This window comes from Ranitomeya variabilis, chromosome 5 (genome assembly GCF_051348905.1).
Source record: "Ranitomeya variabilis isolate aRanVar5 chromosome 5, aRanVar5.hap1, whole genome shotgun sequence".
Taxonomy (NCBI): Eukaryota; Metazoa; Chordata; class Amphibia; order Anura; family Dendrobatidae; genus Ranitomeya; species Ranitomeya variabilis.
Window position 1 is genome coordinate 230,121,461 of NC_135236.1, and position 144,179 is coordinate 230,265,639.

At 44.2% G+C, this 144,179-nt stretch overlaps 2 protein-coding genes across 4 annotated transcripts in view; both read right to left on the reverse strand.

Annotated features, from left to right (window-relative positions):
• Positions 1-7,643, reverse strand: part of TM2D3 (TM2 domain containing 3) — a 15,917-nt gene extending 8,274 nt beyond the window's left edge. The window contains exons 1-4 of the mRNA XM_077263876.1: positions 7,482-7,643; positions 3,849-3,941; positions 814-971; positions 427-607 (exon numbers count right to left, since the gene is read on the reverse strand). Of these exons, the coding sequence (XP_077119991.1) occupies positions 427-607; positions 814-971; positions 3,849-3,941; positions 7,482-7,626 (577 nt within the window). The 5' untranslated portion in view covers positions 7,627-7,643. The remainder of the gene's footprint in view (positions 1-426; positions 608-813; positions 972-3,848; positions 3,942-7,481) is intronic.
• An 18,577-nt stretch (positions 7,644-26,220) lies between these two features.
• On the reverse strand, positions 26,221-107,401 carry LOC143775581 (threonine--tRNA ligase 2, cytoplasmic-like). Of its 3 annotated transcripts, none has more exons than XM_077263878.1 (23): positions 106,937-107,401; positions 82,029-82,112; positions 80,601-80,771; positions 80,331-80,507; positions 79,843-79,927; positions 78,756-78,802; positions 75,743-75,933; positions 74,926-75,049; positions 73,666-73,787; positions 73,382-73,499; positions 55,418-55,482; positions 52,900-52,978; positions 52,171-52,317; positions 51,695-51,793; positions 50,136-50,302; positions 44,006-44,168; positions 43,726-43,863; positions 43,560-43,637; positions 43,333-43,433; positions 42,596-42,700; positions 28,290-28,362; positions 27,087-27,201; positions 26,221-26,468 (listed from the first exon to the last, which is right to left on the reverse strand). In XM_077263878.1, exons 1-23 carry the CDS (start codon positions 107,195-107,197, stop codon positions 26,320-26,322), a joined length of 2,859 nt encoding a protein of 952 aa, XP_077119993.1. In that variant the 5' UTR covers positions 107,198-107,401; the 3' UTR covers positions 26,221-26,319. The 3 variants fall into 3 exon arrangements, with proteins under 3 accessions (XP_077119993.1, XP_077119992.1, XP_077119994.1); XM_077263877.1 differs by having other exon boundaries at positions 80,601-80,768; positions 106,937-107,326; XM_077263879.1 differs by lacking the exons at positions 78,756-78,802; positions 79,843-79,927; positions 80,331-80,507; positions 80,601-80,771 and having other exon boundaries at positions 106,937-107,326.
• Positions 107,402-144,179: the final 36,778 nt, after the last annotated feature.

Here is a 144,179-nt window from a genome sequence, read left to right on the forward strand (position 1 = left end):
CAGTCCCTGTCATAAGTATAACGTAATTTATGATATTTCTGTCTGTATCTAATATCCCGTTATCTATTGCAGATACAAAGGCTATGTTTAGGTTTCAGATTTCCACAGCAATCCCATCAGCTCCCTGCAATCGCATTGCAGGGGATAATGGGATGACAGAGGAAGCATTCGTGGCTTTACGGAGTTAAGTAACTGCAAACACAAACAATGCTCACTCCCTGCTGTTGTGTCTTGTGCTGGCGGCAGGGAATAAACTGAGCGGGAGCCATGAGAGCCATTGACAGAAGCAGTTATTCTACTGGCGACATTCAGCATATATATCCACTATGAAGAAGCTGACTAGATTATATATAACTATATCATTGATAGACCTAGATGACAATAGGACCGGGTCCTAGGACAACGCATCTCCTTGCAGACACGCACCCAAGCAGTGGATGTGATCCCTTACAGTACACGTGGCATTAAACCGCTGCCGAGGACAGGATACCGTCATGCAGATGCTAGAATTGGATTTGCTACACTCGTACTCCGATGGCGGGAGCTGCCAGCAAAACTGACAAGTCATGTTAAAGGTGAAGTTTTCTTGTCGTTGATGGTTGTCATCCTGCGTATAAAACAAACGGAAAAATAAAAAATGAGATAGAAAAAAAATGAAGCAATTTAATTGAGAAAACTCCCAATTATCAAAGCCATCTTCGGCCAGGAAAAGCGCGGGCTCAGTTTCTGAGCGCACAGCAAAGGCATGAAGCCAGTATGTGACATGACTGTAACAAATAACATGGCGTGCACCGATTCAGGTCAGTCACTTACCACACACATGACTTGAGGCTTGGCCTTACAGTCATAAGTGACAGGTTTGCCATAGATACAGGAGTGATTGGTGTTACAGGTCATACAGTCGGCTGGGAGTTTGGTGCAGAGCCCATTGCTGGGACATTTGGATAAGTAATCAGGCGTGGCTGTGGTTTCTGAAATAAAATAACATTTCTTATAATTATTTACAATGTAACAATAACTAATGAGTATCATCTGAATAAAACCCGGGAATTATTTAGGCCCCTTCACATACATCCAATTAGCCAGTATGGTTTTTTTCTCCATCCTTAAGGGAACCCGATTCCAAAATTGATCCCATGGGATATTTGAGCTTTCCAGATTTATCACAAAGTAACACTTCAGATTGAAAAACGAGGCTGTCACGAAGGTCAAAATGTTTTTTTGTTTTTTTCGAAGGTAAGGGGTTAAATGGCTACAATATACTGATATTTCCCTAAATTCTATAACCTGCAGCCCACAAGTCAAACTGCAAGTTCGATGTGACAGGTTCCTTTAAACAGAAATTTGCAAGTACATGGAGACGCATGAGGATCGAATAATATGTTATCCTGTTTCTGGGGATTATTTGTGGAGCCTAGTGATGAGCGAACGTGCTCAGATAAGGTGTTATCTGAGCATGCTCCTGTGCTACCTGAGTGTCTTCGGCGTGCTTGAATAATATATTCGAGTCCCCGCGGCTGCAAGTCTCGCGGATGTTTGACAGTCATAACACATGCAGGGATTGGCTATCAAACAGGAAATCCCTGCATGTGTTGCGGCGCCGTGAGACATGCAGGTGAGGGGGCATTATTCGAGTACGCCGATGTCACTCTGTTAGCACCCGAAGAGCATGCTCAGATAACACCTTATCCGAGGAGTATGTCGCTCAACACTAGTGGAGCCCCTTACTGCCCAATTTCAATACACACTTTACATATTTTGATCGGGTACAAGGAATACTTGATACAGTTATTACTACCACAGGCCCCAGAGCGGATCACAATGCACAGAGAATGGCAAGCATTTTCCTTGGAGACTAGCCTTCAGTTGGGTTGTTAAAAGTATAGCACTATACATTCATAGGGAGCTGAATGTCCCCTTTCATGCAAAATAATCCCTGGAGGCAGATTCTCATACAGATCAATGTCTGTAATCCCTGGAGGCAGATTCTCATACAGATCAATGTCTGTAATCCCTGGAGGCAGATTCTCATACAGATCAATGTCTGTAATCCCTGGAGGCAGATTCTCATACAGATCAATGTCTGTAATCCCTGGAGGCAGATTCTCATATAGATCAATGTCTGTAATCCCTGGAGGCAGATTCTCATATAGATCAATGTCTGTAATCCCTGGAGGCAGATTCTCATATAGATCAATGTCTGTAATCCCGGGAGGCAGATTCACATATAGATCAGTATAAATATTGGTATACACCTAAGTGTATAAAGGTACGCGCTGGACTATTAGCAAGAAGAAATAAAAACTATACAAAATAGTTCAAAGAGTGGCATTTGGTAACAGTCTGAATTAGTGCCAATAGGGTGACCGGATAAATGCCGGTACCTCCTCAATTTGTTACACACATATAAACAAAGGGTAAAAAATCATAGGTGTGTTCCTACCTCCAGATCGTGAGGCAAAGGGACACAGCGATGCTCCTGTTTTTCCTAGAGTTTCCAAATCCTTGCGGGTGAAAAGGATATAGTGAACAGGTGGCTGCCCCGGCCGGTAGCAAGCCACCGCTGACTAACCTTCTAGTAAAGATGAGATCCTGCAGAGCCGACGCCGCGTGTATACTCAGCGGTGAGTGCGGGCGGTGCGCAGGACCTGTGTGACGTAATGAGTCACGTGACCGAAATCCCCCGGGGAGTGAGTACGGTGTGCAGCTAGGACATAGACAACCAACGCGTTTCTGAGACGCCCGTCTCCTTCTTCAGGGTTACCTGATTTCGGTCACGTGACTCATTACGTCACACAGGTCCTGCGCACCGCCCGCACTCACCGCTGAGTATACACGCGGCGTCGGCTCTGCAGGATCTCATCTTTACTAGAAGGTTAGTCAGCGGTGGCTTGCTACCGGCCGGGGCAGCCACCTGTTCACTATATCCTTTTCACCCGCAAGGATTTGGAAACTCTAGGAAAAACAGGAGCATCGCTGTGTCCCTTTGCCTCACGATCTGGAGGTAGGAACACACCTATGATTTTTTACCCTTTGTTTATATGTGTGTAACAAATTGAGGAGGTACCGGCATTTATCCGGTCACCCTATTGGCACTAATTCAGACTGTTACCAAATGCCACTCTTTGAACTATTTTGTATAGTTTTTATTTCTTCTTGCTAATAGTCCAGCGCGTACCTTTATACACTTAGGTGTATACCAATATTTATATTTATTATTTTTTTACAAGCCATTTGTGGAGGCTTGTTGGTACTGCTGCAGGAATCTATATTGGCAGTGACACTTTGCGCCACCACTTTTAATCATTTATACATATAGATCAGTGTCTGTAATCCCTGGAGGTAGATTCTCATATAGATCAATGTCTGTAATCCCTGGAGGCAGATTCTCATATAGATCAGTGTCCAGGCCAGAGCCTGGAACAGCTCATTTATATGTAATAAATATGTGGATTTTTGAGGAATAAGACATCAGATCACAGATATCAAGGTATCATTTTATTCAGCTTCTTGTGACCTACAGGCCCATATCGACTGCTTACGAGGGTTTATACAGCTAACAGATTCCCTTTAAAGCAAGCCCTGAGAATCACATCAAAAATACATAATTTTATTATTGAGGTGTGTTGCAATTCCTGGCATAGCCCCTGGTCTGGAGTGGCGCTGTTTTGTACAAAAAAGTGGAAAGGGTCATGGGCATTTTATGCGTCAGTCGGCGTTCTAACTTTCAGACCCCCACCAATCAGACACTCATGGCATACATGGAATTAGATAACCCACTGAAGAGGCTTTGTGTGGATTGTTTTTAATTAAAACAATAAAGCGGCATCAAAACTGAAAATAATTACCAACTACTTTGATGCTTGGGATCATAGTGGAAGATGGAGGCTGGTCTTTTACAACTTGTGCCGCTGCTTTAAATTGCTCTAAACTCATAGAACCTGGGGAAAAAAATGACAGTTGAATATTAATATACAGAAGAGAATAAAATACGAGCACTGACTGATTGTGAGCGCTATAGCAAGAGTGTGACCATGATGACACTACGGAACATGTAAGGCATCAAACCCAATCCCCACAGCTTAAAGGGAACTTGTCACAAGGTTGTAGCCAACTAATCTGAGAGCAGCATAAAGACAGTTTTATCAGCAGGAGATCATCACGAGAAAACTAGTAAACCTGCTGCAATGTAGTCTTCTATATTCATAAGCTCTGTATAACCTACCCCAAACACTGATTGGCAGCTTTCTGCCTATGCACAGTGTATGCAGACAACTGTCAATCAGTGGTATGGGCAGGGTTATATAGGGCTTAGCATTCAAGGATTTATCAAAGTGACAGCAAGCAGCCAGTGTTACCTAGTAATCAGGGTCTCTGCACCTACGTTATGCTGCTCTCAGATGGGGTAAAAAATACCTGGTGACAGATTCCCTTTAAAGAGCAACTTATTATTTAGTCATTTTTGATGCACTTTAATTGCCTGTAGATCAGTGGGGATCCAAAACCTGAGGACCCCACAGATTGCTCAAATACAGCTGAAAAGTGAGCAACTTAGGAGGCAGAAGTATACAACCTATGACTTCCTATTCATAGCCTGCCGAGCGCAGCCGCCACCTGAGCTGCTCACTTCTCAGCCATCTTTTGAGCAATAGATGAGGGTCTCAGAGCTTTGACCCCCAGTGAACTGCAGGCAAGAAAAATCTGTAAGAAAAACTATAAAATAACTGACAGGGGCTTGAAAGTGGTCCTGTTTGAAATCAGAAAACTGTAGTAATACACTCATTAGCCATAGTCTTAAAGCTCCATCTCATGCTGCCAACAGCTCTGACTCCTAAAGGAGTATTCTCCAATAATGTCCTGTTCCTATCTCGTGCCATATCCCACAGGGGGCAGTTAGTTAATGCAAGGTCATGTACTATGGTCTTGTATAGTGCAAGCTCAGGAGCCGAGCCTGTGCCATCCACAGCAGGAGTCAGCTGTATTATATAGCTTGCCTTCCCACGCAACTGCTGGCTCCAATCTAGGGAATATTACTGCTTGGATGCTGGGATCACTAGTGACCATGGCATCTAAGTGGTTAGACAGACGGGGGCTCTGCAGTCCCATCAGCCCCCACATCTGTTCTGGTGTAGGCAAAGGCTTCCTGGGTTTCCTTTAAATAGTAGAATAGAATAATTCAGTGCACTACATAAGGCATAGTGTGTAATATGAAAGTGATCAAATGATTGTACATACAAGTGCTGGGACTAAGGCTATGGTAAGTGTTATTTTTTATTGAATTTTAGAAAATGTCAAGTGCTGAAATCCAGCATAAACTTCCTTCACCCCACTCCCAAATAAACCAACTTGGGTTATAAATCACATCAGAATAACCCTACTAAAAAGGGCTAATCTGCATACAGACACGGCGCAGGGGACTTTCATTTAAAGCACCACTCCAGCGGTGCAATGGAAAAAAATAACGCTGAAGTGGTGCTTTCAGATAAAAAAAAAAAAAGGTACTTTATTACAAAACTGACACATACACCGATCTATACTAAAAAATGAGTTCATTATTTATCCCACATGGTCAGCGGTTACACATACTCCTGTTGTCCTCTCTTGGACCACTATTGGTACTATCCACAAACTCCACATAAGTTGTAGTTTCGGAGATAAGCTGTACCAGTCGTCTAGTCATAATTCTGGTTACAGTAGCGGATACCTGCAGCCGCCCATGTCATTAGCCTCATATATCACACACCTTGATGGACGCCTTTATTATTGATCATCTTGTGACATTCACCTACCAGTCAGTGGTCTTAAAGGCTTTTAAATTGTGTCATTATTTACTTAGATGCATGTGGTTTTGGCTGTAAAGCATTTTTTGCAATAGGGTCTCATCAAAAAAAATGTTGTACCGTTTGGCTTCTACAGCCTCTATGTGGCACTGAACAAGGCATTGATGTCATTCTGACGGCACGGTCTGTACCACACACATCTCCTTGCCTAAAAATTCTTCTAAAACAATTTCTCACTCCATCAAAGGTTAATTTTCAAATAATCATTAATAAGCTTAGAAAATAAGGGGTACAGGCCTGGCCATCCATGTAAAGTGACAGATTCACTATTAACCCCTTACATGTACAGAGCACGTCCGGTGTGGAAGGAGCGGGCTCAGGAACGGAGACCAAAGATTACCCAAAAGATGGTGACTGTGAAAGCAGCATTTAGGGCACGTAGTCTGAGGGTGCGCACCCGTCGAGGCAACATCCCACCTCACAACACGATCATGGGGTGCATATAGCAGCCGGGAGCCTTCCGAAGGCCCTGCGCCTGACACGACCACTCCTGGAAAGCTCAGTTCCAGGAGGCCACATACAGGACATATAGGACAAGAAATCAGATGATCGCAGGTTCAAGTTGTATTGAGTGGGACTTAAGAAAAAAAAAAAGGAACTAAAACAAAAAAGTTTTGAAAATTTGAATCACCTTTTGTTTGTCTAAATAATAATCAAGATATTTAAAAAAAATAAACCATCAGTATTGCTGCATCCATAAAAATCTAAAAATATTTAAGTGTGTATGATAAACAGTAGGAAGAAAAAAAAAAAACACCTGAAAGCCAGAATTGACGTTTTTTGCCTCTGCAAAAAAAAAAAAAAAAAAAAAGAAGATCACAGTGCATCTATAACATCAACATGTTATCAATAAAAACAAAGCCCTCACACAGCTCAAGTAACAGATCTTTTTTATTATTTTAGAAAATAAATTTGGGAATTTTACTTCACCCAAAACAACAACAAAAAAAACCCACACACACGTTGTAATGACAAGAAGAATCATGATGCCAGGTCATTTTTAAAATTTTTACCACAAAATGACCATCGCAAAATCAAAACCCAAAACATAAATGGCAGAATGGCCTTCATTACCCCCCACATTTGTCATTTTTTTTCTACATAAAAAATACAAGCAGTTATATGGTTCTATAGATGGAATAAAATAACATTATAGATCTTGCAAAAAAAGTGAAAACAATGGCTATGGCAGGAAGGGGTTAACCCGTTGTACAAAAGACAAAAACAAAAAATGCTAAAATATATCACAGCTAAAAAAAAAAAAAAAAAAAAAAACAAAAACCTTTTAAAGGGGCGGCCCAATACTTAGGTAACGATCGGCACTCCTGATGGCAGCTTATCAATATCAGATCAGCAGTCTGGGCCATCAATAGTTAATGGACCACCCCTCAATGCCATGGCCGATCTGCCACATGTGCCCCCGGGGTACAGTAATGGGTGCGGTCACCACCCCGCTCCATGTTACAGCCGCAGATACGTCACACCCCATGTTATGTCAGCATCATCCACATTTACTCTGCACCAGTCACAGAGACCAGCAGTGCTGACATCACACTATTATATCAGTGTATATGAACGATCACCATAGCAACAGTCACCTCTCACACAAGACACTAGGCACATGTCTGCCCTGCCACTCACCACGACCGGAGAACACATAGAGCTGCGACAGGAACAAGACTACACGGACCAGCCGCTTCAGCGGTGACAACGCCGCCATGTTTCCCTCTGCAGCGCAACCTCCTCTGTACTGCGCAGGCGCAGCAAAGTGAGGGCACTCCACCATGCGTTCCAAGTCTCACTGTCACAGCTAGATACGCCCACATTGCATAGTACGAGTTGTGATTCGTCAATTCAGCATAGCCGCAGCTCGAGCGTCTGCCAGTCTAGCGCATGTGTCGTATGGTTCCATTCATTTCTATGGTGTCTGGGAATATTAATAACCGTGGCATTGGCAGTAGCGTGGCACCCAGTCTTTCATATTAGATGATAATCTGGATTAAAGTGTTGTCCATTAAAAATAAGATAGCCTTGGTGATTTTTGAGCATCGGACTGACACTTTGGGGCTGGTGCACGTATCCCAGGAGACATGGGACGTACTAAAAAGAATGAGGAAAAGGAATGAATAAAAAGAATGAGCGTACTTAGGCTACTTTCACACTAGCGTCGTACGACGCACGTCGCAATGTGACGCACCGACGCATACTGTGAAAGCGCCGCACAACGGGGGCAGCGGATGCTGTTTTTCAACGCATCCGCTGCCCCATTGTGAGCTCCGGGGAGGAGGGGGCGGAGTTCCGGCCGCGCATGCACGGTCGGAAATGCTGGACACGACACACCAAAAAACGTTACATGCAATGTTGTTTTGTGCCGACGGTCCGACGCAACACGACACACGACGGTTGCGACGTGTCGCACTGCGTCGCAAATGTTAGTCTATGGAGAAAAAACGCATCCTGCAAGCAATTTTGCAGGATGCGTTTTTTATCCAAAACTACGCATTGCGACGTGCGTCGTACGACGCTAGAGTGAAAGTAGCCTTAGATGCCAAAGAGGTGGAGAAATATTATAGATTTCTTGTGCATCCTGGATATGAAATGAACATGAATTATATGTAGACAATTAGGACATCAACACCTATCCCATATAAACGGGTGTATATTATAGTCCCTGAGCTTGTTAGGTGGAGAATGAACATGAAATATATGTAGATAATAGAGAAATTAACACATATTCCATATAAACAGGTCTATATTATGTTCCCTGATCTTGTTAAGTGGGGAATGAACATGGAATAAATGTAGATAATAGAGCAATGAACACATATCCCATATAAATAGGTGTATATTATATTATCCGTGCTTGGTAGGTGGGGCATGAAGATGAAATATATGTAGGTAATAGGATAATGAACACATTCCCCATATAAACAGGTGTATACTATATTCCCTATGCTTTATAGGTGGGGAATGAATATGAAATTTATTTATAATAGAGGAATGAACATGTTTATATGGGATATGTGATCATTCACCTATTATCTATATATACTTCTTGTTCATGCCCCACCTATAAACCACAGGGAATATAATATACACCTGTTTATATGGGATATCTGATCTTTCCCCTATTATCTACTTATATTTCATGTTCATTCCCCACCTATCTAGCACAGGGAATATAATATACACCTGTTTATATGGGATATCTGATCTTTCCCCTATTATCTACTTATATTTCATGTTCATTCCCCACCTATCAGGCACAGGGAATATAATATACACCTGTTTATATGGGATATGTTTTCATTTCTCTATTATGTACATATATTGCATGTTCATTCCCCACCTACAGTGCCTTGCGAAAGTATTCGGCTCCCTGGAACTTTTCAACCTTTTCCCACATATCATGCTTCAAACATAAGTACACCAAATGTTAATTTTTGGTGAAGAATCAACAAGTGGAACACAATTGTGAAGTTGAACGAAATTTATTGGTTATTTTAAATTTTTGTGAAAATTCAAAAACTGAAAAGTGGGGCATGCAATATTATTCGGCCCCTTTAACTTAATAGTTTGTTGCACCATCTTTTGCTGCGATTACAGCTGCAAGTCACTTGGGGTATGTCTCTATCAGTTTTGTACATCGAGACACTGAAATTCTTGCCCATTCTTTCTTGGCAAACAGCTCGAGCTCAGTGAGGTTTGATGGAAATCGTTTGTGAACAGCAGTTTTCAGCTCTTTCCACAGATTCTCGATTGGATTGAGGTCTGGACTTTGACTTGGCCATTCTATCACCTGGATATGTTTATTTGTGAACCATTCCATTGTAGATTTTGCTTTATGTTTGGGATCATTGTCTTGTTGGAAGACAAATCTCCGTCCCAGTCTCAGGTCTTTTGCAGACTCCAATAGGTTTTCTTCAAGAATGCTCCTGTATTTGGCTCCATCCATCTTCCCATCAATTTTAACCATCTTTCCTGTCCCTGCTGAAGAAAAGCAGGCCCAAACCATGATGCTGCCACCACCATGTTTGACAGTGGGGATGGTGTGTTCAGGGTGATGAGCTGTGTTGCCTTTACGCCAAACAAATTGTTTGAGATTGTTGCCAAAAAGATCGATTTTGGTTTCATCTGACCAGAGCACATGTTTTGTGTGTCTCCCAGGTGGCTTGTTGCAAACTTTAAACAACACTTTTTGTGGATATCTTTGAGAAATGGCTTTCTTCTTGCCACTCTTCCATAAAGGCCAGATTTGTGCAGTGTATGACTGATTGTTGTCCTATGGACAGACTGTCCCACCTCAGCTGTAGATCTCTGCAGTTCATCCAGCATGTTCATGGGCCTCTTGGCTGCATCTCTGATCAGTCTTCTCCTTGTTTGAGATGAAAGTTTAGAGGGACGGCCGGGTCTTGGTAGATTTGCAGTGGTATGATACTCCTTCCATTTCAATATGATCGCTTGCACAGTGCTCCTTGGGATGTTTAAAGTTTTGGAAATCATTTTGTATCCAAATCCAGCTTTAAACTTCTCCACAACAGTATCACGGACCTGCCTGTTGTGTTCCTTGGTCTTCATGATGCTCTCTGTGCTTCAAACAGAACCCTGAGACTATCACAGAGCAGGTGCATTTATACAGAGACTTGATTACACACAGGTGAATTATATTTATCATCATTAGGCATTTAGGACAACATTGGATCATTCAGAGATCCACAATAAACTTCTGGAGTGAGTTTGCTGCACTGAAAGTAAAGGGGTCGAATAATATTGAACGCCCCACTTTTCAGTTTTTGAATTTCCACAAAAATTTTAAAAAAACCAATAAATTTCGTTCAACTTCACAATTGTGTTCCACTCGTTGTTGATTCTTCACCAAAAATTTACATTTGGTATCTTTATGTTTGAAGCATGATATGTCGGAAAAGGTTGATAAGTTCCAGGGCACCGAATACTTTCGCAAGGCACTGTATATAGGACAGGGAATAAAATATAGACTTGTTTTTATGGGATACTAGAAATAGGCCCGATGCTATCGCATCAGGAGTGCGGTGAAATTAACATCTGTGTAGATGTTACCGCTATTCCCCACGTGTCGTTACTATGCATGCATGGGAGTAGCGGAGACGTGTATGTCACTCACGACACTAACGGCCACGAACTGCGCCTGCGCAAGTGACACTGCCGTGGTGCCTTATGGGATTCGGGGACGGTGGCCGGAAGTCCCAACTGGTGATTATATACAGTACAACCCCTGGCAAAAATTATGGAATCACCGGCCTTGGAGGATGTTCATTCAGTTGTTTAATTTTGTAGAAAAAAAAGCAGATCAGAGACATGGCACAAAACTAAAGTCATTTCAAATGGCAACTTTCTGGCTTTAAGAAACACTAAAAGAAATCAAGAACAAAAAATGTGGTAGTCAGTAATGGTTACTTTTTTTAACCAAGCATAGGGAAAAATTATGGAGTCACTCAATTCTGAGGAAAAAATTATGGAATCACCCTGTAAATTTTCATTACCAAAAATAACACCTTCATCAAATTAGACCTGTCGTTAGTCTGCATCTAAAAAGGAGTGATCACACCTTGGAGAGCTGTTGCACCAAGTGGACTGACATGAATCATGGCTCCAACATGAGAGATGTCAATATAATCCCAAAATATTCTTTAACTACATAAATAGTAAGAAACTAAAAAATGAAAGTGTTGGCCCCTTTAACCCCTTCCTGACCTTTGACGCCACGTAGGCGTCATGAAAGTCAGTGCCAATCCGACCTGTGACGCCTATGTGGCGTCATGGAATGATCGCGTCCCTGCAGATCGGGTGAAAGGGTTAACTCCTATTTCACCCAATCTGCAGGGACAGGGGGAGTGGTACTTCAGCCCGGGGGGGTGGGTGGGGGTGGCTTCACCCCCCCCCCCCCCGTGAATACGATCGCTCTGGCTGTTTCACTTTCAACAGCCAATCAATCAGAGCAATCAGTAATATTTCACCTATGAAAATGGTGAAATGTTACAATTCAGCCATGGCCGATGCTGCAATATCATCGGCCATGGCTGGAAAACGTAATCTGCTCCCCCCCCACCTCCACCAATCGCCTCCCCAGTCCTCCTTTCTGCCCCGTACTGTGCTCAGCTTCCCTCCGACCTCCTGTCCGCTCCCCCGTCCTCCTGTCCGCTCCCCCCGTGCTTCGATCCACCCCCGTGCTCCGATCCACCCCCCGTGCTCCGATCCACCCCCCGTGCTCCGATCTCCCCCCTCATGCTTACCAAACCTCGCGGTGTCCGTCCGTCTGCTTCATGGGCGCCGCCATCTTTCAAAATGGCGGGCGCATGCGCAGTGTGCCCGCCGAATCTGCCGGCAGGCAGATTCGTTCCAATTACATTTTGATCACTGTGATAAAACCTATCACAGTGATCAAAATAAAAAAAATAGTAACTGAACCCCCCCCTTTATCACCCCCATAGGTAGGGACAATAATAAGAATAAAGAAAATATATATATTTTTTTTTCTTCCCCCACTACGGTTAGGGTTAGGGTTAGAACTAGAGTTAGGGTTAGATTAGACTATGTGCACACATGGTGCGGATTTGGCTGTGGATCCGCAGTGGATTGGCCGCTGCGGATTCGTAGCAGTTTTCCATCAGGTTTACAGTACCATGTAAACCTACTGAAAACCAAATCCGCTGTGCCCATGGTGTGGAAAATACAGCGCGGAAACGCTGTGTTGTATTTTCCGCAGCATGTCAATTCTTTGTGCGGATTCCGTTTTACACCTGCTCCTCAATAGGAATCCGCAGGTGAAATCCGCACAAAAAACACTGGAAATCCGCGGTAAATGCGGAGATAAAACACAGTGCCTTTTACCTGCGGATTTTTCAAAAATGGTGCGGAAAAATCTCACACGAATCCGCAATGTGGGCACATAGCCTTAGGGTTGGAATTAGAGTTAGGGTTGGAATTAGGGCTAGGGTTGGAAATAGGGTTAAGATTAGGCTTGTGGTTTGGGTTAGGGGTGTGTTGGGGTTAGGGTTGTGGTTAGGGTTGGGATTAGGGTTAGGGATTAGGGGTGTGTTGGGTTAGGGTTGTGGTTAGGGGTGTGTTGGGGGTTAGGGTTATATCTAGAGTTGGGATTAGGATTAGGGGTGTGTTGGGGTTAGTGTTGGAGTTAGAATTGAGGGGTTTCCACTGTTTAGACACATCAGGGGTCTCCAAACGCAACATGGCGCCACCATTGATTCCAGCCAATCTTGCGTTCAAAAAATCAAATGGTGCTCCCTTCCTTCCGAGCCCCGACGTGCGCCCAAACAGTGGTTTACCCCCACATATGGGGTACCAGCATACTCAGGACAAACTGGGCAACAATTATTGGGGTCCAATTTCTCCTGTTACCCTTGCGAAAATAAAAATTGCTTGCTAAAACATAATTTTAGAGGAATGAAAAATATTTTTTTATTTTCACGGCTCTGCGTTGTAAACTTCTGTGAAGCACTTGGGGGTTCAAAGTGCTCACCACACATCTAGATAAGTTCCTTGGGGGGGGTCTAGTTTCCAAAATGGGGTCACTTGTGGGGGGTTTCTACTGTTTAGGCACATCAGGGGCTCTGCAAATGCAATGTGACACCCGCAGACCATTTCATCAAAATCTGCATTTCAAAACGTCACTGCTTCCCTTTCGAGCCCTGACGTGTGCCCAAACAGTGGTTTACCCCCACATATGGGGTACCAGCATACTCAGGACAAACTGGGCAACAACTATTGGGGTCCAATTTCTCCTGTTACCCTTGTGAAAATAAAAAATTGCTTGCTAAAACATCATTTTTGAGGAAAGAAAAATGATTTTTTATTTTCAAGGCTCTGCGTTGTAAACTTCTGTGAAGCACTTAGGGGTTCAAAGTGCTCACCACACATCTAGATAAGTTCCTTGGGGGGTCTAGTTTCCAAAACGGGGTCACTTGTGGGGGGTTTCTACTGTTTAGGCACATCAGGGGCTCTGCAAACATAACATGATGCCCGCAGACATTTCCATCAAAGTCTGCATTCCAAAACGTCACTACTTCCCTTCCGAGCCACGACATGTGCCCAAACAGTGGTTTACCCCCACATATGGGGTATCAGCGTACTCAGGAGAAACTGGACAACAACTCTTGGGGTCAAATTTCTCCTGTTACCCTTGGGAAAATTAAAAAATTCTGGGCTAAAAAAATATTTTTGAGGAAAGAAAACATTTATTATTTTCACGGCTCTGCGTTATAAACCTTTGTGAAGCACTTGGGGGTTGAAAGTGCTCACCACACATCTAGATAAGTTCCTTGGGGGGTCTAGTTTCCAAAATGGGGTCACTTGTGGGGAGTTCCTACTGTTTAGGCACATCAGTGGCTCTGCAAACGCAACGTGACGCCAGCAGAGCATTCCATCAAAGTCTGCATTTCAAAACGTCACTACTTCCCTTCCGAGCCACGACATGTGCCCAAACAGTGGTTTACCCCCACATATGGGGTATCAGCGTACTCAGGAGAAACTGGACAACAACTTTTGTGGTCCAATTTCTCCTGTTACCCTTGGGAAATTAAAAAAATGTGGGCTAAAAAATCATTTTTGAGAAAAGAAAAATTATTTATTTTCATGGCTCTGCGTTATAAACTTCTGTGAAGCACTTGGGAGTTCAAAGTACTCACCACACATCTAGATTAGTTCCTTAAGAGGTCTAGTTTCCAAAATGGGGTCACTTGTGGGGGAGCTCCAATGTTTAGGCACACAGGGGCTCTCCAAACGCGACATGGTGTCCGATAACGATTGGAGCTAATTTTCCATTCAAAAAGCCAAATGGCGTGCCTTCCCTTCCGAGCCCTGCCGTGCGCCCAAACAGTGGTTTACCCCCACATATGGGGTATCATCGTACTCAGGACAAACTGGACAACAACATTTGGGGTCCAATTTCTCCTGTTACCCTTGGGAAAATAAAAAATTCCAGGCTAAAAATCTTTTTTGAGGAAAGAAAAATTATTTTTTATTTTCACGGCTCTGCGTTATAAACTTCTGTGAAGCACCTGGGAGTTTAAAGTGCTCACTATGCATCTAGATAAGTTCCTTGGGGGGTTTAGTTTCCAAAATGGGGTCACTTGTAGGGGAGCTCCAATGTTTAGGCACACAGGGGCTCTCCAAACGCGACATGGTGTCTGCTAACAATTGGAGCTAATTTTCCATTCAAAAAGTCAAATGGCGCGCCTTCCCTTCTGAGCCTTGCCATGCACCCAAACAGTGGTTTACCCCCACATATGAGGTATCGGCGTACTCAGGAGAAATTGCCCAACAAATTTTAGGATCCATTTTATCCTGTTGCCCATGTGACAATGAAAAAATTGAGGCTAAAATAATTTTTTTGTGAAAAAAAAGTACTTTTTCATTTTTACGGATCAATTTGTGAAGCACCTGGGGGTTTAAAGTGCTCACTATGCTTCTAGATAAGTTCCTTGGGGGGTCTAGTTTCCAAAATGGGGTCACTTGTGGGGGAGCTCCAATGTTTAGGCACACGGGGGCTCTCCAAACGCGACATGGTGTCCACTAAAGATTGGAGCCAATTTTTCATTCAAAAAGTCAAATGGCGCTCCTTCCCTTCCGAGCCCTGCCGTGCGCCCAAACAGAACCCACATATGAGGTATCAGCGTACTCAGGACAAATTGGACAACAACGTTCGTAGTCCAGTTTCTCCTTTTACCCTTGGGAAAATAAAAAAATTGTTGCTAAAAGATCATTTTTGTGACTAAAAAGTTAAATGTTCAGTTTTTCCTTCCATGTTGCTTCTGCTGCTGTGAAACACCTGAAGGGTTAATAAACTTCTTGAATGTGGTTTTGAGCACCTTGAGGGGTGCAGTTTTTAGAATGGTGTCACTTTTGGGTATTTTCAGCCATATAGAACCCTCAAACTGACTTCAAATGTGAGGTGGTCCCTAAAAAAAATGATTTTGTAAATTTTGTTGCAAAAAATGAGAAATCACTGGTCAAATTTTAACCCTTATAACTTCCTAGCAAAAAAAAAATTTGTTTCCAAAATTGTGCTGATGTAAAGTAGACATGTGGGAAATGTTATTTATTAACTATTTTGTGTCACATAACTCTCTGGTTTAACAGAATAAAAATTCAAAACGTGAAAATTGCGAAATTTTCAAAATTTTCGCCAAATTTCAGTTTTTTTCACAAATAAACTCAGAAATTATCGACCTAAATTTACCACTAACATGAAGCCCAATATGTCACGAGAAAATCTCAGAACCGCTAGGATCTGTTGAAGCGTTCCTGAGTTATTACCTCATAAAGGGACACTGGTCAGAATTGCAAAAAACGGCCAGGTCATTAAGGTCAAAATAGGCTGGGTCATGAAGGGTTTAAAAATAGTCTGGGTGAAATGGTGGATGAGGATGAGGAAAAAGCCAATGTGCTAATTGGCTTTTTTTCATCAGTATTTACACAAGAAAATCCCATGGCAGACAATATGATTAGTGATAACAAAAATTCCCCATTAAGTGTCATCTGCTTAACCCAGCAGGAAGTACGGCGGCGTCTAAAAATCACTAAAATTGACAAATCTCTGGGCCCGGATGGGATACACCCCCGAGTACTGCAGGAATTAAGTACAGTCATTGATAGACCATTATTTTTAATCTTTAACCCCTTCATGACCCAGCCTATTTTGGCCTTAATGACCTTGCCGTTTTTTGAAATTCTGACCAGTGTCCCTTTATGAGGTAATAACTCAGGAACGCTTCAACGGATCCTAGCGATTCTGAGATTGTTTTTTCGTGACATATTGGGCTTCATGTTAGTGGTAAATTTAGGTCGATAATTTCTGAGTTTATTTGTGAAAAAAACGGAAATTTGGCAAAAAATTTGAAAATTTCGCAATTTTCACATTTTGAATTTTTATTCTGTTAAACCAGAGAGTTATGTGACACAAAATAGTTAATAAATAACGTTTCCCACATGTCTACTTTACATCAGCACAATTTTGGAAACAATTTTTTTTTTGCTAGGAAGTTATAAGGGTTAAAATTTGACCAGTGATTTCTCATTTTTACAACAAAATTTACAAAACCATTTTTTTTAGGGACCACCTCACATTTGAAGTCATTTTGAGGGTTCTATATGGCTGAAAATACCCAAAAGTGACACCATTCTAAAAACTGCACCCCTCAAGGTGCTCAAAACCACATTCAAGAAGTTTATTAACCCTTCAGGTGTTTCACAGCAGCAGAAGCAACATGGAAGTAAAAAATGAACATTTAACTTTTTAGTCACAAAAATGATCTTTTAGCAACAATTTTTTTATTTTCCCAAGGGTAAAAGGAGAAACTGGACCAGGAACATTGTTGTCCAATTTGTCCTGAGTACGCTGATACCTCATATGTGGGGGTAAACCACTGTTTGGGCGCACAGCAGGGCTCGGAAGGGAAGGAGCGCCATTTGACTTTTTGAATGAAAAATTGGCTCCAATCTTTAGCGGACACCATGTCGCGTTTGGAGAGCCCCCGTGTGCCTAAACATTGGAGCTCCCCCACAAGTGACCACATTTTGGAAACTAGACCCCCCAAGGAACTTATCTAGAAGCATAGTGAGCACTTTAAACCCCCAGGTGCTTCATAAATTGATCCGTAAAAATGAAAAAGTACTTTTTTTTCACAAAAAAATTATTTTAGCCTCAATTTTTTCATTTTCACATGGGCAACAGGATAAAATGGATCCTAAATTTTGTTGGGCAATTTCTCCTGAGTACACCAATACCTCACATGTGGGGGTAAACCACTGTTTGGGCACATGGTAAGGCTCGGAAGGGATGGAGCGCCATTTGACTTTTTGAATGAAAAATTATCTCCATCGTTAGCGGACACCATGCCGCGTTTGGAAAGCCCCTGTGTGCCTAAACATTGGAGCTCCTCCACAAGTGACCCCATTTTGGAAACTAGACCCCCCAAGGAACTTATCTAGATGCATAGTGAGCACTTATAACCCCCAGGTGCTTCACAGAAGTTTATAACGCAGAGCCGTGAAAATAAAAAAATAATTTTTCTTTCCTCAAAAATGATTTTTAGCCCAGAATTTTTTATTTTCCCAAGGGTAATAGGAGAAATTGGACCCCAAATGTTGTTGTCCAGTTTGTCCTGAGTACGATGATACCCCATATGTGGGGTTAAACCACTGTTTGGGCGCACGGCAGGGCTCGGAAGGGAAGGCACACCATTTGGCTTTTTGAATGGAAAATTAGCTCCAATCATTAGCGGACACCATGTCGCGTTTGGAGAGCCCCTGTGTGCCTAAACAGTAGGAACTCCCCACAAGTGACTCCATTTTGGAAACTAGACCCCCAAGGGAACTTATCTAGATGTGTGGTGAGCACTTTGAACCCCCAAGTGCTTCACAGAAGTTTATAACGCAGAGCCGTGAAAATAATAAATGTGTTTCCTTTCCTCAAAAATATTTTTTTAGCCCAGAATTTTTTATTTTTGCAAGAGTAACAGGAGAAATTGGACCCCAAAAGTTGTTGTCCAGTTTCTCCTGAGTACGCTGATACCCCATATGTGGGGGTAAACCACTGTTTGGGCACATGCCGGGGCTCGGAAGGGAAGTAGTGACGTTTTGGAATGCAGACTTTGATGGAATGGTCTGCGGGCATCATGTTACGTTTGCAGAGCCCCTGATATGCCTAAACAGTAGAAACCCCCCACAAGTGACCCCATTTTGGAATCTAGACCCCCCCCAAGGAACTTATCTAGATGTGTGGTGAGCACGTTCAACCCCCAAGTGCTTCACAGAAGTTTACAACGCAGAGCCGTGAAAATAAAAAATCATTTTTCTTTCCTCAAAAAAGATGTTTTAGCAAGCAATTTTTTATTTTCACAAGGGTAACAGGAGAATTTGGACCCCAACAGTTGTTGCCCAGTTTGTCCTGAGTACGCTGGTACCCCAAATGTGGGGGTAAACCACTGTTTGGGCGCACGTCGGGGCTTGGAAGGGCGGGAGCACCATTTGACTTTTTGAACGCAAGATTGGCTGGAATCAATGGTGGCGCCATGTTGCGTTTGGAGACCCCTGATGTGCCTAAACAGTGGAAACCCCTCAATTCTAACTTCAACACTAACCCCAACACACCCCTAATCCTAATCCCAACTGTAGCCATAACCCTAATCACAACCCTAACCCCAACACACCCCTAACCACAACCCTAACCGCAACACACCCGTAACCCTAATTCCAACCCTAATCCTAACCCTAATCCCAACCGTAACCCTAATCCCAACCCTAACCACAACTGTAACCCCAACACACCCCTAACCCTATCCGTAACCCTAACCACAAGCCTAATCTTAACCCTATTTCAAACCCTAGCCCTAATTCCAACCTTAACTCTAATTCCAACCCTAACCCTAAGGCTATGTGCCCACGTTGCGGATTCATGTGAGATTTTTCCGCACGATTTTTGAAAAATCTGCAGGTAAAAGGCACTGCGTTTTACCTGCGGATTTACAGCAGATTTCCAGTGTTTTTTTGTGCGGATTTCACCTGCGGATTCCTATTGAGGAACAGGTGTAAAATGCTGCGGAATCCGCACAAAGAATTGACATGCTGCGGAAAATACAACGCAGCGTTTCTGCACGGAATTTTCCGCACCATGGGCACAGCGGATTTGGTTTTCCTTAGGTGTACATGGTACTGTAAACCTGATGGAAAACTGCTTCGAATTCGCAGCGGCCAATCCGCTGCGCATCCGCGGCCAATCCGCTGCGGATCCGCGGCCAATCCGCTGCCTATCCGCTGCGGATCCGCGGCCAATCCGCTGCGGATCCGCTGCCAATCCGCTGCGGATCCGCTGCCGATCCGCTGCGGATCCGCTGCGGATCCGCGGCCGATCCGCTGCGGATCCGCTGTGTATCCGCGGCCGATCCGCGGCCGATCCGCTGCCGATCCGCTGTGTATCCGCTGCCGATCCGCGGCCGATCCGCTGCGGATCCGCTGTGTATCCGCTGCGGATCCGCGGCCGATCCGCTGCGGATCCGCGGCCAAATCCGCACTGTGTGCACATGCCATAACCCTAACCCTACCCCTAACCCTAACCCTACCCCTAGTTCTAGTTCTAACCCTAGTTCTAACCCTAACCCTAGTGGAAAAAAAAAATATATATATTTTCTTTATTTTATTATTGTCCCTACCTATGGGGGTGATAAAGGGGGGGGGTTTATTTATTATTTTTTTATTTTGATCGCTGTGATAGAACCTACCACAGCGATCAAAATGTACTTTGCCGGCCGGCAGATGCGGCGGGCGCACTGCGCATGCGCCCGCCATTTTGGAAGATGGCGGTGCCCAGGGAGAAAACGGACCGACTTCGGGAGGCTCGGTAAGTATGAGGGGGTGGTGGGGGGGTGGATCGGAGCACAGGGGGAGGGATCGGAGGACAGGGGGAGCGGACAGGAGCACGGGGGAGCGGACAGGAGCACGGGGGAGCGGACAGGGGGACGGAGGGGGGTACCGGAGAGAACGGAGGACTGGGGAGGAGATCGGGGGCGGTGGGGGGGGGGCAGAACATGATTTCCAGCCATGGCAGATGCTATTGCAGCATCGGCCATGGCTGGATTGCAATATTTCACCATTTTCATAGGTGAAATATTGCAAATTGCTCTGATTGGCTGTTGCACTTTCAACAGCCAATCAGAGCGATCGTAGCCACGTGGGGGCAAAGCCACCCCCCCTGGGCTGAAGTACAACTCCCCCTCTCCCTGCAGATCGGGTAAAATAGGAGTTAACCCTTTCACCCGATCTGCAGGGATGCGATCATTCCATGACGCCACATAGGCGTCATGGGTCGGATTGGCACCGACTTTCATGACGCCTACGTGGCGTCAAAGGTCGGGAAGGGGTTAAAGAGTCCATAATAACAGGGTCTGTACCACAGGACTGGCGTATAGCAAATGTGGTGCCAATATTCAAAAAGGGGACAAAAACTGAACTCGCAAATTATAGGCCAGTAAGCTTAACCTCTGCTGTGGGTAAAATCCTGGAGGGCATTCTAAGGGATGCTATACTGGAGTATCTGAAGAGGAATAACCTCATGACCCAGTATCAGCACGGGTTTACTAGGGACCGTTCATGTCAGACTAATTTGATCAGCTTCTATGAAGAGGTAAGTTCCGGACTGGACCAAGGGAATGCAGTGGACGTAGTGTATATGGACTTTTCAAAAGCTTTTGATACGGTGCCACACAAAAGGTTGATACATAAAATGAGAATAACGGGGATAGGGGAAAATATGTGTAAGTGGGTTGAGAGCTGGCTCAGGGATAGGAAACAAAGGGTGGTTATTAATGGAGCACACTCGGACTGGGTCGCGGTTAGCAGTGGGGTACCACAGGGGTCAGTATTTGGCCCTCTTCTTTTTAACATATTTATTAATGACCTTGTAGGGGGCATTCAGAGTAGAATTTCAATATTTGCAGATGACACTAAACTCTGCAGGGTAATCAATACAGGGGAGGACAATTTTATATTACAGGGTGATTTATGTAAACTAGAAGCTTGGGCTGATAAATGGCAAATGAGCTTTAATGGGGATAAATGTAAGGTCATGCACTTGGGTAGAAGTAATAAGATGTATAACTATGTGCTTAATTCTAAAACTCTGGGCAAAACCATCAATGAAAAAGACCTGGGTGTATGGGTGGACGACAAACTCACATTTAATGGCCAGTGTCAGGCCGCCGCTACAAAGGCAAATAAAATAATGGGATGTATTAAAAGAGGCATAGATGCTCATGAGGAGAACGTAATTTTACCTCTATACAAGTCACTAGTTCGACCACACTTAGAATACTGTGCACAGTTCTGGTCTCCGGTGTATAAGAAAGACATAGCTGAACTAGAGCGGGTGCAGAGAAGAGCGACCAAGGTTATTAGAGGACTGGGGGGTCTGCAATACCAAGATAGGTTATTACACTTGGGGCTATTTAGTTTGGAAAAACAAAGGCTAAGGGGTGATCTTATTTTAATGTATAAATATATGAGGGGACAGTACAAAGACCTTTCTGATGATCTTTTTAATCATAGGTAGGGTTGAGCGAAACGGATCGGACATTTTCAAAAGTCGCCGACTTTCAGCAAAGTCGGGTTTCATGAAACCCGACCCGATCCCACTGTGGGATCGGCCATGCGGTCGGCGATCTTAGCGCCAAAGTCGCGTTTCATTTGACGCTTTCCCCGCCATTTTTTCAGCCAATGAAGGAGTGTGGGCAGCGTGATGACATAGGTTCCGGCTTGCTTTGTGCCGCGTCACAGGGGGTAAAACCGCCATCTTAACGTTTGGGATATAGCGATTTGCACAGTGAAACACAAACTTTGCAGGGACGGAGGAGAGAGAGAGAGAGAGAGAGAGAGAGAGAGAGAGAGAGAGAGAGGAAAAAAAAATCAAAAAATAAAACCCCCATTGACTTGCATTGGGTTTCGTGTTTCGGTCGGCCCCCCGACTTTTCACAATAATCGGCCGATTTCACACGATCCGACTTTCGAGACAGTCGGGTTTCACGAAACCCGACTCGATCCTAAAAAAGCAAAAGTCGCTCAACCCTGAGACAGGGACAAGGGGGCATCCTCTACGTCTGGAGGAAAGAAGGTTTAAGCATAATAACAGAAGCGGATTCTTTACTATAAGAGCAGTGAGACTATGGAACTCTCTGCTGTAAGATGTTATGAGTGATTCATTACTTAAATTTAAGAAGGGACTGGATGCCTTTCTTGAAAAGTATAATGTTACAGGGTATATATATTAGATTCCTTGATAGGGCGTTGATCCAGGGAACTAGTCTGATTGCCGTATGTGGAGTCGGAAAGGAATTTTTTTCCCCAATGTGGAGCTTACTCTTTGCCACATGGGTTTTTTTTGCCTTCCTCTGGATCAACATGTTAGGGCATGTTAGGTTAGGCTATGGGTTGAACTAGATGGACTTAAAGTCTTCCTTCAACCTTAATAACTATGTAACTGTGTAATTGAAACAAAGGAGAGGATTATCAAACTCTTAAAACAGGGTAAATCATCACGCAATGTTGCAAGAGATGTTGGTTGTTCACAATCAGCTGTGTCTAAAACCTGTCTGTTAATTCTTAGGCACAGTAAACAAAATAAATTAGTCCTGGAAAATCCCTTTAATAGCATGCAGAGATTAATCTGAGATTCCCAGTGTCCATCTTCTCCCAAGAAGCAGTGGCTGCCACTATTAAAAAGGGTTGTACCATATTTAGGTTATCCTGTAATAATCCTATAGGGGATAACTTCCTGATTGTTGGGAGCCTGACCACTGGGACCCCATCAATCCTGAGAACAGTGCTGTAAAGAGCCCCATCTGAATAGAGGAAAGGTCGATCATGTGCACATCTGCTCCATTTATTCTGAATGCAAGGACCCGAGATAGCAAAGCACTTTAAAAAGCACTTTATCTAAATTATTTCTTTTTTAATTAGTTTTGTTTCTGTGTAAATGACCAAATAAACTTTTTTTTTTGCACCACGCATTACACAGGGGTGATATTGTGTGAGGACTGACCCTGAATTGTTTACATATGTGTTTATAGATGTGTGTCTGTGTGTGTGTGTGTGTGTGTGTGTGTGTGTGTGTTAAGGTACCGTCACATTTAGCGACGCTGCAGCGATCTAGACAACGATCCCGATCGCTGCAGCGTCGCTGTGTGGTCGCTGGAGAGCTGTCACACAGACAGCTCTCCAGCGACCAACTATGAGAAGTCCCCTGGTAACCAGGGTAAACATCGGGTTACTAAGCGCAGGGCCGCGCTTAGTAACCCGATGTTTACCCTGGTTACCAGCGTAAACGTTAAAAAAAACAAACACTACATACTTACATTCCGGTGTCTGTCCCCCGGCGTTCTGCTTCCTTGCACTGTCAGCGCCGGCCAGCCGTAAAGCAGAGCGGTGACATCACCGCTGTGCTTTACGGCTGGCCGGCGCTCACAGCCAGTGCAGGAAAGCACAGCGCTGGGGGACAGACACCGGAATGTAAGTATGTAGTGTTTGTGTTTGTTTTTTTTTACGTTTAGGCTGGTAACCAGGGTAAGCATCGGGTTACTAAGCGCGGCCCTGCGCTTAGTAACCCGATGTTTACCCTGGTTACCAGTGAAGACATCGCTGAATCGGCGTCACACACGCTGACTCAGCGATGTCAGCGGGAGATCCAGCGACTAAATAAAGTTCTGGACTTTCTGATCCGATCAACGATGGCACAGCAGGATCCTGATCGCGGCTGCGTGTCAAACTGAACGATATCGCTAGCTAGGAAGCTGCAACGTCACGGATCGCTAGCGATATCGTTTAGTGTGAAGGTACCTTAACAGTGCATTGTGGTGTGAGGATGTGTGTGGTATTGAGTGTAAAATCTTATCTACGTGTTTCGGGCATATTTACTAAATCTGTAAAGACTCTTTTGTATCTGCCTAAGGCCTCATTCAAACGTCTGTGTTTTATCCATTTTTACAACACGTACCTTATTATAATCTATGGTGCTATTCACATGTCCGTGTTTTTTCACAGACCGTATGTCTATGTAAAACTCAGAGACATGCCCCTTTTTCTCCGGTATCATGGATGACAAGGGCCAACACAAGTCTATGGGTCTATGAAAAACACGTATAACTCACCGATGGCATCAGTGTATAATCAGCGTACAGTCCATGAGCTGCATGTATTTAAGGCTACGTTCACATTTGCGTTGTGCGCCGCAACGCACAACGCAAACAAAAACGCAGCAAAACGCATGCACAACGCTGCGTTTTGCGCCGCATGCGTCCTTTTTTTCATTGATTTTGGACGCAGCAAAAATGCAACTTGCTGCGTCCTCTGCGCCCGGACGCGGGCGCCGCAGGGACGCATGCGGCGCAAAACGCAAGTGCGACGAATGTCCATGCGCCCCCATGTTAAATATAGGGGCGCATGACGCATGCGGCGAGGCTGCGGCGCCCGACGCTGCGGTGCCGACCGCAAATGTGAACGTAGCCTAACATGGCAAAGGATAGAAGAATCTTTGTAATTTATCAATACATGAAAAATACTGATGACTGATGGTACACACCGATTGTACACTGGTGCAAAACCCTGATGACACCAGCACCATTTTTCACATATGTGTTTAAACACGGATGTGTGAATGAGGCCTTAGGGATTTGCATTTGTTTTTCCTTTTTTAGGAAGAGACAAGTGGGAATGTACGCAAAAACCCAATCATTGTATAACTGGTACAAATGGAGGCTGTGGGGTTCTCCATTTTGAACATTAAATTCCACCGGTCGGTTCCTAATTCAGAAAAGATATTATGATCTCGCTTTGGCCTAGGATGTACATTTAAAAAAATACAACTGCAGTATTCAGAGGCACCGCTGAGCTATTGACTGATGGGCAGACGTAGTGCACTTATGCTTATCTTCGCCTCTTTACACCAGCTTGGTTCTATTCCTTTATATCTGAAGTAAACTTGGTTCTGTTCCTGTATCTATGTAGTAAGTGTTGGATCTTTGGTGAACATATTTGTATATATAGAGTGCAATGTCTGGAGACCACTCAACGGTGATTGTTGTAGTGGACTACTAGATTTGTATTTGAGTTGCCGATTTTCCGAGTCTAAGACAGACAACCATTAATCTGCTGTACCAACTCATCGAATGCAAAATAAATGACAATGCTAATTATTAGTCAGTCTAAATGATCAAGCGGTTACTAACAGCTTGATAATGTATATAGAATTGCAATTGTGAGTGTGATCCCAATACGAAAACAGCACTAACCACCATTTTTAAACCTTGTTACCACTGCTGTTTTATACGGCAGCCTGTGGTAAGCAGGTTAAAGGTTCATGGGTCAGTGCTATGTGCTTGCCCCCAGGCTAAAATTTGCCCACCAGCCGGTCAATAAGACCCCAGTTACAGGGGAAAACATACCTTGCTGTGCACCACACCACTAGCAGAGCTGATCTACAACTGCTAGGGTTCAGCAGCACTGATGTACCAGGAGCAGCCCCAGCAATCATGTCCCATAGCGGTATAGGCACTGCCAGTGGTTCTGTACATTACATAGCGCTCATTGAGTGCAATGAATCTGGTTAAATGGAAGCAGTTTATTACCTCTTCTCGCCTCCTCAAGGTCCCTGGCCGTACCTGTTCCCTGATGGCAGGAGCAGGAGTTGGACCCTGCACCATAAATTTACAATAGCACTGTGTATAGACCAGGACAAAGCACCGTAAATTTAGGGCGCTTGGTCGTTAGCAGGTTAAGACCGCACATGCTATTTAAATAGTCAACCATTATCACAACAGAAGTAATTATCACATTACAACTATTCAGACTTAATAAATTACTAAAGATTTTTTGTTTATTTTCAGTCTGTTTTTCACAGTGGCCACAAAATCTTTTATTTTTAAAGTTAGCAGATTTTTCTTCAGAATTCCTCTTCTGCGTTTTTACTGTGCACCTTTTTTAATTTGGCAAGCTTTTCTACAGCGGAGGCTATAGACACTTCTCCATGCACCTTGTTGTCTCGTGTTCGCACATTGACTGCGCTGTTTGCCTTCTCCTTCTCGCCAACCACTAGATGAACAGAGTTCACATGTTAGCCATACATCCATTCATTCATGGACTACGGTAGATTCACATGACAAGCTTTAAAATAAAGAACAGGACATTTTCATTGCAACAATCTACAGGCAAAATTCGCCCGATCAAGTTTAGTAAAAAAACAAACAAAAAATAAACACATTCTCCAGAGATGACCCCAAAGTACTATTGCTATTTTTTTTTTTTTATCTTAAAAAAAAAAAAAAGTCCTACCAGAATCAAACTTTCATAGAGAACAGAATTAAAAGCTTTTGTTTAGAATTTTAGGTTGAAAAAAAAAAAAAAAAAAACAGTAAAAAAATGTAAATGTATTTTTATATACTGCATGTTTTGATACCAATTCGGATTCCCATTGCAGTGTTAGAATAAATCTATTTTTTTTTTCTTTTTTTTTTTGTCGCTCCAGTGCGGCTTCTCTGCTGATTATCTGCACACGGATTACGTGACTACAGTATTCAAGTCACATCTACCGCACGTGGCCGCTGCAGCAAGTCATTGGGATCAGAGCTCTCATGCTGTCTGTCATGCTGTTACAGGCCTACTTTGCGTTAACATGTAGTGCATATAGCACAATGAATGATCTGAACTAACCAAATATAAAATTGTACAGAGCCAGTTGGGCATTTCTTATCTTCTTATTCAATGTGCAGCTGTTATCCAAGTCCACATCAGCCATAAAACCTGCATCGAAAAATTCTTTGCACACCTAAAATTACAGTAAATAGTAAGCAGATGGAATTACTGGGCAATAATTATCAATCCATACCATCTGACAATTGGCTCTAGAGAAGGATATACGTAGTGTATATATATATATATATATATATATATATACACATACATACATACATACACACACATATACATACACATACATATTTTCCATTAAAAAAAAAAGAATGACACATGGTTATAGACCACTTTAGAAGCTACAAGGATTTTTTTTTTTTGAGGCTCCTAAAATGAAAACACATACATAGATATCAAGACATGTTCTATATTGTCTCTCTGGGTTTGTCCAGCCAGGTATTTTCTCACCTTGATGTAAAAAAAACATGAGGAGTCTCCCACACTTTGGTATACTTTTATCACAATGCCAATATACAGTATGCCGGCACTGGCTGGAGCATGGATCTGTGGTCCTGAAAGCGGATGTCCAAACATTCTGCAACTAACTAAAGCAACTAACTAAAGGTTCCCCCCTCGTGTTTAAAATACTTTCTTTGTATATAATGCTGTGTAACATTATATCTAAATTGTTGGTAATTTCTTATGACACATCAGATGTGATTCCTAGCCATTGGGAAACGTCCATAATTATTTTTGTACACCTACTGACTTGAGAGACAGATTTCTATTGTTCTAAAGGATCAGCATAAATACAATCATTATTGCTACATACACCAATTATCAGCCAAATTATCTGCAAATAATTTCCAATTTTAAGTTAAGTTATTTTTCTGTAACTGTAAAACTGCAATCAGCATCCAGGACAAAATTATAGAAGTGATTACTGGGAGAAGCCATGTTTAGTGCCAAGTCACTATATTACCGCAGTTTCAGCTACGATCATTTATCAACTGTCCACCTAATAGATATTAGATCGATGGGGATCTGATCTGTACTGATTGGTAAAATAAAGAGACCCAGTAGGCAACCAAGCAGGCACAACTCTAGGTAAGTGTGTACAATAGTTATTGTTTTTGTGTATAGGACTGCTTTAGGGACTGCTAGATATACATCTGATTTCACAAGATTTATATTCATAGCTTGGTCATATAAATACATACATACCTGCTGGGCATAGTCTTCACAGCTTGGTCCAACAGGGACTACCATGACTTGTCGTGGTGAAAGCCAAAATGGCCTAGTGCAAAAAAAAAGAAAGAAATCATTACTTTATTTCGTACATTTACAAGAATTGTCAAGATTTTTGATTGGAAACCACTTGGATGGTTGTAAGTCAACTATACAGGTCATACTCTACGTACCAATCCCCAGTCACTTCACAATCACTTGCCGGGCTCTGTATTTCAGCAATGACAACACAACAAACTGTATGATTGCTGCAGCCAGTCACTAGCCACCGTGGTGTCCCAGAATAGCCAGTGATTGGTTGAAGTGATCACATGCTAGTGTCAGGACTCCATTAAAGCAGAGCTCAGAAAGAAGCAGAGCTCAAGTGAATGGGCAACAGTAAGGAAAGTATGACATTTTCTGAATCAAAGCCATTAAAAAAACAAACAAAAAACAAAACAAAACCAAAACACAATTTTATTAAATACAAGCAGATTTATTGAATTTATTTTGCAGTAGAAAAAATATGCATTTTTTTTTTCATTTTGATTTTTTAAAGAGAAAACGGTCTGTGTTCAAAGCCTTTATGTAGCGGAGTGCTTTTGCTAAACTGATACAAGCCCATCAAAGCTCCTGAGAAATCTATACTCGCCTCTCCCCCTTTCGGTGTAAGAGCTTGTGCAGATGGCCATAATAATCAGACGAGTGCCATGCATTGTTTTGATGGGTAGCACTTGATCCCATGTTGTTCTATGGGGCTGTGCACATATTTACATATTAATTTTTTCCTCAGTCTTTAAAAAACAAAACAAAACATAGCAAACAAACAAAAAACAAAACAAAAGCAGCATACCAGAGCTTGATTCGATAGTCAGATTGCACATGGCCGTACAAGTCCACGTGTGGGAAACATCAGACTGCACTCTGAAATGCAGTCTGATTTCCGCAGCCTCAGAGGATGGAGAAGATGGGGACATTTTATCTCCATGTTCTCATACAAGAGAATCGGAGCACACTATGACCACACTGATCAGAATTTGACCAGTGTCATTTGCATAATCAGCTCAAGGCCGTCTGCACCTAAAGGGACCGTCACATTAAGCGATGCTGCAGCGATATAGACAACGATGCCGATCGCTGCAGCGTCGCTGTGTGGTAGCTGGAGAGCTGTCACACAGACAGCTCTCCAGCGACCAATGATGCCGAAGTCCCCGGGTAACCAGGGTAAACATCGGGTTACTAAGCGCAGGGCCGCGCTTAGTAACTCGATGTTTACCCTGGTTACCATTGTAAATGTAAAAAAAAAAAAACACATACTCACATTCCGGTGTCTGTCACGTTCCCCGGCGTCCGCTTCCCTGCACTCCTCCTGCATCCTGTGTAAGCGCCGCCGGAAAGCAGAGCGGTGACGTCACCGCTGTGCCCTACTTTACGGCCGGCCGGCGCTGACACAGGATGCAGGAGTGCAGGGAAGCGGACGCCGGGGGACGTGACAGACACCGGAATGTGAGTATGTAGTGTTTGTTTTTTTTTACATTTACAATGGTAACCAGGGTAAATATCGGGTTACTAAGCGCGGCCCTGCGCTTAGTAACCCGATGTTTACCCTGGTTACCAGTGAAGACATCGCTGAATTGGTGTCACACACGCCGACTCAGCGATGTCAGCGGGTGATCCAGCGACTAAATAAGGTGCTGGCCTTCTAGCTCCGACCAACGATGTCACAGCAGGATCCTGATCGCTGCTGCGTGTCAAACACAACGATATCGCTATCCAGGACGCTGCAACGTCACGGATCGCTATCGTTATCGTTCTAAAGTCGCTCAGTGTGAAGGTACCTTTAGTCTGAATTTTATCAGATATTTTGACCAGATTTTCATCAGAGATTGTTAATGTTTCTTTATTTCATGGTAAAATCTAAAAAATATTGCATTAGTGACCTTGTTCCATGACTCGGATTAAAAATTGAAAGTGTCTCTATGATTCTGTGTGGACAACTCTTTATGCAAAAAGAGGAAATGTGAACAGCCTCATTGCACATGTATCCATCATAGCCCACCAGTGTAAAATCACAGGTAAATTTGTATGTGAGTAGGAAAACCACATTAATTTCAAGAATTTAACAGTATCTGTATGCCGAAAGAGAATATACAAAAGTTAAAGAAGTTGTCCACTACTATAACTTTTTTTTTTCATAAATCTTGCTATTATGTGCCACTGAAAACATCTACTGTGTTTATTTTAGCAATATTACCTTTTATCATGCAGTAGCAGCACATCTTTAGTGCTGGATCCAGCTCTCATGGGGTTAATCGACAACTTCCTTTCTCCTGAGTTATTGTGCTCTAATACTACTAGTTCCATGATGCATTGCACTCTCCTGTAACTCTGCACCTGGCCCACCCACTCCAAAACACACCCCAACCCCTCCCTCCTCTATCTTCAAAAAGATTTGTGATGTCATTTCTGTCCAACCTCCTCTTTTACATTTGTCCAACCCACACTCCATTACACACATATAGATGGATAGATAGATAACAAATAGACAGGTGAATACATACAGATATATCTATATATCTATGTCTATTTCCATAGATATGTCCATATCCATGTTTCTAAACCCCTTCACCCCTGGAGCTTTTTTCGTTTATCGCTCCCCTTCTTTCCGGGGCCATAATTTTTCCGTCAATATGGCCATGTGAGGGCTTATTTTTTGCGGGACAAGTTCTACTTTTGAACGACACCATTGGTTTTACCATGTCGTGTAACAGAAAATGTGAAAAAAATTCAAAGTGCAATGAAATTGCAAATAAAGTGCAATCCCACACTTGTTTTTTGCTTCGCTTTTTTGCTAGGTTCACTAAATGCTAAGGCTGTGTGCACACGTTGCGGATTTGACTGCAGATCCGCAGGGTTTTTTGCCGCACAGAATTGCATTAAATCTGCAGTGTAGTGCACAACCAATGTAAGTCTATGGGAGCCGCAGACTTGTTGTGCACATGCTGCGGAAAAAGCCGCACCGAAACGCAGCTTTTTTTTCTCGCAGCATGACATTTCTTTTGTGCGGAACTGCAGCGTTTCTGCACCCTTAGACTTTCATTGAGTCGGGCACATCCGCAGCAAAACCGCAGATGTAAAAAAGATCTACAGTTTTGCTGCGGATGTGGGTCCGAGAAACGCTGCAGTTCGGGAGGAGGAAAGTGTGTGGGCGGAATGTGGGCAGTGGCTATGTGCGTGTATGTGTGTGCTGGGTCTGCGGGCTGTTCGGATGTGTGCGGGACTGTTCGTGTGTGTGTGGGGCTTTTCGGGTGTGTGCGGGGGGTCTTTTGGGGTGTGTGTGCAGGCATCATCCGATGGGACTACAAGTACGCAGCATCCAATCTGCAGCTAATTCGGATGTAATCTGGACAGTGGACACACACCCTACGCTATCCATACATCTATCAATAGATATATCTATAGATAGATATAGGAATATAAGTCACAAAAATAGGCAGCACTCCATATTCTCAAGATAATCTGCAGGTCTTTATTGAGCCCACATCTCGAGATGTGGGCTCAATAAAGACCTGCAGATTATCTTGAGAATATGGAGTGCTGCCTATTTTTGTGACTTATATGGACTGAAAGCAACCAAGGGACGGGTTGCCTGGGCCTTGCACCCGAAGATAAGTAAAGGATTTGTGCTGTTCCAATTTTTTCTATTAGATATAGGAATAGATAGATGTATGCATCTATAGATCTATCTATATGTAGATCTGTCTATCCATTTCATCTATCATCTATATGTCTGTCTGTGTGTGTAATGGAGTGTGGGTTGGACAAATGTAAAAGAGGATGTTGGACAATAGTGACATCACAAATCTTTTTTTTTTTGTTCAATAATACGGCTTTATTTAGCTTTCAAAAACGCACCAAAATGCATAAAAACCGTGCAAAAACCGCACCAAAAGCGAATAAAAAAATGCATCAAAACCCCGCAAAAAACTGCATTAAAACGCATCAAAACTGCACCAAAAACTGCATCAAAACAGCACCAAAATTGCATCAACACTGCACCAAAAACTGCATCAAAACGCGCAAAAACCACACCAAAAATGTCATCAAAACCGCACCAAAAACTGCATCAAAACTTGGTGCAGTTTTGGTGCGGTTTTGATGCAGTTCTTGGTGCGGTTTTGACGCAGTTCTTGGTGCGGTTTTGATGCAGTTCTTGGTGCGGTTTTGATGCAGTTCTTGGTGCGGTTTTGATGCAGTTCTTGGTGCGGTTTTGATGCAGTTCTTGGTGCGGTTTTGATGCAGTTCTTGGTGCGGTTTTGATGCAGTTCTTGGTGCGGTTTTGATGCAGTTTTTGGTGCAGTTATGATGCTGTTTTTGGTGCGGCTTTTGCGCGGTTTTGATGCAGTTTTTGGAAAAAAATAAATAAACGGAAAATGTGCATGATTTGAATGGAAACATGCATGAAAAAACAGATTCGGAGGCCGGATTCATCATTTCACATCTCAGTTTCATACGTTTTTTGCCGGATCCGTCGCTGTGCGTTTTTTTGCCGGACATAAAAAATGTTCCTCTGCATGTGTTTTCCGTCCGGCGGAAACAGCTTTTTTGACGGATCTGGCAAAAAACGGATGAAACGTGTGGCCATCAGGCGCAATCCGGCGCTAATACAACTCTATGAGAAAAAACCGGATCCGGCGGAAAAAAATGGATCCGTTTTTTACAAAACTCGCCGGATTGTGCCTGACGGCAAAAACCTGATGTGTGAAAGCAGCCAGATATATGGATAGATACATCTATGTATCTATAGATATATCTATCTATAAATATATATATCCCGTGCGAGATCCAGGAACGCCTATCAATCTAGATCCACTTCTACACGTTCCAGTAGATCTACCCGTGATGACGATGTGGTTACCACCTCTCAAAATGGCGGTTCTACCACTTCAGGATACCCTAATAAGAGAATGACTACGAGACAGGTTGCCAAAACCAAAACAACAGGGGGGTCTGCTCAGGTAAGCACGCAGGGGGGTCTACAGGTGCTTAATTTGTCTGCACATGTTCTCTCAGAGGATCAGGTTGATGTCCTCGGTAGGGGCCTGACTTTCTCTCCCACTAATTCCTTTGACTATTTCTCAGCAGTGAAGGACCTCCATTTGTTCTCCCGCAAATTAATTCTTAAAAAGCTTCATATCGGCAGGGAATCTGCTGAAGAAATGAGCGATATTGAAAGGGAAACTCTCCGTGACTTGGAGGATTAGCTTGAGGAACAAGACATCTCTGATCCAAGTAAGTTCCCTCCTTCCGCTTGTCCCAGATCTACCAGGTTTTCCCCCTTGTCCTTGTCTCCGGCGGTAGAGATCTTCACCAAATTGGTGAGCGAGGATCTCAAAAAATTGTCATCTCGGCGAATATATGATAATTTGACGGCTAGGCAACGTTCTGCCATCAAACAATTACAATCCTGGAAAGATGTAGTATTCAAACCGGCGGACAAGGGGGGGAACGTGGTGGTCTGGCCGTGTGTGAAGTATGAGCAGGAAGCTTTCCGACAACTCAAGGATCCCCACACATACCTCAAGCTGTCCTCCAACCCCACTGTTCCCTTTCTGCGGGATTTACAAAATATTCTTATTGGGGCCCTTGAGGGAAATATCATTACTAAACAGGTATTTGAGGGATTGATGGTCAGGTCACCTAGGGTTCCAACTTTTTATTTATTGCCCAAAGTCCACAAAGATGCCCTCGACCCTCCGGGGCGTCCCATAGTGTCTGGTATTGAAGGGATGTGCAATCCTGTCTGTCAATTTATTGACTATTATCTCAAACCTTTGGTTGAGACCTTACCATCTTATATTAAAGACACTACGGACGTCCTGTCGCGGGTCGATGGCATCCTTGTGGATCGTGATACAATTCTGGTCACAGCCGACGTCGAGAGTCTATATACGTGTATTGACCACTCCCATGGGTTGGACGCCGTTCGTCGTTTCCTGGGTGCCTCCGACCTGGTCGGCCCTCTGTGTGAGCTAATCCTCGAGCTGGTGGAGTACATCCTCACCCATAATTTCTTCGTTTTCAAGGACAATTTCTATTTACACAAAAGCGGTACAGCCATGGGCGCGGCGTGTGAGCCCTCGTACGCCAACCTCTTCCTTGGCGCCTGGGAGAGGGATGTGTTTGGCGATGGGGGCCCACCGTCTGCTGCCCATGTGCTGTGCTGGCATCGTTACATCGATGATATTCTGTTGTTTTTTTTTTTGGGGGGGGGTCTGCCCACCAGCTGGAGGATTTTATGAGGTGTTTGAATAACAATACAATGAACATACGTCTTACATATGTTTCCAGTGTGGTTGCGGTCGACTTCCTGGACGTCCGTCTGGAGGTCGATTCAGATCGGCGCATCCAGACGGACGTTTTCAGGAAGCCGACCGCTGTCAACTCTTTTCTACATGCTACCTCCGCTCACTATCCAGCTACTGTGAGGGCCGTCCCGGTCGGACAGTTCCTCAGGATGCGTCGAATTTGCTCCTCCGAAACTAAATTCGAATCACAGGCGGGGGCTCTTAAACAGAGATTTTTGGCTCGCGGCTATAGCCGCAGATCCATCAAAGCTGGTTATGACCGCGCCAGGACAACCCCACGGAGTGATCTCTTACACTGTACTACTCGACGTCGTGCTAGGGGCATTGGTGGACAGATCAGGTTTGTGTCCACCTATAATCATGAATGAGAGAACATGCGTTCCGTTCTTGCAAAACACTGGTCGGTTCTCCATACTGAGCCCTCCCTGCGTGGTGCCCTGGGCAATTTTCCTCTCATGACTCCCAAAAGGTGTATGAACCTTAATGATATGCTGGTTAGGAGCCACTACGTCTCGACTCCAACAAACTTTTTTGGTACTGGTGGTCCCCGCCTGGGATGCGTTCCATGTGGGCGCTGTCTTGCCTGCGCCAATGTCCTTCGCTGCTCTGACTTTGCATCAAGTGATGGCTCCAGGATATTTCAAATCAGACAACGTATAACCTGTAGTACTACCAATGTGATATACTACGCGACCTGTCCGTGTCCTAAGATATACGTTGGGCTTACCACTCGTGAATTTAGAGTCCGGGTGCGGGAGCATGTGCGGGACATTGGCGCGGCCAAGACGGCGTCCACAGTAACTGATTTAAAAACAATCCCACGCCATTTTAAGTCACATCATAATTGTAATGACAAATTGCTTCTTGTTAGGGGGATTGACGTACTCCATCTTGGCATCAGAGGTGGTGACTACAAGAAGCGTCTAGCACAGATCGAATCCAAGTGGATTGTCTTGCTTGATACCTTAACCCCTAGAGGTCTTAACGAATCCTTGAGCTTTGCCTCGTACCTTTAGCGTAGTTTAGACCAGTCTCTGTGGTGTCCCATTATAGCCCTTCCGGATTTTTTCGTGTTATTATTGTTTTTTTTCTGTTTATGTTTTTAACTTTTTTCTTTTTATTACAAGTAACATTCTCCATCTATGGGCCCTTCCCTGATCCCTGCTTCGTATGCAAAATTATTTTTACACCTTGCCGTTTGAAAATATGGATTCTCATGGACTTGAGCTAGCTGTTTCTGCTTATATGATAAGAAATGGACCATATATATGTATAACGGATGTTTGTGTATATATTGTTACCTTGCACCATCTCTTTCTATCATGTATGGCTGTATGTAACCTTGTTGGCGCTGCTAATGGTATATTTTATACTTTGTAACACGCTTTTTCTCTTTTATGTATATGATGACATTTGTGATGTATGTTAAGGTACTTATATGTATTTACTGCGGCGCCACTATGTTTTAGTACAACCTTCATCATATGGGACATCGATACTAATTATATCCCTTATATGTCAACACCATTCATTCCATTGGCTGTTACATTTTTGCTTTGGTATGCTCACCCTTGTGGCCGTGCGCATCGCACTGTGTACGGGCGACTCCTGCTTGTGGGCGGGCGTCTGTGTGCCTTGTGCGTCCTCTCCAGGTGTCAGCCTGGCGCTTGCGCACTTGGTCTGACGCCCAGCCCCCGTGCCTGACCCGTCCGTCGCAGTGCGCATGCGCCGCTTGTGCCACTCGGATTGGCCGGAATTGCACATGTGACCGGGGTCGGGGGGTTATTAGAAGGTCCTGCACTGCCTTACCTCTTATCCCCCTGAGAAAGCGGCGTGGCAGTGCCGCGAAACGCGCGTCGGGGCGCTCTTTTTCCGGTGGGACTACTATCATGGTTCCCAATGGCAGGGACATAGGCAAAAACAGGACTAGCTCTAGGAAGATGGAATCTAAGCTGACCGCGATGCTGAACCTCACGCACAACTACCAGTAGCCGGGGAACGTGCCTGCGTTTTATCCCTAGACGTCTCGCACCAGCCGGAGATCTAGCTACCCCTAGTAGAGGAAACACAGACCTGGCTTGCCTCCAGAGAAAACCCCAAAGTGATAGTAGCCCCCAACATATAATGACGGTTAGTTAAGAAGAAAACACATACGTAGTATGAATACAGGTTCAGCAAAGAGAGGCCCACTAACTAGATAGCAGAAAATACAAAAGTGGACTTCGCGGTCAACTCAAAACCCTACAAAATACCATCCTGAAATGACTTTAAACTCCGGTATCAACTCATGACACCGGAGTGGTCATTTCAGTTCGCTAGAGCTTCCAGCAGCAAGATTCATATAAATGCACGCTGGACAAAAGGTACAAATGATCCAAATGAACGCTGGACAAAACTTTCACAAAAAGTACAGATGATCCAACTTATCTGAATCAGCAGACTTGGAGCAGGTAGCAAGTAACAGAGGAGCTCTGGTAACATTGATAGCCGGCAAGTAAATGACTGAGAAGCCAGACTATATAGGAAACTCCCATTTCCTGATGGGAACAGGTGCACTGGGAATAAAAGACAGTAGTCAGCCAGTACCACCAGTAGCCACCAGAGGGAGCCCACAAACAGAATTCACAACAGTACCCCCCCCCTTGAGGAGGGGGCACCGAACCCTCATGAGAACCACCAGGGCGATCTGGATGAGCCCTATGAAAGGCGCAAACCAAATCAGAGGCATGAACATCAGAGGCAGTCACCCAAGAATTATCTTCCTGACCGTATCCCTTCCATTTAACCAAATATTGAAGTCTCCGTCTGGAAACGCGAGAGTCCAAAATCTTCTCCACAACATACTCCAATTCACCCTGCACCAGCACAGGAGCAGGAGGCTCAACAGAAGGAACAACCGGCACCTCGTACCTCCGCAACAACGACCGATGGAAGACATTATGAATAGTGAAAGATGCTGGTAGGTCCAAACGAAACGATACAGGATTAAGAATCTCCAAAATCTTATAAGGACCTACGAACCGAGGTTTAAACTTAGGAGAAGAGACCTTCATAGGAACAAAACGAGAAGATAACCACACCAAGTCCCCAACACGAAGACGATGACCAACACGACGACGACGATTAGCAAACTGCTGAGTCTTCTCCTGGGACAACTTCAAGTTGTCCACCACATGACTCCAAATCCGGTGCAGTCTATCCACCATCGTGTCCACTCCAGGGCAATCCGAAGATTCCACCTGGCCAGATGAAAAACGAGGGTGAAACCCCGAATTGCAAAAGAAAGGAGAAACCAGAGTGGCAGAACTAGCCCGATTATTGAGGGCAAACTCTGCCAACGGCAAAAAGGCGACCCAGTCATCCTGATCAGCAGACACAAAACACCTCAAATAAGTCTCCAAGGTCTGATTAGTTCGCTCTGTCTGGCCATTCGTCTGAGGGTGGAATGCAGACGAAAAAGACAAATCAATGCCCATCCTGGCACAGAACGCCCGCCAAAATCTAGACACAAATTGGGATCCCCTGTCAGAAACGATGTTTTCCGGAATACCATGTAAACGAACCACGTTCTGAAAAAACAGAGGGACCAACTCAGATGAAGAAGGCAACTTGGGCAAGGGTACCAAATGAACCATTTTAGAAAAACGGTCACACACCACCCAGATGACGGACATTTTCTGAGAAACCGGGAGATCCGAAATAAAGTCCATAGAGATGTGCGTCCAAGGCCTCTTCGGAATAGGCAAGGGCAACAACAATCCACTAGCCCGAGAACAGCAAGGCTTGGCCCGAGCACAAACATCACAAGACTGTACAAAAGTACGCACATCCCGAGACAGGGAAGGCCACCAGAAGGACCTGGCCACCAAATCTCTGGTACCAAAGATTCCAGGGTGGCCTGCCAACGCAGAAGAATGAACTTCCAAGATGACTCTACTGGTCCACTCATCTGGAACAAACAGTCTCCCAGGCGGACAACGATCAGGCCTATCCGCCTGAAACTCCTGCAAAGCACGTCGCAAGTCGGGAGAGACAGCAGACAATATCACCCCATCCTTAAGGATACCCGTAGGCTCAGAATCACCAGGGGAGTCAGGCTCAAAACTCCTAGAAAGGGCATCTGCCTTTACATTTTTTGAACCTGGCAGATATGAGACCACAAAATTAAACCGAGAGAAAAACAACGACCAGCGCGCCTGTCTAGGATTCAGACGCCTGGCAGACTCAAGGTAAATCAGATTCTTGTGATCAGTCAAGACCACCACCTGATGCCTAGCACCCTCAAGCCAATGACGCCACTCCTCAAAGGCCCACTTCATAGCCAAGAGCTCCCGATTACCAACATCATAATTTCGCTCGGCGGGCGAAAATTTTCGAGAAAAGAACGCACATGGTCTCATCACCGAGCAATCGGAACTTCTCTGTGACAAAACCGCCCCCGCTCCGATCTCGGAAGCATCAACTTCGACCTGAAAAGGAAGTGAAACATCAGGCTGGCGCAACACAGGGGCAGAAGAAAAGCGGCGCTTAAGCTCCCGAAAGGCCTCCACAGCAGCCGAGGACCAATTGGCAACATCAGCACCCTTCTTAGTCAAATCCGTTAGAGGCTTAACAACACTTGAAAAACCAGTTATAAATCGACGATAGAAATTAGCAAAGCCCAAGAACTTCTGAAGACTCTTAAGAGAAGTAGGTTGCGTCCAATCACAAATAGCCCGAACCTTGACAGAATCCATCTCAATAGAAGAAGGGGAAAAAATGTACCCCAAAAAAGAGATCTTCTGAACCCCAAAAATACACTTTGAACCCTTTACAAACAAAGAATTGGCCCGCAAAACCTGAAAAACCTTCCTGACCTGTTGAACATGCGACTCCCAGTCATCAGAAAAAATCAAAATATCATCCAAATACACAATCATAAATTTATCCAGATATTCACGGAAAATATTGTGCATAAAGGACTGAAAGACTGAAGGGGCACTAGAAAGACCAAAAGGCATTACCAAATACTCAAAATGGCCCTCGGGCGTATTAAATGCAGTTTTCCACTCATCTCCCTGCTTTATCCGCACCAAATTATACGCACCCCGAAGATCAATCTTGGAGAACCACCTTGCCCCCTTAATACGAGCAAACAAATCAGTCAACAGTGGCAAAGGATACTGATATTTGACTGTAATCTTATTCAACAGCCGATAATCAATACAAGGCCTCAGGGAACCATCTTTTTTACTCACGAAAAAAAAACCTGCTCCTAAAGGGGATGAGGATGGACGGATGTGTCCCTTTTCCAAGGACTCCTTAATATACTCTCGCATAGCAGCATGCTCTGGCACAGACAGATTGAACAAACGACCCTTAGGAAATTTGCTGCCAGGAATCAAATCTATAGCGCAATCGCAATCCCTGTGAGGAGGGAGCGAGCTAAGTTTAGGCTCCTCAAAAACATCACAGTAGTCAGACAAAAATGCCGGAACCTCAGAGGGAGTAGATGAAGCAATGGAAACCAAAGGTACTTCCCCATGAGCCCCCTGACATCCCCAGCTTAATACGGACATTGTTTTCCAGTCAAGAACTGGGTTATGAATTTGTAACCATGGCAATTCAAGTACTAACACATCATGCAAGTTATGCAACACAAGGAATCGAATCACCTCCTGATGGTCTGGAGTCATACACATAGTCACTTGTGTCCAGTATTGAGGTTTATTCCTAGCCAATGGTGTGGAGTCAATACCCTTCAAAGGGATGGGGACTTCCAGAGACTCAAGACTAAACCCACAGCGCCTGGCAAAGGACCAATCCATAAGACTCAGGGCGGCGCCAGAGTCCACATAGGCAAAAACAGGACTAGCTCTAGGAAGATGGAATCTAAGCTGACCGCGATGCTGAACCTCACGCACAACTACCAGTAGCCGGGGAACGTGCCTGCGTTTTATCCCTAGACGTCTCGCACCAGCCGGAGATCTAGCTACCCCTAGTAGAGGAAACACAGACCTGGCTTGCCTCCAGAGAAAACCCCAAAGTGATAGTAGCCCCCAACATATAATGACGGTTAGTTAAGAAGAAAACACATACGTAGTATGAATACAGGTTCAGCAAAGAGAGGCCCACTAACTAGATAGCAGAAAATACAAAAGTGGACTTCGCGGTCAACTCAAAACCCTACAAAATACCATCCTGAAATGACTTTAAACTCCGGTATCAACTCATGACACCGGAGTGGTCATTTCAGTTCGCTAGAGCTTCCAGCAGCAAGATTCATATAAATGCACGCTGGACAAAAGGTACAAATGATCCAAATGAACGCTGGACAAAACTTTCACAAAAAGTACAGATGATCCAACTTATCTGAATCAGCAGACTTGGAGCAGGTAGCAAGTAACAGAGGAGCTCTGGTAACATTGATAGCCGGCAAGTAAATGACTGAGAAGCCAGACTATATAGGAAACTCCCATTTCCTGATGGGAACAGGTGCACTGGGAATAAAAGACAGAAGTCAGCCAGTACCACCAGTAGCCACCAGAGGGAGCCCACAAACAGAATTCACAACAGACTACCCCCCTTTACCCTCCTCATTGGTAAGGCTATTCATGCCATTTATTGCGCTACTATGCATTATATATTGTTATAGCTGTAGTCCTTTTTTGGCTACCGTACTATTGTGGATATATTTAGGCTTGCCAAATTTTACATTTCACAGGGGGGCTTCCGTGTCTACCCTTCTGTGGTTATTTATGTATTTACAGATGGGGGCAATGGGGTGGTAGTTTCCCCTCCTGTGTTTGACTCGGAACACCTATTATTGGAATTCATTACTGTCTCTTGTTTTAATATTTGTACTAATAAAGACATTTGTTTAAATATATCAGCTCCTTTTTCTCCTGTTTATATATGTATTCTATGGAGCTTACTTAATCTGTCTGGGGGCACTCTATGTGTGTGTGCTCTGGTCCAGACTATTGCTATGATTCTGGGATTTTTGTTAACTATAAATATATCTATAGATAGATATATCCATAGATATATAATAGAAAGGCCAATGTTTCTAAGGCTACTTTCACACTTGCGTTTTTAGCAATCCGTCGCAATCCGTCTTTTTGGGAAAAAAACGGATCCTGCAAATGTGCTCGCAGGATGCGTTTTTTACCCATAGACTTGTATTAGCGACGGATCGCGATGGATGGCCACATGTCGCATCCCTCGTGCAATGGATCCGTCGTGTTTTGGCGGACCGTTGGCACGAAAAAACGTTCAAGTGAACGTTTTTTGTCCGTCGCGTCCACCATTTTCTACCGCGCATGCGCGGCCAAAACTCTGCCCCCTCCTCCCTGGGCTTCAGAAAGGGCAGCGGATGCGTTGAAAAACTGCATCCGCTGCCCACGTCGTGCACAAATTTCACAACGTGCGTCAGTACGTCGGCCTGACGCATAGCGATGGACCCATACCGACGCAAGTGTGAAAAAGGCCTTAATGAGCCTTTTAATTAAAAAAAACGGAAAAAACAGCGTGGGCTCCCGCGCAATTTTCTGCTCCAGAGGGGGAAAGCCGACGGCCGGGGGCCAATATTTGTAGCCTGCTATGAATATCAGCCCGCAGCTGTCTGCGTAGCCTTTACTGGCTATTAAAATAGGGGGACCCCCCAAAAAAAATTACGTGGGGTCCCCCTATATTTTATAGCCAGAAAGGCTACGCAGACAGCTGCGGGCTGATATTCATAGCCTAGAGAGGGGCCATGGATATTGGTCCCCCCAGCTACAAATACCAGTCCGCAGCCGCTCCGAAAATGGTGCATCTGTAAGATGCGCCAAATCCGGCACTTAGCCCCTCTCTTCCCATTCCCGTGTAGCGGTGGGATATGGGGTAATAAGGGGTTAATGTCACCTTGCTATTGTAATTTAATTATGTTCGCAGAAAAATGTAAAGATATCATACCATTTGCCTCCATAATTTTCACAAAGAATTGCTATCATCCGTTCCACGGATCCCAAGATGGCACGATGAATGATGACGGGTCTGTTCTTGTCATCTCCATCTTTGCTGCAGCAGAAAAATAACAAAATCAAAACACAGAAATTCAGATCTATCCAGTCAATTTCTAAGGCGCTGTTCACATCTGTGTGTGGGAGTCTCTATCTCAGATTCTGAGATCATGTTCAGGCAGAGTGCTAAGGCTTCTTTTCACATACCGTTGTTTTGCGGCCCCAATAGATTTCTATGGGGCCGCAATAATTTCACAGTGCACTGTGGGGCCGTATTTACGGTCATGAAAAAAGATCGAGCCTGCTCAATCTTTTTCACGGCTTACGGACATGGCCCCAATTGAAAGTCAATGGGGCAGCAAAAACAACGGAAGCTTGTTTTTGCCGTGCACCGTGACTTCCGGTTTTGCGGTCACGGTTTTTTTTTGCAGTACTATTTCCATAGTATTGTAAACCCTGAAAAACGGCGATGCACACGTTTTTTGCGGTATGTTATTGCGGAAGATAATGAAAATTGCGGCGACACGGCCCACAATAACGGGCCGCAAAAAACCCGGTATGTGTAAAAGAAGCCTAAAGCCGTCATTTTCAGTTTTAATCCTAGGACAGCGCTTATTGGAGATAAAGGACAGAGGTGAACATGTAGGTTCATGGCACAAATGTGGACAGTATACAAAAAACAACCCTTACCTTACATATGTTAAATTAAACCGAGTTGGGAGTTGGAAATCGAGCTGTATTGTTGCACACTGGTGGTATCTTCCAATGGCATCTCTGATCTTAATATCAATCTGCAATAAAAATTCAACTTAGGATTAAAATTGTCCATGTAATTTAAAAGATTGCCACAAACTAAGGCATAAATATATTTCACTGGTAAGAAACTCTACAGCAGAAATGGCCGACTTGATACTTGCCTTTGGGCCATAGAAGGCACCATCTCCTGGGTTCAATTTCCAGGGTTGTCCAAAATTATTGAGACTGTTCTCCAGTTGCTGGATATGGGGAAACAATATATATATTAAGTATTTCACATGGACAGTAAATGTGAATATTGGCAGTGACAATGACAATTAGAAATACCTTTTCGGCTTGATTCCACATATCAATTTCTCCGAGGTAGTTGTCAGGTCTGGTTGAAAGGTGGAGTTGGAAAGTAAATCCAAACACCTCATATACAGACTGCAGGAACTGTAGGCATCCCTTCATCTCTTCTTCTATCTAGGAAGACCAGTACTTCAGGTTTTAATACTAGTATGACTGTTACTTCATTCAGGGCATGATTGAGTGGAGCACAGATTTCTATTTTCTTGATATGATACGCACTTTTAATACATGCATTACAATCTTATTTCACTTTTACCTGTTCCATTGTGCAAAAAATATGTGCATCATCTTGCTGAAAGCGCCTAACTCTGGTCAGTCCACTTAATGCCCCAGATAACTCGTTACGATGTAAGACACCGAAGTCTGCAAAGCGCAAAGGCAACTCTCTCCATGAGCGAGGACGATGCCCAAACATGAGACTGCAAGAAGAAACATCAATGATGAACCACAGGCAAAATGAAACAAAAACAGATCATCATCTAGATACAGGTTTCCAGCTTTGAAGTTTATGTGTCTATTTCTGTTACTTGATGTGTGCTAGGGTTGTATATTGTGGGCTGAAGAGCTGGGTCCTCTCCATACATGGTGAGTGCCGGCAGTATTACACAGCTGGCACCTTCCTGTAACTGCTGTTCTGAGCCACAGACGACTTTCAGGTGGATATGCTCCATAACCCGCCTGAAAAAGTGCTCAATAAACGGAAAAATGAATGAAAACATGTATTGTAACCTAAAAACAACTTACTGTTGTAGCAAAGCCAGGCAGGACAAATAAATCCTACTGCTGCAGGTCTTGATTAGATGCACCTGTCTAGCTTTTTACTAGAACCAGGGCCTGTGTTCACTAGGTGTGTCAGTCTGTTGGATGGAGCAGAATCAAGTGTGCTGTTCGTGAGTGACCAGTGAAAATGTGAGATGTAGCTGAGAGAGAGATGTCGCATGCTCGCTTTAGGTGGAGACTGCAAGGGTCAGCTGGAAGGTTAAGCAGTCTGTGTGTTGGAGCTGCAGGGAACTGTGTGGAGGCTGCAGCCTGCTCAGTGTTAACTGAGCCTGAAGTTGAATACTGCGGTTTGGCACTGGAGCTCAGGCTGAAGAGGAGAACGAGACTGGTGGTGAATTTTGCTCTGGAAGAAAGGACGGTTTGTTTGGGTGAGCCTGCACTGACATATGTGCCTGGTAAATTAACTGGTTATTTGCTGTGCCCCAAAGAGGCTGTTTTTGATTTTGAATCCATTGGGAGTTTTATGGAAGCAATAAAATTGCACCAGTTTGGACCAAACCGAACTGCCTGTGTGAACGCTACCCAATTCCTATCTGAGAGTAAATCCCTACAATTGGTGGATGAAATGCGGGTGTGAAGTTCCAGAAAGCACATGTGATTGCGGTGTAAAGATTGAATGTCTAGGCTACAGGCAGCTCCAGCATTGCAAACTCCCTCTGTAAGTATGGTGGGGCTGTCCTGTCTGAAGGAGATATTGCTGTGGTGTCACAGAGTTGCTGGTGCAGCTTGAAGGAGCGCTGAGAGCAGTCTCTGTAATGGATTTGTGCGGAGAAGATTCGGGGTCTGCAATGCCGGGAGTGAGGTTCCTATACCATCTCGTTACAGAGAGATGGTGGAATTGACCATGTCCCAGAATCAATGGATTGCAGCATTAGCCAACGCTCCTCCTTCTTAGCTTACCCCACCTGTAGTGCTGTTCCTTATCCAGGCGGGCGGCCTCACATATAACATTAGACTAAACGGTGTCCTAGTGATGGAAGTTCACGACTCAAGTAGTTTGGTGACCCTGGCAAGGGCAACACTTCCGCTTGTGCTAGTCCCTGGGAAGGATGGTGGGGGTAAGGTGTATGTATTGAGATGCAAAGAACTATCCCACGGCCCAAGTGGAAATACGTACAGGCTGTGGTTCCATGTCCCACCAAGTGGGAGTGGTCAAGGACTAGCATGCATTGCATGCTATTGTAATCAGATGATATTTTCCTTTGATCTGGGACTTACGGGCTAAACCTGTAGCACCCAGTACTCCAGTATGCCGTCAGGAATTGCTATTGTAACAAGGTCATATGATATAAATAGTGAATTTCTACTCACTGTGCTGGTTAGAGAGGAGGATATAGTGTACTGAGCACAGACCAGTGTCAATGTATGTGTAGAAGTGTTGTTTGTCACACTGTGTGACTGTAGAGCAGTATGGTACTAGTGCACGGATTGTGCGTGCTGTGCAGACGGCAGCGCCTGTGTGCTAGCAGATGGCACCTAGCGCTGAATTTGGGCAGAGAGGGGGGGATACATCGGTGTCTAAAAGACGTACTTTAGGTACCGCATATGCTATTAAGTGTGGCATTAAGGGTAGTAAATGAGGGCTCCACTTTATTACCCCACTACCTACTATATTGGATCGCTGGGTGCCATGGGATTCTGGCTCCAAAATCTGCCTACTTTATACACATTCAGTGCTCCAGTGAGTCTACTCAAATGGCTAAATTAAGAAATGAACTGTTTTGTAGTGCACAACCTAAAAAACAATGGAAGAACTGTTTTTTCCCCCTAATTCCACCTACAAGGATTTTTTTCCATTTTGTAATACATTCTATAGTAAATTAAATTGAGCTGAATAAAAAAAAAAAAAGAAAAAGTCTCTCCTGTAAAAATCAAGCTGTCAGGTGAGGGTTTAAAAAATGAAAGCAAATAAATTAAAAAAGGCAGCATCTTCAATGGGATAAACACAAACTTGCCAGATGATTAGAAAACCAAGTGCATTTTTTTTCTAAGCATATTTGTCCTGAAAGCAAAGTGAATGAGATTCCTGAAGTCTCATGCACATGTTGCTTATTTTTCACTTGCAGATTTGGAGCAGATGTAAATCGGCAGCATGTCTGTTCTTTCAGCACACTTATAGAAACATACAGACCATTAACACCCAGAAACTTATGAAGAACTTGCAGTCCTCATTGGCCCCAATCTTCTCCATCTCGTGTCCTGATTCTGCTCTGAAGCATTACAATGAATCCCTGCAAAGTGCCCTGGATGAAGCTGCACCTCCTATACATAGAACAACTCGACACAGACGGCGACAACCGTGGCACACGCTGCAAACACGTTTCCTGCAGCGGTGCTCCAGGTGCGCCGAACGTCTGTGGAGAAAATCTAATCTACCCGAAGATTTAATCCATTATAACTTCATGCTAAAAACATACAACTCTGCCCTTCATCTCTCCAAACAAACCTATTTCAACACCATCATCACCTCGCTGTCCAATAACCCTAAACGTCTCTTCGACACTTTCAAGTCCCTACTCAACCCAAGAGAGCAGGCCCCAACCACAGATCTCGGCGCTGACGATCTGGCCAATTACTTCAAAGAAAAAATTGACCACATTCGACAGGAAATCATCTCCCAATCTCTTCATACCATGCACTGTCCTCCCTCCCCCACTGCATCTAGTTCACTCTCTGACTTTGAACCAGTTACAGAAGAAGAAGTAAGCAGGCTCCTTGCATGTTCTCGCCCGACCACTTGCACCAGTGACCCCATTCCGTCACATCTCCTCCAGTCCCTTTCACCGGCTGTCACCTCTCACCTAACAAAAATATTCAACCTTTCCCTCATTTCCGGTATTTTTCCCTCCTCATTTAAGCATGCCATCATACATCCATTACTTACAAAACCCTCCCTCGACCAAAATTGTGCCACTAATTATAGACCTGTCTCTAATCTTCCCTTCATCTCTAAACTCCTCGAACGCCTGGTCCACTCCCGTCTTACCCGCTATCTCTCAGATAACTCTCTTCTCGACCCTCTTCAATCTGGCTTCCGCTCTTTACACTCGACTGAAACTGCCCTCACTAAAGTCTCTAATGACCTACTAACAGCTAAATCTAATGGTCACTACTCCATGCTAATTCTCTTGGATCTCTCCGCAGCATTCGACACTGTGGATCATCAGCTCCTCCTCACTATGCTCTGCTCCATCGGCCTCAAGGACACCGTTCTCTCCTGGTTCTCCTCCTATCTCTCTGACCGATCCTTCACTGTATGTTTTGCTGGTTCCTCCTCCTCTCACCTTCCCCTTACTGTTGGGGTTCCTCAAGGATCAGTCCTAGGCCCCCTCCTCTTCTCTTTGTATACTGCCCCTATTGGACAAACAATCAGTAGATTTGGTTTCCAGTACCATCTCTATGCTGACGACACCCAATTATACACCTCTTCTCCTGCTTTCACGCCGACCTTCTTAGAAAACACCAGTGATTGTCTTACCGCTGTCTCTAACATCATGTCCTCCCTCTATCTGAAACTGAACCTGTCAAAAACTGAACTCTTCGTGTTCTCTCCCTCTACTAACCTACCTTTGCCTGACATTGCCATCTCCGTGTGCGGTTCCACCATTACTCCAAAGCAACATGCCCGCTGCCTTGGGGTCATCCTTGATTCCGAGCTTTCATTCACCCCCCACATCCGATCACTGGCTCGCTCTTCTTATCTGCATCTCAAAAACATTTCTAGAATTCGCCCTTTTCTTACTTTCGACTCTGCAAAAACTCTCACTTGTCTCACTTATTCATTCTCGTCTGGACTATTGTAACTCTACTAATCGGCCTCCCTCTTACCAAACTCTCCCCGCTCCAATCTGTCCTGAATGCTGCTGCCAGGATCATATTCCTCACCAACCGTTACACCGATGCCTCTACCTTGTGCCAGTCATTACATTGGCTACCCATCCACTCCAGAATCCAGTACAAAACTACTACCCTCATCCACAAAGCACTCCATGGCTCAGCACCACCCTACATCTCCTCTCTAGTCTCAGTCTACCACCCTACCCGTGCCCTCTGCTCCGCTAATGACCTCAGGTTAGCATCCTCAATAATCAGAACCTCCCACTCCCGTCTCCAAGACTTTACACGTGCTGCGCCGATTCTTTGGAATGCACTACCCAGGTTAATATGATTAATCCCCAATCCCCACAGTTTTAAGCGTGCCCTAAAAACGCATTTGTTCAGACTGGCCTACCGCCTCAACACATTAACCTAACTGTCCCTGTGTGGCCTAATAAAAAAAAACAAAAAAAAACAACAAACCATAATCAGGTTCCTCGTAATCAGGTTCCTCGCATCATGTTCTCATACACTTTATGCAGTTAATAGCACTCTGTGTCTGTACTGCTACATACTTAGGCAGTTAACTGGTTCATGCAGCTTTACATGAACACCCGAGCCTTACACTATGGCTGGTCCAAATAACTAAAGCAATTGTTACCATCCACCTCTCGTGTCTCCCCTCTTCCTCATAGTTTGTAAGCTTGCGAGCAGGGCCCTCATTCCTCCTGGTATCTGTTTTGAACTGTGATTTCTGTTATGCTGTAATGTCTATTGTCTGTACAAGTCCCCTCTATAAGTTGTAAAACGCTGCGGAATATGTTGGCGCTATATAAATAAAAATTATTATTATTATTATTATTATTCAGCGTTTATGCTGCAGATTTCACCCATACTAATGAGTAGGGAAAAATCTGCAAGAAAAACGTAGGTGAAAAACGTGACAAATACACACCTGTTTTACACAGGGTTTTTCCTGCCAAGTGGTGCAGAAATGGTGCAGACATTTCTGTTGCAAATACTTAGAGGAAACCTAAGCAAATGCAACTTTTAATGAACAGAGACTTCTGCTAATATATTATTTATATTCTGCATCCTTTCATCACTATATAATGTTGGCAAGACTTCTAAACAATGTAAGGAACAATTACCAACAGAGTTTACAGGGACACATGTGGCTTCCGTCTATTAATAAAACTGAGGCATCTTACTCCAGTGGGCTATTTGCTCTTGGCTACTGTGTAGAACGACAATATTTATAAATTCCCCTCATATACACGATTCATCATTCTGGTGTTAAAAGCTAGGAAAAAAAAAAAAAAAATCACACAATTTTGGCACAACTGAAGCTGTGCTAAAAATGATACGACATTTGCTGTTCTCATGCTATTATCCAGGTCCGAAAAAGTGGGCGTGAAGACCGCCATTTGTCAAATTCATGGCGAGTTTGTTACACCTAAAATCTTACTCCAGCTGGGACGAGAGTAAGCTTTAGGGGCGAGATGCACACAGGTGTACGGCACTTGTCTCATACTCTTCTTCACCCATCAGGGGAGTCCGACTCCAGCCCACCTTATCAAGATCGGAGTGAAAACCGGCAGTCTTGATGTTTCGGGTCCATAGTGGTTACAGAATGTGTGTTGTGTCCATGTTCCTGTATCTCACTCGACCGGTATCACAATTCACTTCACATGTAGAGGTCCACGCGTGCTACACACAAACCGCTACATACTATGTGATCTAAACAGGCAAATGTTGACATGAAAGGAACAGGAACATCAAAAACTCACCAATGTCCAGGACAGTTCATAGGTTTCAGTGCAAACATTTCTTTCTCAACCTCAAAGGAGAACATGTTCTCACTGTAATGCTGCCAGTGACCAGACGCTTCCCATAGCTTGCTATTGTAGATGTTAGGTGTTGCTACTTCTGTAAAATGTCTCAACTGGTATTCCTCCTGTAACAGCAGCACATTTATGCCATTAATAGGCATGTCCTCAGAAAAGACCATGGCATAGAATGGTAACTGACATGACAACTAAGAGATGAAGAAGCAAAGCGAACATTTCACTAGTACTTCAGTGAAAGCACCACTCCAGCGGTTTTCTTATATTTCAGAGCTGGAATGGTGCTACTAATCTAAGGTCTTATACAAAGTCTTATACTTACCAAGGTCCAAGGCCTTATACTTACCCATTGCAGTCTTTAACCCTTCCAGGCATCCCTCTGATCCAGCATCACTATTTTGTGACCGCAGCTCCTGACTTTCAGTGGAAGTCTATGAGAACCTTGTTTTGCCTCTCATAGACTTCTACTAAAAAGTGACCTCCGGCCTTGTGCATCAAACACTGGAGCGGTCCAGCAGGTCACAACCTGTAGAAAACTTGACGGGAGCAGCACAAATAAAAGACGAAGATGGCCACAGGTAAATATAAGACTAAGTGTAGAAATCTTACATTAGTAGCACCGCTCCAGTGCTGCAATAAAAAAACAAACTGGAGTGGCGCTTTAAATGGATTGCAGTTATGCCACAAACTTGGTGCATTATACGCCAGAGTAACCTCTCAATATGAAGAACTTTAAAGGGAAATATACAGCTAAAAACAGAAAAAAAATTTTTAGGCACCATAAGGCAGGATCCTGCAAGGACCCCAAATGTGTAGAAAATTGTGATTGACTGCACTGTCAGATCTCTGTGGTAGACATAGGAAACTGACATGCATGTATACATTCAATATATCTCACTGCACATCAGCATCACTGTGAGCCTAACGACTGGCTGCAGTGGTCACAGGCTATGGAGTAATGAGGTCACCGCTGCAGGCTGACAACAAAGACCGGGAGAAGCAGCGGAGGGCGAGTAACACTAATTTATTATTTTTACATGGAGCAAACAGATAGTGCTCAAATCTTTATTAGTGGAGAATTGCTGGAAGTATTAGTACTAAGTAAAAGTGTGCTGTGAAAACACTGGACTGAATTCTCCATTCATGGCATGCTTTTGCTAGACAGACCCCCTGCCTCCTAATCACAATGGCCGATAAGGTGCCGCCTGCTTTGGCTTGACTTGAAATATTTTCATATCTCTTAATTCTGCCGATGCCAGTACCACACACAAAAGGAAGGAGCATCACTACACCAGGTGGGGTCTGGGTCCTTGTACGTCCATCAGTGACATCTTTGCACATTTATCAGATGTCAGATATACAAAATGTGCGCATATTCCTTAATCACCATACTAAGTGATAGAGGAGACTGATGTGCGTCTTCATCTAGAACCACATGACACATTTTATAACTTCTTGTTACAGAAAATAGAAGTCAGGCCAACTCCAAATGCTGCTCTAACCTTGATGAAGTCGATCAGTGTGTTATAGATATAAGCCCCCCGAGGTAAAAAGAAACAGCTCCCCGGGCTCAGCTCATGGAAGAAGAACAGCTCCTGGTCCTGAAAGCAAAGTAAAATGCAGCATTAGAGGATGATTTAATAACCAAGGGTCATTTTATGAACAGATTATGTAAACCTGCATCTTTCGGCCTGTATTACTATGTATAATAAGAAATGTTATTGTACATGTGAGCAGTTCCCAAGTAAGCACCTAACACTCACATAGCCCCCTCATAAACAGGAGACGTGCGTAATATATGAAAATTAGGAAACTGCTCAATGTGTACGTACATTTTATATACGTAGGGTTTTTTCGCGGTAAATCTGATATATTTTACTATTTATTTACAGACCAATTCATAGAACACGCTACATCGACCAAGCACTTTAACAAGGTGATCACTGATTTCCCACTTCATAATGAGAGCGATACCAACCTTCCCAATCTTTCTATGATCTCTGTTTTTAGCTTCTTCCTGGAATTTCTCCCACTCCTTCATTAGCTTATTATCAGGAAAGGAAATCCCATATATTCTCTGCAATGTTTCCATGTCAGCTTTCCCTTCCCAATACGTAGAAGAATTCTACAAGATTATAGCAAGAAGGTAATGGAAAACGATCACATAATATATGAGAAGATATTCAGTTCAGAGTCTGCACTTATCAACCAACCTGATAAGGGCAGGAGTACTTAAATGTATGGACACAGGAGAGGTCACTATATGGTTAAAGGGGTTATTCAGTGCCGTCCACATCGGTAGTGAGCAGTGCTGATGAGGTTAGGACCCGCAGCTTAGGGCATGTACACGATGCCCGCCGATCTGGCAAGTGTTGGCAGGTGAGTGGGTTCGTTACGTCCTCAGCACTGACATGAGCAACTGTTAATTGCTCTGGATAACCACCTCGATGGCTACGGACACATTCACACAGTGGGGTTTTCTGATGCTTCTGCCATAGGTCAGAAAGCACATTATTCCTGTCTGTATTGTCTCACAGCAAGTGGGGGTGAGAGAGTTTACAGAAATTCTAGACTAATCAATCAGATGAATGGTATTAGCAATAACACTACAAGCAGCAGAAAGACAAGAGAAAAATATGATTGTTATAAAAACTATATATAATCTGAAAATGCAATGTTAAAACCTATATCAAGCCCCAATATGTACCTTGTATATTTTTAAGGCTTTAATCTTCCCTGTGTGCCGCACATGAGGACCCCTACACAGGTCAATAAGAGGACCACACCTAGGTGAGAACACAGGGAATTAGGGATTTCATAGTCAGAGTTAACAGTAAAGTAGAGAAAACTATTGTGCATGAGATGACAAAGTTTAATATAAGTATCTAAAGACTGATCATCAAATGTGAACAGGTGCAAGCTAAGAGCCACTCTATATGTCACTAACAAATTAATGCTGCACTCTTTTAAATGCTACAGGATGCAGACATTAAATATATGAAATTGGAATTACATTCCTACTATAGAAAATAAGTAAAAATGAAGGTACATGTGTAATAGAGTAACTCTTATTTTGTACCTGTTCACATTTGTCTTTCTGTTTGGAAGGGACGGTCAGTATTTTGACATTTGTAACACATGCCTTCTGACCGAGCACTCCACCCATCATCCTATGGCGGTTTTAAACAGAGCTTGATCCTCCCTCCATGTGATTCTAGGCTTTTACCCCAAAGAAGGCATCATGATAGGTTTGTGGTCCTAACAGATGAGGTTCCTTCATTTTTACTTATTTTCTATAGCAGTAATGCAATTCCAATTTCATATATTCAATGTCTGCATACTATAGCGCTTTATAGTTTATTTTCTGGTAAAGAGACAAAAAAAATCTAAAGGGAACCTGTTCACTGAATCTTGCTGGCTGTACCATGGGACGTCCACTCAGCTAGATTAGCAGGTCTCTCCCCATAAGAACACATAATGGGAGTCAGTCTAAGTGGATGAGGAGAAGCCAGCAAGGACCTTCCTCTTGGCGCAGTAACTTTGTCCATAGTTGTGGACAAGTCAGCCGATACTTGCTGCCCTCACAGTCCTCTGATCTGAACATCATTGAAATCTGTGGCTAAACCTCAAAATAGCAGTGCATGCAAGACGACCCAGGAATCTCACAGAACTACAAGAATGGATGAAAATCCCTCAAACTAAGAATTGAAAGACTCTGGCTACAAAAACATTTACAAGCTGTGATACTTGCAAAAAAGGGGGGTGCTACTAGGTACTAAACATGCAGGGTGACTAAACTTTTGCATCAGCCAATTTTCCCTTTGTATTAAAAATAAATAAAATAGAATATATGCGGCTTGATTCATACGTCCTTCGCAAAGAACAACCTGCCCAATTCCAGCCTTGCTGAAGCATCCCCAAATCATCACCAATCTTCCACCAAATTTCACAGTGGGTGCAAGACACGGTGGCTTGTACGCCTCTCCAGGTCTCCGTCTAACCATAAGACGACCAGGTTTTGATCTGGGGATGCTACAGCAAGGCTGGAATTGGGCAGGTTAATCTTTGCGCAGGAAGTATGAATCAAGCTGCATACAAGGTTATCCTGGAAAAACAGTAGATTCCTTCTGCTCAGGCAATGTTCCCCAACTCTGAGGACTGGTTTTTCCAGCAGGACAATGCCCCATGCCACACAGCTAGGTCAATCAAGGTGTGGATGAAGGACCACCACATCAAATCCCTGTCATGGCCAGGCCAATCTCCGGACCTGAACCCCATTGAAAACCTCTGGAATGTAATCAAGAGGAAGATGGATAGTCACAAGCCATCAAAGAAAGAGGAACTGCTTACATTTTTGTACCAGGAGTGGCATAAGGTCACCCAAAAGCAGTGTGAAAAGACTGGTGGAAAGCATGCCAAGAAGCATGAAATCTGTGATTAAAAATCATGGTTATTCCACAAAATATTGATTTCTGAACTCTTCCTGAGTTAAAACATTAGTATTGTTGTTTCTAAATTATTATGAACTTGTTTTCTTTGCATTATTTGAGGTCTGAAATGCATATTTTTTATTTTGACCATTTCTCATTTTCAGAAAATAAACACAAAATGTATTACTTGGAACTTCGGAGACATGTTCTCAGGAAAACAAAATTCAGACACGTGCACTGCCTCATTGAATGACATTGGTCCGAAAGCAAGCCGATGTTTTAACCGACTGCACATGGACTGAAACTCTTCTGCATGAGCCCTTAAACGTAGATGTTTAGAACACTGCAGTGGCTCTCTGATGCAAATGCAGCTAGCATGAATCAGTTGAGAGGTTCACTTTAAAATTGAGAAGAAAGCCGTATTTTTTTGCATTTATGTGGAATAAAAACCTAAATCCAAAGGGGATGCTATGATTAAATTTAACAGAAGAATCTCTGACCTTAATTCAATGAAACTATGGTGGAAAAAACTTATAGGAAAGAAAAACATCTTCTGGCATCTGTGGTTATAAAACGAATCATCTTCATATATTTCATACACACGTCATATCTGCTAATAATCACATCCACACATGGGCATTGGTTATTACAGCCTTGTTTGATCTGGACATCTTTGCCATTACACATGGATGCCCCTCAGCACTATTAACTTGCCATACTGTGACTAGTTGGAATATAACCCTTGTCTGGCATCTGCAACGTCTGTGGACCCAGTAACCATGCGATTTCACCTACCTGTACACAGTAGTGGTTGGCGTATCGACTTTTTCATTTAAGATCCGGCACTTAAATTTGTTGTACTAAATGAGAAAGAAAATCAAAGTTCTATAAGACAATCAACATTGAAGTGATAAAAAAATAGTACTAACAAAAACTAGGGGTAGGTGGGGCTCACTTTCAGGCACATTCTAGTTAACGAATTTAGGTGCAGAGTTAAAAAGAAAAAAAAAGGATCCGTTTGCTTTGGGTGAAAAAACACAGGTATCAGGTCTGGCACTTACTCATTGCTTTCTATGGGTAAATACGCTGAAAGAAGGGACATGCTGCAGATTTAAAAAACAAGGCAGTTTTCCAAATCAGTTAGTAAAAAAAACCCCCAATGTGAGTACATTAAAATGTGCATAAAAATAACGCTGCAAAAACGCAACTTGTGAACATAGCCTTAGGTCAGGAATAGACTGGAACAGACATTTATAGGACATTTCACAACTTTCCTAAATTCTTATGAAAACATTTACATCACAAATCCGGCACTGTACTGCTGTACACAATTTATTATGTAGGAGTCAGAGTATTTTATACAGACTCCACAGCCCTGGCATTAGAAGCCATATATTATTGCATTTGTGCCCAAAATTTGGCAACGTTTTCCTGAGAGAAATACCTGCACTAAATTTATTTATGTTTTACACCATTTAACAGAATATTTTTACTACTAATGCAAACTCTTAAAAATGTTATGAAGGGGGGGCGTGGCCTAGGCAGCAATGGTGTAGGGTGTGCTGCCGCTGAGCTCTGAGGAGGCATCCTCATAAATCAACAACCATCCATATTATAAAGCGCTTATTTTCACCTTTTTTCTTTGGATACTGCCTATACGGACTGTAAGGAGTACTTTGAGACCCTTATTGAGCAATTTTGTGGAACTTTGGACACCTTTGAGATCCACCGCATGGCTGAGGCCCTGTAACTGGCCTAATCGCAAAGCCTCCCTTTAGGCCCTTATATTTGGGCAAGGTGAGCTGGGGTTGTGGTTCCCCCTCAAGACCAGAGACCCCCGGCCTGCAACACCATCCTGCTTCTGTGGGAGCTGCGGTAAAGCCCAGGATTGCAGAAAGAGACACCTCCCGCCATCTCCTGCCACCCCGACTGCTTCCAGATTGAGGAGTCTCCCCTCCTGTTGGGCAGGGCGAGTCACATAGTGAGGTGAGCTGTGGGGGGCTTTCCCTGCCTGTCAGCAGCACTGAGCGCGGCGGCCGCTGCGGCTCATATAACAAGCTGGGACATCGCTCACCATGCCGCCGGTAAGCAAACCGGCAGCAAAGTGAGTCTTCTGGCGCGAAAATCCTGTGAGGAGAAGGACGCCGGCAACCTGTAGGAGAGACAAGCGCGGAGGAATTCCCCGGCAGACGACGGGGATCAAAGAGACGCCGCGGACCGGAAGCGGAGGAACACTCCTGTGAAGGCGGCGCTACAGCGGTGAGAACTGCGGGAGCAACGTAAGATAGAAGTGGAAGTGACCGGGACCCCGCCAGAAGACAGACCGGAACGGCTCCTGTGAGGGCAGCGCTGACCGGCGGTGAAGTGCCGCACACAGAACGACCTCTTGTACTGAGGTAAGGAGTCCCGGGACCAGCACTCAGAAAATACCTGGCTGCAATACAACTGCAGCGGCGCGGCTGTGGCTGACAACCCCGAGGAAGTGGGGACAACAGCTCGCAGTCTGCGCGGCTGGTTTTGGCTCCGCCTCCCCCACACTGCTATCGGGACGAATAAAAAGGGGTCTGCTACATACTATCCACCTATACCTTTCTTCATTGGCCCCTTTCTGAGACAGTCGCCAGGGCTTATCTGAATATCTGGGTAAATATCCAGACAACAGCCCGCAGCCCACAGTTAAAGCTGATACAGCAGATATATTCAGCGCAGCCCACAGTTAAAGCTGATACAGCAGATATATTCAGCGGATGTGCAGCACAATAATCTTACTATTTAACCCTGTGTTTTCCACCTCACTCACCTGGGGATCCTGAATACTAAGGAAAGCTTGGACCTGAACCCTGCGAGCCAAATATAACTGAAGCGTCTGATCACAACTGTTAGATGTGATCACATCAACTATATATATTATATATATTATAGCCTACATTTGCACTGTGCCTTGTTAGTTTTGCACTTCAATCTGAGGCAGCTTTTGTTGTCAGAAACCGGTTACCTTTCATTGCTAACCCTCATACATGCACATGCTTATGACCCCATGGATCCTGTCTTATAGGCTTTTATAACTGACAGTCTGGGTAGCTAATCTGACCTTTGGTCTATTTGACAAAAAAATAACACCGCCGCCATTTCACCATAAGCATAGTGCCTGCTGACGTCCCTGTTAATAACTTGCACTAACCTCCTTTCTTTTCAGGACTAGTGTGTATTTAGTCTACCTCTGTCACTCCGTTTAAACTAAAATAACTCTCGTTGCCAGTCTCCAAACCTGGGACCACTGCTGTGGTATTTTCTAAAATCCAGTCTACGGACGTGGGGCCAGCTTCGGCGGCGAAATCTATAATCCGGTTCTTGAACTCGGGACCACTTCGGTGGAGACTCTATACAGCCAGTTTACAGACCTGGGACTACCCTGGTAGTAATTCTTATAACTAATCACCTGAACAGGATAAATGAGTCGCATCAATTCTCAAAACTACGCCTCAAAAATTCCCCTATCCAATACTCATAAGTCTAATAAATCACACACCTTTCATGACCCCTCCCAGGACTTGGTGAACCTATTAAGCCCAGATAAATCAAGGTCACCAAGGACACCATCAAGAAATCCTGGTGACAAATCAGTCCAGAAATTTTACCTAACTAGCCAACAAAACAAACCTCAAAACAAAACCTCCTTACAACAGTCCAAAAGAGAACTGTTTCTAAATCCTAACGAAATGGATACCTCCGTTTCGAGAAAAAGGCTAGACCGGGAGGATGGGGGAAAAGGAAGTAGTGGTGCGTCTGACCACTCGGGCTCCGAATCGGAGGATTACACCCCAAATGCGAGCCCAGCAAGAAGGAGGATTAAAAATACACAAATAGGTTTAGACGATGCAACATCCCATTTCATTAGCATGATGGATGCACATATGAAAGAGATGAAAGAGATGTCTAGACAATTAAGGGAGGAAATGAAATCCAACTTTGAAAAACAGACTAACTATTTCCAAAAAACAATGGATACGTTTACTGAAAAGTTGGGAAAACAAGAAGAAAAAATTAAGGGGTTAGAAAAAACGGTAGCTAAACATACATCCGAAAACCGAGAACTCAGATCAGAAGTAGACCGACTTAGGCTAAAAATAGCAGATTTGGGGGGCGTGGCGATGTAACGGAGCTGAACAGACGCGTCAGGCTGGAGCTCCCATAATCCTGCAGAATCCTGCATTATATACTCACCCCGGAGGGATTCGGTGAGCACCGCTGGAATCCTCTGGGTGCCTGGGGGTCCCCGGCTTCAGAGAGGGCGCGAGGTGCGGCTTCGGTCGGGTGAGATCCCCGAGGCGCGCGGACGGAGGACAGAGAGGACAGGAGGTGGCGGCCATTTTCCTTGCAGCACGCGGCTCAGGAGGGAGCCGGCTGAAACTTGCCACAACTAACGGAGGTACTGAGGGGAATTGTGCGGTGCGAGTCCTGGAAGACGGACCCCGTACTCCCCCTTGTTGCAGCCGCACTATATTATACAGAGCCGGCTGGCTCCGGTGCCGCCCATAACATTAAAACCTCTCCCCTGCACGGCTACCCAGACAGGAGTCATAAATCTCCCGTGATCCCCGGACGGCCGACCCTATAACTTGCGCTCTGGGAGACAGAGCCTACAACTAATATAAGAAACTGAGCCTTATCTGTGGTGGGGGCTGCTCCTGGGACTCTCCCCTCCTTTGCATTCATAGTGGTGAACTCTGCACTATACTGCTGCTTTGGCGAGGTTGCACAGGGAAGACCCTGCAGGCTGTGCATTGTGACTTGGTGGCTTGTTAACTAAGTCATATTCTACTGCAGTGATATTCTAATCCTTAACACTCATTATGAACCGCTCTAAAAACTCGGGCACAGCTGATAAACTTAAAACGTTTGCACGAATGGATCCACCTGATAGTATACGTTCAAAAAAAACTTCTCCTTCGCCTGTGAGTAAACTTGAAAACCAATCAAAAAACTATGCCTCTGATGGTGAGGAGAATGGAGATCAGGAGGACTTGACACTGAAACAGGCGTCCGAGCAATTGATGCAAGCTATATCACTGACGAGGACATCACTATCGGGGAAGATAGAGGAGGTGCACTCTGAAGTGGGGCGCCTCAGACAGGACATGCAGACCATGGGAGGACGTATTACAGAGGTTGAATCACGTGTGTCTCGCTTGGAAGATAATTATGGGCCTATGGAGACTAAATTGACAAAGGTAGCTGGCTCTATAAATGCATGGAAACAGAAGGCGGACGATCTTGAAAACAGACTACGACGGAATAATATTCGCATCATTGGCCTGCCGGAGCGGTCGGAGGGTCAACACCCCGAAACATTCCTGGAGGATTGGCTTAAGGATACTTTGGGAGATGGATTCTCCGCCACCTTTTCTGTGGAAAGAGCCCATAGAGTGCCGACAAAGCCTCCCATTCCCGGCGCTCCACCGAGACCCTTTCTGGCACGTCTTCTTAATTGCAAGGACAGAGACACTGTCCTTCGCTTGGCTAGACAAAAAAGCCCTATCAAGTATAACAATGCCACTATCTCTGTGTTTCCAGATTTCTCCATGGAATTGCAAAAACAACGCTCCCAATTTATGGAGATTAAAAAACGGCTCAGAGAGAAAAATATCTTATATTCAATGCTCTACCCTGCCAGGCTCAGAGTGGTATACCAAGGCTCTTCTTCCTTTTTTGCAACTCCAACCGAGGCTGAGGAGTGGATGCGGTCGTGTGTGGGGGCGGGCGGGGGAGGAGAGAAATCCTAAGAGGACCGCTGTCTTCATTTATCTAGAATTTGGAACTCTCTCGCCGGATTTTCCTTAACGGTGAGGGGAGCTCCTTTGCCAGCGTCCTGGGAAACAACTTTACCGAACTCTGCGTTCAGAGATGGTATCCCCTTTTTTGAACTGGGTTATGTGGAGCATGGATTTTTGCTCCCTTATGAAGCACTTCTTGCTTTTCAATGTTTTGGTTTTGTTTATTGTTAGCTACTTAGAAATTACTGCCATGTTTTTCTCCACAACAGGTGTAGCAGAAGTTCGACGTGACACTATACATTCTAGTCTGATGAGATATGGCGTCTGACATAACATGCATGACGTGGAATGTAAGGGGCCTTGGGTCGCCTCGTAAGAGAGTCAAAGTATTTTCTCAGATACGACGTTATCACCCTCATATAGTAGCTTTGGTCGAAACACATCTGACTAGGGACTCAGCCCGCTATGTGCAAAAACCTTGGGTACAATGGTCTGTGCATGCGTTCCACACTAGTTACTCTAGAGGAGTATCTCTGTTAATTCATAAGGATATCAGATGGGAGGTCAGAGAGGTTCGGAGAGATCCGGAAGGTCGTTTTGTGTTTGTGTACGCGAATGTGAATTCAGAGGACTATGTTATAATATGTATATATAACCCTCCCCCTGCTAAGATGTCAGTTGTCAAGAAGGCGGTTGACTTTGCCTTAAATTATCCAGATGCGCATGTTTTGTGTATGGGAGACTTCAATATGCTAATGGATGAATGTATGGATAGACTTCGGCTTGATGGGAAGGCCACAGATGTAAATCCTTCACCATCTCGATTGTCAATATTCATGGAAGGTACCGGTTGGTTAGATCTCTGGAGAACATGCCACGCCGACGTAAGGGAGTTTACTTGTCACTCATCTGTCAGACGCACTTTATCTCGCTTAGACTATATATTTGGCTCTAGTAGCCTGGCGGTACGGGTGGGAGAGGTGTGTCATGGGAATAGAGGTGTCTCAGACCATAGTCCAGTGATTCTTAAACTTAAGCTGAGTCGGGTGAGGAACATTATAAATTGGAAAGTGAATCCATTCTGGCTGAAGTTAATAGGCCCGGAAGACCGGACTGTTGACCAACTGGACTGTTTCATTACATCCCACCCTATGCCGCAAAATATTACTATTCTTTGGGATACCCTCAAAGCATATCTGAGGGGTTGTTTGTCTTCTACCATCTCGTATATTAAGCGACAGACCTCAAAGGAAGACGATGACATGGATAGGCGTTTGAGAGACTCGGAGGCGGCCTATATAGCTAATCAGACAAGTGAGAACAGGACGGAGTGGTTACACTTGCACAGACTTCATAGTCAATATACGGACACTAAATCCAAGCGTAAATTATTTTTTACTAAGCAGACTTACTTTGAACTGGGAAACCAGTCCAGTAAACTCCTAGCATATATGGTACGTCAGCACAATACATCCAACACCATACTTAAAATCCGGAAGTCAGACGACTCTGTAGTGACCTCGACAGATGACATACTCCAATGTTTTTGTGATTATTATAAAAAACTATATAGTTCCAAAGGAGATTCTGATATCTTGGAATGCCTAAATTATCTATCAGACTTAGTATTCCCTACGTTGAATGCTGCACAGCAAGCCTTTTTAGACGCAGACTTTACTCTTGACGAGGTAAACAGGGCCATAACAGATATGGCTTCTGGCAAGGCACCGGGCCCGGATGGCTTCCCTATAGAAGTATATAGAAAATATAGAGATGCTCTAGTTCCAATTCTTTTGAAAGTGTTTCAGGGGATTTGGGAGGGTGGTTCCTTGCCGGATTCTTATTATGAAGCAAATATCATAGTCTTAAAAAAGGAAGGGAAGGACCCCCTAGACTGTGGATCTTATCGCCCTATTTCATTAGTTAATGTGGACTATAAGATATTCACTAAAATTCTAGCTACTAGGTTAAATACGGTAATATTAGATATAATACATCCGGACCAGACGGGTTTTATGCCGGGCAAGAGTACTTCTATTAACATCAGGAGGGTTCAGTCAATAGCTCAATATAGTACGTTGGTACCTGAGAATAAATGGGCCATGGCCTCGCTGGACGCGGCTAAGGCATTTGATTCTCTTGAATGGCCCTTCCTATCTGCATGTTTACAACGATTTCAATTTGGTCCTAAATTCCAAAAATGGATTGCAGCACTATATTTGAAGCCAAGAGCTCGGATAATTATTAATAATTCTATTTCTGAATCATTCCCCTTAGAGAGAGGGACTCGCCAGGGATGTCCTCTATCTCCGGCCTTGTTTGTCCTAGCGATAGAGGCGTTGGCGATTCGGATGAGGTCCTCCCCACTTATTAGGGGTATTACGATAGCAGACCGCACGGATACTATTGGTCTATATGCGGATGATATGGTGGTATTTCTTGATGAGGTGGAGGAGACCCTGCCACATGTGATTAACACCATAGAGGGATTCGGTAGGCGTTCAGGATTATATATTAATTGGGACAAATCTGCCTTGATGCCTCTTTTTCAAGGCTCGGTGACACACCTCAATACTTTATCCCCATTACCGGTTGTTACTAGCTTTAAATACCTAGGAATAATTATACCAAGATATAGTAGACTTGATCTACAGCTTAATGTCTTCCCGTTGCTGGAGCTTGTTAAACATAAATTTGCAATATGGAGTAAACTACCTTTATCTGTCTCGGGCCGCATAAATTTGATAAAAATGATACTTCTCCCGAAGCTTAATTATTCTCTCCAACATAGTGCAGTACCGGTCCCCAAATCCTTTTTTGCCAACTTGAACTCATTAACTATATCTTTTATTTGGGGAAGGGCTAGACCCAAACTTAAATTATCCACCTTGCATAGATCTAAACAGATGGGAGGGGCGGCGTTGCCAGATTTCTTCTTATACTACTTAGCTGGACAACTTAGAGCTCTGGGAAAATGGATGCCGGGGGGGGATTTACCGAACTCAGAACACCATCTGGCTCAGGCTGCCAAGATCAACTGCCCGTTGGGTTTCTTGGAGGTGAACAAACCCTCTGTATCTAGATTACTGCCATTGCTTCGGCTGGCAAGATTGATTTGGCGACAAGTGAAAAGGGTAATTCATTTTGATGGCATTGTAGCTGAAATGCCATTATGGGATAATGAATATTTCCCGAGCTTGCTGAATCACCCCTCCGCTCAATTCTGGATATTGCATGGTGTTTCGTCGCTTAATGATCTTTATGAACAAGGAACCCTAATGTCCTTTGAACAAATGCAGCATAAATATGATATACCGAGACCTCAGTTCTTCCGATATCTTCAACTCAGATCAGCGATTCAGTCACAGTTTCGTAGCGTGGAAATGGCACAAATAATGTCCTCTTTCCCATTGATAGGGATCTTCAAGTCACAGGGACCCCGGGGTCTTATCTCCGTACTGTATACTTATATGTTGTCCGTAGGTGCTGATGCTACCTTACTGCCGATAAGGGAAAAGTGGAGGGTCCTGATACCCGATCTGCAGGGTGAGGACTGGGAGATGGCCCTTGAGTCCCCAACCAGGGTGTCACCCTCGGCTAACAATAAAATGATACAGTTATATATTTTGCATCAATCATATCTAACCCCTCTGCGACTATTTAAAATTGGGTTGTCCCGGTCTTCAGAATGTATTAGATGTCATATGGAGGAGGCGGATTTTATACACATGATATGGGAATGTCCAGTTATTATGACATATTGGACAGAGGTGACCTCGTTGTTGACTTCCCTTGTACAAATTCCTGTTCCCCTGACCCCATCAGTGTGTTTGTTTGGGATACTGGAGGAGGAGATGTGGGGTCACCATGTTCAAATTTTTTTGAGAGAGACACTTTTTCTGGCAAGAAAATTGATTGCCTTGCGTTGGATGGGCACTTCACATCCGTCTCTTAGGGCCTGGATAGAGTTGGTAAATCTAGTCGTGCCATATGAACGCACCTTATACCAAAATAGAGGCTGTTTGGATAAATTTAATAAAATCTGGGACTTGTGGAACTCGTCATACCTCACTGTGTCATCACGTAGTTAAGAGCCTAGATTATGTATAGTAAAGACTTGAGAAACAGAGTGTCTCACGCTGAGCTTTAAAACTGCTGTGCTAAGGTGATGGAGACTGTTTTGTTTTGTTTAGGCAGTAAGATAGTTTGAGTTTTAGGATTTTCAGTATATGTGACATACTATTATATTTCAAATTTGCATGACTCGATCGGTGTATAAAGTATTATGTTGATGAATCTATCTGTATGCTGTACCTGCACTGACATGGAAATATGTAAATTGTGTATGTTCATGTGAATTTAGTGTTTTAATAAACGAATTTAAAAAAAAAAAAATAGCAGATTTGGAGGATAGAAATAGGCGTAATAACATCAAAATCTGAGGCATACCTGAAAACGTCCCTCCTGACAAACTTCTTGACTGCACTCAATCATTATTCAAGAAGGTCATACCATCCCTCTCTGCCCAAGAGCTCACTATAGACAGGATACACAGGTTGCCCAAGCCAAGTGTTGCCGCAGACCTCCCTCAGGATACAATCCTAAAGGTACCTTCACACTAAGCGACTTAACAATGATAACGATAGCGATCCGTGACGTTGCAGCGTCCTGGATAGCGATATCGTTGTGTTTGACACGCAGCAGCGATCTGGATCCCGCTGTGATATCGCTGGTCGTTGCTGAAAGTCCAGAACTTTATTTGGTCGTCAGATCGGCGTGTATCGTTGTGTTTGACAGCAAAAGCAACGATGCCAGCAATGTTTTACAATGGTAACCAGGGTAAATATCGGGTTACTAAGCGCAGGGCCGCGCTTAGTAACCCGATATTTACCCTGGTTACCATTGTAAAAGTAAAAAAAAACCCAGTACATACTCATCCTCTGATGTCTGTCACGTCCCCCGGCGTCCGCGCTGCTGCTCAGAGCTTCCTGCACTGACTGAGTGCCGGCCGTAAAGTAAAAGCAGAGCACAGCGGTGACGTCACCGCTGCACTCTGCTTTTACTTTACGGCCGGCACTCACAGTCAGTGCGGGAAGCAGACGGCGAGGGACGTGACACCGGAATGTGAGTATGTACTGTTTGTTTTTTTTTACATTTACGATGGTAACCAGGGTAAACATCGGGTTACTAAGCGTGGCCCTGCGCTTAGTAACCCGATGTTTACCCTGGTTACCCGGGGACTTCGGCATCGTTGGTCGCTGGAGAGCGGTCTGTGACAGCTCCCCAGCGACCACACAACGACTTACCAACAATCACGGCCAGGTCGTATCGCTGGTCGTGATCGTTGGTAAATCGTTTAGTGTGAAGGTACCTTTAGAATTCATTTTTTTCACGTTAAGGAACAGTTGCAAAATTTTATTAAAAAGGAGAAAAAATTCCCTGAGCCTTTTGACAACCTTAAACTGTATGCGGACCTATCTAAAGAGACCCTGGAAGGTAGAAACGCCTTCAAAAAGGTTACAGCTCCCCTGAGAGATTTGGGAATCCCATATAAATGGGGATTTCCGCTGAAACTATTGGTGCTATTTAAAGGCAAAACAATCCCCATTAATACCCCGGATGAAGGGGAAAGGTTCATTGCCTCTATAACATAGGTTGTTCTAGGCGTAATCTCTTGGTAACATTTTCATAACCCTAACATATATCCTGAAAAAAGGATTCTTATATAGGGTTTTAGAGTTTCTGTCTTAAAGTCCTGAAGGACAAAAAGTAAAATAAGTTCGAATTAATCAACATATAGTCTATTTGGTTTTATGTGTTACAAATGTTACAACTGTTTTCGCTGACTTATAAAAGTTACTGAGGATATCAATTTTTACATCTCGGAGGATGCCTCAAGCTCTGAGCTTAATCACGAACTTTCCCCCGAACAGCGAAGAACCCACTGGTGGGATTCTTCGGAGAGGACAAGTGAAGTTTTAGTGATTCAAGTGTTTTTATTTCTCTGTTTTTCAGTGTTCACTCACATACTGTATTCTCAGATTTTCGTCGTTTTTTGTTTTTGTTGTTGTTCAATTCCTAGAGTAAACCTTTAATCTCCAGTTAATACCTTAGTGCTTTACTGGTACTAATACTACATACAGGTTACTTTCGGTGTATATTCTCCAACCCCCTAACATTAATCAAAGATGTCTTTCAGAATTATGACATATAATGTCAGGGGCTTAAACAGTCCAAAAAAGAGATTTACTATAAGGGACGAGTTGCGTAAATCTAAATCTGACATCATTTGTATACAAGAGACCAAGTTTAAATCTAATGACCATCCAAAGTTTGCAGATGAAAAATTCTCACAAATTTTCGAATCAAGCGGCAATAAGAAAAAAGCAGGAGTAATGACACTAATCGATCAAAATCTCTCTTTTGAATTTCTCGAGGAGTACAGGGATCAAAAAGGCAATTTTCACATTCTTGTCTGCAAAATTAATAATCACCTCTTCACGATTGTTAACGTTTACGTCCCGAATATAGGCCACATCAAATTTTTGAACAAACTCATGAGGAAGATGTCGGAGATCAAGAAGGGGGACCTAATAATGGCAGGAGACTTCAATGTGGTCCCTGATGGCCACCTTGAGTCCTCAGCCCCAAACAGACACAAAGCTCTAACGCTAAACAATTGGCTTCACCAAAATGAGATGTACGATGTTTTTAGATGCCTCAACACCACTTCTATAGAGTTTACCCATTTTTCTGATGAGCACCAATCTGCCTCCAGAATTGACCTGATAATCTCCGACGTCTTCTCCTTAACCAAATTTAAACAAATTTCAATACTGCCCAAAACAATATCGGATCATTCACCTGTCATCGCAGAGTTGACTTATGGCCCCGCCTCTAAAACTCACGTCTCATGGAAGTGTAATTCATCTATTATTAGTAACCCAGTCCACAAGAACACTATTAATCAGACCATCAAGAACTATTTCCGAGAAAACGAGTTGGATTCAATCGACCCATTTACTCTCTGGAATGCCCATAAGGCCGTGATTAGGGGGGTCCTAATTCAAATCTCATCTAAAGAAAAAAAGCAAAATAGGGCTAAAATAAAGGACTTACAATCAAAGATAAAAATTTAAAGAATCAGAATTAAATAACTCGTCTACCCACTCAACCAAAATACAATCCGAAATTATAACCCTGAGACAGGAATTGAGAGCTCTGATTTTCTTATTCTATGACTCGTCAATCAAATCCTCAAAATTTAAACACTACGAATCATTAAATAAGCCAACCAAATACATGTTAAACAGGTTGAAAAGACAGAGAATCCAGAATAGGATTGTAAAAATTTCCTCCCCTAAAGGGCGATTGCTTACCCACCCGCAAGATATTGTGGATGCGCTTGCATCGTTCTACTCAGAACTGTATAACCTCAATCAAAATCCTCATCAAACCCAACCAAAAGATTCTGATATTAAAAACTTCCTTTCAAAAATCACCTTACCAAAACTCACTCCTGAAGACCTAACTGATTTGACCGCTCCGTTTTCACCTGAAGAGATTTCTGAAAACATAAAAAAAACTTAAAAACATTCAAATTCCAGGGCTGGACGGTTTTACTAACGAATACCGTAGGTCCTTCAGTGAAATTTTAATACCATATCTCTCCAAAATTTTTAACTCTGCAGCCGCATCCGGCAAATTCCCGAAAGAGATGTTAGAGGCTACAGTTATCCTGATACCAAAAGCCAAAGGAGATACCGACCAGCTACCAAACTACAGACCAATATCTTTAGTCAACACAGATGTGAAATTATACTCAAAAATTCTGGCAAACAGGATCAACAACTTCCTACCTAAACTGATAAATAACGACCAGATAGGGTTTGTCAGGGGCAGACAATCTGTCGATGGAACGAGGAGGGTTATAGACCTGATGAAAATCATTAATTCCAAAAAAAATCCCATCAATCATTGCATCGTTGGATGCGGAAAAGGCTTTTGATCGCCTAAAATATACATATCTAAAACTTACTTTACAACAATTCGGTTTTAATCCAAAATGCATTTCCGCAATAATGGCCCTCTACTCAGACCCAACTGCCAGGGTGTTCTCGAATAATCACCTCTCCTCACCCTTTTCAATCACGAATGGCACACGCCAGGGTTGCCCCCTGTCTCCTCTGCTATTCGCTCTGGCAATTGAGCCTTTAGCTCAATCAGTAAGAGAGGACAAAAACATCTCATGCATCCAAACGAAAAACAGAGAATTTAAAATCGGCCTATTTGCCGATGACGTTATTCTGACCCTGACGGACCCCTTAATATCAATTCCAAAAACCCAAAACCTACTGGACTTATTTTCTCACCTATCATATTTTAAAATTAACAAGATTAAGTCCCAATTCCTACAATTCAACCTAGAGCCCCATCAGATTAGCAAGATACAAAAAGTGACTTCTTGGAGCTGGTGAGTGACGATTTCACTTACCTGGGGATCAAGATTACTAAAAACATTAAAGGCCCCGTCTCACTAAGCGATTTACCAACGATCACGACCAGCGATATGACCTGGCCGTGATCGTTGGTAAGTCGTTGTGTGGTCGCTGGGGAGCTGTCACACAGACAGCTCTCTCCAGCGACCAACGATCAGGGGAACGACTTCGGCATCGTTGAAACTGTCTTCAACGATGCCGAAGTCCCCCTGCAGCACCCGGGTAACCAGGGTAAACATCGGGTTACTAAGCGCAGGGCCGCGCTTAGTAACCCGATGTTTACCCTGGTTACCAAAAAAAACAAACACTACATACTCGCCTTTCGGTGTCCAGGTCCCTTGCCGTCTGCTTCCTGCTCTGACTGAGCCGCCGTACAGTGAGAGCAGAGCGCAGCGGTGACGTCACTGCTGTGCTCTCACTTCTCACTGTACGGCCGGGAGTCAGTGAGAGCAGGAAGCAGACGGCGAGGGACCTGACGGACATCAGAAGGCGAGTATGTACTGTGTTTTTTTTTTTACATTTACGCTGGTAACCAGGGTAAACATCGGGTTACTAAGCGCGGCCCTGCGCTTAGTAACCCGATGTTTACCCTGGTTACCAGTGAAGACATCGCTGGATCGGTGTCACACACACCGATTCAGCGATGTCAGCGGGGCCTCAACGACCAAAAAAAGGTCCAGGCCATTCCGACACGACCAGCGATCTCACAGCAGGGGCCTGATCGCTGGTACGTGTCACACATAGCGAGATCGCTATGGAGGTCGCTGTTGCGTCACAAAACTTGTGACTCAGCAGCGATCTCGCTAGCGATCTCCCTATGTGAGACGGGGCCTTAACTCACTCATCCCAACAAATATCGACTGCCTAATTAGAAATATCTCACTTGATCTGAACTACTTCTCAGGGAAGGATCTGTCATGGTGGGGGAAGAACTTATCAGTCAAGACCTTCATAATCCCCAAAATCTTGTATATCTTCAGGTCCATCCCCATCCCTATCTCAAACCAACACTTAACCAGCATCCAATCTTTAATTAACACCTACCTGTGGAATAACAAGAAAGCGAGAGTGGCAATAGGAACACTCTATAAAAATAAATCAACGGGAGGAATTGGCCTTCCTAACATTTCGGCCCACTACTACACTTATCTAATTAGGCAGAGCTTCTTTTGGTGGTCTAAAGCAGACCCCCCACATGGTTAGAGATTGAGACTACTCTTAATTTAGACAGAACACCTAAAGAACTTATTCTGAAACAACTAATGAACGTAAAAAATGCCAGTAACAAGTCACATCCAATATTCATAGCAGCGATTAAAGCATGGTCGAAACTGGCCAGGCCCAAAAGGGGCATAGGAAGATTCGAATCTCTGGGTATCCTAGCTATCTCCTTTGTCTTTGAGCTACATAATAAGACAGTCAACCCCATATGGTCAGAGTACAAAATTACGAAACTGAGTCATATATTTGATGGAGAGAAATTTTTACCCTTTAATACCCTCAAAAATAGTTTCGGTATGCCCTACTCTATGTTCTGTGAATATCAGATCATTAAAGACCAAATTCAAAAGTTTCTATCAAACAAACCTTTCTTTTCTGAAGCCGCACAAAACCTTATTTGTAACCCTGACACAATGAATTCTGGAGTTACAAATATATATTTGGTTGGTTTAACCATAACTTTGATTTTGTTAAATCAACATCTATGTTGAAGTGGGAACAAGAGTTCCAGCTAACAATTGACGCAGAAGAATGGGAAAAAGCCCTGGTCCACACCTACTCCGCTACAGTCTCAATGACTTTGCAAGAGTCATATTTTAAACTGGTCTCTCGTTGGTACCTTACTCCTGCAAGGCTGTCCCTGATGGGGGGGGGGTCGCGTCTCCCCGGACTGTTGGAGGGATTGCGGCCTTAGGGGCAATTTGCTCCACATCTTCTGGAGCTGCTCTAAAATAAAATCACTTTGGGCCAGGATCTTTGCCCTAATTGGTGTACTACTAAGAAAAAACATTATTTTATCTCCTCAAATGGCACTGCTCTCTGTGGGACTAAACGCTATACAGTTTCCTCTCAAGGCGCTGGTTATCCACATACTCCTGGTCACAAAAAACGCCATCGCCTATAATTGGAAAAACACGGCACCTCCTTCATTTCAAGAGAACGTGTTGCCCTCCATAAAATCTATGAGCATAAATTTGCCATCGCTAATAATAATTTCAAAAAATTTTCTGAAAAATGGGCACGTTGGGAGGAAGTTTTCCCTAGTACTCCGTAGTTGATAGTGCTATTTCGAGCTCTGGAGATTTGTCTGATTGTTTACTATGTTTAAGCTGTTGCACGTGTATTTACTACCCTTTGGTAACCGTGAGTACCTGTTGACGTACATCACAAGTGTCTCCTCTCTCCTTTTCTCTCCCTTCTCTTCCCCTCCCCTCTTATCCACTTTCCCTTCCCTTCCCCCTCCCTTACCCCTTCCTTTCTGCCTACTTCCTTCCCCTCCCCGATAATTGTAAAAACCCAATAAAGTTTATTTGAAAAAAATAAAATAAATATGTTATGAAAAGAGCACATAGTTAACCATTTGGGGTGAAGTACAACATATGTAGTATGAATTTCTACAGGAATGTTGCAATGAATGTTGCAAAGTCTAGATAGGTCTCAGCATTTTTAAAAAGGTGCAGAACAAATACATTTAGGTCGCAACCTTACGCTACATCCCCAAAACGCTGCGTTCTAATCACGTAGTTCAATCCACGTGTTCAGTGAACTTACTGCATCTAATGGCTATGGGGAAGACTATGCAGCAGAGACTCGCATCTCCACTGCAGATAATTAACATGCTGCGGCTCGTAAACCCGCACTGCGAGGAGTTTACACAGCGATAAATAGAAGCAGAGTGGGCATAGGATTTCTATAAATCCCATCCACTGCGCTTGTAACCTAGAACGCAGCGGTTGGACTCAGCGCTGCTATTTCAGGTTGTTGGCACATACCCTTAATATTGAATGTGAATAAACAAGTGCAATTTGTGGCAAATTTATCATTAGGTTCTGGCATTGATAAATTAGAAGTAGTGCCGAAATGCGTAAACTAATGATTTGCTGCAAATTACACAATTTGTGTTAAATATGGCTACAGTGTTAAAGTTAAAATGGGCTATATCATACTGGCCCCTTTTGTGATGTCCAGGCCTCCCAGCCCTCCCCAGTGATGTCCAGGCCTCCCAGCCCTTTCCAGTGATTTATATACAGCAGTCCCAGCATGTCCTATGTGATATATATACGCAGCAGTTGCAGTCTCCTATGTGATGTATATACAGCAGTCCCAGTTTCTCCTATTTGATGTAGATGCTTTACAAAGCTTATCAATCACAAAGAGTTGACTGCGCCCGAGACCGACACAAACCTGGAAAAGCAGTTGTGAGTAACAACATGCTGAATATCACCTAACATCAAAGCCTCACCGAAGAGAAGCAGCTTCAGCCACCACATTAAGGGTGAGTTAATAGTTTGACTAATTTTGTGCGGCCCCCAAATGATAGGATATTTCTACTAATGGCCCTTGGCATAAAAAAAAGTTCCTTAACCCTGGTCTACAGGGAGAGGGAGGGAAACTAGTGGGGGATATACTTTTGTGACTAAGCACCTAGTCTAAGGTCACACTTCCAACAATGTTTTCTTTAAACCACTGCAGCATTTCAGAGTAAAACATACATTTTGGTAATGCAGGAGTTGGTCTCAGATCCATGCTTCCTGCTTGTTCGGGCAGCATAAATAATGCAAACTTCCCTTTAAAGAAGCACTCCCATCAAACTTTTTATCATATTATATAGTACTGTGTAATAAATTATATAACATGATATCATTTTGCCTTTCTACCCAGTAAATTCTTCTCTATGTAGAAACAGGAAGTCTATTTTTCCTGGATTTATGATCCCCCTCCATCTACCAGGGAATTGAGCAGTGACTCATGAGTCATGCAGGGAAAACTGACCTCCCGTCTGTACACAGAGCTTAGAAAGGGTTCAGCTAGTCAGTTTCTAATCACATGATGTCATAGACTTAATGGAAAAGAGAAGAATTATCTGGGTAAAATGAGCAATTGTAAGTACACAGTGCTATATAATATGATGACTGCAATATATTAAGAGGATTTAAAAACTTTGATGGGAGGAGGAGTGCTTCTTTAATGAATCTGTGCTGTATGGGTGCATATTATGGCACTCTATAGCAATTATAAGCCCATACCATTTTTCAGTGTAACCCCCGTTTCATAAGAATGTATTTTCTCACAAATTACTCCAAAATCCAAGTGGGAAAGATACATAAATCATATTATTCTCCTATTATGGTACTGTACAAAAATCACCCTATGGTGACACATGCCTATGTCGCTGCAAAACAGACCGCCTCCACACAAGTAAATGTAGTATATTGGCATTTACAAATCATGCCGTGAGCCATCTATACATTTCCAGCCCACTTTACCTTGAACATTTCCAGGAGCAGCTCTTTGCTGACTTCCAACCTTTCAAACGGCTGCTTCTCCTTAATGATGTTTTTACACATATTCTCCAAGACAGGAAACTCATTACTGGACACCCCTCTATACACAAACATATACAGGGTTAATCATGATTAAAATAACTTTTTTTTAGCAAATCTATACAAGGTAATATGTGGCATTTTTTTTTACATAAGTTACAGTAATGTGTTCACTATTCCAGTATGTAAACATTTCCCATGTATTGTACAATCGTAGAGACAGTTACCTTTCCTCCAAGTACATATCATAATAGAAGCCATTTTCGATAGGGGGGCCGTAGCACAAGCAGCCTCCATAGTAGTTCTCCATGGTCTCCCCTAGAATATGGGCACTGGAGTGCCAGTAAACCTGCAGGTTTGCACAGAACATATAGTTAGAAAGCTTGCACTCCATTGAATTCCAATATCTAGTACTGAGTTCACAAGCAGCTGAAGCCTTTCTGGATTTTGCAGAGGATTTTGATGGGAGAAGCCGAAGAGCCCCCTACTCAATACAATCCATCACTGTTCTAGTCACTAGCATTGTACTGTACTCTTGGGGGCACTTGGACGCAGCGCATGTCTGCTGCTGGACCACGCGGACTCACTGTGTCCCAATACAATGTACAGGTGAAATTTATCTTGCGGAGGCTCACGTCTCTGCAAGACAAATACACATGCTGCGGTCTGGAGAGACGCACTGCATGTCAGTCTCCGCGGGTGATCTGCGAGCGTCTCTGAATGCATAGTGGGCATGGATTTTCTTGAAATCCCATCCACTAAGCTATAACATCTGGACGCTGCAGAAGTATGCAGCATCCAACCCGCAGCGTTTACTTACCATGTGCACATACCTACAGGCCAATGAGTAAACTGCAGGAGAATCTGTGCCGCAGCTGAAAACAATATGGCTCAAGAGCAAGGGTGTACAACCTGTGGCCCAAGGACCATAAGCATCAAACAATGCCATTCTGTGTGGCCCCCAGCCATCTGTTTGCAAACACAATTGCCTGAGTTTGGCGGTTTCAATGTAGTTTTCATATAAAAGAACAGGTGTGGTACTTGGCCATCCTTGTGTCCCTCATAAATATTTAGAGAATGGAATCTCTTGACCTTTGTTTGGCCCTGCAGAAAGTGTATATGTCGTACCGGTGGGTATTAATGTATGTGGCCTTCACCATTGTAGTTTATGGCTGCTGAGCATACCATGCAGAGCCACGTGCACTTGTCACCTTCCCTCCGGAATGCTAACTCGATGAGAAGGAACCCCAATTCTTCCCTCATGCACAGGTTTCACTGGCTTTTATCCATTCAGCATTTATGGCATTCCCTTTTCCTAGGTCAGAAATGTCTCAGATGATAATACCCCTACAAGTTTTATTGCAGAATGATTCAATATGACAATATGGCCCTCGGGCTAGAAAGGATTGCACATGCCTGTTCCAGACTATGGTCCATTTAGAATAAGACAATAATATAATACTACTGTATATTCATCTGTAACTTACAGCTTGAGCCTCTTCTCTGTCAAACGGCAGCAATTCTAAAGTGCAGTCTCCTTCTAGCGGGCGATCGAGATCCCAGAGCTCAGCATTCACCTTGGCTATAACGGTATTGTCTGCCAATCCACGGCTGGAAGACACATGAAGATTCCACAGGTCTGAGACTATGCAGGCGACTAATCTTTATGTAATGTGCATTTACCAGTAAGAGAGCGAACACAAGGAGCTCATTACACAGCACGATTTTAATCACGGTTGGAGAAGCCAAATACAATTGAGGACATCATTTCTTTCATTGTCGCCAAATTAATTTTGACCTTAGATAATGAGCTTCCAAAAAAGTCTGTGTCTTGAGTGGTGCTCAACTATTAACAGCTGAAAATGGCTGTCGCTAGTTTTTTCAATCTAAACTGCATACATTATTATACAGATCTCTTAGAGCTGATGAGGCTGGTGTATTTACTTTTAAAAGTCATGTCAGAAGGGCTGTATATTCAGGCTTTTAAAATGAGCAGTTTAGGAGTCCAGGTAAAGTGTGAGAGAGCTAAGAGTCCAAGTTTATTCAGTCTTCGTCCACCCAGCATGACTGGCTGTCTGCTGCAGCTTGTACTGAGCATTGGGAGGTTTACGCAGCAGGAGGAGATTGAGTTACATTTTCATAAAAGATTATACAGCCACTCTGACATGGACTCTATTTTTTACAGTAAGTACACCAGCCTTATCAGGTCTATAAGATCACTTTAGTATTGTACTGTGAAATTTGTTACATATCCACTTAAATATAATAGTAATAATAATAATAATAAAAAATAATAAAAGTTACCTTATTCCTACAGCTACTTCAAATGGGGTTGTTCTCCAGGACTGTCCATCAATGGTCTTTCCATCAGGCAAAATGATTTTAATAGGTTTGCTTTGTTTTGCAGCTCGGTCTGCGATTAAAGCATCGTGTTCCCTTTTCAAAATTTCATATATTTCAAGACGATCCTTGATAAATTCCGGGGATGGAATAGCCTACAGACAAAAGTTAGAAATCAGCAGGATAATATATGTTATTTTAAAATAAATTTTAACTTATAAAATTACATGTGAAGAAAAAGAAAAAAAAATTCAGCCAAACAAGAGTACATATGAAAAAAAAATAAAATAAATAAATAAATACAGATTAATTATAAACTTCATCTTAAAAAGTCTGTTTCTGATAAATTCTCTTGAATTAAGATTTGGGAAGAGAAATTCCTAAAATGTAAAATCGCATTACAGAGCAACGATGATTTGGAATTTCTGAGCCCATAAATCACAAACCCAAAAGATTACATTTTAGGTCAGTAGAATAAAATGGGAACACAACAATCAGTATCACATGAAGGCTCTGTTCAAATCTGGGGCAATGCTCTGCCACATTTGCCAGGCTACAGTAACCGGACTGTTGGGTGAAGTCCATGCTGGGCTACTCTCCCTGTAAAGACAGGCTGAATCCGCAATGGAGGATATGGAGAGAGGCTGTGACACAGGTGTGAACAGAGCCGTACACTTCTCCACAGCAATGCAAGCACCATGCACATGCAGCCGGCCACTGACAGACTCACTGGTAGGCAATGATCAGATCCCTCAGTCACTGCTCCAAAATAAAAAGGCAAACACCAACAAATTAAGACAATGAGGTTTATAACACGGAGCATTACGATGTGAACTACGCCATATTGGTTTGTGATTTGCCCACTTATGATGCTGTAGATTATATTCCAACCTCATCTTCTAATAATCTTTCATATGAATGGGAAACCAATGGATGTACCCTATAGAAACATTATTAATTGAACCTATAATGTTAAAATGTCACATGTACTGTAAGGCTGATATTTTATCAAGCAAAAAAACCTCTGTTAATCACATACAGCCAGCCATATGGCTCTACATTGACAGCTGTTGGATGAACAATTCAGCTATATTTTGTGACGTTTCCGCACATGAATGCAGAGTAATAAGATGTTAGGCACCACTAGTGGTTTATATCCTCAAGAACAAAATGATTGGGCATGTTAAAATTCAACTGCCTGATCCTCATTTTTCCCTGACATAAGTAGTCAGAGAAGAGTCAGGAAGCACTCAACAGTAGTAGATGGCTGGATCCTTCGCGTTTCTGTTAGACGTTAGCAAATCTTTGACCATTTGGCTTCAATTTTGTGTGCCGGACAGTAAAAAATAACAAACAAACCTCCCGACAAGTATACTGCATATAGATGATGATATCACAGTCTATGGTGAAATGCAGGTGTGCACGAAGATTGTAGTCAATGTAATTCTGACTACAATGTCTGAAAAGCTGCCATGTAATTAACATAGATATGTAGGACTATGCAAAAATAGCGAAGGAGGCAATCAGGGACACAAAAATGGTTTCTAAATGTTTGTGTGTGGAAAAGCTGCACAAAGTACCGAAAACACTAAAAAGTCAACAGACAAAAAATACATGACATCATTAAAAGGTTTCCAGTGCAAATGTTCATCCCGGGTATCCATTATTGGTGTCAATTCTATACTAGCCACATTGTGTTTTACTGCATGCATATAATAATAATAATAATAATAATAATAAAAAATAAATAAAATAAGAAATCTGCTCGGCAGCAAGAACAAGAACACCAAGGAAAGGGCTATCTAGGAACCTGCTGACAGCAACTTTCATTCTATAAAGCATATTGAAAAAAAAAGTAAAGATCCCCTAATGCAGCAGTGTAGAGAGGATGAAGGATGAGTTGTCACCTAACCCTACATTATCAATTTCAAAAGGCAATTAGTACAGTCTTTGTGTTGGAGTTTTCCCCAATCAAAGGCACTTCAACATACTAACCGTGCAGGGCACTGCATCGCCACATGGGGCACTGTATCCGAATAATAGGGCAATGCTGTGGTACGCAGCAGAGAGGATGGCAAAGCTTGTAAGGAAAGCATCGCTCAACCAGCCCCTGCCGCCCCAACCCAGCCCCTGCCCATCCAACCCAGCCCCTGCCCATCCAACCCAGCCCCTGCCCATCCAACCCAGCCCCTCCAACCCAGCCCCTGCCGACCCAACTCAACACTGCAGACCCAACTGAACACTGCAGCCACTGATCATAAAGAGATTGCTAATTGTAACAATATGCCAACTCTTTAAAAGATGGGAATAACTCTTTAAATGTATACCGTATATTACATTCCGATTTCACTGTGACCTGTTCCCTGCTGCAAAAAAAAAAAATATATATATATATATATATATATATATATATATGGAAATGAAACCGTCTGTGTGGTCAGTACACATCACAGGCATACTGTATTCCCTGCAGAGAGAGAGGCCAAAAGTGCCATGCAGGGAAAACCAGTGAAGGGGATACCACACGAAGATAGAACTGAAGCCCCTTCATTCTGAGGGGGTCCCTGAGGTGACCCCCCAACTGGTCATCAAATTATATCTCATTGCAGTATGCCATATTTAAACTCCTGCTAGTCATGCCAAACATTGTGTACGTGACTGGCTGTGCGCTCGTCCACATAGACGCTGCCTGCTAATGTCATGCACCAGTGTGTTAGGTAAATCCGCCATGTGCTATAATGGGTACATGTGTCCCTGTGTACAGTCAGCGGGGCACGCGGACAGCACGCCTCCATATAATAAGCTCGTCTGAGCGAGCCCTTTTGGAACTAGTAGGGATCAAACTTCATGGCCCCCGAGCAATGACATCTTGTGACATGTTTCTTAGACACATCGGCTGATTTATTATAATATAGTTCCCCTGTAGACGAGGAAGATGATGTTGGAGTACAGTAAAATTATAATCAGTATTACTCACTTCAACTTTCCCTTTTTTCCTTTCAGTTGGATTCTTGATCAAGGAACCTGAGCAAGAAACATTTTGGGTAAAGATATCAAACTGAAGGCGGTTAGGATAATTTCCAAACTATACAATTAAAGGGTTTCACTCATTGAATGTTTATAAACATGAAGGTTGTCACTCCCTGATTTGCAGGCTAAAGTATTAGCAAGGAAGTAGATAATTGGAATCATTGTATGTACTTTGTATGCTGATTTGTAATAGCTCCTGCTAGTAACATTGTGATTTTGTGATCAGTGTGAGCAACTAATACATATTCACCTACTTGTGGACCTTGGCTCCAGAGGCACCGGAACCATTTATGACCGCAGAGGCCTATGACTGGCTGCAGCACACAAGTGACGAGCCATTCAGGTCACTCAGCTGCTGCAGCCAATCATGGGCCTCTGCGGTCAGGTGACGCAACAGTTATTGCCTGGTTAACAATCGGAGCAGTCAGCAAAGGAGCCAGGAGGGTAGGCCTCATTCAGAGAGCTGGCTTTTTTCCTCTCTCATGGTATGGTGAAGTAAAAAAAAATCCAGGTTTTTCATAAGATTTTTATCAGTGTCAATTTTTTCCATCAATGTTTCATCCGTTTTTTTTTGCATGCGAGAAGAACGGATGAAGGATTCACAAACTATTGGTAGCAAACAGTCAGAGAAAACCAAACAGCAGTCAGGTGAGTGGTGTCATACATGAGTCTGCTGTCCAAGTTTTTCACGGGCCCATACACTTTAAAGTGCTAACCAGCCGAAAATCGTTCAATCAGTCCACAAAGTGGAGCTTGTGAGGGGGCAGCATTTCATTTGTTACCCATCCTTTGCTTCTGCAATTCTTTTTTTGAATTGGCCATCCCCATCATGTCTAAAGGTGAAGGTGACAGGAATATCACAGTTTTTTTTTAATGTGGCTACAGATATAGAACAAATGTACCTGAAAACTCTGGAACAACTTGTCACATGCAGAACGGTATTGGACGGATCGGGTCAGACCCGGGTTTTCCACAGAAGCAGTTAGTAGCAGACGCTATCTTCATTACTTCGGCAATAGCCGCTTGTGACTTACCCGCCGAATCGGACTTTCTTTTTGTCTGTTCTTTGGGGTTGCCTGGTAATCCTCTCTTCAGTAACAATAAATAGGGGTCTGGAGACTAGAAAGGATGAAAATATTGTTTCTGTAATTCAGCTCACAACTTTTAAACGGCGCAGTGACACAACCATAATCTATATTCTAAAGAAAGAATACAAAAACGGAGACGTAAATGCATTTGGTGTGAACGCAGCCTAAAAATCCTGAGCAGTGGCTACAGAAGATTTCCAGCAACTTTGGATGAATGGTTGTAGTTTTACAGGCATCATTTATGCTATGACCCATGTGGTTGAAACGCGTCAGTATGCTGTAATTTCTAATACTAAAGATTATATAAAAATTCACATCGAGCTATTCTCTTTGGCAGTTATGGATGTAGCAGCATTCTTGTCTCATTTCTGCATTCAATGATATATGGAGTAAAGAGGTGTTATGTAAAGCAGATGACATGAGCACGTACTTACTGGGTCCTGGAATAAGACCGTCCATGAGGCATCAGATGACTTAAACCTGCTTTCCTCACATCGTTCCAACCATGTGGGTAAATGTTGGTCACTGACTGATTGGTTGTGGTTGCTTGCCTCACTTATTTTCTCCAGTCTTTTCAATATAATGGTTGAAGCCAGTTCCTTTAGGTCTTCCTGAGATCCCAACAGTGGAACAAAATAGTAAATGAAGCATCAAATGAGACAAAAAGAAGAGTCACACTTAAGGATGTTCTTACCATCCCATACCTCAAGTGGGAAGATGACTTTCCAAGGTCTTTGCATAGTGTCCAGATATTCCCTTCGGTGAATGAGCTGGAAGGAGTTGGGTTGTCCACCTTTTGCATCTGATGAAGATGTTGGTGCTGTATCGTGATGCCAGTCTGATCCCCCTTCATAGCCATTTATCATCGTTTCCTGCTACATAGTCATGGTGCAAAACAGGGACAAAATGGTTACGGAGCAATTTCCATTATCCAGATTTTGTATTTTTTTTTTTACCAAGTTTGAATTTGCTCATGGAAGGAATTTTACAAACGTGAACTAAAATATCCCATATGAGGAGGTTCAGGCCAACAAACAAAAAGGCAACATGGCTTAAAAAGAATATCTATATTGTTGTACAAGGCCAAGTGCGCACTGCACTTGTTGCTAAAATTTGCCACGGTGTAGATCAGTCCACCATAAGGACCCATCGCAAAAAAAAAAAATCGATATGCAGCATCAGCAAAGTGGATGACGCTTTAGATAATCTTATCCAAAGTGATTGGGAAACATACAAATAATCTGTGTGGAATTTGCCAAATAGTGCAGACTTAAATCTTCAGTATGTAAATTCATTTATTGCAGACTTTCTCTATGTAAATTCATTTTTTGCAGACTATCTCTATTGAGTTCAATGGGGGATACAAAAACTGCAACAATCCCACCATAATCTGCAACAAAGTTAAAAAAAAGTAACAAAAAAAATGCTCACCTACCCTGGTAACTGCTGCCTCTCGAGGTAATTAGGACATCTTGTCCGTCACAGGCTGCAGCTGGCACATAGGATTAGAAGTCATCAAAGGATGCTGGGCTGCACAGAGTAGCATAGGACCAGACGATGTCACCAGGGTTAGTGACCAGTTTTTTTTTTTGTTTTTTTTTTAATATGCTTGAGTCGCCATTCCTGGCTATTGCTTTAACAATACGCTCTCGATTTACCAGAACGTAAGAACTGATACTAGCCATCGATACCTACTATGAATAGGTGCAGATTTATGTCAAAATATTGCACAATTTCGGTCATTAGGCTCAAAGGCATTTTCACAAAATATCTTCAGGAGCGCACCAGTTGCCTGTCTCCTGGCTTCATGCCTGCTGGGATTGAAGGGAGTGTAAGAGAGGGGAGAGTGCACTCTCCGATAATGTAAGCAGAGGCGAATCTGACATTGCAGTGTCAGAGAGGCGCAGGACAATGTACCTGCCCGAGTCCACACACATTTTGTAATCGCTGCACTCCTTGCCTAGGAGACCAGCCACCTCTAATAGACTGCAGCAGTGGTTGGTAACAGAAAAATAGCTGTAAAAAGAAATTAAAATCCCAAGCACCACTGCACACCATGCTGAAGTTCACCAAGCAAATCTCTCACACATGCCATCTATACCTGAGGGGAAATGTCGTGAGAAAATACCCACCTGCAGCTTCTGTTCATCACTTTCCTTGCTGGCCTTCTTTTCCTTCTTTTTGCTCCGAGAAACTGCTTGTTGCTTCACATGTTCCTATAATAAAAGTTATAATTTGGTAAATTAATGACCTTTGCTCATGGATGAGAATTTACAGTGAGGAAAGGTGTTCAATAGGATTAGGGATGAACAGACCCATGGAAGTTCAGGTTCTGGCACCCAACCAAGCTTTAGTCCAAAGGTCAGTCCAGGCACCAAAACTGTCCCCGAACTTGAACAGCATTGAAATCAATGGGGACATGATCTCTGGAGCTGGAAATCTCTCTTGCTCTCCTTCCCGTACTCCCAAACTGTGAAACAGACTTCCAGGAGAAGTCCACGTTCAGAGTTCAGCACCGGACCCTAGATTTCTGGTACGAACCCAGAACTTTACAGTCAGGGGTCGCTCATCCCTAAATAGGACGCAGCCATTTATCAGGCCGGAGAAGGCATACTGGTGAGTGTGATGAAAGTCACACCAAAATCTGGGACAAAGTCTACACATTTTACATGTACCACAGATTTTGATGCAGCTTTGGTTGGGTATTTCAACCACTACATATAAATGATACAAATGCAGTGCATCTAAAAAACTACATCATTCCCCAAATCTGTTTGTACGCGGGGTTAATTATGACCCCACTTACACCATGTTCCAAATTATTATGCAGATTGGATTTAAGTGTCATATAGATTTAATTGTTTTGTTTTTCAAATAAACTCATGGATGGTATTGTGTCTCAGGGCTCAGTGGATCACTGAAATCAATCTGAAACACGTGATAATTAGTTTTCCAGGTGATTCTAATTAAAGGAAAACTACTTCAAAATGATGTTCCACATTATTAAGCAGGCCAGAGGTTTCAAGCAATATGGAAAATAAAAAGGATCTCTCTGCTGCCGAAAAGCGTTACATAGTGCAATGCCTTGGACAAGGTATGAAAACATTAGATATTTCACGAAAACTTAAGAGTGATCATCATACTGTGAAGAGATTTGTGACTGAATCTGAGCACAGACAGAGTTCATGCAGATAAAGGCATAATGAGGAAGGTTTCTGCCAGACACATTCATTGGATTAAGAGAGCAGCAGCCCAAATACCATTACAAAGCATCAAACAGTTATTTGAAGCTGCTGGTGCCTCTGGAGTCCCTCGAACCTCAAGGTGTAGGATCCTTCAAAGGCTTGCTTTGGTGCATAAACCTACTATTCGGCCACCCTTAAACAGTGTTCACAAGCAGAAATGGTTGTATTGGGCTCAGACATATATGAAGACTAATTTTCAAACAGTCTTGTTTACTGATGACTGTCGAGCAACCCTGGATGATCCAGATGGATGGAGTAGTGGATGGTTAGTAAATGGCCACCATGTCCCAACAAGGCTGCGACGTCAGCAAGGAGGAGTAATGTTTTGGGCCGGAATCATGGGGAAACAGCCGGTAGGGTCCTTTAAGGTTCCTGAAGGTGTGAAAATGACCTCTGCAAAGTATATAGAGTTTCTGACTGACAACTTTCTTCCATGGTATAAAAAGCAGAAACGTGCCTACAGGAGCAAAATCATCTTCATGCATGACAATGCACCATCTCATGCTGCAAAGAATACCTCTGAATCATTGGCTGCTATGGGCATAAAAGGAGATAAACTCATGGTGTGGCCACCATCTTCCTCTGACCTCAACCCTATAGAGAACCTTTGGAGTATCATCAAGCAAAAGATCTATGAGGGTGGGAGGCAGTTCGCATCAAAACAGCAGCTCTGGGAGGCTGTTCTGACTTCATGCAAAGAAATACAAGCAGAAACTCTCCAAAAACTCACATGTACAATGGGTGCAAGAATTGTGAAGGTGATATCAAAGAAGGGTTCCTATGTTACCATGTAACTTGGCCTGTTAGGATGTTTTGGAGTTAAATAGCTTTTTTGTTCAGTGAATGTGACCTCCTAATGCTGCAAATTCCACAAATGAGCATTTTCAGTTCTTTAAAACATATCAAATGTTTAGAAATTCTACTGTGCCTAATTATTTGGAACAGTGCATTGTGAGTTTTTATTCATTTTGGAGATTATACTGTTATCATTGGGAGGTTTCTTCAATAAAATTCAATGTATACTCTAATGGGTGACGACTTATTAGACTGACTGTCATTTGCACCGACCATTTAGGAAAATCTAAGAAAAATATAATTTGTATAATAATTTGGAACATGGTGTACATTGCACTGTACTTTGTGGCTCAGAATCTTTTTACCTTCAGTTTATGTTTCAGGAGTCATTATGATACAGGAAAGAAATATATCTTGGTACCGTGTTAGCCAGTAGATAGAAAAATATTTCGAATTGAGAGTCCTCAGTGGTTAATACCTTTTAATTAAAAAGGTATCAACCACTGAGGACTCTCAATTCTAAATATTTTTCAGGAGTCATTGTCATGCATATTAGGTTGCAGCAAACACTTAAGGTACCGTTACACTAAACGACTTACCAACGATCACGACCAGCGATACGACCTGGCCGTGATCGTTGGCAAGTCGTTGTGTGGTCGCTGGGGAGCTGTCACACAAACAGCTCTCTCCAGCGACCAACGATCAGGGGAACGACTTAGGCATCGTTGAAACTGTCTTCAATGATGCCGAAGTCCCCCTGCAGCACCCGGGTAACCAGGGTAAACATCGGGTAATAAGTGCAGGGCCGCGCTTAGTAACCCGATATTTACCCTGGTTACCATTGTAAAAGTAAAAAAAAAAAAACACTACATACTCACATTCTGATGTCTGTCACGTCCCCCCGCCGGCGTCCACAGGGTTAAAACTGCTTTCGGCAAGAGCGCTGCTAATATGCATGCGCTGCTGCCGAGAGCTTCCCTGCACTGAATGTGTCAGCGCCGGCAGTAAGAGCGGTGACGTCACCGCTGTGCTCTGCTTTACGGCCGGCGCTGACAGTCAGTGCAGGGAAGCTCTCGGCAGCAGCGCATGCATATTAGCAGCGCATGCATATTAGCAGTGCTCCTGCCGAAAGCAGTTTTAACCCTGTGGACGCCGGGGGACGTGACAGACATCAGAATGTGAGTATGTAGTGTTTTTTTTTTTTTTAACTTTTACAATGGTAACCAGGGTAAATATCGAGTTACTAAGCACGGCCCTGCGCTTAGTAACCCGATATTTACCCTGGTTACAAGTGAACACATCGCTGGATCGGCGTCACACACGCCGATCCAGCGATGACAGCGGGTGATCAGCGACCAAAAAAAGGTCCTGATCATTACCTACGACCAACGATCTCCCAGCAGGGGCCTGATCGTTGGTCGCTGTCACACATAACGAGATCGTTAGCGGGATCATTGCTACATCACCAAAAGCGTGACGTTGCAACGATATCGTTAACGATATCGTTATGTGTGACTCAGCCTTTAGGTGCAGTCCAGTCTTAAACACAAATTAGAGAGCCAAAATAAAAGATCACCCCTTTAAAAGGTAGTAAAATAAAATCGCTTTAACCACAGGGTCCAGAGTTGTTAGTTGTGCACCTTATAGTCTTTTCAATAGTCAATTAAATAATGACGACCAATAATTCCTGGCCGTGGTATTTTTTAATATCCACTTTTACAGGTCAGATCATCAGCCTAACATAATGTTTTCCAATATTTATTCTTTCATAGGGTCATCAATAAATGTTTCTGTACTATTAAGATTATGGTTTATTTAGATATGCTGCAGATTTTCCATTCCATAACATTATATTGTACTGGTGTTGTGGGTAAGGCTATGTGCGCACGTTGAGTATTTGCTTACAGAAATTTCTGCATATCTTGGCAGGAAAAAGGCTGCGGAAAAAACGTGCGTTTTTGACGCTTTTTTTTGTACAGCAATGATTGCTTTTTATAGCTAATTAAAGATATTTAAAAAAAAAAAGTTTTGTGATGTAATTTCTTGGTTCAACACCCCCTTTTTCATGTTGATGCAGTAGTAGGGCTTGGTGTCAGCAGCTGTCAATGACACCTAGCTCTAGGATTAGTAATGAAAAAGTGTCAGCCCCACACCCTCATTACTAAGCCGATAAGTAAACACAAACACACACATTGTAACCAGAAGGAACCTACATAGGCTGTAACTATGTATAACAAATATCCTTAATCAAGTAATAAAGCCTCAAAGATCATAAAAACCAATACACAATTCCCATTAAATGCTAGGAGAAAAAAAAAAAAAAAAAAAAGTACAATATTTTGTTAGAACAAACAATAGAAAGTGGTATGACCACGAAAACTACAACAAACAAGGTAAATCTCAATAAAAAACAAAGCAGCTACAGGGCAGTAATAGATATACACATAATTTTGTGAAGCATTCTTTTAATATGGCCTTATATTCCCTATGATATGAATATATACAATTGTGCCAAGCAATTAAAGTGCAAGGAGTGCCAAAAGGCCACAATTTTATGAAAAATGCAAAAATAACAGAGGGCAACAACTATCTATGAAATCCATATATAAAATTTACAGTAAAGTGCAAAAAGTGCTAAAGGCATACGGCCATATGAAGGCCTGATAGTCACCATGCGTAATGTTATATATAAATACTCTTGGTGTGGCGGCACGGGCGTGGTACACAGCTTTCTGGCATTAATGTAAGTTTCACTCGTTCATTTGGTCATTTGTCCTTTTTGCCTTATTAAGGTGGTATACATGTGCCTGTATTACACTGACACATACATAGCATTATATATTAGGATTGCATCCCAAGAGTGGGCTGTAACTAGTGATGAGCGAGTGTACTCGTTGCTCGGGTTTTCCTGAGCACGCTCGGGTGATCTCCAAGTATTTGTTAGTGCTCGGAGATTTAGTTTTCATCGCCTCAGCTGCATGATTTACGGCTGCTGGACAGCCTGAACACATGTGGGAATTCCCTAACAAACAGGCATTCCTCACATGTATTCAGCCTGTCTAGCAGCCGCAAATCATGCAGTTGTAGCAACGAAAACTAAATCTCTGAGCACTCACAAATACTCTGAGACCACCCGAGCGTGCTCGGGAAAACCCAAGCAACGAGTATACTCGCTCATCACTAGGTGTAACCAGACAGCAATAATTAATTTTAAAGGAAAAAAAAATGGAAAAAAAAAAATTGCATGGGCACCCGCATAATTTCAATAACCAACAGAGGGAAAGCCGACGGCTGAGGGCTGATGTTAATATTTTTGAAAGGAGTCAACAGCCATAAAGGTTCCCAGGCTATTAATATCAGCTCACACCTGTTTGCTTAGCATTTACTGACTAGTTTAGAGGGGGACCCCAGAAAAAGATTGACATAGGGTCCCCTATGAAACCTAACCAGCAAAGGCTAGGCCTAGGAAGGGGCCATGGATATTGGCCCCTCCAAGACTAAAACATCAGCCCTCAGCCACCCCAGAAAAGGCACATCTATAAGATGTGCCAAATCTGGAGCTTAGCCTGGATCTTAGCCCAACCTGTGAAACCTCCTCTTAGACTAACATTCTCTCTCTGTGGAGGGGTAGTCTCACTGGCCAATGCCTGTGGGTCACAGTCACAGCTGTGTGGTCATGCTGACATCTGACAGCATGACCCCGCAGCGCTCTGATCGACGGTCTTACCTGCGGTAGCGTTACTGCTGACAAGAACCACCGCACTGGTGTTTCCCATGCTGTCACACAGATGACAGTATGGGAAACACCACAGGAAGCCAGTAAAACGCCAAACTAAAACTCAGCAAATACACAAACATTTTTATACCTGCGTTTTTGCTACGGATTTGACTGACTCAATTGAAGTCAATAGGTGCAGAAATGCAAAAAGAATTGACATGCTGCAGAAAAAAAAAACACTGCAAATACGCACAAAAATTTACTGATCATGTGCACAACACTTCAGGATTGTCATTAAATAAGCTTGCATAAGGATTTCATAATGTTTTTCGCCCATTTCCAAGCGGAAAAAACGCCACGAAAAAGCATCAAAACATAGCCTAAGAGTTAATGAAACCTCATCCCAAGTTTACCCAAGACATTGGCATAGCATTGAGTTGGTAGGACACGGTTTACTTTCACACTTTTGTCAGCCCTCCAGTTGATTAGGCATTGCTCAATCTCAAACCTTGGTCAGCCAATGTTTATTGTACGCACATCACTAATTTAATAAACCCCTTTCTGCCAGCTGACGGAATAGTACGTCAGCTCCCCCGCTTTGAGGTCGGCTCCGGCAGTGAGCCCACCTCAAAGCCGCAACATGTCAGCTGTTTTGTACAGCTGACATGTGCGCGCAATGAGCGCGAGCGGAATCGCGATACGCCCATTAACTAGTTAAATGCCGCTGTCAAACGCTGACAGCGGCATTTAACTAGCGCTCCTGGCCGCGCGGCCGGTACTGCTCGCACCGTTGCCCCCCGTCACATGATCGGGGGTCAACGGTGCATTGCCATAACAACCAGAGGTCTCCATGAGACCTCTATGGTTGTTGATGGCCGATTGCTTTGAGCGCCACCCTGTGGTCGGCGTTCAAAGCAACCCTGTATTTCTGCTACATAGAGCTGATCTGTGCTTCACCTCTATGTAGCAGAGATGATAAAGTTGTGCATGCTTCTAGCCTCCTATGGAGGCTATTGAAGCATGCCAAAATTTAAAAAAAAAAGAAAAAGAGAAAAAAAAAAAAAAGTGCTTAAAAAATATAAAAAAATAAAAAAATATATAAAAGTTCAAATCACCCCCCCCTTTCGCCCCAATCAAAATAAAACAATTAAAAAAAAAAATCAAACCTACACATATTTGGTATCGCCGCGTTCAGAATTGCCCGATCTATCAATAAAAACAAAGGATTAACCTGATCGCTAAATGGCATAGCGAGAAAAAAAAATCAAAACGCCAAAATTACGTTTTTTTTGGTCGCCGCAACATTGCATTAAAATGCAATAATGGGAGATCAAAAGAAAGTATCTGCACCAAAATGGTATCATTAAAAACGTCAGCTCGGCAAGCAAAAAATAAGCCCTCACCTGACCCCAGATCACGAAAATTGGAGACGCTACCGTTATCGGAAAATGTTGTTGTTTTTTTTTCTAGCAAACTTTGTAATTTTTTTTTTTTACCACTTAAATAAAAGAGAACCTAGACATGTTTGGTGTCTATGAACTCGTAATGACCTGGAGAATCATAATGACAGGTTAGTTTTAGCATTTAGTGAACCTAGCAAAAAAGCCAAACAAAAAACAAGTGTGAGATTGCACTTTTTTTGCAATTTTATCACACTTGGAATTTTTTTCCCGTTTTCTATTACATGACATGGTAAAACCAATGGTATTGTTCAAAAATACAACTCGTCCTGCAAAAAATAAGTCCTCACATAGCCATATTGACGGAAAAATAAAAAAGTAATGGCTCTGGAAATAAGGGGAGCGAAAAACGAATACGAAAAAACGAAAAAAGCTCTGGGGTGAAGGGGTTAAACTGTACTAATCCTAACTGCCATCTCAGGTGATGTGACCAAGACATTATGGTTCAAACTTGATAAAGTCACAAAAATAAATGGGCTTCACATACCACACTGTACATGCTTTCTTTTCACTGAAAGCAAAGCAAAACCTGATACCTGCGTTTTTGCACAAGTTGCTTTTTATGAGTGAAAAAAACGGTACAAAAACACTGAAAGTGACATGCTGCAGTTTAAAAAAAAAAGAGGCAGTTTTCCAATTCAATCAAGAAAAAAAAATGTGCCCGAGATTTCCGAAATCTCAGTTTTGCTTGTACTGTAAAACACAGCTTTTAATTTGCATAAAAATGCATGGCTAAAAACATAGCCTTAATCTGTGGATATCAACCGCAGGTTTCATCTTTTGCACATTAGAAAACGCAGCAAAATTTAAAAGGGAACCTGCCACTGGTTATGCAGTTAATCTGCAGGTTAACAGCGTTATGCTGCCTGTCGCCTGCACGCAGCCGAATTCAGCAGGGAGAAAATGATGTTTATTTTCCCCACCAGCATTTGGTTTCAGTCATGAGTGCGGGGGCACAGTGGGTTCAGTCACGCTCTGAGAATAGAGAACAGTGGCTGTAACTGCACCCTTGACCCTGGTTTAGAAGCCACATTGTATACTAAGAGCAGTAACTGAACCAGTGACGGCACCGCACCCCATGACTGAATACCGAATGCTGGTGGGGAGAGTAAAGATCATTTTCTCTCCGCTGCAATCAGCTGTGTGCAGGCGCTGGGCAGCATCATAACGCTGGTAACCTGCAGATTTACCCTATATTTGCTGGTTAAATGTGTTATTCCGGGTGACCAGTTCCAGTTAGGCTATGTGCACACGATGCAGATTTTATAGTGTTTCCGCGCCATTTTTCCACGCAGACATGCTCCAAAACTGCAATGGATTACTTTAAGCAATGTTAATCAATGACATTCCTGAAGCGTTGTGCACATGATCCGGAAATTTCTGTCATTTGCAGCGTTTTATTTTCCGCAGCATGTCAATTCTTTTTGCGTATCTGCAGTGTTTCTTCACCATTTGACTTCCATTGACTCAGTCAAATCAGCAGCAAAAGTGCAGGTGTAAAAAGGTTAGCAGATTTGCTACCAAAAATGCTGCAAATTGTCAAAGGAAAATGATGTCAGAAGGAGGAAGAGTGTGTGGGTGGAGAATATGTGAGTGTGTGTGTGTGTGGGCTGAGAATATGTGCATGTGTCTCTGTGGGTGGAGAATGTGTGTAATTACATATATATTCACATACAAAGTACATACTCACCAACCACCTTATTTCCCGACTTCCGCGTCTCCTGCAAGCAATAAAAAAATAACAAACCAACATATACTCCCTGTCCGCCGTAGTCCACTTAATACCGAGTGTCCCACGTCGATCTCACCTGGCCGCCGGCGATACACTGCGGGAGCGATTACCTCCAGTCAGTGTATCACTCAGCCACTGGGAGAGTTCACCGGAGTACATCAGCTGATCAGCTCCAGTGCTCACTTACGGCACCGCTGCCTGAGAAAGTTCTCACGCAGCAGTGCCGTGAGAGCACTGGAGCTGATGAACTCTGGTGAACACTCACGGCAGAACAGTGATACACTGCGGGAGCGATCACCTCCTGTCTGTCTGTCTGTATAAATGGAATATGTCGGACAGGACAGTATTATATGTTGGTATACTATTTTATTTTTGTTTCAGGAGACGAGGGCGTTGGGTGTTATGGACCTGGTGGTTATGAGCACCCGAAATGACCTGATGGTTAAAATGGAAAAACCTGGGACAAGCTCTGAGGAAGTGGTAACTCTACTGACCGCAATCCCTAATCCTATCACACACACTAGAAATAGCCGTGGAGCGTACCTAACTCTCCCTAGACGCCTCTTCACAGCCTAAGAGCTAACTACCCCTAAAGATAGAAATAGCAGCCTACCTTGCCTCAGAGAAATTCCCCAAAGTAAAGGTAGCCCCCCACAAATATTGACTGAGTTAAGAGGAAGTAACAAACACAGGAATGAAACAGATTTTAGCAAAGGAGGCCGAATCTTCTCTAGACAGAGGATAGGAAAGGGAACTATGCGGTCAGTATTAAAAACTACAAAAAACACGCAGAGTGTGCAAAAAGACCTCCACACCGACTCACGGTGTGGAGGTGCAGCTCTGCACCCCCAGAGCTTCCAGCTAGCAAGGAAATATCATAATAGCAAGCTGGACTAGAAACATAGCATGTACTGAGAAATATATTCAAAAACCAATAAACAGCAAATGGACTAGCGAGGACTTAGCTTCTGCTGGAGTAGACAGGTCATCTGAGAAATCCAAGAGAGATCTGAACCAGTACTGAGACATTGACAGCTGGCATGAACTATCGACCTGGGCAGAGTTAAATAGGGAAGCCAGCAGCAATAAACGAGGGCAGCTGAGAAAGCCAACCTCAAAGATCAGCAGTTCCACTTAAAGCCACCAGACGGTGTCCAAGGACAGAACTCACCAAAGTACCATTCATGACCACAGGAGGGAGCCCGAGAACGGAATTCACAACAGTTGGGTATTAGGCGTTCAGTAAGTATGCTAAATTTAGATGCATTAAAGGAGTCTGTGTGATTATTTCACATAAAGGACTTTATTCTGGCTGTGTCTTTATTTACCATAAATATAGGATTAGTAATGGATAGGTGTCTTGTAGATGCCTCTCCATTACTAAGACATGGGCTTGATATCACCTGACAATACAAAGGTGACATCAATCCCACAAATATGAACCCCACTTGCCACCCCTACAGGGCAACTGGGAAGAGCAAGGCTAACTGCCAGAATTGGCGCATCTATAAGATGCGCCATTTCTGGGGCGGCTGAGAGCTGATGTTTTTAGCCTGGTGGTGCCAATATCCATGTCCCCTACCCAGGCTATTAATATCAGCCTGCAGCTATCTGCCTAGCCTTTGCTGGTTTGATTTTATAGGGGGCCCCAATATCAATTTTTTTTCTGGGGTTCACTTGTAAACTAGCCAGTAAAGGCTAAGAAAAAGCTGTGAGCTGATATTAATAGCCTTTGGCTATTGGCTCCTTCCCAGAATATTAACATCAACCCTCAGCTTTTCCTCTGCTGGTTATGAAAATTATGCGGGAGCCCATGCAATTTATTTATGCTTTTTTACATTTTTTGAAAAATAAACAGATATTGCGTTTCACGCAGATTTCTGACAGTTGCTGTTATGTAGCATGTGTAGGTAAATTATGTTAATGCTCCTACATAGGCTGGTGACTGTGTGTGTCTTTATTTAATATTAATTAGGGTTTCTGGCTGAAGAGGTTGAACAAGGAAATGACATCACAATTTTTTTTTTTTTTTTTTTAATATATCTTTATTCTTTGCTTATCTTACAAAAACACATACAAAACCGCATGAAAACCGGGCAGAATTTCCACTGCATTTTCTGTCAAGAGATGCAAAAAACCGCTCAGAAATTTCCTCAAGCAAATCTGCAACGTGCGCACAGCCTTAAAGCGGATTTTGCAACTGTGGGATGTACCTTGCTATATATCCTTTAGTACACATTATATGCCATGTACAGATGAGTGGTGAAAAGCTGCAAGTATCTAATGAATTTGGGTGAATAAAACAATTGTTCACACTGAACTTACGGAGAGCTGCTTCTACCTCTTTTTACGTCAATTATTTTGGGGTCTCGAGTCTACCTCAGAGGTGTCAAACTACATTCCTCGAAGGCCGCCAACAGGTCATGTTTTCAGGATTTCCTCAGCATTCCACAAGGTGCTGGAATCATTCTGTGCAGGTGATTAAATTATCACCTGTGCAATACAAGGAAATCCTGAAAACATGACCTGTTGGCGGCCCCCGAGGAAGGCAGTTTGACACCTCTGGTCTACCTTATTCGGAGTTTGCAACCACCTGCAAAAGGAAACTATAGTGTTACGTGAATTATACCATCTACATACCAGATCAGTGGTCTCTTACCTTTGTTACCTTGAGAGCCACATTCAGCTTTGAGAGATGGTCATGAGCCACATCTAGTGACCCCTATCCCCAATGTAGTTACATCCAGAGTCCCCATTATTGATACAATGACAGCCAAAGCTTCCACAAAAGAACCTTGTGACCCCCTCACTTATAAACATTATACTTACATCCAGAGGTTCCCACTCCCCTCCCCCCTTACAAATATTGGAGATAAATGAATACACTATAACATTTAAAATTGATGCAAGTTCTAAATGTAATAACATTTTGCCAAATTACTGGGAACTTTCTGCTTTTATACTGAACATATCAAACAAATCAAAGGTGTAATGGAAAGCTAAAAAAGTAAGGTAACACAAACCAGGATGTGACCATCCTTAAAGGGGTACTCAGGAGAGATTAAAAAAGAAATGTGTACTGTTCCTTCACTATAAAGATGAGATGCCCAGTGCACTTTAATTATCTTTATATCCCTTGTAATTTGGTGTGACAGCAGCTGCTCCTCACTGCTCCCCCCTCCCGCCTGGGACATTACATCACACAGGAGTGTGCAGCTCCCCGCTGTGAGTAACAGTCAGCCTGAAAAGAGGGGGTGCAGTGGCTGGGTGGACTGCTTCCTGTTACTAGCTCAGCAGTGAAGGAGACATCACGGGTATGGCAGGTGCTACTAGAAGAAGAGGGGAAGCGGGCAGGCCTTGTGTCCGCCACTCCCCCTCACCTCGAACTGCAGACAGGGAGAAATTATCAGGGAGCTGGTACGACAGCTGCTTTTCACTGCATTGCTAAACCCTCCGTCTGGGACATTACTGCAGTGTGCAACTCCCCGCTGTTATCAGCCAGTCTCCTGATAATAGCTGTTTATTTGCAGAAAATAAGGAAGTGGTCGCGCCTCCACTTTTCAGGATGGATGTGACTCATAGGGGAGAGCTGCACACTGGTGTATGACGTAATGACCCAGATTGAGAAAGGAGCAGTGAGGAGCAGCTACTGTCACACAGAATTATAAGTGTTCTAAAGATAATAGACGTGCAATGGGCATCTCATCTTTATAATTTATGAGGGCAGTCCGGGAATTTTTTTTTTTCCAGGAGTACATGGTGGTGGAGTAGTTCATTCATATTTCAAAGGAGCACTGCCAGATTTTTTTTTTTGGATTGCCGCCTTCTACCAATCACAACAAAGAATTCAGCATGTTAAAATACCAACATGTCCCCCATACATATTAGGTTGACATTTGGTGTAATGTTTATAAGCAGATTAACACAGTGGTATTAGGACTTAAAATTAAAACACTAAAGTTTATTTTACTAACTTATATAGCACCATCGTATTCCACAGGACTTTACATACATCATCACCACTGTCCCCATTGGGGCTTGCATTTTAATAACCCTGGTTTTAGGTCTTTGTAGTGTAGGAGGAACCCAGAGGAAACCCATGCAGACACTGTTAGTGGTCTCGGATGATTGCAAACCAAACAAACCATGTTGTCTGGCATACATGCAAGATATCCATAGATAGAAAGGAGGGGCAACAGACAGTCCTGTCTCTCCAAGCGTTCATATAATGATATAGGCATACTCCCCACTGTTTTCCCATGTTTCCTTGTAATCACAGTAGACTGTACTGCAATCCTGTACTTCAATCATGTCTTACCCATTAGTAATGTATGCACAGATAGTACTGTGTTCTTGTTTCTCTCAGTAATGTAATAGGCACAAATAATACAAGTTCCTGCAATGATGTAGGCTGGGGACGCAACTCGGCAATAAGTTACAGACAGGGGAATCAGTAAAGGTACCATCACACTAAGCGACGCTGCAGCGATACAGACAACGATGCTGATCGCTGCAGCGTCGCTGTTTGGTCGCCAGAGAGCTGTCACACAGACAGCTCTCCAGCGACCAACGATGCCGAGGTCCCTGGGTAACCAGGGTAAACATCGGGTTGCTAAGTGCAGGGCCGCGCTTAGTAACCCGATGTTTACCCTGGTTACCAGTGTAAAATGTAAAAAAACAAACACTACATACTTACATTCGCGTCCCCCGGCGTCCGCTTCCTGCACTGACTGAGCGCCGGCCCTAACAGCAGAGCGGTGACGTCACCGCTGTGCTGTGCTTTCACTTACGGCCGGCGCTCAGTCAGTGCAGGAAGCGGACGGCGGGGGACGCGAATGTAAGTATGTAGTGTTTGTTTTTTTACATTTTACACTGGTAACCAGGGTAAACATCGGGTTACTAAGCGCGGCCCTGCGCTTAGTAACCCGATATTTACCCTGGTTACCATTGTAAAACATCGCTGGTATCGTTGCTTTTGCTGTCAAACACAACGATACACGGCGATCTGACGACCAAATAAAGTTCTGAACTTTAATCAACGACCAGCGATATCACAGCAGGATCCAGATCGCTGCTGCGTGTCAAACACAACGATATCGCTATCCAGGACGCTGCAACGTCACGGATCGCTAGCGATATCGTTTAGTGTGACGGTACCTTTAGAGAAAATTCTGACTGCTGGACTCAGTTTTACATTACCATAAGTAAGAGCAGAAGATTACATATCTCACAACTGGCAAAATTGTAAGGGGATTCAGAGTTCCTCAAGATTCCCATTGTTAGTGACTAGAAGCTACATCTAAGTATTTATCCCATTACTGTACAATAAGACGTGAATTAATTTGCTAGGTCTAGTGTTGCAGCTATAATAAACATGTATACTGGAGCACAAATAGGGCAGAGAAAGGGCATTAATCACTGTGTGACATTCAAAATGTAATCTTATCCCCCGTGAGCGCTGCCAGACAGCCGAGGGTACATTTAGCACATGGCTGTATTATGCATAACGTGGGAGAAATAGTCATCAGAAACTGCTCATTTATGGGTACGGATCCCCCAATTACTCCTGCCTAGACTGAGATCAGCAGGGCTGCACCGAGGATCATTCTGTCATGGCAGCCATGTGGTCTGCGCTCAGGGAGATAAGAAACTGAATCCCCTTACAATTTTGCCAGTTGTTAGATATGTAATCTTCTGCTCTTAGGCCATGTGCACACGTTAAGTATTTTTCGCGGTTTTTTCGCGTTTTTTCGCTATAAAAACGTGATAAAAACGCGAAAAAAACCGCTTACATATGCCTCCTATTATTTTAAGTGTATTCCGCATTTTTTGTGCAAATGTAGCCTTTTTTTCCGCGAAAAAAATCGTATCACGGAAAAAAAAGCAACATGTTCATTAAAATGCGGAATTGCAGGGGATTCCGCACACCTAGGGGTCCATTGATCTGCTTACTTCCCGCACGGGGCTGTGCCCACGATGCGGGAAGTAAGCAGATTATGTGCGGTTGGTACCCAGGGTGGAGGAGAGGAGACTCTCCTCCACGCACTGGGCACCATATAATTGGTCAAAAAATAAGAATTAAAATAAAAAATAGTCCTATACTCACCCTCGATGTCTTCCCGCCTCCACTGCATGCTGCCGCTTCGGTTCCTATAGCTGCTGTGCGGTGAAAGACCTGCCGATGACGTCACTGTCCTGTGATTGGTCGTGAGCGGTCATGTGACCGCTCACGTGACCGTGACGTCACGGAAGGTCCTGTGCGCACAGACCAGCTATAGGAAGAGGAACGGACGCCGGTGAGGAGATGTCTGGGTGAGTATAAGCATTTTTTTTTATTTTTTTTATTATTTTTAAACATTCTATCTTTTACTATAGATGCTGCATAAGCAGCATCTATAGTAAAAAGTTGGTCACACTTGTCAAACAGTATGTTTGACAAGTGTGACCAACCTGTCAGTCAGTTTTCCAAGCGATGCTACAGATCGCTTGGAAAACTTTAGCATTCTGCAAGCTAATTACGCTTGCAGAATGCTAAAAAAACGCAAAAAAAAAAAATGCGGATCTCTTGCAGAAAATTTCCGGTTTTCTTCAGGAAATTTCTGCAAGAAATCCGCAACATGTGCACATACCCTTACTTATGGTAATGTATAACAGAGTCCAGCAGTCAGACTTTTCTCTTACTGATTCCCCTGTCTGCCAAAAGCAGCTTGAGAAAGCGGCTCCTTTGTTACATCAAGTGCTGTCCTACACATGTCCAGCCATGATACGGTCTAATCCATATGTAGACTGTTCCTAGAAGCATAGACTATGACCAATCTCCGGCTCTATTCCCCACCTTCCTCTGCTTGACTATCAGGGATGGACCGTTCTGTCAGATTTCTTTAAAAAAAAAAAAAGGCACCATTTTCCGGGACCTGTAGTGTCTCCATTTTCCGTTATCCGGGGCTGGGTGAGGGCTTATTTTTTGCATGCCTTGCTGCCTTTTTTTATTGATACGATCTTTTGATCGGCCGCTATTGCATATTATTTCAATGTAGCGAGACAAAAAAAATGTAATTCTGGCTTTCTGAATTTTTTTCTCATTACCCCATTTAGCGGGTCAATTGTTTTTATATCGATAGATCAGCCGATTCTGAACTTGGATTGTTTTATTCTGAATGGGCGAAAAGGGAATGACTTGAACTTTTATATTTTTTTAAATTTTTTACTTTTTGCTTGCTTCAATAGTCTCCATGGGAGACTAGAAGCTGCAATACTCTGATCGCCTCTGCTACACACTGGCGATGAGCAGATCACCTTGTGTGTAGCAGAAATGCTCACTTGCTAGGAGTGTCGACGATGGGGCAGAGCTCATAGCAATCTGGCAATGACAACCATAGAGGTTTGCTGGAGACTTCTATGACCTGCGATCATGTGACGGGGTCACCGATGGGCGGGATTAGTGGTGCGCTTCCGGTAAGTGCAAGTTAAATGCCGCTGGCAGAGATTCACAGCGTCACTTAACTGGTTAATAGCAGCGGGTGGATCACGATTCCACCTGTGGCTGTTGTCAGCTGTACAAATCAGCTGTTATGTGCCTGGAAAGGTGCGGGCTCAGCGCAAGAAACCGCACTAAACAGGGGGAGTGTGACGTACTATTACGTCCAATGTCGGAAAGGGTTTAAAGGAACAAATTTTCCTTTCTACCAACTGAGAGTAAACCACAGAACTTCTGTCATAAGAGAGAAAATTAAGAAGCCTACAGGGAAGTTCTCAATCTAGTTGGTTGAGGGAAATTATTTCATATTTATTACTAGTGGGCATAACTTTGGAACAGAAGGGCGCCAAAAAAGATAACAAAAACCAAACAGCAGCAATTGGAAGAAGTACTCAGGTTAAAGCGAACCTGTTAGCAGGATTTTGCTAAGTAAACTACAGACAGTGTCATGTTGCCACTGTTACACTGATTAAAATGATACCTGGGTTGAAGAAATCAGTCTTCTGGTTCTTGTGTAATCAGCGTTACTAGTTTTCAGTTAATGAGATGCCCGTGCTCCGGGGTGGTACTATAGGCAGAGTCTTATCTTCCTGCTCTAAGCCAGAGAAACCAAGGAAAGACTTTGCCCTGGCCGCCCCAAAGCACAAACAGTCTGTCTCTATGATGAGGAACATGTTTGTGCTTCGGGACGGCCTTTGCGCAGGTCTTTCCTTGGTTTCTCTGGCCTAGGGAAGGAAGATAAGACTGCCTACAATCATGCCCCAGAGGACAACACTTACTATTTGCGACTAAAGATATCAGTAGAAATTATTGCAATAATTGCAGAGAATTAAAATGTCAAAGTATTAAATTATCCCTGCTTATGTGAGCTTACAATCTGCACACACAAAAAAGGTAGAAATATGACAGTCCTGAGGAAACGTGCAAGATGACAACATTGGGGAGAAGTACATCTCATTCCATCTCATGAAGGACAGTTTTTGTATGGAGCATTTGTTTAGAGGGCATTAGAGTTCTGGTGGATAAGAGGAAAAGTCCAGAGAATAGATGAAGCATGAGAGAAATCCTGAAGGCAAGTATGTGGAGAAGTGATCAGAGAGGAAGACAGAAGATCATGTGCTGGAAGGAGCCTCCGTAGGCGAGATAACCTAAAGATGTGCAAGAGTGTAAAATTGTGTCACAAGATGAGGGGTCTTTTTATGCTAACAGAATATTCAATATAAAAGATGCAGCTGAAGAAAACATAAGATAGCAAGGAAAGAAAAGTCATGCCACAGAACTAGCAGATTGGAGCAGTGTAACTTGGGGACAACGAGGCAGTAGTCATGCGGGGAAATGAGGAGCACATGCACTAGTAGTTTTATTAAAGGGAACCCGTCACCAGGTTTTCCCCATATAAACTAAAAGCAACATCTTTAAGCCCTATTGGACAGCAGCCCAGCAACATGTGTAGAAGCCCCCAATTCCCCCGCAAACCAAAGAAAATACCTTTTATGATCCTCTTGCATCACATAATAATTGTCGCGGTGCGATGGGCATCGCTAGTCTGTGCTTGGTGACTGCTCTCTCCAGCCAAAAGCCAGCCTTCCTGCTGATGAACATGGGTGATAGCTTTTACATCACCCGCCTAACGCTGAAAATTTTGAGTCTGGGCAGTTGAAGCACAGACCTGTGCTGGCGCGCTTCGCTCTGTCCTGGGGGAGCTGATGACTTGTAAGGGAAGCTGGCAAATGCACATTACAGGGCTTTGCTCTGCCCTCAAAGAAGGAAGGCTGGCGGGAAGAGAGGAGGCACAGAGCAGCAATGCCCATCAGACCAGACAGCATCGATTAGCATGCTGTGCGGGAGGTTTATAAGGCTGGGTTCACATTGCGTTAGTGCAGTCCATTCAACGCATGTGTTAAACGGACTGCGCAACGAAAGTGCCTTTTAAAGATCGCGTTATGGGATCAAGCTAGCGCAGATGCTCCATCTGTGCTAGTGGTGACGGAAAACGCTGCAGACCGCGTCCGAGTGTCCGTCACAGAATGACGGCACATCGCTAACGCATGCCGATTATGACATGCGTTAGCGATGCGCTACATAATGGCAGTTAATGGGTGCTCTAACACATCCGTTACATAGCGTTAGTGCCGCTATGTAACGGATGCCGTCAGCGCATTGCCATTAACGCAATGTGAACCTAGCCTAAAGGGAATTTTCTTTACTCTGCGGGAGAGATGAAGGCTTGCGATAGTACACACACACACACACACACACACCTTGGCATTTTTCGTGTTTTGCTACCTCAACCTGGAATTTCACTGTTTTTTTTGAGTCTTCGTATCAGTTCTTGTAAAGAACATGCCTACAACTATGAATCTTTGGTTTTCTTTTTATTGTGAAGCAAACATCAAATAGGACAAAATAACTGGAATCTTCAGTGTCATTCCCCTAAAGTCAGTACTTTGTAGAGCCTCATTATGCAGCAATTACAGCTGCTAGTCACTTTGGTTAAGTCTTTATGAGGTTTCCACATCTTGCCACTGGGATTTATGCCCATTCCTCAAGGCAAAACTGCTCCAGTTCCTTGAAGTTAGATGGTTTCCTAAGGTGAACAGCAATCTTCAAGTCTGATCACAAATTCTCAATTGGATTAAGGTCTGGGCTTAGGCCTCTCCAAAACACTTATATGTTTCCCATAAAACCACTCGAGTGCTGATTTTGCAGCTGCTGTTAGTGTTGAGCATTCCGATGCTGCAAGTATCGGGTATCGGCCGATACTTGCTGTATCGGAATTCCGATACCGGGATTCCGATACTCTTGTGGTATCGGGTATCGGGTATCGGAACAACATTTTATTTTAATTCTCTCTTTTACACATTTTAACATTGTTAAAATGTGTAAAAGAGAGAATTAAAATAAAAAATATCGCTATACTCACCTGTCCGACGCAGCCGGGACCTCAGCGCAGGAACCGGCAGCGTTGTTTGTTTAAAATTCCCGCTTTTACATGGTTACGCGAACTCCCGGCTTGTGATTGGTCAGGGCGCCCATGTTGCCGGGCCGCGGACCAATCACAGCAAGCCGTGACGAAAATACGTCACGGCTTGCTGTGATTGGTCCGCGTCCCGGCAACATGGCCGCCATTAACCAATCACAAGCCGTGACGTCACGGGAGGCTGGACTTGCGCGCTTTTGAAAAAGCGCGCGTGTCCAGCCTCCAGTGACGTCCCGGCTTATGATTGGTTGCGCCGCGATCAACCAATCACAAGCCGGGAGGCTGGACACGCGCGCAATTTTAAAATGCGCGCTTGTCCTGCCTCCCGTGACGTCACGGCTTGTGATTGGTTAATGGCGGCCATGTTGCCGGGCCGCGGACCAATCACAGCAAGCCGTGACGTATTTTCGTCACGGCTTGCTGTGATTGGTCCGCGTCCCGGCAACATGGCGCCGTGACCAATCATAAGCCGGGACGTCACTGGAGGCTGGACACGCGCGCTTTTTCAAAAGCGCGCAAGTCCAGCCTCCCGTGACGTCACGGCTTGTGATTGGTTAATGGCGGCCATGTTGCCGGGACGCGGACCAATCACAGCAAGCCGTGACGTATTTTCGTCACGGCTTGCTGTGATTGGTCCGCGGCCCGGCAACATGGGCGCCCTGACCAATCACAAGCCGGGAGTTCGCGTAACCATGTAAAAGCGGGAATTTTAAACAAACAACGCTGCCGGTTCCTGCGCTGAGGTCCCGGCTGCGTCGGAGAGGTAAAGTATAGCGATATTTTTTATTTTAATTCTTTCTTTTACACATTTATATGGTTCCCAGGGCCTGAAGGAGAGTTTCCTCTCCTTCAGACCCTGGGAACCATCAGGAATACCGTCCGATACTTGAGTCCCATTGACTTGTATTGGTATCGGGTATCGGTATCGGATTGGATCCGATACTTTGCCGGTATCGGCCGATACTTTCCGATACCGATACTTTCAAGTATCGGACGGTATCGCTCAACACTAGCTGCTGTGCATCATTGTCTTGCTGGCAGGTGAACCTCCATCCCAGTCTCAACTCACTACCAGACAAACAAGTTTTGCTCAATAATATCCCTGTATTTTGCACCATCTTCCATGTCCCTGCTACTGAAAAACATTTACAACATGATGTTGCCACCACCATGTTTCACTGTGGGTATGGTGTTATCGGGGTGATTAGCTGTGTTGGTTTGGGGCACGGCATAGCACTTACTTTGGTGGCCAAAAAGTTGAATTTTTGTCTCATTTGACCACAGCACGCACCTTCTGTTTTACATTTGGGGGGTCTCTAATGTCTTTTAGCAAACAGTTTGTGTGATTATATATATTCTAGATTGTGGCCCGATTCTAACGCATCGGGTATTCTAGAATATGCATGTCCCCGTAGTATATGGACAATGATGATTCCAGAATTCGCGGCAGACTGTGCCCGTCGCTGATTGGTCGAGGCAACCTTTATGACATCGTCGCCATGGCAACCATTATGACATCTACGTCGATACTGTGCCCGTCGCTGATTGGTCGAGGCAACCTTTATGACATCGTCGCCATGGCAACCATTATGACATCTACGTCGATACTGTGCCCGTCGCTGATTGGTCGAGGCAACCTTTATGACATCATCGTCGCCATGCTGTGCCTGTCGCTGATTGGTCGAGGCCACCAGGCCTCGACCAATCAGAGACGCGGGATTTCCAGGACAGACAGACAGAAAAACCCTTAGACAATTATATATATATATATATATATATATATATATATATATATATATATATATATATATATATATATATATATACATACTTCTTTTCTGGCCACTCTTCCATAAAGGCCACTTCTATGGAGTGCACGGCATATTGAGGTCATATGGACAGATACTCCAGGCTCTGCTTGGAAACTCTTTAGCTCTTTCAGGGTTACCTTTGGTCTCTGTGCTGCCTCTCTGATTAATGCCCTCCTTACCCAGGCTGAGAGTTTTAGTGGGCGGCCCTATTTATTTTTTTTTCCTAACCCAACCCTGACGTTCTTCTCAACAACTTTGTCCTTGACTTGTTTGGAGATCTCCTTGTTCTTCATGGTGTTGTTTGGTTAGTGGTGCCTCTTGCCTAACGGTGTCGCAGCGTCTGTGTCCTTTCAGAAAAGGTGTGTATATACACCAACAGACCATGTGTCACTTAGATTATCCACAGGCGGACTTCCTGTCACTAAGCATGTGACTTATGAAGGTTATTGTATGCACCAGAGATATTTTTAGTTGCTTCGTAGCAAAAGAGTTGATTACAGATACACATGCCAATTTTTAGTTATTTGATCGCATAAATTTAATTTATGCGATCAATATTTTTCTCACTTCACCAACTTAGACTATTTAGTGCTGATGCATCACAAACAAAATCGGATTACAAAAATATTTAGACACAGGTTGTAATGTAAAAAAAATAGGTAAAAAGCCAAGGGAGTGAATACTTTTGAAAGCCACTGTACATGTTGCTGGACTTCTATGTAAGACAGTGTAGAGGTTAGTTTATCTGGGGAAAACTATTGTGACAAGTTCCCATGCCATGCTGGAGAGAGTAGTAGATGCAAGCAAGATCCATGATACTATAACAAGGATATCAAGACAGGAGCAAAAAAGACTTCCAGAAGCTAAGAGATAAACGGGCAGACGCGTTTCAGAAATTAGCAGTTTGTAGTCTTATACTTCATGTCCTTTTAGTTAAGAGTTTTCAGAAAGCTCCTTATCAGAGGCAGGATTACAATGACAGGTACACAGCTGGTAACACAAGGTCCTCCAATCACAATAGGTGATGGTACAGATGACCCTGCTGACCCGTCCATTCACTAAGACCTTTGCAGGTGCTCAGTAGATGCAATAGTAAAAAAAAATAAGCTCAGAGGCAGCTCTTTGAGGCTAATGTTTATTCAGATTTTCTTAACCCTTTAACGCCGGCAGTTAAGGGGCCTTATTCATCAGTACCGCTTTTTAACAGCAGTGAAAAATAAGGGTACAGCGCGCCCCCCCCCCCCGAGCATAGGAAAATCTCCAGGGTCTCGGCAACCGGGGGTAGCTGAGACCCCTGAAAAGGTGAATTGGGTCAGTTTTTACCGTCCCCAGTCTCGTGATCGCCATTATTCACTCAATAACGGCAATCGCAAAAAAAAAAAGTCTGATTTCCCATTCATTTCCCTCTCCGATATGATCTAGCATACCAGAGAGAGAAATGGAGTCTCCCAAGCTCCCCTGGCATCTCCGGCATCCCCGGACCCTCCTACACCGTCCCTCACGTCTTCTTCCTGGAAGAAAATGGCGGCCGCATGCGCAGTGCACCCGCCAAAATCGGCCAGTCAGTACCCGGCAACAATAGGAGATTTTCCTATTGGTTCATTTTGATTACTGCGATAGATCCTACAACATAAAAAAAAATAATAAATCAAACCCCCCTTAATCACCCCTTTAGTTAGATAAAAATAATAAAATGTAAAAAAAAAATCTGTTCTTTGCAGTTAGGTTTAGGGTTGGGGCTAGGGTTAGAGCTATGGTTGAGGCTGGGGTTAGGGTTAGATTTAGGCTATGTGCACACGTTCAGGATTTTTCGTGTTTTTTTCATGTTTTTTCTGCCGGAAAAAAACGCTAAAAAAAGCATACATAAGCATCCCATCATTTTTAATGCATTCCGCAATTTTTGTGCACATGCTGCGTTTTTTTTCGTGAAAAAAAAGCATCGCGGTAAAAAATGCAGCATGTTCATTAATTTTGCCGCTATTTATTGCATTGGGAAGCTCCAGAAAAAAACGTGAAAAGTCCGCAAAAAAAAGCGATAAAAAAAGTGAAAAAAATGCATGCAGATTTCATGCAGAAAAAGTCCGATATTGTTCAGGAAAATTCTGCAAACTTTCCTGAACGTGCGCACATAGCCTAATGGTTAGGGTTGGAATTAGGATTAGGGGTGTGTTAGGGTTGGAGTTAGAATTGGAGGGTTTCCACTGTTTAGGTACATCAGGGGGTCTCCAAACAAGACATAGCGCCTGCCATTGATTTCAGGCAATGTTCCGTTCATAAAGTCAAACGGTGCTCCCTCCCTTCTGAGCCCTGCCACTCTCTGATTTAAGAGCACAAAAAATAAAGTTTGAAAATTGCTAAATTTTCAAAATTTTTGCCAAATTTTCATTTTTTTTCATAAACACAAGTCATATCAAAGAAATTTTACCACTAACATGAAGTACAATATGTCACGAAAAAACAGTCTCACAATCTCTGGGAACCGTTGAGGCTTTTCAGAGCTATAACCTCAGAGTGACAGTGGTCAGAATTGGAAAAATTGGCTAGTCACTAAGGGGTTAAAGGGATTGCCCACGACTTGGACAACCCTTCTGAATCCTCTCCCTGAGTACAATATCAACACCTATACTCTGCTGTTCCAGTGGTCTGGGCACTGGCTCTCCGGAGGCTCGCACAGGAGTGCTGGCCTGTGTACAGCTATGGGGAATCACTGCTCCATCTGATGTACACCCACAGTCACTAACTCTCACTAGGGTGTCCACTGCTGCTATTCGGTATTATGGCGGAGATTGTTCCATTTCTTGCAGTGCAGGCACTAACGTGGGGATGCAGCAGCAGCTGAGTCTACAACAGTTACTGTATACTGCTGAAGACCAATTTTTTTTTTTTCAAATGCTGCACTTGAATGACATATTTACTATGGATATAGGCACTAATTATGGTTACAATAGTCTGATTACTGTGCAGATATTGCTCTATGGGCTATTTATCTACATGGCACTCCCTGCGCGTTTTACATTGGTTCTTGTGTCACTGGTTTCACTTTGTTACTTTTTTGCTCAAATTATTATATGTATCTGTATATTCTGTTTCCTGATTTTAACACTTTTTCTAATAAAATGTAAACAGTTTTATTGATATAGAATGACTCACTGGCCTCTTTATATCTAGTGTTTGATAACTATTAAGTTTAGGGTCCCATCAAAGAAAGGTCACCTTGACATGGTTGATGGGCACACATGAATTGCCCAGCTTATGCGCTAAGTACCTTCATATAATATAGCTGCATCACTGATATATTTATAAAAATGAAGGCACTTAGCGCATAAATTGGGTAATTCATGAAGGCACTTAGTGCATAATTTAGCCAGTTCATGCGTTCTCAGGAGAGACGTATGATAACTATTAGGTTTAGGGTCCCATCAAAGAAAGGTCACCTTGACATGGTTGTGTCAAGGTGACCTTTCTTTGATGGTACCCTAAACCTAATAGTTATCATACGTCTCTCCTGAGAACACATGAACTGGCTAAATTATGCACTAAGCGCCTTCATTTTTATAAGGATATTCTATATAGTAGTAATGCAGGTAAAGGCGCATCTATTCTATGTTGGCGGACATCTCACACATTCTCTTGGTTGGGTAGTATACTTAGGTATTGCTGCTAATATTACCTTGGCACCTCTCTGTGACACTGCCATCAGCCCCCATTATTGTTTGGGGACCCCGCCTGTGTTATATGCCAGCCTTGCAGAAGGCTGGCACAGGGTTAGTGTTGGTGGGAGCATGGGCGCACTACACACAGGGCTGGCAGCCGTGGCCTCACCTGCTCGGCCTCCGTAGTCTGCGGCCTGGCCTGCTGGCTCTCCGGCAGCCGCCGCCCCCGCTCGGCCTCCAGGCTGCGGTGCAGATGCGCTATGCGGTACTTGAGCTTCTCGTTCTCGGCCCTCAGCTGCTCCAGCTCGGGGCCCGGCGCCTCCTGCACGGTGCCCTGCGTGCCCAGGTCCACAAGGCGGCCGATCTCATCGCTCAGCCGGCGGATCTCCTGCTCCTGTATGCTCAGGCGATCTGCAATCTGTGCAGCCATGATCCTTCCTTCCCTTGTGGACGGAGAGCGATAGGGACAGCTGCAGGCCGGCACTGACTGCAGCGAGCGACGCTCTGCAGGGACTGGTGCGATGCTCTGCCGGCAGGAGCCGCCGTGCTCCCTTATGGGCTGGAAATGGTTAATAATGTGCCCGGCCACAATGTAGTCAGAAGCAGTCAGCGGCTCACAGTGCTGCACAATGGCTGCGAGCCTGGAGGGGCCTCTGTAATAATCGCAGCACGGGGATACTTTGCTGTGGATTTCCAGGACTCGTTTTTGTGGGGGGTGGCTCCAAAACTGCGCCGTTCTGTTAATAGTCACACCACACTAAATAGTTAATAACATTTCCCACATGTCTACTTTACATCAGCGCAATTTTGGAACCACATTTTTTTTGTTGTTAGGGAGTTATAAGGGTTAAAAGTGGACCACCAATTTCTCATCTTTACAACACCATTTTTTTTAGGGACCACATCACATTTGAAGTCACTTTGAGGGGTCTATATGATAGAAAATACCCAAGTGTTACACCATTGTAAAAACTGCACCCCTCAAGGTACTCAAAACCACATTCAAGAAGTTTATTAACCCTTCAGTTGTTTCACAGGAATTTTTGGAATGTTTAAAAAAATGAACATTTAAATTTTTTTTCACAAAAAATTTACTTCAGCTCCAATTTGTTTTATTTTACCAAGGGTAACAGGAGAAATTGGACCCCCAAAATTGTTGTGCAATTTGTGCTGAGTACGCTGATACCCCATATGTGGGGGTAAACCACTGTTTGGGCGCATGGCAGAGCTCGGAAGGGAAGGAGCGCCATTTGACTTTTCTCAATGTAAAATTGACTGGAATTGAGATGGGGTGCCATGTCGCGTATGGGAGCCCCTGATGTGCCTAAACATTGAAACCCCCCACAAGTGACACTATTTTTGAAAGTAGACCCCCTAAGGAACTTATCTAGATGTGTGGTGAGCACTTTGACCCACCAAGTGCTTCACAGAAGTTTATAACGCAGAGCCGTGAAAATAAAAATTCTTTTTTTTTTCCAGAAAAATTACTTTTTAGCCCCCAGTTTTGTATTTTCCCAAGGGTAACAGGAGAAATTGGACCCCAAAAGTTGTTGTCCAATTCGTCCTGAGTACGCTGATGCCCCATATGTAGGGGGGAACCACCGTTTGGGCGCATGGCAGAGCTCGGAAGGGGAGGAGCGCCTTTTGGAATGCAGACTTAGATGGAATGGTCTGCAGGCGTCACGTTGCATTTGCAGAGCCCCTGATGTACCCAAACAGTAGAAACCCCCCACAAGTGACCCCATATTGGAAACTAGACCCCCCAAGGAACTTATCTAGATGTGTTGTGAGAACTTGGAACCCCCAAGTGTTTCACTACAGTTAACGCAGTGCCATGAAAATAAAAAATCTTTTTTTTCCACAAAAATTGTTTTTTAGCCCCCAGTTTTGTATTTTCCCAAGGGTAACAGGAGAAATTGGACTCCAAAGGTTGTTGTCCAATTTGTCCTGAGTATGCTGCTACCCCATATGTGGGGGGGGAACCACCGTTTGGGCGCATGGCAGAGCTCGGAAGGGAAGGAGTGTCGTTTGGAATGCAGACTTAGATGGATTGGTCTGCAGGCATCATGTTGCATTTGCAGAGCCCCTGATGTGCCTAAACAGTGGAAACCACCCAATTCTAACTGAAACCCTAATCCAAACACACCCTAATCCCAACGGTAACCCTAACCACACCCCTAACCCTAATCCCAACCGTAAATGTAATCCAAACCCTAACTTTAGCCCCAACCCTAAGCCTAACTTTAGTCCAAACCTAACCCTAACTTTAGCCCCAACCCTAACTGTAGCCCCAACCCTAGCCCCAACCCTAACCGTAACCCTAACTTTAGCCCCAACCCTAGCCCTTACCCTAACCCTAAAGGGAAAATGGAAATAAATACATTATTTAAATTTTATTATTTTTAACTAAGGGGATGATGAAGGGGGATTTGATTTACTTTTATAGCATTTTTTTGGTGGATTTTTATGATTGGCACCATCACACACTAAAAGACGCTTTTTATTGCAAAAAATTGTTTTTGCGTCTCCACATTTTGAGAGCTATAATTTTTCCATATTTTGGTCCACAGAGTCATGTGAGGTCATGTTTCTTGCGGGACGAGTTGATGTTTTTATTGGAACCATTTTCGGGCACGTGACAGTTTTTTATCACTTTTTATTCCGATTTTTGTTATGCAGAATGACCAAAAACCAGCTATTCATGAATTTCATTTTTGGGGGGGCGTTTATACCGTTCCGCTTTTGGTAAAATTGATAAAGCAGTTTTATTCTTTGGGTCAGTATGATTACAGCAATACCTCATTTTTTTATGTTTTGGCGCTTTTATACGATAAAAACTTTTATATAAAAAATAATTATTTTTGCATTGCTTTATTCTGAGGACTATAACTTTTTTATTTTTTCGCTGATGATGCTGTATGGCGGCTCATTTTTTGCGGGAGAAGATGATGTTTCCAGTGGTACCATGGATATTTATATCCTTTTTTTCTGATCACGTGTTATTCCACTTTTTGTTCGGCAGTATGATAATAAAGCATTGTTTTTTGCCTCATTTTTTTTTTTGTGACGGTGTTCACTAAAGGGGTTAACTAGTGAGACGGCTTTATAGGTCGGGTCGTTACGGACGCGGCGATACTAAATATGTGTACTTTTATTGTTTTTTTATTATTTAGATAAATAAATTTATTTATTGGAACAATATTTTTTGTTTATTTAGGAATTTTTATTTTACTTTTTTTTTTACACATGTAAATATATATATTTTTTTACATTGCCCCAGGGGGGGACATCACACTATAGTGTCAGATCGCTGATGTGACACTTTGCAGAGTACTGTGTCAGATCAGCGATCTGACAGGCAGTGCTCCCGGCTTACCAGCGCCTGCTCTGAGCAGGCGCTTGTAAGCTACCTCCCTGCAGGACCCGGAAGCAGCCCCGTGGCCATTTTGGATCCGGGGCCTGCAGGGAGATGGAGGTAGGAGACCCTCGGAGCAACGCGATCACATCACGTTTCTCCGAGGGTCTCAGGGAAGCACGCAAGGAGCCCCCTCCATGCGCGATGCTTCCCTATGCCGCGGAATGCTGCAATCATATTTGATCGCAGAGTCACTGGGGTTAATGTGCCAGGAGCGGTCCGTGACCGCTTCTGGCACATATTGCGGAATGTCAGCTGTGATAGCTGACACTCGGCCGCGCTTCCCCCGTAAGCGCGGACGATCGCATATGACGTACTATCCCGTCGGTGGTCATACGGGCCCACCCCACCTCGACGGGATAGTACGTCTAATGTCAGAAAGGGGTTAAATGGGATTTAGGCACATTGTGGGGCTCAGACAGGAGAGGGGCATTAGGATTTGGGAATGTAGAATTTGCTGAATTTCTTTTGGAGGGTGAGGAGCCATAGTGCTTTTCCAGAGCCTTTGTGCTACCAGTAAAGTGGAAGCCCCCTATATTTCCATTGAAAAAATGATGGACCTGAGTAGATACTTGCTTTTTTGTGGATAGAGTTGAAGCTTTTATTGGGAACATTTTACATAACATTTTCGATCACATTTATCCGGTGCTCTACGCTGAGCTCTTACATCGGGGTTTCCATCTAAATCTCCGAATGATTTAGATGTAACCTCCGAGGGATCCATTCACTATAATGAGACAACAGAGCTACTCTGGACTCTGTCTGGCCTCTGTTCAGCAGTCTCCATCTTATCAGAAGTGCACAAAACTGGCCTACCGTGCTTTTATGCAATCCTAAAAAGACGGACATCACGGGATCACTGGCCAGACAGCGTCCACAGTGTCTCCATCTGCCTCATTATAGGGAATCTTCTGCCGGGGGTTCCGTCTGAATCAAGTATTTTACAGATTTACATGGAAACCCTGGTGTAAGCGCTCAGCATAGCACGCAGGGTAAATGTGCATGAGCCTTAGGCCGGTCTCACACTAGCGAGTTTTACGGACGTATGAGCGCATAAACTACGTCCGTAAAATACGCATTACACACGGCCCAATGAATCTCTATGGCCCAGCTCCTATCTGCCGTATATTACGCATTCGTAATATACGGTCTTGTACGGCCGTAGAAAATCGCAGCATGCTGCGTTTGTCACCGTATTGCGCAAAAAAATCGCCAATGAAAGTCTATGGGGGCGAAAAAAATATGGATTCCACACAGACCAGCAGTGTGACTTGTGAGAAATACGCAGCGGTGTTAGTGAAAAGCCGGTAATTCAATTTCCGGCTTTTCATTTCTCCTTCACAAACCCGACAGGAAATGAGACATGGTTTACATACAGTAAACCATCTCATATCCCTTTTTTTTTTGCATATTCCACACTACTAATGTTAGTAGTGTGTATGTGCAAAATGTGGGCGCTGTAGCTTGTAAAATAAAGGGTTAAATGGCGGAAAAAATTGGCGTGGGCTCCCGCGCAATTTTCTCCGCCAGAGTGGTAAAGCCAGTGATTGAGGGCAGATATTAATAGCCAGGAGAGGGTCCATGGTTATGGGCCCCCCTGGCTACAAACATCTGCCCCCAGCCACCCCAGAAAAGGCACATCTGTAAGATACACCTATTCTGGCACTTGGCCACTCTCTTCCCATTCCCGTGTAGCGGTGGGATATGGGGTAATGAAGGGTTAATGTCACCTTGCTATTGTAAGGTGACATTAAACCAGATTAATAATGGAGAGGCGTCAATTATGACACCTATCCATTATTAATCCAGTTGTATGAAAGGGTTAAAAAAACACACATTATTAAAAAGTATTTTAATGAAATAAACACAGGTTTTAATATTTTATTGCTCTCTCAATCCACCTGAAGACCCTCGCTCTGAAAAATAATAAACCAACAATATACATACCTTCCGATGATCTGTCACGTCCCACAAAGTAAATCCATCTGAAGGGGTTAAATCATTTTACAGCCAGGAGCTGTGCTAATGCACTTGCTCGTGCCTGTAAACCCCCGGGTACTGAAAGGAAAGCTGGGTGTTCTGTAGTTACCTTGAGTTGCCGTGAGGCACCCTCTGCTGGATGCCCTCATGAACTGCAGCCTTGGAAAAGTTCCCACGCTCGAGTTCATATGAAGACATCCAGCAGGTGGCGCCTCACCGCAACTCAAGGTAACTACAGATCACCCAGCTTTCCTTTCAGTACCCGGGGTTTACAGGCACGAGCGAGTGCATTACCAGAGCTCCTGGCTGTAAAATGATTTAACCCCTTCAGATGGATTTACATCGTTGGACATAACAACGGAAGGTATGGAATATTGTTGTTTGTTTTTTTAACTTTGTTTCAGGACGATGGTCTTCAGATGGATTAAGAGTCTAATAAAATATTACAACAACGTGTGTCTATTTCATTAAAATACTTTGTAATCATGTGTGTGTGTTTTATTCACCATTTAGTACTATTGAATTAATAATGGATAGGTGTCATAATTGACGCCTCTCCATTATTAATCTGGCTTAATGTCACCTTACAATAGCAAGGTGACATTACCCCTTCATTACCCCATATCCCACCGCTACACGGGAGTGGGAAGAGAGTGGCCAAGTGCCAGAATAGGCGCATCTTCCAGATGTGCCTCTTCTGGGGTGGCTGGGGGCAGATGTTTGTAGCCAGGGGGGGCTAATAACCATGGACCCTCTCCTGGCTATTAATATCTGCCCTCAGTCACTGGCTTTACCACTCTGGCGGAGAAAATTGCACGGGAGCCCACGCCAATTTTTTCCGCCATTTAACCCTTTATTTTACAAGCTACAGCACCCAAATTTTGCACATACACACTACTAACAGTAGGGTGGAATATGCAAAAAAAAAAAGGGATATGAGATGGTTTACTGTATGTAAACCATGTCTCATATGTCGGGTTTGGGAAGGAGAAATGAAAAGCCGGCAATTGAATTACCGGCTTTTCACACATCTCGCGCTGAATTAAATATAAATACAGAATATATATATATGTGTCTCAATGACATATATATATATATATATATATATATATATATATATATATATATATATATATATACTGTATATATGTTTTAACGAACATTTGAGCACATAAATCCATTAAATGTCGGTTTTGCAAGCCTGCGAGAAAATATCGCAGTACGGATGCCATACGGATTACATACGGAGGATGCCATGCGCAAAATACGCTGACACATCCTGCCTACGGATGACATACTGATCACTATTTTGGTGACTTTTCTGCGTATTACGGCCGTAAAAAACGGACCGTATTTACATACGCTGAGTGTGAGGCCGGCCTCACTGCGATCTTTGGGAGGCACAATGAACAAAACAACAACAGGTCAGGAATTGCTTCTATTTCTTTTTTCTGACATTCGTCATACGGTACAAGCAATTAGTCAACTTTATTCTTCGGGTCGGTGCGATTACAGCTATACCAGATTTCTCTTTTTTGCTATTTGGTTGCTAACACACTAAAAAGACGCTTTTCATTACAAAACAGGTTTTGCATCGCCATACTTTGAGAGCTATAATTTTTCTAGATTTCTGCCTACAGTCATATGAGGGCTTGTTTTTTTGCGGGACAAGTTGACGTTTTTATTGGTACCAGTTTTGGGCACAAAATATTGTTTGATCAGTTTCTGATCCACTTTTTGAGAGGTAGAATTCCTCAATTTTGTTCATTCTATTTTGGGTATTTTCTTTATGCCTTTCACAGTGTAGTTAGTGATAAGGCAGCTTTGTTCTTCGGGTCAGTACGATTGCAGCAGTACCACATTCATATAATTTTTTTTAATGTTTTGCCGCTTTTACACAAAGCTATTTTATAGAAAAAATAATTGTTTTTGCATTGCTATATTCTGAGAGCTATAACTTTTTTTTCTCTGTTGGAGCTCTATGGCGGCTTGTTTTTTTGCGGGACAAGATGGTGTTTTCAGATATTTTATTTTTATTTCATTTGACTTTTTTATTAAGTTTGATTTTACTTTATTGATCGGTGGTATGATAAAAAAGCATAGTTTCTTGCCATGTTTTTTTTAATTCTTTTATGGTGTTCACAGAAGGGGTTAATTAGTGTGACAGTTTTATAGGTCGGGGCATTCTGTACGTGGTGATACCGAGTATGTGAATTTTTTTGTTATATTTTATTTGTAAAGTTATATTTTATTTCTAAGTATGTGTGGTTTTTTTTGTATAATATTTTTTTAGTTCTTCATTTTGTGATTTTTTGAAAAATATTTTAACAATTTCTTTTTTTTTTACTTTGTAAGTTAATCCCTCTATGGTACTTTAACTTTTATTATTCTAATTGATGGTATAATGTATTGCAGTGCACCAGCATTGCAATGCATTATACCTGTCAGCATTACACTGACAGAAGCCTCTTAGACCATGCTCCCTGGCGTGGTCTAACAGGCTTGCTTTAGCTGAGATGACCCAGAGGTCGTCATGAAGACCTTGCATGGCAAAGATCGGGCCCTCGCAATGACGTTGTGGGGGAGCCAAGCGAACTAGAGAGGGTCTCCCTCGTCTCCCAGCCTTCTAAATGCTGCGATCAATATAGATTGTGCGCATTTCAGCGGTGACAACCAGGGCTCGGCTATAACTTAAGCTGAGCTCCTGGTGGTGATCACTCGGGCACAGCTCCTGTTCCCCCCCATGATCGTCATGACGTACCCATACATGAAAGGTTTGGGAACTTCTATCCGACCATGGAGTATGGGTACCTTCAAAGCAGCGTCGGACTGGCCCACTGGGATAACGGTGAAATGCCCGGTGGGCCCCGAACCAGAGAGGAGGAGGAGGAAGAAAAAAAAAAAGAAAGAGACGCGGGCCCTTTAAATCTTCGGGCGGCATTGACCGCCGCCACAACCAGGGCCCTCCCCCCAATGCCAGCGCTGGCATTGGGCCCCCCTTCTAATACTCACCTCTCCTGGTTCCTGCGGCAGCTGCAGCGTCTTCAGCGCCCTCTGACTCTGCGACGTCTCAGGGCAGAGGGTGCGATGACGTCATCACTGCGCGCTCAGCCTCTCTGTCCTGAGCGTTGCAGAGCCGGAGAGACGCTGAGTGCACCGGACCTGCGCTGGGAACGGGAGAGGTGAGGATTTTACTTTTTTTTTTTTTCTTTATGTCTGACTCAGACAAACTGGTGGTAATATGCTGGACACACTGGGGCAGATTGCTAGACACACTGTCTGGGGGCAATGCTGGACACACTGGGGCAATGCTGGAGACCCTGGGGCAGATTGCTGGACACACTGGGGCAATGCTGGACACTGGGACAGATTTGTTGTGAGCTCTGTTTTCAGGCTCCCTCTTGTGGTCACTGGTGGTATGGTGTGACTTTTGCTTTGGGCTCCCCCTGGTGGCTTTGTCTGTTATCCTGCTGGTCTCTGGCTATCAGCTGGTTCGTTATCCTCTGGGAGGTTCCTATATAGCTCTGTTTTACTTCCACTTGTTGCTGGCTGTCGATGTAATCAGTGCTACTCAGATTCCTTCTGACTACCTTGCTCCCAGTCCTTCCAGGATAAGCTAAGTTTTGTTTGCTCATTTTTTGATCAGCAGTGTTTATCATGTTTTCTTGTCCAGCTTGCTAAAATGTAATTCCCTCGCTTGCTGGTTGCTCTAGTGGGCTGAGTTTCTCCCCACACACCGTTAGTTGGTGTGTGGGTTCTTGAAATCTCAGGATGGATATTTTGTAAGGGTTTTTTATTGATCGCATAGACCCCTGCTCTATTTTCTGCTTTCTAGTACTAGTGGGCCACTTTTGCTGAATCTGATTTCATCCCTATGTATGTGCCTTCTTCTTACTTCACCGTTAATATTTGTTGGGGGCTTCTATATCTTTGGGGATTATTTCTCTGGAGGCAAGCGAGGTCTTTCTTTCTCTTTAGGGGTAGCTAGTTCCTCAGGCTGGCTCGAGACGTCTAGGAATTTTTTTAGGCACGTTCACCGGCTACCTCAGTTGTGTTGGATAGGTTCAGATTTGCGATCAGTCCAGTTACCATCTCCCTAGAGCTCGTCCTTAGTTTATTCACTTGCTGGTCTATTTGTGATCCTCAGCCACTAAGGATCATAACAGTACAGCCGGCCCACAAAGTGTTAATTGCATGGTAGAAGCAGGAGAAAAGAAGCCTTGAGAAATTTTTTTTTTTTCTTGTTGTTGCCGTGTGTCTAACTGCTGTGCTAGCTTCTCTCCTCCTCTTAATCTTGGTGTGGCTCTGAGTTCAGCTGCTGACATGGATGTCCAGAGCTTGGCTTCCAGTCTGGATCATCTTGCTGCTAGGGTTCAAAGTATTCAGGATTTTGTTGTTCACAGTCCTATGTCTGAGCCTAGAATACCTATTCCGGAGTTGTTTTCTGGAGATAGATCTAGGTTCCTGAATTTTAAGAACAATTGTAAGTTGTTTCTTTCTTTGAAACCTCGTTCCTCTGGTGATGCCGTTCAACAAGTTAAGATTATCATTTCCTTTTTGCGTGGTGACCCTCAAGATTGGGCCTTCGCATTGGCGCCAGGGGATCCTGCATTGCTTAGTGTAGATGCGTTTTTTCTGGCCCTTGGATTGCTCTATGAGGAACCTAATCTTGAGAACCAGGCTGAAAAAGCGTTATTGGCCCTCTCGCAGGGGCAAGATGAAGCAGAGGTGTACTGCCAGACATTTCGGAAATGGTCGGTGCTTACTCAGTGGAATGAGTGTGCCCTGGCTGCAAATTTCAGAGAGGGTCTTTCTGAAGCCATTAAGAATGTCATGGTGGGGTTCCCTACGCCTGCAGGTCTGAATGAGTCAATGACTCTGGCCATTCAGATTGATCGGCGGTTGCGGGAGCGCAAACCTGTGCACCATTTGGCGGTGTCTTCTGAACAGACACCTGAATCTATGCAATGTGACAGAATTCTGACCAGAAGTGAACGGCAAAATTATAGACGGCAAAATGGGTTGTGCTTTTACTGTGGTGACTCAGCTCATGTTATCTCAGCATGCTCTAAGCGCAAAAAAAAGGTTGATAAATCTGTCACCATTGCTACTTTACAGCCTAAGTTCATTTTGTCTGTAACCCTGATTTGTTCCCTGTCATCTTACCCGGTTAATGCCTTTGTAGATTCAGGTGCTGCTCTGAGTCTGATGGATTGGTCATTTGCCAGGCACTGTGGTTTTGATTTGGAGCCTTTAAAATTCCCTATTCCACTAAGGGGAATTGACTCTACACCATTGGCTACGAATAGACCTCAGTACTGGACACAAGTGACCATGTGCATGACTCCTGTTCATCAGGAGGTGATTCGCTTTCTTGTATTGCATAATTTGCATGATGTCGTCATGTTGGGTCTACCATGGTTGCAGACTCATAATCCAGTCCTGGATTGGAAAGCTATGTCTGTGTCAAGTTGGGGTTGTCAGGGAATTCATGGTGACGCTCCTGTGGTGTCAATTGCTTCGTCCACTCCTTCTGAAGTCCCTACGTTTTTGTCAGACTACCAGGATGTATTTGAGGAGCCCAAACTCAGTTCTCTACCTCCTCATAGGGACTGTGATTGTGCTATAAATTTGATTCCTGGTAGTAAGTTTCCTAAAGGATGACTTTTCAATTTATCTGTGCCGGAGCATGCTGCCATGCGGAGTTATATAAAGGAATCTTTGGAGAAGGGACATATTCGCCCATCCTCTTCCCCTCTTGGTGCAGGATTTTTTTTTGTGACTAAGAAGGATGGTTCCCTGAGACCTTGTATTGATTATCGCCTTTTGAATAAAATCACGGTCAAATTTCAGTATCCTTTGCCATTGTTAACTGATTTGTTTGCCCGCATTAGGGGGTCTAGTTGGTTCACCAAGATAGATCTTCGTGGTGCGTATAACCTTGTGCGTATAAAACAGGGTGATGAATGGAAAACTGCATTTAATAGGCCTGAAGGCCATTTTGAGTACCTGGTGATGCCTTTTGGACTTTCTAATGCTCCTTCAGTCTTTCAGTCCTTTAAGCACGACATCTTCCGTGAATATCTGGATAAGTTTATGATTGTGTATCTGGATGATATTCTGGTTTTTTCGGATGATTGGGAGTCTCATGTTAAGCAGGTCAGGATGGTCTTTCAGGTCCTGCGTGACAATGCTTTATTTGTGAAGGGATCAAAATGTCTTTTTGGAGTCCAGAAGATTTCTTTTTTGGGTTTCATTTTTTCTCCTTCTACTATTGAGATGGACCCAGTCAAGGTTCAGGCTATTCATGACTGGACGCAGCCTACATCTGTTAAGAGTCTTCAGAAGTTCTTGGGTTTTGCTAATTTTTACCGTCGCTTCATAGCTAATTTTTCTGGTGTTGTTAAGCCTTTGACGGATTTGACCAAGAAAGGTTCTGATGTGACTAATTGGTCCTCTGCGGCTGTGGAGGCCTTTCGGGAGCTGAAGCGCCGGTTTTCTTCGGCTCCGGTCTTATGTCAGCCAGATGTCTCACTTCCCTTCCAGGTGGAGGTTGATGCTTCCGAGATTGGAGCAGGGGCTGTTTTGTCGCAGAGAAGCTCCGATGACTCTGTGATGAAGCCATGTGCTTTCTTTTCAAGAAAGTTTTCGCCTGCCGAGCGGAATTATGATGTCGGTAATCGGGAGTTGTTGGCTATGAAGTGGGCATTTGAGGAGTGGCGACATTGGCTCGAGGGAGCTAAGCATCGTGTGGTGGTCTTGACTGATCACAAGAATTTGATTTACCTCGAGTCGGCCAAGCGGCTGAATCCCAGACAGGCTCGTTGGTCGTTGTTTTTCTCTCGTTTTGATTTCGTGGTTTCGTACCTGCCTGGTTCGAAGAATGTGAAGGCTGATGCTCTTTCTAGGAGTTTTGTGCCTGACTCTCCTGGAGATTCTGAGCCGGCTGGTATCCTTAGAGAAGGGGTGATTTTGTCTGCCATCTCCCCAGATTTGCAACGTGTGCTGCAAGAGTTTCAGGCGGATTGACCTGATCGCTGTCCACCTGAGAGACTGTTTGTCCCGGATAGATGGACCAACAGAGTCATCTCCGAGGTTCATTCTTCGGTGTTGGCGGGCCATCCTGGAATATTTGGTACCAGAGACTTGGTGGCCAGGTCTTTTTGGTGGCCTTCCTTGTCGCGGGATGTGCGTTCCTTTGTGCAGTCTTGTGGAATTTGTGCTCGGGCTAAGCCTTGCTGTTCTCGAGCCAGTGGTTTGCTGTTACCTTTGCCTGTCCCGAAGAGGCCTTGGACGCACATTTCCATGGATTTTATTTCAGATCTCCCTGTCTCTCAGAGAGTGTCTGTCATCTGGGTGGTGTGTGATCGTTTTTCTAAGATGGTCGATTTGGTGCCCTTGCCTAAGTTGCCTTCCTCCTCCGAGTTGGTTCCACTGTTTTTTCAAAATGTGGTTCGTTTGCATGGGATTCCTGAGAACATTGTTTCTGACAGAGGATCCCAGTTTGTGTCTAGATTTTGGCAGACCTTTTGTGCTAAATTGGGCATTGATTTGTCTTTTTCGTCGGCCTTCCATCCTCAGACGAATGGCCAAACCGAGCGAACTAATCAGACCTTGGAGACTTATTTAAGATGTTTTGTTTCTGCTGATTAGGACGACTGGGTTACTTTTTTGCCATTGGCCGAGTTTGCCCTTAATAATCGGGCTAGTTCTGCTACTTTGGTTTCTCCTTTTTTTTGTAATTCGGGGTTTCATCCTCGTTTTTCCTCGGGTCAGGTGGAGCCTTCTGACTGTCCTGGAGTGGATGTTGTGGTTGATAGGTTGTATCAGATTTGGAATCATGTGGTGGACAATTTGAAGCTGTCTCAAGAGAAGGCTCAGCTCTTTGCCAACCGCCGTCGCTGTCTGGGTCCCCGACTTCGCGTTGGGGACTTGGTGTGGTTGTCTTCTCGCTTCATTCCTATGAAGGTCTCCTCTTCTAAGTTCAAGCCTCGGTTTATCGGTCCTTATAAGATTCTGGAAGTCCTTGGCCCTGTGTCATTTCGTCTGGACCTCCCAGCATCATTTGCTATTCATAATGTGTTCCATCGCTCGTTGTTGCGGAGGTATGTGGTGCCTGTGGTTCCTCCGGTTGAGCCTCCTGCCCCGGTGCTGGTTGAGGGAGAATTGGAATACGTGGTGGAGAAGATCTTGGATTCTCGTATTTCTAGACGGAGGCTCCAGTATTTGGTTAAATGGAAGGGCTATGGTCAGGAGGATAATTCTTGGGTTGTCGCCTCTGATGTTCATGCGGCCGATTTGGTTCGTGCCTTCCATGTGGCTCATCCTGATCGCCCTGGCGGTTTTCATGAGGGTTCGGTGACCCCTCCTCAAGGGGGGGGGGGGTACTGTTGTGAGCTCTGTTTTCAGGCTCCCTCTTGTGGTCACTGGTGGTATGGTGTGACTTTTGCTTTGGGCTCCCCCTGGTGGCTTTGTCTGTTATCCTGCTGGTCTCTGGCAATCAGCTGGTTCGTTATCCTCTGGGAGGTTCCTATATAGCTCTGTTTTACTTCCACTTGTTGCCAGCTGTCGATGTAATCAGTGCTACTCAGATTCCTTCTAACTACCTTGCTCCCAGTCCTTCCAGGATAAGCTAAGTTTTGTTTGCTCATTTTTTGATCAGCAGTGTTTATCATGTTTTCTTGTCCAGCTTGCTAAAATGTAATTCCCTCGCTTGCTGGTTGCTCTAGTGGGCTGAGTTTCTCCCCACACACCGTTAGTTGGTGTGTGGGTTCTTGAAATCTCAGGATGGATATTTTGTAAGGGTTTTTTATTGATCGCATAGACCCCTGCTCTATTTTCTGCTTTCTAGTACTAGTGGGCCTCTTTTGCTGAATCTGATTTCATCCCTATGTATGTGCCTTCTTCTTACTTCACCGTTAATATTTGTTGGGGGCTTCTATATCTTTGGGGATTATTTCTCTGGAGGCAAGCGAGGTCTTTCTTTCTCTTTAGGGGTAGCTAGTTCCTCAGGCTGGCTCGAGATGTCTAGGAATTTTTTTAGGCACGTTCACCGGCTACCTCAGTTATGTTGGATAGGTTCAGATTTGCGATCAGTCCAGTTACCATCTCCCTAGAGCTCGTCCTTAGTTTATTCACTTGCTGGTCTATTTGTGATCCTCAGCCACTAAGGATCATAACACAGATTGCTAGACATACTGGGGCAGATTGCTGGACACACTGGGGCAATGCTGGACACTGGGGCAGATTGCTGGACACACTGGGGGCAATACTGGACACTGGGGCAGATTGCTGGACACACTGGGGTAATATGCTGGACACACTGGGGCAGATTGCTGGACAACCTGGGGTAATATGCTGGACACACTGGGGGTAATATGCTGGACACACTGAGGCAATATGCTTGACATACTGGGGAAGATTGCTGGACACACTGGGGGTGATATGCTGGACACACTGGGGCAGATTGCTGGACACACGGGCAATATCCTTAACATACTGGGGCAGATTGCTGGACACACTGGGGGTAATATGCTGGACACACTGGGGCAGATTGCTGGACACACTGGGGCAATATGCTTGACATACTGGGGCAGATTGCTGGACACACTGTCTGGGGGCAATGCTGGACACACTGGGGCAGATTGCTGGACACACTGGGGGCAATGCTGGACACACTGGGGCAGATTGCTGGACACACTGGGGGCAGGACTGGAGGCATGGGCAGAATGTAGATACGGGGCATGATTGGAGACATGGGGCAGAATGAAAGACATGGGGCAGGATTGGATTATGGGGCAGGATGGATACGGTGGAGACAGATGGGGCAGGATGGGGAGATCATATGGGGTAGAATGGATACTCATGAGGGCAGGATGCGAAAACATATTGCAGGAGCCAGGAATGAGATAAATGGGGCCCGGGTGGGGAATATTATTACCATAGGGGCTAATTAAGGGATATTATTACTGCAGTGATGTATTTATTTTATTTTTTGAGTATACTGTTTTAAATGGGGGGGGCGGTCCTGTTACTGTGCAGAGTGACACTATATCGCCTTTTTTTCTTCATGTGGTGTAATGTAGAAGTTGGGAAAAATTAAGCAATGTGTTCTGCAAGCGGAGCTTGAGATAACTGTGTTATTTCCTGCAGAAATGAGTCCTGGCTGGAAGAAATGATGGCGGTCTGTGCTGGATGAAAGATGAAGGATTTCACCTAGAGACGTCACTGGTGAGTCAGTGTTACCTATACACTGACACTATACACTGTATACTATATACAGAGGTCCTGTGTACAATGTCACCAGTGATCACTGTATTACCTATACATTATATACAGAGCTCCTGTGTATAATACCACCAGTGATCTCTGTATTGCCTCTACACAGACACTGCATACTAAGTACAGATCTCCTGTGAATACTGGCACTTATGGTGATAGTATTGTGGGTTTTTGTATTATTACTGATCAGTATTGTAGTATTCAGTCACTATGTGGTGGTAATATGTGGTCTGGTAATGGTGTTGTGGTTTTTGTCCCTTGTATGTGCTATTTGGTCACCAAGTGGTGGTAATATGTGGTCTTGACATGGTGCGGTGGTATTTGTCCCTTGTATGTAGTATTATTCGGTCACTATGTGGTCTGGTCATGGTGTGGTGGTATTTCTTCCTGTATGTGGTATTATTGGTCTTGGTATAGTGGATTGTGTTGTGTATGGCGGTCATTTGTTCTCTCTGATATTAATTAGGAGAAGATTCTTTATTTCCATTAGAGTTTTAATGCTTTGTACACAGCGGCGGAGATGCACTTACAGGGGGTTTCCTGTGGAAAAAAGTAATCACCTCTCCACAGGATAAGTGATAACATATTGATTGGTGGGGGTCTGACTGCTTGGACCCATTCAGCAAAATGTGGAACTTTTTATCCCCATTAGACTAGAGTGGCATGTCCGACTAGATCACTGATCCATTCATTCACTCTGTGGCTGCACTTGTTTTTTTCTGGAAGCCCCAAAGAGAATGAATGGAGCTGCGGTCAGAAATCCCACCTGCCGCTGCATTTTAAAATAGTGATAAAAGTGTCCTGTCAGGGATAAAACTTCCCCATTCTTCCGATCGGTGCAGTTTCTAATGGTCGGATCTAAGCGATCACCTATCCTGTGGAGCCCATGGATCAGTGATAACTTGTTTTAACCAAGAATCCCATTAATGTAAACTACCGTAATTATACATCCCAGTTATTGGGGCACACGGTAGATGTGCAGCAGCCGCCGGTGTTTTACAGCCGATGCTCCACTATAATGACAGATATTTGCATTTAGCTGTAGGGTGGGCCCCTAGAGTTCATTCCTTTGGTGGGCCCCAGACACCCCAGTCCGACCCTGCTTCAAAGTCATGAATGGGTTAAACGTGCCACATTTATGTTCGGTTATCAGAACATGATCCCAGTCTATAAGATTAAGTTCTTCCCTTTATTGAAATCAGCTTTCCTAAAGTTCCAGTTTTTTGCATTTCTCCTTTGAATGTTTTATTGAATATTGCATTGAAACAAACCCTGCTAAAGTTGCAGCTGACCAAGTGACCCCAGACCTGTAGATCTGAAATTTTATCTGGCATATTTGACAGGGCCAGATCCAGCAGATTATCTTCCCTGGTTGGTTGCAGCCTTTAGCACAACCAGAATATTCTATGTCCCATTGAATGTCTGGATGGTGAAAATCCCCCATAATAAGGACCCTGTTATTTGTAGCCTTTTCCATTTGTTGCAGCATTTCATCCTCTTCCTGTTCAGCTATGTTAGGCAGCTTACAGGAAACTCCAATTAGGAGCTTTCCATTATTGCCATCCCCATGTATTGCCATCCCAATACTGACTCTTATTGTCGCACCACTCCCCATCAGGGGTGGATTAAGGGTAGCCAGGGCCCCGGGCTGTTCAGACACTGTGGGCTCCCCGGTCATGTGATGGGTCATGTGACGAGGTCATGCGACGGGGTCATCATATACCTGAACCAGATTATTCCAGAAAAATAGTTGCTGTGTGAAACTATAACCTGTCAAACATCCATTGATCTAGTCAATTTACCCTTTAGAACAGTATATAGTATACAGTGTATAGTGTCAGTGTATAGGTAACACTGACTCACCAGTGACGTCTTTAAATGAAGTCCTTCATCTTTCATCCAGCACAGACCACCATCACTTAATTCAGCCAGGACTCGTCTCTGCAGGAAATAACACAGTTATCTCGAGCTCAGCTTGCAGAACACATTACTTAATTTTTCCCAACTTCTACATTACACCACATGAAGAAAAAGAGGTGACATAGTGTCACTCTACACAGTAACAGGACCGCCCCCCCATTTAAAACAGTGTCCGCAAAAAATAAAATAAATACATCACTGCAGTAATAATATCCCTTATTTAGCCCCTATGGTAATAATAATAGCCCCCATCCTGGCCCCGTGTATCTCATTCCTGGCTCCAGCCATATGTTCTCCCATCCTGCCCTCATGAGTATCCATCCTGCCCCATATGATCTCCCCATCCTGCCCATCAGTCTCCATCGTATCCATCCTGCCCCATGATCCTGCATGATCTGTCCAATTCTGCCCCATGTCTTTCATTCTGCCCCGTGTCTGCAATCATGCCCCGTATCTACATTCTGCCCATGTCCCCAGCATCTCTGCGCCCAATGTGTCCAGCATCTCTGCCCCCAATGTGTCCAGCATCCTGCCCCCATGTGTCCAGCATATTGCCCCCAGTGTGTCCAGCAATCTGCCCCAGTGTCTCCAGCATCCTGCCCCCCAGTGTCTCCAGCATCCTGCCCCCAGTGTCTCCAGCATCCTGCCCCCAGTGTCTCCAGCATCCTGCCCCCAGTGTCTCCAGCATCCTGCCCCCAGTGTGTCCAGCATCCTGCCCCCAGTGTGTCCAGCATCTCTGCCCCCAGTGCGTCCAGCATCCTGCCCCCAGTGTGCCCAGCATGTTGCACCCAGTGTGTCCAGCATATTGCCCCCAGTGTGTCCAGCAATCTGCCCCAGTGTCTCCAGCATATTGCCCCCAGTGTGTCCAGCAATCTGCCCCAGTGTGTCCAGCATATTGCCCCCAGTGTGTCCAGCATATTACCCCCAGTGTGTCCAGCATATTGCCCCCAGTGTGTCCAGCATATTGCCCCCAGTGTGTCCAGCATATTGCCCCAGTGTGTCCAGCAATCTGCCCCAGTGTCTTCAGCATATTGCCCCCAGTGTGTCCAGCAATCTGTCCCAGTGTGTCCAGCATATTGCCCCCAGTGTGTCCAGCATATTGCCCCCAGTGTGTCCAGCATATTGCCCCCAGTGTGTCCAGCATATTGCCCCAGTGTGTCCAGCAATCTGCCCCAGTGTCTTCAGCATATTGCCCCCAGTGTGTCCAGCAATCTGTCCCAGTGTCTTCAGCATATTGCCCCCAGTGTGTCCAGCATATTGCCCCCAGTGTGTCCAGCATATTGCCCCCAGTGTGCCCAGCATATTGCCCCCAGTGTAGCAATCTGCCCCAGTGTGTCAGCAATCTGCCCCAGTGTGTCCAGCATCCTGCTCCCAGTGTGTACAGCATATTGCCCCCAGTGTGTACCGCATATTGCCCCCAGTGTGTACCGCATATTGCCCCCAGTGTGTTCAGCATATTGCCCCAGTGTGTCCAGTATCCTGCCCTCAGTGTGTCCAGCAATCTGCCCTCAGTGTGTCCAGCAATCTGCCCCAGTGTGTCCAGCATATTGCCCCCAGTGTGTCCAGTATATTGCCCCCAGTGTGTCCAGCATATTGCCCCCAGTGTGTCCAGCATATTGCCCCCAGCTTGTCCAGCGTTTCTGCCCCCAGCATGTCCAGCATTTCTGCCCCCAGTGTCTCCAGCATTCTGCCCCGGGATCGCCGCTCTAAAAAAAAAGCAAAAAAAACAAAAAAGAAACGAGTTCTTATTTACCAAGCCGCGCTCCGGCGGCCAGCGGGCGAAGCTTCCTCCCTCCACTCAGGTGAAGTGTGCGCTCGGCGGCGGCTGACAATGACATCAGACGTCTGATTGGCTGGCGGCTGTTAACTATTGACACCCGCACGTCAATAGCCTTACTGCCGCAGCGCCTGTAGGGAGGGCCCGGTGAGCAGATGAAACGGGGCCCGATGCGGGTCCCCTCTGCCCACCTGGCCCATACGCCAGTCAGGGCAGTAATTCCCTGATGGCGGACGAGGTCAATCTGAGCGGTTGCCCAGGGCCCCCCACACCACTGGGCCCTGGGTTACCGCCAAGATTGACCCTATTATAATCCGCCACTGCTCCCCATATATACAGTTGTGGCCAAAAGTATTGACACCCCTGCAATTCTGTCAGATAATACTCAGTTTCTTCCTGAAAATGATTGCAATCACAAATTCTTTGGTATTATTATCTTCATTTAATTTGTCTTAAATGAAAAAACACAAAAGAGAATGAAGCAAAAAGCAAAACATTGATCATTTCACACAAAACTCCAAAAATGGGCCAGACAAAAGTATTGGCACTCTCAGTCTAATACTTGGTTGCACAACCTTTAGCCAAAATAACTGCGACCAACCGCTTCTGGTAACCATCAATGAGTTTCTTACAATGCTCTGCTGGAATTTTAGACCATTCTTCTTTGGCAAACTGCTCCAGGTCCCTGATATTTGAAGGGTGCCTTCTCCAAACTGCCATTTTTAGATCTCTCCACAGGTGTTCTATGGGATTCAGGTCTGGACTCATTGCTGGACACCTTAGAAGTCTCCAGTGCTTTCTCTCAAACCATTTTCTAGTGCTTTTTGAAGTGTGTTTGGGTCATTGTCCTGCTAGAAGACCCATGACCTCTGAGGGAGACCCAGCTTTCTCACACTGGGCCCTACATTATGCTGCAAAATTTGTTGGTAGTCTTCAGACTTCATAATGCCATGCACACGGTCAAGCAGTCCAGTGCCAGAGGCAGCAAAGCAACCCCAAAACATCAGGGAACCTCCGCCATGTTTGACTGTAGGGACCGTGTTCTTTTCTTTGAATGCCTCTTTTTTGCTCCTGTAAATTCTATGTTGATGCCTTTGCCCAAGAAGCTCTACTTTTCTCATCTGACCAGAGAACATTCTTCCAAAACGTTTTAGGCTTTTTCAGGTAAGTTTTGGCAAACTCCAGCCTGGCTTTTTTATGTCTCGGGGTAAGAAGTGGGGTCTTCCTGGGTCTCCTACCATACAGTCCCTTTTCATTCAGACGCCGACGGATAGTACGGGTTGACACTGTTGTACCCTCGGACTGCTGGGCAGCTTGAACTTGTTTGGATGTTAGTCGAGGTTCTTTATCCAACATCCGCACAATCTTGCGTTGAAATCTCTTGTCAATTTTTCTTTTCCGTCCACATCTAGGGAGGTTAGCCACAGTGCCATGGGCTTTAAACTTCTTGATGAAACTGCGCACGGTAGACACATTCAGGTCTTTGGAGATGGACTTGTAGCCTTGAGATTGCTCATGCTTCCTCACAATTTGGTTTCTCAAGTCCTCAGACAGTTCTTTGGTCTTCTTTCTTTTCTCCATGCTCAATGTGGTACACACAAGGACACAGGACAGAGGTTGAGCCAACTTTAATCCATGTCAACTGGCTGCAAGTGTGATTTAGTTATTGCCAACACCTGTTAGGTGCCACAGGTAAGTTACAGGTGCTGTTAATTAAACAAATTAGAGATGCATCACATGATTTTTCGAACAGTGCCAATACTTTTGTCCACACCCTTGTTTATGTTTGTTGTGGAATTATATCCAATTTGGCTTTAGGACAATTCTTTTTGTGTTTTTTTAATTTAAGACAAATTAAATGAAGATAATAATACCAAAGAATTTGTGTTTGCAATCATTTTCAGGAAGAAACTGAGTATTATCTGACAGAATTGCAGGGGTGTCAATACTTTTGACCACAACTGTATTACTGGAAAGGGCCCAGGACATTCTACCAAGATGGGCAGTGGCTGGCTGGCAAATTTTAGCATTTGGTGCAAGCACGAAACAGTGGCCCATAACCCATACTTATTGGTATGTGTCACTCCAATCTTAATGAAGGGATGTATTGGAGTAAGATGCATATATTTATATATATATAGCGGTTCCTTGGGTTTTCTAACTACTATAGGAAATTTATCAAGGATTTTTCCATCATTGCTAAACCGCTAACTGACATGACTAAAAAGGGTACCAATTTCTCTGTTTGGCCTGAGGCTGTTGTGCGCGCATTTGAATTTCTTAAGAACAGTTTTGTTTCAGCCCCCATTCTTGTGCAGCCAGACATATCTAAACCATTTGTTGTGGAAGTCGATGCGTCTGAGGTTCGTGTGGGGGAGGTATTATCTCAAGGCTAATCTTTGAGTGGTTTACGTCCGTGCGCCTATTTCTCCAAGAAACTGTCATCCGCCGAACGTAACTACAATATCGGCAACAGGGAGTTGTTGGCAATTAAGTTGGCCTTTGAGGAATGGCGACACTTCTTGGAGGGGTCGGTCCATCAGGTAACTGTTATTACCGATCATTAGAATCTGCTGTATTTGGAGTCAGCCAAGCGTCTGTCCCCCAGGCAGGCTCGCTGGGCATTGTTTTTCACGCGGTTCAATTTTGTTGTCACTTACAGACCGGGGTCTAAAAACACTAAGGCGGATGCTCTGTCCAGGTGTTTTCTGGGGGGAGAACCTTGGGAGGATCCAGTACCCATCCTCCAAAAGGGTGTTGTGGTTTCGGCTCTCACTACCGAGGTTGAGGCTGAGATTGCCGAGGCTCAGGAGGAGGTACCATCTGAGCTGTTGTGATTTTGCTTTTTGCTCCCTCTAGTGGTCATTAGTGATTTGACTCTGGAGCTTCTGTCTTTTCCTATATCCTCACCTGGGCCGTTAGTTCAGGGGCGTTGCTATATAAGCTCCCTGGACCTTCAGTTCTATGCCTGGCATCGTTGAAATCAGAGCTAATCTGTTGTGCTCTTGTCCTATGATCCTGGTTCCTGTATTTCAAGCTAAGTCTGCTTCCTTGCTTTTTGCTTTTGTTTTGTTTGGTATTTTTGTCCAGCTTGTTCCAATCTGTATCCTGACCTTTGCTGGAAGCTCTAGGGGGCTGGTGTTCTCCCCCCGGACCGTTAGACGGTTCGGGGGTTCTTGAATCTCCAGCGTGGATTTTTATAGGGTTTTTGTTGACCAGATAAGTTATCTTGCTATATTCTGCTATTAGTAAGCTGGCCTCTCTTTGCTGAACCTGGTTCATTTCTGTGTTTGTCATTTCCTCTTACCTCACCGTTATTATTTGTGGGGGGCTTGTATCTTGCTTTGGGGTCCCTTTCTCTGGAGGCAAGAGAGGTCTTTGTTTTCTTCTCCTAGGGGTAGTTAGATTCTCCGGCTGGCGCGAGTCATCTAGCGATCACCGTAGGCATGATCCCCGGCTACTTCTAGTGTTGGCGTTAGGAGTAGCTATTTGGTCAACCCAGTTACCACAGCCCTATGAGCTGGATTTTTGAATCTCGCAGACTTACACGTTCCTCTGAGACCCTGTCCACTGGGGTCATAACAGTATGCCAGGCCTAGTATTAAATGTTTAATGCATTGCAGAAGTGGGATTATAAGAAAGAAAATTTTGAGTTTTTTTTTCCCTCTCTCATTTTTTTTTTTTTTTTTTTTTCTTTTCCCCTTTACCTCAGAGTGGCTTAAGCTTGCTGCAGACATGAATGTCCAGACCTTGATTACAAGTGTGGACCAGCTTGCCGCTCGTGTGCAGGGTATACAAGATTATGTTACCAGAAATCCTAGGTCTGAACCCAAGATTCCGATTCCTGAACTGTTTTCAGGAGACCGATTTAAGTTTAGGAATTTCAGGAATAATTGTAAATTGTTTTTGTCCCTGAAACCTTGTTCGTCTGGAGACTCTGCTCAACAAGTAAAAATTGTTATTTCATTCTTACGGGGTGACCCTCAAGATTGGGCTTTTTAGTTGGCGCCAGGAGATCCGGCATTGGCTGATATTGATGCGTTTTTTCTGGCGCTCGGTTTACTTTATGAGGAACCCAATCTTGAGATTCAGGCAGAGAAAGCCTTGCTGGCTATGTCTCAGGGCCAGGACGAGGCTGAGGTGTATTGCCAAAAATTTCGGAAATGGTCCGTGCTGACACATTGGAACGAGTGTGCACTGGCCGCTAATTTTAGAAATGGCCTTTCTGAGGCCATTAAGAATGTTATGGTGGGTTTTCCCATTCCCACAGGTCTGAATGATACCATGTCCCTGGCTATTCAAATTGACCGGCGGTTGCGGGAGCGCAAAACCGCAAATTCCCTCATGTTGTTGTCTGAACAGACACCTGATGTGATGCAATGTGATAGAAAAACCGCAAATTCCCTCATGTTGTTGTCTGAACGGACACCTGATTTGATGCAATGTGATAGAATCCTGACTAGAAATGAGAGGAAAATTCATAGACGCCGGAATGGCTTGTGCTACTACTGTGGTGATTCTACACATGTTATCTCAGCATGCTCTAAACGTATATCTAAGGTTGTTAGTCCTGTCACCGTTGGTAATTTGCATCCTAAGTTTATTCTGTCTGTAACTTTGATTTGCTCACTGTCATCTTATCCTGTCATGGCGTTTGTAGATTCAGGTGCTGCCCTGAGTCTTATGGATCTCTCATTTGCTAAGCGCTGTGGTTTTATTCTTGAACCATTAGAAAATCCTATCCCTCTTAGGGGTATTGATGCTACGCCATTAGCAGAAAATAAACCGCAGTATTGGACACAGGTTACCATGTGCATGACTCCTGAACACCGCGAGGTGATACGTTTTCTCGTTCTACATAAAATGCATGATTTGGTTGTTTTGGGGCTGCCATGGTTACAGACCCATAATCCAGTCCTTGACTGGAAGGCTATGTCAGTGTCTAGTTGGGGCTGTCGTGATATTCATGAGGATTCCCTGCCTGTGTCTATTGCTTCTTCTACGCCTTCGGAAGTTCCGGCGTATTTGTCTGATTATCAGGATGTCTTTAGCGAGTCCAGGTCCAGTGCATTGCCTCCTCATAGGGAATGTGACTGTGCAATAGATTTGATTCCAGGCAGTAAATTTCCTAAGGGAAGACTGTTTAATCTGTCGATACCTGAACATACCGCTATGCGTTCATATATCAAGGAGTCTCTGGAGAAAGGACACATCCGTCCGTCTTGTTCCCCTCTTGGTGCGGGATTCTTTTTTGTGGCTAAAAAGGACGGATCTTTGAGGCCTTGTATTGACTATCGGCTTTTAAATAAGATCACTGTCAAATTTCAGTATCCTTTGCCGCTGTTGTCTGACTTGTTTGCCCGGATTAAAGGTGCCAAGTGGTTTACCAAGATAGACCTTCGTGGTGCGTACAACCTTGTGCGCATTAAGCAAGGGGATGAATGGAAAACCGCATTCAATACGCCCGAAGGTCATTTTGAGTACTTGGTGATGCCTTTTGGGCTCTCTAATGCCCCTTCAGTTTTTCAGTCCTTTATGCATGACATTTTCCGGAACTATCTGGATAAATTTCTGATCGTTTATCTGGATGATATTCTGTTTTTTTCTGATAATTGGGACTCGCATGTGGAGCAGGTCAGGATGGTCTTTAAAATTTTGCGTGAAAATTCTTTGTTTGTCAAGGGCTCAAAGTGTCTTTTTGGTGTACAGAAGGTTCCCTTTTTGGGGTTCATTTTTTCCCCTTCTGCTGTGGAGATGGACCCAGTCAAGGTCCGAGCTATTCTTGATTGGACTCAGCCCTCGTCAGTTAAGAGTCTTCAGAAGTTCTTGGGTTTCGCTAACTTCTACCGTCGTTTTATCGCTAACTTTTCTAGCATTGTGAAACCTTTGACGGATATGACCAAGAAGGGCTCCGATGTGGTTAATTGGGCTCCTGCTGCCGTGGAGGCTTTCCAGGAGTTGAAACGTCGGTTTACTTCGGCGCCTGTTTTGTGCCAGCCTGATGTCTCGCTTCCCTTTCAGGTTGAGGTGGATGCTTCAGAGATTGGAGCAGGGGCCGTTTTGTCGCAGAGAGGCCCTGGTTGCTCTGTTATGAGACCTTGCGCCTTTTTCTCTAGGAAGTTTTCGCCTGCAGAGCGAAATTATGATGTGGGCAATCGGGAGTTGTTGGCCATGAAATGGGCATTTGAGGAGTGGCGTCATTGGCTCGAGGGTGCTAAGCATCGTGTGGTGGTCTTGACTGATCACAAAAATCTGATGTATCTCGAGTCTGCTAAACGCCTGAATCCTAGACAGGCCCGCTGGTCATTGTTTTTCTCCCGTTTTGACTTTGTTGTCTCGTATTTACCAGGTTCAAAAAATGTGAAGGCCGATGCTCTTTCCAGGAGCTTTGTGCCTGATGCTCCTGGAGTCGCTGAACCTGTTGGTATTCTTAAGGATGGTATTATCTTGTCAGCTATTTCTCCTGATCTGCGACGTGTGTTGCAGAGATTTCAGGCTGATAGGCCTGATTCTTGTCCACCTGACAGACTGTTTGTGCCTGATAAGTGGACCAGCAGAGTCATTTCCGAGGTTCATTCCTCGGTGTTGGCAGGTCACCCAGGAATTTTTGGCACCAGAGATCTGGTGGCCAGATCCTTTTGGTGGCCTTCCTTGTCTAGGGATGTGCGGTCATTTGTACAGTCCTGTGGGACTTGTGCTCGAGCTAAGCCTTGCTGTTCTCGTGCCAGCGGGTTGCTCTTGCCCTTGCCTGTCCCTAAGAGACCTTGGACACATATCTCCATGGATTTCATTTCTGATCTTCCGGTGTCTCAAGGCATGTCTGTTATCTGGGTGATATGTGATCGCTTCTCTAAGATGGTCCATTTGGTTCCTTTGCCTAAGCTGCCTTCCTCTTCCGATCTGGTTCCTGTGTTTTTCCAGAACGTGGTTCGTTTGCACGGCATCCCTGAGAATATTGTGTCAGACAGAGGATCCCAGTTCGTTTCCAGATTCTGGCGATCCTTTTGTAGTAGGATGGGCATTGACTTGTCGTTTTCGTCTGCTTTCCATCCTCAGACTAATGGACAGACGGAGCGAACTAATCAGACTTTGGAGGCTTATTTGAGGTGTTTTGTCTCTGCTGATCAGGACGATTGGGTGACCTTCTTGCCGTTGGCTGAGTTTGCCCTTAATAATCGGGCTAGTTCCGCCACCTTGGTTTCGCCGTTTTTCTGCAACTCTGGTTTCCACCCTCGTTTTTCTTCGGGTCATGTGGAACCTTCTGACTGCCCTGGGGTGGATTCTGTGGTGGATAGGTTGCAGCGGATCTGGAATCTTGTGGTGGACAACTTGAAGTTGTCACAGGAGAGGGCTCAGCGCTTTGCCAACCGCCGCCGCGGTGTGGGTCCCCGACTACGTGTTGGGGATTTGGTGTGGCTTTCTTCCCGCTTTGTTCCTATGAAGGTTTCCTCTCCCAAATTTAAACCTCGTTTTATTGGTCCTTACAAGATATTGGAAATCCTTAATCCTGTATCTTTTCGCCTGGATCTTCCTGTGTCATTTGCTATCCACAACGTGTTTCATAGGTCCTTGTTGCGGCGGTACGTTGTGCCTGTGGTTCCTTCTGCTGAGCCTCCTGCTCCGGTGTTGGTTGAGGGCGAGTTGGAGTACGTGGTGGAGAAGATCTTGGATTCTCGTCTCTCCAGGCGGAGGCTTCAGTACCTGGTCAAGTGGAAGGGCTATGGTCAGGAAGATAATTCCTGGGTGGTCGCCTCTGATGTTCATGCGGCCGATTTAGTTCGTGCCTTTCACGCCGCTCGTCCTGATCGCCCTGGTGGTCGTGGTGAGGGTTCGGTGACCCCTCACTAAGGGGGGGGTACTGTTGTGATTTTGCTTTTTGCTCCCTCTAGTGGTCATTAGTGATTTGACTCTGGAGCTTCTGTCTTTTCCTATATCCTCACCTGGGCCGTTAGTTCAGGGGCGTTGCTATATAAGCTCCCTGGACCTTCAGTTCTATGCCTGGCATCGTTGAAATCAGAGCTAATCTGTTGTGCTCTTGTCCTATGATCCTGGTTCCTGTATTTCAAGCTAAGTCTGCTTCCTTGCTTTTTGCTTTTGTTTTGTTTGGTATTTTTGTCCAGCTTGTTCCAATCTGTATCCTGACCTTTGCTGGAAGCTCTAGGAGGCTGGTGTTCTCCCCCCGGACCGTTAGACGGTTCGGGGGTTCTTGAATCTCCAGCGTGGATTTTTATAGGGTTTTTGTTGACCAGATAAGTTATCTTGCTATATTCTGCTATTAGTAAGCTGGCCTCTCTTTGCTGAACCTGGTTCATTTCTGTGTTTGTCATTTCCTCTTACCTCACCGTTATTATTTGTGGGGGGCTTGTATCTTGCTTTGGGGTCCCTTTCTCTGGAGGCAAGAGAGGTCTTTGTTTTCTTCTCCTAGGGGTAGTTAGATTCTCCGGCTGGCGCGAGTCATCTAGCGATCACCGTAGGCATGATCCCCGGCTACTTCTAGTGTTGGCGTTAGGAGTAGCTATTTGGTCAACCCAGTTACCACAGCCCTATGAGCTGGATTTTTGAATCTCGCAGACTTACACGTTCCTCTGAGACCCTGTCCACTGGGGTCATAACACTGAGCTTCCCGTCAACAAATCTTTTGTTCCGCTTCATCTCCGCCTAAAGGTTTTGGCGGAGCATCATGATGCCTTCCTGGCTGGTCACCCAGGGGTTAGAGGTACCTTGGAGTTGGTGTCACGTCGGTTTTGGTGGCCCAAGATCCGACAGGACGTGGTCTCATACGTGTCAGCTTGTACCACGTGCGCTAGGGCTAAGACGCCCCGCTCCCGTCCTGTTGGCACATTACTTCCTCTTGAGGTATTTAGTAAGCCATGGATGGAAATCTCCATGGATTTAATCACTGATTTGCCCTCTTCAGCTGGAAACACGGTCATCTTGTTGATTGTTGATCATTTTTCTAAAATGTCGCACTTTGTGTCTTTTCCTGCGTTGCCTAACTCTAAGACTCTGGCTCAGGTATTTGTACAGGAGGTGGTCAGACTTCATGGGGTTCCGTCTGACATCATGTCTGATAGGGGGTCTCAGTTTGTGGCAAAATTTTGGAGAGCGTTTTGCTCACGGCTGGGAATCAAGTTATCTCATTCTTCGGCGTTTCATCCTCAGTCAAATGGTCAGACTGAGCTTATGAACCAAAATTTGGAACAGTACTTACGCTGCTTTGTCTCTGATAACCAGGAGGAGTGGTCTACCTTTCTTCCTTTGGCTGAGTTTGCCATCAATAATCACCGCCAGGAGTCGTCTGGGGAGTCTCCTTTTTGTGTGTTTACGGGCTACATCCTCAATTTTGTACTTTGAGTCAGAGGGGCTCTTCCGGCGTTCCGGAGGAGGACCAGTTAGGAACACAATTGTCATCAGTCTGGAGGAGAGTTAAACAGCGCCTGTTGAGTGTGGGTGCTAGGTACAAACGTGTGGCTGACAGTAGGCGTGTGCCAGGTCCAGACCTGAGTGTGGATGACTGGGTGTGGTTATCCACAAAAAACATAAGACTCAAGATACCGTCCCTTAAATTGGGTCCACGGTTTATTGGTCCATTTAGGGTCACCGCCGTCATTAACCCGGTTGCGTACCGATTGGAGCTCCCTACGGTGTATAAGATACACAACGTGTTCCACAGGTCTCTTCTAAAGAAGGTGGTGGGTTCTGTGGACGCGGCGCCTATGCCACCTCCAGTCTTGGTGGATGATAATTTGGAGATTGAAGCCTCCAAGGTGGTTGACTCTCATGTAGTGCGTCACACTTTACAGTACTTGGTACACTGGCGTGGTTATGGGCCTGAGGAGAGGTCCTGGGTACCAGCCTCGGACGTTCATGCTGACCGGCTGGTCAGGTTGTTTCACCGCCGTCATCCGGACAAGCCGGGTCCTATAAGCCGTGAGGGCCCTGGGGTCCCTCGTAGAAGGCGGGGTACTGTCATGTCGGACGCTGTTCAGACCAGGTCGTCCGACAGACAGCGGTAATTCCGCTTTTGACCACTATTTACTCATTGGCGTCTGCTAGATTTTGTCTAGCTGTTCCGGGGTTAATTTACCTGATCCTTGGATTGGAAGCTGGGCCATTTCCATAGCCTTTAAATAGTTCTCCTGATCATTGGGCGTCGCCGATTATAGCTTCTGTCTTGCGTTGTTATCTCGGTCTGGAGTGGAGAGCTGGTGGTTGGAGATTCGTTGCTGGTGGTGTATATTCCTTCCTCTTATTTACTCCTTCCTATATTTGTGTTTATTTTGCCCTGCACATTTATAGTGTATTCCTGAGTGTCTGCGGCGTGGTGTATATTTTCCTTTATCCTTGTCTGTGCTAACTGTGGGTATTTAAGTATTACCTCTTCACTGGGTGGTGGGTTGAGGTTTCAGCCTAGGGCTGAGCTCAGGAGTTAGGGTGAGGTTCGAGGCCTGAACATGCACACCATCAGTGTAAACTTCAGGTAGAGGGTCAGTCAGGATTTCCCTAGTCTTAGGGAAATTGCAGGAGCCCGGGTTATTAGCTCTCGCTCACCTAGTCTCTCCCTGACACATGGCTCCCCATCCCTATCCTTGTCTGCATGGCTCCCCATTCCCGTCCTGGTATTCATAGCTCCCCATCCCTGTCCTTGTATGCATGGCTCCCCATCCCTGTCCTTGTATGCATGGCTTCCCATCCCTGTCTTTGTATGCATGGCTTGCCATTCCCGTCCTGGTATTCATAGCTCCCCATCCCTGTCCTTGTATGCATGGCTCCCCATCCCTGTCCTTGAATGCATGGCTTCCCATCCCTGTCCTTGTATGCATGGCTTCCCATCCCTGTCCTTGTATGCATGGCTCCCCATCCCTATCCTTGTCTGCATGGCTCCCCATTCCCGTCCTGGTATTCATAGCTCCCCATCCCTGTCCTTGTATGCATGGCTCCCCATCCCTGTCCTTCTATGCATGGCTCCCCATCCCCGTCCTTGTATGCATGGCTTCCCATCCCTGTCCTTGTATGCATGGCTCCCCATCCCTGTCCTTGTATGCATTGCTCTAAGTTGCACAAAAAATTTGGCGACATTTGAATGTGCTTGATGCCAGAAAAATACTTTCATGAATTTGGGCTTTTGGACTTGCCTCTGACTGCTTCATAAACTGAGTAGAAAGAGGTAACATGGGTTTAAAATTATAAAGTTGGTGTAATGTTGGAATTGCACACGCCTTTGTAAAGCCAGATACACTTAGCTGTCAGTAACAACACAATCCACTAGGTGTTGCAGCATTCAGTAATATAATAACCCTATAAATAATGTCTTGGATGTAGAACATCATAATCTCACCTAGAAATCTTGTAGTTGTCCACAATAGAGGAACTTAATACATCAGACTCTATATAAAAATATTGTCACTGAAGATCTGACACTCGGTACACAGATATGGTAAAAGAACCAAGCTAAATACATAGATAACCAGTCTACTGCAGATATTTAGTACTAAAACCAAGCTAACTATAGTGCTATGGCCGGCGCCCATGCTGGATGGCTCTCAACCTATTGCTGAGAGTCATCATGTATTAAAGACTCCCTTTCCCTTAGGGAGTGGCCAAGCAACCAGTTTAGTCATTATTAGGCCGTCTCATTAGATTGTGTGTTGTTCTACAAGTGCAGTTGTGAGATCCTCTGATACTGGTGCAGCCAGTGTCTTGAACCTGAATCCCTGGTCCCGATGTGGCCAGAGTCCTGAACCCAAATCCTGGCCAGTGGCTAAACGTTGTCCACTAGTCCTGTGTGGACACTCCTGTTTCCGAAGTACAGCGGTCCGTGTGTGGCCAGTCCCTGACCCAGTATCCTAGACCGGTGTGTTTGGACATAGCCCTAGTCCGTGTCAGTGAACCCTGGGGTCAGCAGCCGCAGTATCGACATCTGTCTAGGAGTCGTACCTGGGGGCTACCTACTACTGCTTAGCTACGCCTCTTCCTGGGCAGGCCCTGCCCTGTGGCCCAGTGGGTCCACAAATCCACGTGTGCCACCATTGGGCGTAACATTTTGTTTGGCCATGGGACCTGCTCATCCCCAGTCCACTCTGAACTTGGAGCTGTGTTGGCAGGTGTGGTACCAGCGAGAGAGCCAGGAATTTTTTTTCCGGTACTATGAGGATCAAAAGCAGTGCTGTGGAATCCTGGAGCAGTGCATAGAAAACTGTTGTGAATTCTGTTGTGGGTTCTGCTCTTAGGCTCCCTCCGGTGGTTATAAGTGGTAGTGCTGCTGTTTGTCCTTCACAACAGTCATCAGCTGCTTCCACTTTGGACGGGGCTATTTAGTCTGGCTCCTTCCTTTATTGAGTGCCAGTTGTCCATTGTTTTCTAGGGATCCACATCTCTGCTTGGTTTCTCCTTCTGGATTGTCCAAATCATCAAAGATAAGTCCTGGCTCTGTTTTTGCAGTCCACATGCGGTGGACTTAATAGTTCTGTGAATTGCTATGTTCTTCTTGTCCAGCTTTGTCTGTGTTAAGATTTACTCAGCCAAGTTGGAAGCTCTGGAGTCACAGAGTTACCCTCCATGCCTTTAGTTAGGTGTGGAGATTTTTGTATTCTCTGTGGTGGATTTTGTAGTATTTTTTATACTGACCGCACAGTACTCTTTCCTGTCTTTTCTTTCTAGGTAGCGTGGCCTCCTTTGCTAAATTCTGTTTTCAGTCTGCGTTTGTAATTTCCCTCTCCTCTCACAGTCAATATTTGTGGGGGGCTGCCTTTCCTTTGGGAATTTTCTCTGAGGCAAGATAGTATTCCTGTTTCTTTCTTTAGGTGTAATTAGTCCTCCGGCCGTGACGAGGTGTCTAGGGAGTGACAGGAACATCCCATGGCTACTTCTAGTTGATGTGTTAAGTTCAGGGTCTGCGGTCAGTATAGAGGCCACCTACTCCAGAGCTCGTCCATGCTGCTCCTAGGCCACCAGTTCATAACAGTACAACTGGCACACAATGAGTTAACCGCATCTCAAAAGAAAGGAAAGAAAGTGCTGAGCCATTTTTTTTTCTGTACTCTGTTGTGTTTTTTTTTCCCTCTTCACTTCTGGGTGGCTCAGGAGTTAGGCGTTGACATGGATGTTCAGGGACTTGCTTCTCGGGTGGATCAACTTGCTGCTAGAGTACAGGGTATTTCTGATTATATCGTGCAGACTCCTGTTTTAGAGCCTAGAATTCCTACCCCCGATCTGTTCTTCGGGGACAGGTCCAAATTTTTGAGCTTTAAAAATAACTGTAACCTGTTTTTTGCTCTTAAGCCCCGTTCCTCTGGTGATCCCATCCAGCAGGTAAAAATTGTCATTTCTCTGTTGCGTGGTGACCCGCAGGATTGGGCATTTTCCCTGGAATCTGGGAATCCGGCCTTGCTTAATGTAGACACCTTTTTTCAGGTGCTTGGGTTATTGTATGATGAACCTAACTCTGTAGAGCATGCTGAGAAAACACTTTTGGCCCTGTGTCAGGGTCAAGAAGCGGCAGAGTCATATTGCCAGAAATTCAGAAAATGGTCTGTGCTTACTAAGTGGAATGAGGATGCTTTGGCGGCAATTTTCAGAAAGGGTCTTTCTGAATCTGTTAAAGATGTTATGGTGGGGTTCCCCACGCCTGCAGGTCTGAGTGATTCTATGTCTCTGGCCATTCAAATTGATCGGCTCTTGCGTGAGCGCAGAGTTGTGCACACTATGGCGTTGTCTTCCAAGCGGAGTCCTGAGCCTATGCAGTGTGATAGGATTGTGTCTAGAGCGGAACGCCAAGGATTCAGACGTCAGAATAGGTTGTGCTTTTACTGCGGCGATTCTGCTCATGTTATTTCTGATTGCCCTAAGCGTGCCAAGAGAATCGCTAATTCCGTTACTATCAGTACTGTACAACCTAAATTTCTGTTATCTGTGACCCTGATCTGCTCATTATCGTCATTCTCTGTCATGGCATTTGTGGATTCAGGCGCCGTTTTAAATTTAATGGACTTAGAATTTGCCAGACATTGTGGTTTTTCCTTACAGCCTTTGCGGAGTCCTATCCCTTTGAGGGGGATTGATGCTACACCATTGGCTAAAAATAAACCTCAGTTTTGGACACAGTTAACCATGTGCATGGCGCCAGCCCATCAGGAAGATTGTCGCTTCCTGGTGTTACATAATTTGCATGATGCTGTTGTGCTGGGGTTTCCATGGTTACAGGTACATAATCCGGGTGTTGGATTGGAAATCTATGTCTGTGACTAGTTGGGGTTGTCAGGGGGTTCACGATGACGTTCCTCTGATGTCAATTTCCTCCTCCCCCTCTTCTGAAATTCCTGAGTTTCTGTCAGATTTCCAGGATGTTTTCGATGAGCCCAAGTCCAGTTCCCTTCCACCGCATAGGGACTGTGATTGTGCTATTGATTTGATTCCAGGCTGTAAGTTTCCTAAGGGCCGACTTTTCAACCTGTCTGTGCCTGAACATGCCGCCATGCGGAGCTATGTAAGGAAGTCTTTGGAGAAGGGGCATATTCGGCCATCTTCTTCTCCATTAGGAGCAAGTTATTTTTTTGTTGCCAAGAAGGATGGCTCCTTGCGACCCTGTATTGATTATTGCCTCTTGAATAAGATCACGGTCAAATTCCAATACCCTTTGCCTTTGCTTTCTGATTTGTTTGCCAGAATTAAGGGGGCTAGTTGGTTTACTAAGATTGACCTTCGAGGGGCATATAATCTGGTTTGTATTAAGCAGGGTGACGAATGGAAAACTGTGTTTAATACGCCCGAGGGCCATTTTGAGTATCTTGTGATGCCATTCGGACTCTCTAATGCCCCATCTGTGTTTCAGTCCTTCATGCATGATATTTTTCGGAATTATCTTGATAAATTCATGATTGTATATTTGGATGATATTTTGATTTTGTCAGATGATTGGGAGTCTCATGTGAAACAAGTTAGGATGGTATTTCAGGTCCTTCGTGACAATACCTTGTTTGTGAAAGGGTCTAAGTGCCTCTTTGGTGTACAGAAGGTTTCTTTTTTGGGCTTCATTTTTTCTCCATCATCTATAGAAATGGATCCGGCTAAGGTTCAGGCCATTCATGATTGGATCCAGCCCACATCCGTGAAGAGCCTTCAGAAATTTTTGGGCTTTGCTAATTTTTATCGCCGTTTCATTGCCAACTTCTCCAGTGTGGTTAAACCCCTGACCGATTTGACGAGGAAGGGCGCTGATGTAGCTAATTGGTCCTCTGAGGCCGTTTCTGCCTTTCAGGAGCTTAAGCGCCGATTTACTTCTGCCCCTGTGTTGCGTCAGCCGGATGTTTCTCTTCCTTTTCAGGTTGAGGTTGACGCTTCTGAGATTGGGGCAGGGACCGTTTTGTCTCAGAGGAATTCTGATGGTTCCTTGATGAAACCGTGTGCCTTCTTTTCTCGAAAGTTTTCGCCTGCGGAACGCAATTATGATGTCGGCAATCGTGAGTTGTTGGCTATGAAGTGGGCATTTGAGGAGTGGCGACATTGGCTTGAGGGGGCCAAGCACCGTATTGTGGTCTTGACTGATCATAAGAATCTGATTTACCTCGAGTCTGCCAAACGGGTGAATCCTAGACAGGCCCGATGGTCCCTGTTTTTCTCCCGTTTTGATTTTGTTGTCTCGTATCTTCCAGGTTCTAAGAATGTTAAGGCTGATGCCCTCTCTAGGAGTTTCTTGCCTGATTCCCCTGGGATTCTTGAGCCGGTTGGTATTCTTAAGGAGGGGGTGATTCTTTCTGCCATTTCCCCTGATTTGCGACGGGCTCTTCAGGAGTTTCAGGCTGATAAACCTGATTGCTGTCCAGCGGGGAAATTGTTTGTTCCTGACAGATGGACTAGTAAAGTGATTTCTGAGGTTCACTGTTCTGTGTTGGCTGGCCATCCTGGGATTTTTGGTACCAGAGATTTGGTTAGTAGGTCCTTTTGGTGGCCTTCTTTGTCACGGGATGTGCGTTCTTTTGTGCAGACCTGTGGGACTTGTGCGTGGGCCAAACCTTGCTGCTCCCGCGCCAGTGGGTTGCTTTTGCCTTTGACGGTCCCTGAGAGGCCTTGGACGCATATTTCTATGGATTTTATTTCGGATCTTCCTGTTTCCAAGAGAATGTCTGTTATCTGGGTGGTCTGTGACCGGTTTTCTAAGATGGTTCATTTGGTACCTTTGCCTAAGATGCCTTCCTCTTCTGAGTTGGTTCCGTTGTTTTTTCAGCATGTGGTTCGTTTGCATGGCATTCTGGAGAATATTGTGTCCTATAGAGGTTCCCAGTTTGTTTCTAGGTTTTGGTGGTCCTTTTGTGCTAAGCTGGGCATTGATTTGACTTTTTCTTCCGCATTTCATCCTCAGACAAACGGCCAAACCGAGCAAACTAACCAGACTTTGGAAACTTATTTGAGATGCTTTGTGTCTGCCGATCAGGATGATTGGGTGGCTTTCTTGCCATTGGCCGAGTTTGCCCTTAATAATCGGGCTAGTTCTGCTACCTTGGTGTCACCATTCTTTTGTAATTCTGGGTTTCATCCTCGTTTTTCTTCAGGGCAGGTTGAGTCTTCTGATTGTCCTGTGGACTCTGTGGTTGACAGGTTGCAGCAGATTTGGGCTCATGTTGTGGACAATTTAGTGTTGTCTCAGGAGGAGGCTCAGTGTTTTGCCAACCGTCGTCGGCGTGTGGGTTCCCGGCTTCGGGTTGGGGATTTGGTCTGGTTGTCTTCTCGTCATGTTCCTATGAAGGTTTCTTCCCCGAAGTTCAAGCCTCGGTTTATTGGTCCTCATAGGATTTCTGAGATTATCAATCCAGTGTCTTTTCGTTTGGCCCTTCCAGCCTCTTTTTCCATCCATAATGTTTTTCATAGATCTTTGTTGCGGAAATATGTGGTGCCCGTGGTTCCCTCTGTTGATCCTCCTGCCCCGGTGTTGATTGATGGGGAGTTGGAGTATGTTGTGGGGAAGATCTTGGATTCTCGTTTTTCTAGATGGAGACTTCAGTATCTTGTCAAGTGGAAGGGTTATGGCCAGGAGGATAATTCTTGGGTTGTTGCCTCCGATGTTCATGCTGACGATTTGGTTCGTGCCTTCCATTTGGCTCGTCCGGATCGGCCTGGGGGCTCTGGTGAGGGTTCGGTGACCCCTCCTCAAGGTGGGGGTACTGTTGTGAATTCTGTTGTGGGTTCTGCTCTTAGGCTCCCTCCGGTGGTTATAAGTGGTAGTGCTGCTGTTTGTCCTTCACAACAGTCATCAGCTGCTTCCACTTTGGACGGGGCTATTTAGTCTGGCTTCTTCCTTTATTGAGTGCCAGTTGTCCATTGTTTTCTAGGGATCCACATCTCTGCTTGGTTTCTCCTTCTGGATTGTCCAAATCATCAAAGATAAGTCCTGGCTCTGTTTTTGCAGTCCACATGCGGTGGACTTAATAGTTCTGTGAATTGCTATGTTTTTCTTGTCCAGCAAGGTCTGTGTTAAGATTTACTCAGCCAAGTTGGAAGCTCTGGAGTCACAGAGTTACCCTCCATGCCTTTAGTTAGGTGTGGAGATTTTTGTATTCTCTGTGGTGGATTTTGTAGTATTTTTTATACTGACCGCACAGTACTCTTTCCTGTCTTTTCTTTCTAGGTAGCGTGGCCTCCTTTGCTAAATTCTGTTTTCAGTCTGCGTTTGTAATTTCCCTCTCCTCTCACAGTCAATATTTGTGGGGGGCTGCCTTTCCTTTGGGAATTTTCTCTGAGGCAAGATAGTATTCCTGTTTCTTTCTTTAGGTGTAATTAGTCCTCCGGCTGTGACGAGGTGTCTAGGGAGTGACAGGAACATCCCACGGCTACTTCTAGTTGATGTGTTAAGTTCAGGGTCTGCGGTCAGTATAGAGGCCACCTACTCCAGAGCTCATCCATGCTGCTCCTAGGCCACCAGTTCATAACAGAAAACTATTAAGTTTTCAGTCAGCAGTAGAAACGAGCAAACCCGAACAGTAAAGTTGGGCGTCCTTACCGAACACCTAATGTTCGGGCACAGACACCAAACACGAACTTCACCAG

What these genes read in the sequence shown, in the direction of transcription:
- LOC143775581 (XM_077263878.1), bottom strand. Translation starts at nt 107,197, where the DNA reads ATGGCTGCACAGATTGCAGATCGCCTGAGCATACAGGAGCAGGAGATC. An exon ending in CCAACCACTACTGTGTACAG is followed by an intron (nt 52,979 to 55,417) that starts GTAGGTGAAATC and finishes GTTCTCACCTAG; the next exon opens with GTGTGGTCCTCTTATTGACC. An exon ending in GAAAATTATGGAGGCAAATG is followed by an intron (nt 28,363 to 42,595) that starts GTATGATATCTT and finishes TTTTTGCACTAG; the next exon opens with GCCATTTTGGCTTTCACCAC.